Source organism: Anolis sagrei, chromosome 4, assembly GCF_037176765.1.
Source record: "Anolis sagrei isolate rAnoSag1 chromosome 4, rAnoSag1.mat, whole genome shotgun sequence".
Classification (NCBI taxonomy): domain Eukaryota; kingdom Metazoa; phylum Chordata; class Lepidosauria; order Squamata; family Dactyloidae; genus Anolis; species Anolis sagrei.
The window spans coordinates 33,357,129-33,485,003 of record NC_090024.1 but is presented as its reverse complement, the minus strand read 5'-3'; the positions used below and the strand labels follow the sequence as shown (position 1 = coordinate 33,485,003).

Genomic DNA, 127,875 nt, shown 5'->3' with positions numbered 1-127,875 from the left:
ATGTTTAAAACTGTTTATTTTAAAACCTTCTGAAATTAGGTTTAATCAGCCTGACTCAGAATAGAGTTCAAGAATCAAAACATAGCAATTTTAGAACAAACTCTGAAAAACCAATGCTACTTGTTTAGAAGAGCTTTCTCAAACATCCAGTCTGAAATAGTCTCATAGCAAGACACTTTTCATCTTCACAATAGCTGGGGATGATGGAAATTGCAGTAAAATACATTGAAAGAGTGCCATTTAGAATCCGTGCTCTGAATTCTCCTTAAAAGATTAATAGCAATACAGAAGTAATTTGTATCTTTTTGATCAAGCCTTACAGAAGTATTAGATATTCCATACTTGTCTCTAAAGGAAGCTTGAGAAGTAGCTGGAAGGGGACAGAGGTGTATCAATGGCAGAATGTTTCTTAGAGGAAGTTAAAGCAACAGTGTTCAAGTTGATGCCCTACAATTTGGTCCAATTAGTTAGAAGTCAGGATGCTGGTATGAAATAAAATATTCTTGCCATGTGAGATTATAATTAATGACAAAATACATGCCAGACTGGTTTTAAAGTGTTTGTGAATATATTTGAAGAATCTGCAGTGTCTTGTAATATTATTACAAATATTAAGTCCTTAACAGCATAACTAATAATAGTCTGCAGAAGAGAAGGCCGAGAGAAGACATGATAGCCATGTATAAATATATGGAGGGAACTCAGAGAGGAGGGAGCAGGCTTGTTTTCTGCTGCCCTGGAGACTAGGACGGAGAACAATGGCTTCAAACTGCAGGAAAGGAGATTCCACCTGAACATTAGGAGGAACTTCCTAACTGTGTGAGCTGTTCAGCAGTGGAACTCTTTGTCCTGGACTGTGGTGGAGGCTCCTTCTTTGGAGGCTTTTAAACAGGTTGGATGGCCATTTGTCAGGGGTGCTTTGAATTCTTTTTTCCTTCTTCTTGACAGGGGGTTGGACTGGATGGCCCATGAGGTGTCTTCCAATATGATTCTAGGGGATGATGAACATGATAATCTAATATTTAGAGAGGACCACAAGTTGCAAGCCTCTGCTTTAGACCATCTACTTTGCCATTATCTATATCAGTGATTCCCAAACTCTAGTCTTCCAGGTATTTTGGACTTCAACTCCCAGAAGTCTCAGCTGCCTTGGCCAATGACCAGGGATTCTGGAGGCTGAAGTCCAAAATACCTGGAAGACCAGAGTTTGGGAATCACTGATATATACTAGGCATCCCACAGAAGCATGGATAAGAAGCATCAATTTATTTATTTATGCCACCCTTCTCAGCCTTTAGGCGACTCAACTCTTTTTCCTCAGCAAACAACAACAACAACAACAATAATAATAATAATAATAATAATAATAATAATAATAATAATTTTCCCACATCTCCTTTCAGCTTGAGGCGGGGCACAACAAAATAGCTTTCTTACTATGTACAGTTGAACAAATTACCAATAATGGATGGGGATATTGTTATGGCAGAAAGAGGAGCTGTTGCTGTGAAATCCAGTAAAGAAGAAAGATCCAAATGTACAGAATGGGTTAATTTGATAAAGTGGAGTCCATTTAAGCCTTTTTCCAGGCTAAATACTGTGTTTTGCAGTCATTCTTGTCTTGCTGAATGGATTTCAGCATGCAGTATGCCCACTACCACCAACTTAATCAGGATTAATCTCCCTGACTGCTTTATTGTGTAACAGAATTCTGGGCTTTTAGTGCACGGTATGCGCCGTAATGAGTTTCATCTTAGAGGAAGATCTGTTTTGCCATTTCAATCAGAGGATCTGTTACTGTGTGGAAGGAAACTTTGAACGTCCAGAAATAATTCCTTATTGGGAAAACCTTTATAGGCTGTGCTTTGTTAACTGAGGCTTTGTTTAGAAGACACACATGTTGAAGCAAAGTGGCAGCTTGCTGTTTAATGATTTATATCTTACTGAAGGGGCTAATTCCAGGAGTTCCTTTCTGCTTCCTCTGTACAGTTGGGAATATGACAATCTTTGCCTTCCTTTTTGGGTATGGTGGGACTGACCCCAGATTTGATCCCCTATATTAAAAACAGAAAATGTATTGAAATACTGGCAGTGCATGTTCCACTAATTCCTGCTGTGTTTAGTAGGATTTGTTCCCAGGTGTATAGGATTGCAGCCTTGGTCTTTCTACCCAATAAGGTCTGGTTTCCATTAAAAGTGGCTCTGTTGTTTACATGCTGAGGACTATAAAGGTTTTGATTCAGGGCTGGATTTCTCTGTCTCTAACAGCCCTGGTTTTTTTAAACTTCTGCAGTGAACTTCAGGCTTGTATAACAATACACACCCTATCACATCTGTGGTCATTCTTGGCACTTGCTCTGTTTTGCTTAGGAAAGAGACCTTTTTTTCGTACTGCAGCCTTGGTGTTCTGTGATCATACAAGCAAACCTTGGGCTGTCAGTTGCACAAACAAGATCAAAGTAGAATCAAATGTGCTGGTTCTGCCAGTCCTAAACAAAAGTGAAGGAATTCCAAAGGATACCACAGTTATATTTAGTCTTCTTGAGAGGGCTTTACTAACCAGAGAATGCTCTTCAATATCAGCAATAATAGCAGGAGTAGCAGCAAGACAGTAATATTTCTAGCCTCCTCACTTTTTCCAAATACTGTCAATTCTTGCTGGTGATACATATTTTTTCTTAAAAGGGTGGATTGCCAAAAACTTAGCTTGAAATTAATCCTCTATTCCTCCACATTTTTTAAAAAGCAGTTGATACATATTCAATGATTTCACTGCTGATTGGTCTGGATATAGTCTAAATAGAATAATTTACTTGAGAAGTTGTATGTTTTTGTGGAAAACGTTGCCATACATTTTTTATTACATGTCCAGGTTTAGCTACAATTAGTACTGCAGTTTGTATTGATGAAAACATGTTACAGTTGCAACTAAATCTGAGCACCTGCCCCCACCTGAGCACCTGTTTATGTTTGCTATGTAAGTACAGATTTAAACTGATGCTATTTAAATGAATGACTAAATGAGTGCTGATATGGTAAAATAACATACAAAAATGCACAGGACAGAGATGTTCATAAAATATTAGCTCAAATATCTCGACTCGAGAGCCTGCTGTAATCAAGTAAAACATTAGACAAGACTTTCAACTAAAATGTTGGGGTGAGAGGTGAGGTTGGCATATGTTCACTGTTTGTCCACTGTTTGTCTCTTAGTTCTTGACCAAGCTTACAGGAGCAGTAACCAAAACCCAGTGGCAAAATATATGGTTCATCCAATGGCATCTCTGGTGATCAGGATGATGTTATGTGAAATGTGTTCCTTCCTGGAGTAAATCTTATGAATGTGTCCAGTTCTGGGCATCACAATTTAAGAGAAACATTGACAAGCTGGAACGTGTCCATAAAAGAGCAACTAAAATGATCAAAGTTCTAGAGACCAAGCCTTATGAGGAGCATCTTAAAGAGCTGGGTATGTTTAGCCTGGAGAAGAGACATGATAACTATGTTTAAATATTTGAAAGGCTGTCATAAGGAAGAAGGAACAGGCTTGTTTTCTGCTGCCCTAGAGACTAGGACTTGGAGCAATGAGTTCAGATTACAGGAAAGGAGATTCCACCTGAACATTAGGAAGAACTTCCTGACCATGAGTTGTTCAACAGTAGAAGTCTGCCTCAGAGTCTGGCGGAAGGTCCTTCTTTGTAGCTGAGGCTGGATGGCCTTCTGTTAGGAGTACTTTGTGCTTTACCTGCATGGCAGGGGATTGGACTAGATGGCCCATTTGGTCTCCTCCAACTGTATGATTTTATTCTGATTCTAACTTCCATCAATTCCAGAAAGCCACAGCACCCATCAACTCCCAGATTGCTCTCCTTAGGACTTTCCCCAATTTAGGATGTAGTGGATTACAATTCCCATCTGGCTGGATTTGAAAGAAGTTGTAATCCGACACATTCAGAAGGCACTTGTTAGGGAAGACTGCGTTGGGGGCAGAAGTGGTGTTGCCCATCACTATTGGACTGTACGGATAGAAGGACAGATAATCTGGGCCTGAACAATACAGCTCCCTGATCTCTCATCCTTTACTTTCTCCTTTTTGAATAACAATTTTTTTCTTTTTGAGCGGAAAAACAAATAGGAGAGGCAGCTGTGATACTGTTGATACTGTGACCCACCTGAAATTCAAGATAAGGTTCACTGAGGTTCTTGAGAATCCCTCAGAATGGATTTGAATGAGGCGATCCAGTGCCCCACTAGCAGCTTGCAATGTTGATAAGCAGGAGATGGAAATTTGATCAGAAACTTGGGGGGAAAGCATTTTCTTATTGCACTTAATAGGTTTCATAATGTTCCTATGCATTTGCTTTGGAAGAATCTTACTTGATTAAGGTTAGTATCGAGCACTTTTTCAGGCAAAGGCTGTTGCTTTGACTACCAATGCCTAAGGAATAGTTCAGTGCAATGTGGAACTAAAGTGTGCTTTGATGACACACACAAAGCGCACTGTGTTTTTTGAACAGAAGTTTATTCATAGTTTTGGTAACAAGTAAAATATAGTTTAATATTAATAAACAATCCGCATTTTCAAAAAAGAGAAGTTGGCATGGAGAGGTTTGAATACAAGGCATTGTCAAAGGATTCTTAAAGTACTTGCATGTGAGACCTAAAGGATGGCTAATTCTTTATCATCAGATAGGAGACTGGGATTGTGAGATGCTCTAACTCAGCCCCAGTAGTTTGCATATTGCTATACTCAGTTTTTTCTTATAAAAGAGATATTGGGAGTTATAGCTATCTCCTCAATTTCCAGATAGAGTACATGTTTTCCAGGCAAAAAGGTCCCAGGTTCAGTCTCCACAGGAATAGGAAGTATCCCTACATGAAACCCTGTGTAGCCACTTCCACTCCCTGTAGATCCGGTTGGGCAGGTACTGAAGACTTAGAGGAAGTTTTCACTTCCCTGGAACTTTAAAGCCCACACCTTCCTAGCTGGAATATAGGTCAGGACATCTGTATCTTTAATAATGAAGGGTTTCTGGAGAAGGAAGATGTAATATGAATGGGGCTACATGGGGCTGCCTTTCAATATGGAGCAGAATAGTATAACAACGGGAAAAATCCAAGGAGTTGTATTAGAAGAACTTACACTTCCTTAGACCACTCTGAAAGAACTTAGTTGAGCTATGAGAGATCTGAATCAGTATATAATGACTCTGCATGCTTTTATTGTCTATAGTAGTTTGATTTGAGAAATCAATGGGGAAAAGTATACAGATGCTGAATTATGAGTTTGGAAAAGTGGGAATATATCATTGTGTGTCTTCAAGTTGTTTCAGACTTTCATGGATCCTAAGGCAAACCTATCATGGGTTTTTCTATGCAAGATTGTTTGGGGAGTGTTGCCCTTCTTTGAATCTGAGAGAATGGGATTTGCTCATTCTTACAAATTTGTGTAACCCACTGTGATACAGTGGTTCAAGTGTTGGACTTGGACTCAACTGGAAGAAGATATGAAATAACAAGATATATGCAGGGAAGAGAGTATATCTTGTGATGTAAGAAAGCAACGATGGTGTTGGCAAGAGAGACAGAACAAGAGCACATGCTTAGAAATGAGTTAGTAAACAGGATGTGAGCTCAAGGAGTTATGTAAGTTTCTAGTCATGAAAGATCATGTTGTCACAGAGACCCGTAAGCTACTGTGTCAAAACTTGATAGGGTTTGGGGCTACTTAACTCTCACATGTATGTATTTCCTCTTGGATTATCCCAGAATTCTTAATATTTAGCTACATCTTGGAAAATTATCATCGTAATTTCTATCCTGCCTTTTCTTCAAGACTGGGACACTAGGGGACATATTATTTATTTATTTAGAACTTTTATATACCGGTTTTCTTGACCTCTAGAGAGGGACTCAGGCCAGTTTACAACATGATTCAAAAACAGTAGTTTAAAACATCACAATAACATACAATTTAAAATGATTACAATATAATTAAACATACAAAAATCAATTATTAAAACATAAACTATTAACCACATAAACATGACTTTTAATATTGACCTGTCTGAATAAAAAGGGAGAAGTTCCTTTAGGACTAAAACTCCTAGCATCCCCCAGTCAGTATGGGCAGTGTTCATCATTCCCCAGCTGGTATAAGACAGCCAGCATGGCATACTGGTTTTAGTGTTTGGCTAGGACTTCTGGAGACCAGGCTTCGAATCCTCACTCAGTTGTGGAAACCCTACCAGCTGGTAGGAATTGTGGGATTTGAAGTCCAAAATACCTCAAGGGTCGAAGTTTGGCCATGCTTGATTTTGCATGTCATCATTGACAGTAATCAGTGGAATCTCAGAATTTCATTGTGATTATTTTCTTGTCCTATCTAGAGATGCTAGGAACTGGGACCATATATTCATGCAAAATGCAATCTAGAGCAGAGGTGCAACCCTCCCTCCACCTGGAGAGGAGCTACTCATCCTACTTCATTCCAGACAAATATCCTGCTTCTTCCTGGAGTGAGTTATCGAACTCTCAATACTTGCATTCACATAGTGAGAAGCAAACATATTTCTTAGTCCATTCATGAACTCATCATCCTTAAACTGATGAACTTAATTCCACCTTCTGTTCAGGCCTGCTACTCCATCTTAATTTCTTATGCCAATCTACCCATCTTTCATGTTTCTAATTTTTATTTTGTAGTTCCACATACGAGAAATTTTTCCCTCTGTGTTTTCTGTATTGGCAATATTTACAATTACATGTTTTTTGAGAATAAAAATATTGGATTATACTCAACACAATAGTAGTGCAATCTGAACATCTACAATACTGACTGCGTATTAGTGCTAGGAAGCCAAAGATTCACTTCAGATGAATTCAGTACCCCAAATCAGCTTCTGTTTTTGAGAGACACCCCCAGACCCCCTTAAAGTGGTTAGACTAGAGATAAACTGGTGTACATAGTTTAGCAACAACAATGCTTTTATTTGGGCTTTTTCCCGTATTAAAGCAGATCAATATTTTCAGCAAATTATTTCTTTGCAGAAGGACACACTTTGAATTTGCTTTTTGTTTTTGTTTGCAGGTTGGGTGGAACTACCCCATTGTTCTATAAAATTAGTGTGATGTTTATATTACACCATACAGTTGATTTGAAACACAGTTCTCTGAACATACGTGTATTTTGAGGAGCTGCAGATTTACATTTGTAAGAGGTGCCATTTAACATTGTATCCTGTGTGTAATTTCATGTGGTGTTTAATGGCATCCTGAGGCACCCACATTCATTCAGCTGAGAATGTTGCACTTCAATAAGCAGGCTAGGAATGTAGGAGTTCAGGAGTAGGGGAGTAATTAAGGTATAATTGCTCATTTTGTGATTCTGAAAAGATTTCAAATGCCACTTAGCATCTCTATTTACAGAAACCAATCAAGAAAATTCATACTTTTGAAAGAGCTCTGCTCTGCGATTCAATCTGAATGTCTGGTTGCTCCCTTGGAAACATAATTTAACCTGCTTCATCATCTCATACTCTTTCTGCTCGTGCCTAGATTAATGTTTCTTATATATTATGTTTCTTCTCTCCCTCTGTATGACTTAACAGAAGGCATTTGCTTGTTACATGCAAGCAGATAAATCCTGTTTCTGAATGAGCTCTATAACCCAGACTTGTTTTCTGTGCCCTATGAGACCACACACCTTCTTAATTTCAGTGAGATCAGCTCATTTGGATCAGGAGCTCAGAGGTGTGTGGCTATAATCCCTGTATGAATGCAGTGAGGGAAATTATAGAGATGGGAAGTTAACACAACCTCACCCACCCACACTGAAGGATCATGGGAGGGAGGTTCATAAGGCCACCCCCTCCCCATGGCCCTACTCTTCCCCCTTCCTCCCCCCCCCTTTCTTTATACCCTCCACCTTCACTGGCATAGGTGGAGACTTCTTTTTATCTTTGTATGTTTAAAAATTTTCAATAAAACTAATTTTAAAAATAAGGCCAAGTCCCATTTCTGGTTTTTTATGTGCATCAGAGCAGTCAGATAGAGCAGAAATAATTCTCCATCATCTACATGTTTACACAGTTTGCAAAAGAGTTTTCCATGCATATTGGTGTTAGGATATAACATTTCCTTCATATCTTGGAGGGACTTTGGTTCACTTGAATATTAGGAAGAGCTTCCTCATCATCAGAGCTGTTCAGCAGTGGAACTCACTGCCTTAGAGTGTGGTGGAATGCTTTGGATGCTTTTAAACAGGGGCTGGATGGCCATCTGTCAGGGGTATTTTGATTGTGATTTTCCTACATGGCAGGGGTTGGACTAGATTGCCTATGTGATCTCTTTCAACTATATGATACACATTACTACACAGAGAAAGTTACTTCTAATCCACACTGGAAAATTGTGGGCAAGTATTTCTCTGACTTCATTCTTTTTTGGGGGGGGGGTGTTCTGCAAATTAATTTCAAGTGATCATCTGAAGGTTATCCAGTGGGCTTTCCTACATAGTCATGTATAACTTTAGAGACAGTCAAAAAATCAACTCAGAAAACCAGTGTCAACTTATGCACAGGTCAATGTGAGTACTGCACCCTAGCTCACAGGGAACCATCATCTTCTTTGAGTAGAGCAGCAAAAGATGAATCCCTTGTGCATCTTAGGAGAACCTAAAAGAAGCACCATGTCGCTGCATCTGGCCTTTTCAAATCTCCCTGAGGCAGAATTAGTACTTTGTGGAATGACCCTCGATTTGTCCATGGTCCATATAAAGATCCATAATATCAGCCATAAAACCTGCCCTCGACTTAAAGATGAGGTCAATTTATACATAAGTATATACATTAGATAGTTCACCCATCTAGATTATCCTCTGCCTTAAAGGGAGAAATTGCATCAGCAATGGTGTAAGACTGTGTAACAGGAAGAGGCCATCAGAGAAAACGCCTGAGACAATGAGGTACAATACAAAGTGACTTCAGCAAGTTGACATTTGCACCAGAAATTGAGAACATCCTATTTATTCACTGGTAACTGTGTGCTTGTGTATATGTAAATATGAGTAATCATAATCTTTATCAATGCATGAGTGGCACAGGGCTTTTTACATGGAAGCACTTTCCATGGTAGAGTTTGTCATATTTGATAATGAGTTAGAATTTCCTTTGGTTTGTTTTTGATGACGACTCACTAAACTTTGCCAATTTCTTCAGAAACATGGAAAGAACTTCAGGTTTAAAATACTGAAATGCAGACAAAAGCACAGTTGAGAGTTCCATTTACTCTTTTGGTATTTAGCCCTTAATAACGGCTTTGATCAGCTATGTCTTTAGCCCCCTCTGTGGTACTGAGTTAGGGCTGTTAGGCTTTTCTCTCTCTCTAGCATATCCTTAATAGCTACAAGGTCTAACAAAGACTTAAAACATGATGGGACTAGTTCTATCTATTTAATATTATTTGTGCTGTTGTGTGAGAATTTTGGTCTAAATTCAGATTTGCATAGCATGCTTCTTCCTCAGCATCAGTACGTATTATGTTCTATATTCCCAGTAATAATGCCAGAATATAATGTTAGAGAATTATGTTCTATATTTCTGGTAGTAATATGAGAATATAATACAAATATTTCTAAGTAAAGGCACGGACATTCTGTTGTCTTTGTTCCCTTTCCATGAGTAACTTTTCTTCAGTTCATATGACTTTTAGAACTGAAGTCATATGTCATGGGGGGGGGGGTGATTTGTGGTCTCTGTTTTCCTTTTAGAAATTCTATAAAGGGGTTGCACATCTAGGGTCCAAATTTCCAGATTTAGGAGGTTATTGTGTGGACAATGACACATATAGTGAAACAGCAAGTAGACAAAAGTTTTGAATTTGCCCATCGACCAGGTATTGAAAGCCTCTTCTTCTTCTTTCTTTGTCTCTCTTATTCTCTCTCTGGCCCTCCCCATCCCCTCTTCCTTTCTCCCAGCCTGGCACTCAGCATGGCATATAAAAGTTCAAATGCATACAAATAAAAACTGAATGTTGTACTAAAGTGTAAAACATAAACTATCAATAAAACTAAAAAAAACTGTTAAAAACAATTTAAAAGAACAATAAATATAAACAATCCAGCACACAAAAACAGCCCTGCCAGAACATCAAGGTCACCGGCTGCCTCTGAAAGGACAGTCAAGGACACCAGTCTATCCTCTCTGAGAAGGAAGGTCCAGAGCCTAGGAATAGCCACTGAAAGGCCCTTTCTCCTGTTTCCAACAGATATAGCTGTGAGGCTGGTGGGACAGAGATGGCCCTTAATGTCATTTCATCAACAAACAATCAGCCTAGGTTTCTGGCAATGTGAAGATGGGGAGTGAGGGTGAGAGCAAGGTGGCTGAAAGGAAAGTTGGGTCTACCCGCTTCGGAAACGGGATACACCTTTGTTGTCTCAAACCTCAACTGCTGCTTCCTAAAAATTATATCAGGTGTAATCCATTGAAAATATATGTTCCCCATCTTGCGGCTGAAGAGACAAGGACATGGAACAATGGATTCAAATTTCAGGAAAAGAGATCTTGCCTAAATATTAGGAAATACTTCCTCATGGTAAGAGCCATTTGACAGTGGAATATGCTGCTTCAGAGTCTGGTGGATTCTCCTTTTCTGAAACCTTTTGGACAAAAGGCTGGATGGCCATATGTCATAAGTGCTTTGATTGTGTCTTCCTGTATAGCCAGGGAGTTAGACTGGATGGCCCTTGGAGTCTCTTCCCACTCTATTATTCTATGATACATAAAGAGAAACCACAACTTGACAACGATACAAAGGGAGACTTACAGGAGAGTAAGGATATGAAGTTGTCTGACAAAAAGAAAATAGTGAAAATGTGACATAGAAATAGGGAAAAGTTATAATAGAGATAAGCCAGCCAGCCAGAGGGAAGACATTAATATGGTTTAGATAGCTGTGAATGGGGGTTAATGTGTGATCTAATTGTCGATTGATAAACTTCTACTTGTTTATTCTTTTTTTACAATTGTGTTTGGCTGTTCTTGTTAAGCTTTGATAGAAAGGCTGGCCACACTTACCACAGTGAACTGATTGAATAACACAATTACTGGTTCATATAGAAATCACTTTGAGGCCCTTGTCTCCTTCAAAATATTTTCAGATGTGAAAAAGCTAATTTTAAACTGAAATATACATTTATCCCAAACACATTTGGGGGGGGGGGGGGGCTGTTACATGCAGGTTCACTACCCCAAAACAGTCAAAGAAGATTCCCAGAAGCTCAAAATATGACCGGAAGAATATTATGCTTCTGCAACATGAGGGTTGCAACAACATTCTGCAATGCTATGGAGGAGCCGACAATGGGGTGATGTGGCTCTTCAGGATCTAAAATGTGCCAGTCCATGCCATAATAAGCAAAATTATGTTCATAAACATCCTTCAGCAGCTCAGGCAGAAACTTGCTGCTTTTGAGACATTTGTTTTGGCAGATTGATGGAACTAAACAAAGTCTAAACTTATACCTTTTTATTTGAATACTGATAGCTTCAGTAGAATTCAGGATATAAACTGGAATTGCTCAGATCTGAAACTATGTCGTATTTATACTACATTTAAATGCTCTAAAAATAACTAAGGTTGTAATTGCTCTGCCCTCCACACAATAGTTGCACTCCTAGTCTTTTCAACAATTATCTTCTCTGTTATATTTTCATTTATCCACGGAAAGAGAAAGCTAGTGGGAACTAATAGACAAATGAGACATAGGAAGTACAGCCTTCTCGGCGATTCAGAGAATACAGAAACTAAATTTGTTCTATTTGAGTGCAAGGTTGAGGCAGTTCGTATAGTCAGAGTTTAGCAATGGGATCTAGGTTATTGATCAGGTTAATGAGTATGACTTCTTTGATACATTTCTGAGAAAGTCCTTGTTTCTACAAACGAACAAGTCGTTTGCACTCGCAAACTCTTCTTTCTGGCAGGGAGAGTAAATGGGAGTCCATTAGATCTTGGGCACAGGCCAAGGTTCTGCTGACATACAAGGGCTTGCTGTTCTCTTTCTTGAAGGGAAACAACCTCATGTAGCAATTCTGTACTCACAGAAGAGTGTGGGGAAGTCCTTCTGGACACAGTGTTATACATTTGCTGATAAGAGCTTCTAGATCACAGGCATATATTTTCAAACACTGACTACTGGTTATTATGTGAGCTAATATACATACTGAACAGTGGGATCTATCAGAGCTTGGAAAAGTTATTTTGGACTACAACTCACAGAATCAAACCATCGGTCCAAAGCTAAGTTTCAAAACTTTATTTTGTAACAACTTGGCTTCTAAGAACATTGATCAACATCCTACTTCCAGAAATGATTAAAGAAATGCCTCTGGGAAACATATAAGCAGCACACTGGAATACTAGTTCTCTCCTGTTTTTTTCTATCATAACTGGTGTTCCAAAGACACATTATTTCTTAATCTAAATGTTCTGACTACAAACACTGTGGCCACTGTTTAATAACGTATACACTTGGGAGTGTGCATAAGCAGCATTGATAGATTTTGCCACTTCGGATTTATCTAACTTTTCTTTAAAGCTATGACCACATTTACTGCTTGCAACTCCATAAAATAAATATTTCTTTTGGTTTGTCCTCAATGTGTAGGTTTAGAAGCAATTTTACTGTATGGCTATTTTTTATTGGAGCATGTGTTTGAAGAGACTCAATGTGTTTTAGTGGACTAGGACTCTGGAAGACCAGAGTTCAAATCCTCACTTGGCCATGCAAATCCACTGGATGACCCTGGGCAAGTCATGTTCTTTCACTGTCAGCAAAGGGATAACCCTCTGAACAAATCTTGCCAAGAAAACCCTGTGATAGGCTTACAGTAGAGTTGCCACAAGTTGGAAATCACTTGAAGCCACACAACAATAGGTGTGTCTATATCACCAAAATAAACCAGCTGTAGTTCACACTTATTTGTGATACTCTGCATTGCTGTCCACACCTCAAATCCAAATCAACACTGCTTTGTTGTCCCCTTCTCCAACACAGAGTGGGGTAAGGAGCTGGATTGGGTTTGGAAATATGGCTGTGGAAATCAGAGTTAGGTTTTAAACAGTGATGTGAATACTGTCAATTTACCATCAAAATGTAAAATGACAACCATATATTTTGGCAATGCAGTTATAATGGCAAAACTGGGGCTCTGATTCCGATCTTCCCATTCCTTGGCTAGAATAAAACATGCAATGGTTCTGTAAATGTTCCTATAATTGGTTGGGTGATACCATACTTAGTGTCAGGAAGGTAGGTTTCATTATGTCCTTAGAATTTATTTGAAAAACCTCCACATCTCCCCCTACTTCACATCCTGCCCCAAGGAAGCTTCAATAAGGCATCCTTTCCTGCTATCCACATCTACCAGCTGGGTAGAGAATTTCTTTTTCTAATTGTTACAATAAAACACACACACACACACACACTGTGCACATTTCATATTAAAATGAAAAGAGAAGAAAGAAGGGAGCAGAAGACACTGCCATCTTGTCTTCTGCCTATAACATCACTTGAGAGGCCCTCCCCCTTCTGGCACCAACGGCTGTTCTGACCAGAGAGAAGAAAGAAGGGAGCAGAAGACACTGCCATCTTGTCTTCTGCCTATAACATCACTTGAGAGGCCCCTCCCCCTTCTGGCACCAACGGCTGTTCTGACCAGAGAGAAGAAAGAAGGGAGCAGAAGACACTGCCATCTTGTCTTCTGCCTATAACATCACTTGAGAGGCCCTCCCCCTTCTGGCACCAACGGCTGTTCTGACCAGAGAGAAGAAAGAAGGGAGCAGAAGACACTGCCATCTTGTCTTCTGCCTATAACATCACTTGAGAGGCCCTCCCCCTTCTGGCACCAACGGCTGTTCTGACCAGAGAGAAGAAAGAAGGGAGCAGAAGACACTGCCATCTTGTCTTCTGCCTATAACATCACTTGAGAGGCCCTCCCCCTTCTGGCACCAACGGCTGTTCTGACCAGAGAGAAGAAAGAAGGGAGCAGAAGACACTGCCATCTTGTCTTCTGCCTATAACATCACTTGAGAGGCCCCTCCCCCTTCTGGCACCAACGGCTGTTCTGACCAGAGAGAAGAAAGAAGGGAGCAGAAGACACTGCCATCTTGTCTTCTGCCTATAACATCACTTGAGAGGCCCTCCCCCTTCTGGCACCAACGGCTGTTCTGACCAGAGAGAAGAAAGAAGGGAGCAGAAGACACTGCCATCTTGTCTTCTGCCTATAACATCACTTGAGAGGCCCCTCCCCCTTCTGGCACCAACGGCTGTTCTGACCAGAGAGAAGAAAGAAGGGAGCAGAAGACACTGCCATCTTGTCTTCTGCCTATAACATCACTTGAGAGGCCCTCCCCCTTCTGGCACCAACGGCTGTTCTGACCAGAGAGAAGAAAGAAGGGAGCAGAAGACACTGCCATCTTGTCTTCTGCCTATAACATCACTTGAGAGGCCCTCCCCCTTCTGGCACCAACGGCTGTTCTGACCAGAGAGAAGAAAGAAGGGAGCAGAAGACACTGCCATCTTGTCTTCTGCCTATAACATCACTTGAGAGGCCCTCCCCCTTCTGGCACCAACGGCTGTTCTGACCAGAGAGAAGAAAGAAGGGAGCAGAAGACACTGCCATCTTGTCTTCTGCCTATAACATCACTTGAGAGGCCCCTCCCCCTTCTGGCACCAACGGCTGTTCTGACCAGAGAGAAGAAAGAAGGGAGCAGAAGACACTGCCATCTTGTCTTCTGCCTATAACATCACTTGAGAGGCCCTCCCCCTTCTGGCACCAACGGCTGTTCTGACCAGAGAGAAGAAAGAAGGGAGCAGAAGACACTGCCATCTTGTCTTCTGCCTATAACATCACTTGAGAGGCCCCTCCCCCTTCTGGCACCAACGGCTGTTCTGACCAGAGAGAAGAAAGAAGGGAGCAGAAGACACTGCCATCTTGTCTTCTGCCTATAACATCACTTGAGAGGCCCTCCCCCTTCTGGCACCAACGGCTGTTCTGACCAGAGAGAAGAAAGAAGGGAGCAGAAGACACTGCCATCTTGTCTTCTGCCTATAACATCACTTGAGAGGCCCCTCCCCCTTCTGGCACCAACGGCTGTTCTGACCAGAGAGAAGAAAGAAGGGAGCAGAAGACACTGCCATCTTGTCTTCTGCCTATAACATCACTTGAGAGGCCCTCCCCCTTCTGGCACCAACGGCTGTTCTGACCAGAGAGAAGAAAGAAGGGAGCAGAAGACACTGCCATCTTGTCTTCTGCCTATAACATCACTTGAGAGGCCCTCCCCCTTCTGGCACCAACGGCTGTTCTGACCAGAGAGAAGAAAGAAGGGAGCAGAAGACACTGCCATCTTGTCTTCTGCCTATAACATCACTTGAGAGGCCCCTCCCCCTTCTGGCACCAACGGCTGTTCTGACCAGAGAGAAGAAAGAAGGGAGCAGAAGACACTGCCATCTTGTCTTCTGCCTATAACATCACTTGAGAGGCCCTCCCCCTTCTGGCACCAACGGCTGTTCTGACCAGAGAGAAGAAAGAAGGGAGCAGAAGACACTGCCATCTTGTCTTTACTAATAATATAATATAGTATATTGTATATACATATAATATATACATATAATATTTATAATATTATAATGTAATACAGTATAATACTAGTAATAATAATTCAATATTATAATTATAATTATATATTTAATTACATGTAATATTACTAATAATATCACAATATAATGGTATAGTGCAATATAGTATTATATACTGATATTGTACTTTGCTAATAATATAATATTGTATGAAAATATATATTGTAAGCCGCTCTGAGTCCCCTTCGGGGTGAGAAGGGCGGCATATAAGCGCCGTAAATAAATAAATAAATAAATAAATAAATAAATAAAATCTAAACCACAAAACAAACAGCTCTTGGGCATTGGTGTTGTGCTTTTGATTAGTCTGGTTTACAGTTATCTGTTTTTCTATTTATTTTGTGGAACATTGGAAATGATGTGTTGTAGCGGTGGCGCAGTGGGTTAAAGCACTGAGCTGCTGATCTTGTTGACCAAAAGGTTGCAGGTTCAATTCCGGGGAGAGGCATGAGCTTCCTCTGTCAGCCAAAGCTTCTGCCAACCTAGCAGTTCAAAAACATGCAAATGTGAGTAGATCAATAGGTACTGCTCTGGCGGGAAGGTAACGGCGCTCCATGCAGTCATGCCGGCCACATGACCTTGGAGTTGTTTACAGACACTGCTGGCTCTTCAGCTTAGAAATGGAGATGAGCACCATACCCCAGAGTCAGACATGACTGGACTTAATGTCAGGGGAAAACCTTTACCTTTACTAGCCAACGGCTGTGTAAATATTTGGTTGTGGTGCAAATTCTTTTTGGCCTGACATATATAACTTTATTTACATTCTGCATATGTTCTGCTGTATCAGAAAAATTACTCTGATAAAATATTGTTAAAAGAAAAACCCTTACAGAAGATGAAATATATCAGATAAAACAGATTCTAGACCTTTGGATACTGAACTTGAAATCACTTGATATAAAACCAACCAGATTAATGACACTATTAGTAAAAACATGGCATGAGTTTGGATGGATTTCACAGCACAGCTTGGTTGTGGTGATGTTTACAGTAGCTTGAAAGGTGCTGTGAGTTGAGAGCTAGTAAAACGAAACCATCAGAGGAAGTCAGAAGACAAGTGAAAAGGAAGCGACAATAAGATCAGAAAGAGAGAGAGAGAGAGAGAGAGAGAGAGAGAGATAAGAATACAATATATGGTACCGTACCTAATATTGGAATACAGTTGGAAATGTAGGCTTCATGCAAAAGAAGCCCTTATATAAATTAAAGCCATATAATCAATTGTAAATCAAGGGTCAGAAGTAGGACACATACTAAAATATTACACTGCAGAGTGTTTAGGTACAAGGTTTCACTTACTTTATTTCATTTTCCTCACTTCCTGTTTTTTATCCCATCACCCACCATTTCACGCTCGGTTTTAATTATACTCTTTTGGGATTTCTTTTTGCTCCTTTAGGTCCTCTATTTGCCACTTCTAAATATTTTTCTACCTTTGCAAACTTTGGCTTTCTCCCAAGCAAACTGCCACCTTACTCTTATACTTGGATGGTGACGTTTTGGTTACATAAGGAAAAACACTTGGAGAACCGAGCTTGTTAATAATACTCATGATGACATCTGGTTTAGTCAGATATTAAGCTGGAAAGTTAAGCATTGATGTTTCTTATGAAATAGATTGCCTTGCATAAAAATACTGTCTTGACACAATGCAAGGGTGCATTTTAACAGAAGCAAAAAAAAAAAAGCAAAAATGCAATTTTTGAAACAACTTGATATATTGACAAGGAACACAGTGGTGATAAACATCATAACTACTGTTTATAACCATCGTAAAAAAAAGGTAAATGTATACTATAGTATGAAACTGCACATTTGTCAAAGAAACAGACTTTTAAATAAACTATACACGAGGAGACAGGAATGTGCATTTCTCAAGGATGAACTTTACAACCATTTTAGGGAAAAGGCCAAAGGGAAGTGATATGTGTTTATAAGGGGCTCAACTGAGACGTGTAAATGGGATTGGACGCACTGAAGGGAGCATGTCTAAATGATTGGTCGCATGGAAATAAAGGAAGCCTTGCTCAGGTTCAATGCCATAAAGTCTAAAAGAATGATTAAAGAGATACTGCTGTTCACCAACACTTAAAGAAATAATGGCTGTATTATTCACGTGTCAAACCCAACACAGTCATCTCCAAAAATCTGTATTCTTAAAATGTACTGTTATTAGAGATGTATTCTGTGAGCAGTCCATATATGGCAGTATGCCGCTCTGGTTCTGAATGAGTTGAAAGTGGTTTGAGGTTGAAGGCATACTCCGCGTGTGTGGCTTGTCATTGTGGTTGCTGGCTGTGTGATGTGTGTTTGTGGGTGCTACAGGGACAATTCAAACACTGGGACCTAATGAAAAGGCACAATATTTCTGCTGGCTATTCCAGTTAGTTGGCCATTTGTCATGCTATGGATCTCTTTGTTTATCTAAATCTATTCATCCAGTATTTATATCCTCTTCTTCAACCACAAAGGGCCCTTTCACACAGCTGAATAACATTCAATTTTCTGCTTTAAACTAGAATATATGGCAGTGTGGACTCAGATAACCCAGTTCAAAGCAGATGTTGTGGGATCTTCTGCCTTGATATTATGGGTTACATGGGTGTGTGGAAGGGCCCCCAGTGTCTCAGAGCAACTTACAAAATTTTCCTGGCAATCTACCACAAATAGGACAAGACACAAAAGGAGAAGAGGATGGTAGTGGGGAAGGAGATTAAATCTATCAGATGCTTCCTAGTACCATTAGCTATTTTCTCCCTAACTCTGGGCCCTTCCACACTGCCCCTTTATCCCAGGATCTGATCCCAGATTATCTGTTTATCCCAGGTTATCTGGCAGTGGGGACTCATATATTTAATCTTAAAGCAGATAATCTGGGATCAGATACTGGTTTAAAAGGCTGTGTGGAAGGGCCCTCTATTAACAATCAATTTACACTCAGTTCTTGTGGATTTTTTCGGGCTATATGGCCATGTTCTAGAGGCATTTCTCCTGACGTTTCGCCTGCATCTATGGCAGGCATCCTCAGAGGGTGAGGGTGGCTCAGATAACCCAGTTCAAAGCAGATATTGTGGGATTTTTTTGCCCTATATTCTGGGATATAGGGCTGTGTGAAAGGGCCCTTTGCCACTCACCAAACCTTGCTCACTCAGCTTGCTCTCCAGTACTTGGGTTCTGTTTTGGCAACAGAAGGAACAATATTCTGTCCAAAGAACAGAAATAGAGGACATTCAATTGGAAAAGAAAGTCAAAATTCAAGTTTAGCAGCCATGACACAGCATTCAGTGCTAACAGGCTGTTTATAGTTACCTGTAGCTCAATGCAAACTTGGGCCCTCCCGCTAGATGTTTTGGACTCCGGACTCCCACCATTCCTAACAGCCTCAGGCCCAAGGTTTGTAGCTTGGGAGTTTTCCTGGATTCATTGTTGAGCCTGGAATTCCAGGACTTGGCAGTGGCCAGAGGTGCTTTTGCACAATTAAAACTTGTTGCACCCGTACCTTGGGAAGTCTGACTTGGCCATGCTCTTGTTACATCAAAGATAGACTACTGCAACACACACAATTTTTTTTGAGTGAAGGCCATACATTGGGTTGTTAGGTGTCTTGTGTCCAAATTTGGTCTCAATTCATCCAGTGGTTTTTGAGTTTTGTTAATTCCACAAACGAACATTACATTTTTATTTATATAGAAGATTGTAGGTACATATAACTTACTAGCTGTCCCCTGCCACGCATTGCTGTGGCTCAGTCTGTGATCTGGAAAATAAAGTAATGAGAAAGTGTTGGTTTCTAATATATGTAATTTCTTTATGCTTGTGGGTTAACAGTATTTCTTGCTGTTTCTTTGTCAGTGTTGATGTCAAGAGTGTCAGGTTTGCCCACTTTGAAACATGCAACTATAACTGTCCTTCTTTAGGGGTCCCTTTCAAATCTATGATACTATATCTCTCTGTGTGTGAATCATATCTATCTATCTATCTATCTATCTATCTATCTATCTATCTATCTATCTCTATTCCTGGATGGCTCTTTGTCAGGAGGACTTTGATTACCTTTTCTTGCCCTGATGAAGGGAGTTGGATTGGATCGCCTTAAGTATTTTCTGTTGTCATGGGGGTTGTGTGCGGGAAGTTAGCCCCAAATCTGTTGTTTGTGGGGTTCAGAATGCTCTTAGATTGTAGGTGAACTGTGAATCCCAGTGACTACAACTTCCAAATGTCAAGGTCTATTTTTCCCAAATCCACCTGTGCTCATATTTGGGCGTATTGAGTGCTTGTGCCAAGTTTGGTTCAGATCCATCATTGTTTGAGTCCACAGTGCTCTCTGGATTTTTTTTGTCGTGTTAGGAGCAACCGCTCCTGTTGTGAGAGAATTGGCCGTCGGCAAGGACTTGCCCAGGGGACGCCTGGATGATTTTTGATGTTTTATCATCCTTGTGGGAGCCTTCTCTCATATCCCCGCAAGAGGAGCTGGAGCTAATAGAGGGAGCTCATGCACCTCTCCCCGGATTCGAACCTGCTCTCTGGATGTAGGTGAACTACAACTCCCAAACTCAAGGTCAATGTCCACCAAATCATTCTAGTCTTTTCTGTTGGTCATGGGAGTCCTGTGTGTCACCTTTGGTCCAATTCCATCATTGGTGGAGTTCAGAATGCTCTTTGATTGTAGGTGAACTATAAATCCCAAGAACTACAACTCCCAAATGACAAAATCAGAAAGTTTTGAGTGAAGGCCATACATTGGGTTGTTAGGTGTCTTGTGTCCAAATTTGGTGTCAATTCGCCCAGTGGTTTTTGAGTTATGTTAATCTTACAAACGAACATTACATTTTTATTTATATAGAAGATTGTATTGTCGAAGGCTTTCATGGCCGGGATCACTGGGTTGTTATAGGTTTTTCTGGGCTATATGGCCATGTTCTGGAGGCAATTTTTCTCCTGACGTTTCGCCTGCATCTATGGCAAGCATCCTCAGAGGTAGTGGGGTCTGTTGGTAGTAGGAAAAATGGGTTTATATATCTGTGGAATGACCAGGGTAATGTTTCAGCTGATTATTATTATTATTATTAAACTTTATTTGTACAAGCATGTGGACAATTTCTGTTGAAATTGTCCACATGCTTGTGGATATCAAAGGCTTCTCTGTGTAGTCTGACATGGTGGTTGTGAGAGTGGTCCAGCACTTCTGTGTTCTCAAATAGCATCTCCCGAAGGATTCGATGTGGCTTACACAGGCCGAGGCCTCAACACACAACACAACAATACAATCTAAGCAAATCAAACAATTAAAAACAGAATAAAGCAAAATAAACAACAGGCACAATACACTAAACACAATAAAACTGGGCCGGGCCAGAGCAATGGGTACAAGATTAAAAGTGCTGATGTGACAGGAGGTGTATATAGGGCTTCCAGGGCAAGTGCGATGTGCGATGTGCAGCAATCATTGGTTCTGATAAAGTGCTTATGGGACTTGGTAGTGGAGATTTCCTAATCTGGGAAGGTGCATTGGAAAAGCCAGGTCTTCAAGTTCTTTCTGAAGACAGCCAATGTAGGAGCCTGTCTAAGGTCTTTGGGGAGGGTGTTCCAGAGTCGGGGGGGGCCACCACGGAAAAGGCCCTGTCCCGCGTCCCCACCAAGCGCGCTTGCGACGCTGGTGGGATCACGAGCACCTTGATTTGTATTCAATGGCCTGGAAGCGCCTGGGGGGAATCTCTTGTTGAGAGTGAATTGAAGTGCCTGATTGTATAGAGAAGATTATAGGTACATATAACTTGTAAGCTGCCGTGAGTCCCCTTCGGGGTGAGAAGGGCGGCGTATAAATGTCGAAAATAAAGAAATAAATGAGGCAAATAAATAAATAAATAGGAATGGAGGGAGTTGAGAGTCCAAAACAGCTGAAGAGAGGGCCCAAGTTTGCTCAGGCCTGGTGTAGAGGCGTCCAAAGAGGAGCTCTGAGGGTGAAAACCGTGGGGGCGGCCTACCTCCCTCCCTCCCAAGATGGCGGCGGCCCCTCCTCCTCCTTCTCCCTGGGGCGGGATGATGGCGCCTCCTCCTCCTCCTCTCTCTCTCCCTCTCCGGGCGGGGCAGCAGGACTTCCAGCAGTAGCAGCAGCCGTCGACGGAGCGAGAGGAGAGGAAAGGGAGCCGGGCAGGAGGGCGCCCATCGGCTTCTCCGTAAGCAACCTCTCGGCGCCGCTTTTTTTGGGGAGGGAAGAGGGAGTGAGGGAAGGAAGGAGAAACTTTGCCTCGCGCTCCTCCTCGGGGAACCCGCGGCCATGTTGGGATGGGATCCCGCCACTCGGGGGATCTCTTCCCGTGAGGAGGGGAGGGGAGAAAGGAGAAAGCGAGGCCCGGGGGGGGGGGGGGGAGGACGGGTCTCTCGGCTCCTTTCGTGCCCGTCGAGGGCCGGCTGCTTGGACGACAATTTGGCCGAACTCTTGCCCACTTCCGCGTGTGTTTCCCAAAGTGTGACAAACTGAGGAGGGAGGGAGGGAAACTCCTGGCCCTCAGGGGATGGATGCCCCCCCCCCCCCAAATAGGCACAGCCCCAGCAAGTAGGCATTCGGATAGTTGTGTGTATATATGTAATGTGTGTGTGTGTTGAAGAAAGGATTGCAAACTTCACTTTCACAATTTCTCTTGCCATTTTGCCACACCTTGCTTACTACTGGAAGTGTTATTTCTGTCAAAGTTGTGTACAAAACTGAAGAAAAGGGGATTCATTTACACATACACACATACAGAGAGAATCACACACACACATACAAATGCATCACTTTGCTTACTACTGGGAAGTTGTGTTCCTGTCAATGTTGTGTACAAAACTGAAGAAAAGGGGATTCATTTACACATACATACAGAGAGAGAATCACACACACGCAAATGAATCACTTTGCTTACTACTGGGAAGTTGTGTTCCTGTCAGAGTTGTGTACAAAACTGAAGGAAAGGGGATTCGTTTACACATACACACATACAGAGAGAATCACACACACACACAAATGCATCACTTTGCTTACTACTGGAAGCGTTATTCCTGTCAAGGTTGTGGACAAAACTGAAGAAAAGGGGATTCATTTACACATACACACAGAGAGAGAATCACACACACACACAAATGCATCACTTTGCTTACTACTGGAAGCATTATTCCTGTCAAGGTTGTGGACAAAACTGAAGAAAAGGGGATTCATTTACACATACACACAGAGAGAGAATCACACACACAAATGCATCACTTTGCTTACTACTGGGAAGTTGTGTTCCTGTCAAGGTTGTGTACAAAACATAAATAATGTCTCTGTTTATGTAGAATAAAGGATTGCAAACTTCACTTTTGCACTTTCCTTTGCCATTTTGCCACACTTTGCTTACTACTGGAAGCTTTATTCCTGTCAAAGTTGTGTACAAAACTGAAGAAAAGGGGATTCATTTACACATAGAGAGAATCACACACACACATACACACACACACACAAATGCATCACTTTGCTTACTATTGGGAAGTTGTATTCCTGTCAAAGTTGTGTACAAAACTGTAGAGAACGGGATTCGCATACTCACAAATATGCACAGTCACACACACACACACACACACATATACACACATACATGCATCATGCTTTGCTTACTATTGGGAAGCTTTATTCCTGTCAATGTTGTGTACAAAACTGAAGCGGAGATTCATATGTGTACATAAATAATGTCTCTGTGTTTGTGTGTATAATTTATAGATAGATAGATAGATAGATAGATAGATAGATAGATAGATAGATAGATAGAGAGGGAGAGAGAGAATAGAGGATTGCAAACTTCACTTTTGCACTTTCTTTTGCCATTTTGCCACACTTTGCTTACTACTGGAAGCTTTATTCCTGTCAAGGTTGTGTACAAAACTGAATACATACACACATATAGAGAGAATCACACACACACACACACACACACACAGAAATGAATCTTTTTGCTTACTACTGGAAGTGTTATTCCTGTCAAAATTGTGTACAAAACTGAAGAAAAGGGGATTCATTTACACATACACACATACAGAGAGAATCACACACACATGCATCACTTTGCTTACTACTGGGAAGTTGTGTTCCTGTCAGTGTTGTGTACAAAACTATAGAGAACGGATGCATTTACACACAAATATGCACAGTCTCTCCCATATATATATATATATATATATACACACACACACACACACACACACACACACACACACACACATGCATGCATCACGCTTTGCTTACTATTGGGAAGCTTTATTCCTGTCAGAGTTGTGTACAAAACTGAAGCGGAGATTCATATGTGTGCATATATAATGTCTGTGTTTGTGTGTATTATATATATATATATATATATATATATATTGAAGAAAGGATTGCAAACTTCACCTTTGCACTTTCTCTTGCCATTTTGCCATACCTTGCTTACTACTGGAAGCTTTATCCTTGTCAAAGTTGTGTAGAAAACTGAAGAGGAGATTCATATGTGTGCATATATGATGTCCCTCTGTGTATATAATTTTTTTATATATATAGAGAGAGAGAGAGAAAAGAAGAGATTGCGAACTTCACTTCTGCAATTTCTCTTGCCATTTTGCCACACCTTGCTTACTACGGGGAAGTTGTATTCCTGTCAACGTTGTGTACAAAACTGTAGAGAACAGGATTCATTTACACACAAATATGCACAGTCACACACACACACACACATATATACACACACATACATGCATCACACTTTGCTTACTATTGGCAAGCTTTATTCCTGTCAAGGTTGTGTACAAAACTGAAAAGGAGGAGATTCATATGTGTGCATATATAATATGTGCATGTGTGTATATATGTGTGTGTGTGTTTAAGAAGGAATTGCAACCTTCACTTTCACAATATCTTGCCATTTTGCCACACCTCGCTTACTATTGGAAGCTTACTCCTGTTCAAATTGTGTACAAAACCGAAGAGGAGGAGCTTCATAATACAGTGTGTGTGTGTGTGTGTGTGTGCGCGCGAGGGTTTGAAACTTCACTTCCACAATTTCTCTTGACATTTGCACTTGGGTTATTACTGGGAAGCTTTATTCCTGCCAGCATTGTGTACAAAACCAAAGAGGATTGATTTACACACACGTATCACACATACATACATGCCTCACACTTTGCTTACTACTGGGAAGCTTTATTCCAGTAAACGATTTCTACAAAACTGAAGAGGATTGATTTACACACATACACATATACATACAGGATTAAAGCATCCAATATTAGCAAAGTATGGTGAAAAGACAAGGGTAAACTTGGAAAGGGTTGCAGCCACTCCTGTTTTGAACTGCTAGCTGTTGTGGAAGGCAAAAAAAGTTGTAAATCTCACTTTGGGTTTGTCTTGTCATTTCACCACACTTCACTTACTTACTGGAAGCTATATCTATATCCATACACACACATACACACGCACACACACTTCAATTGACAGGATTAAAACTTAAAGTAGAAAACCAAGTAATGGTAAAATGAAAAGGGAAACTTAAAAGTGAGGTTTGCAAGTTTTGTGTTTTCCACAACAGCTGGAATACAAATACAGGCAGTCCCCAGGCTTCAAACAAGATCAGATCTGTAGGTTTGTTCTTCAGCTGAATTTGTATGCAAGCCGGAACAGGTACATTTCTTAAGTGCATCTCCAGCTCTCTCTCTCTCTCTCTCTCTCTCTCTCTCTGGGTCCTTCTACCAAGCCATATAACCCAGAATACCAAGGCAGAAAATCCCACAATATCTGCTTTGAATTGGATTATCTGCCATATATTCCAGTTCAAGGCAGAAAATGTTGGCTTTTATTCAGCTATGTGGAAGCTCTCTCTCTCTCTCTCTCAAGCTTTAGATAGTATAGGAAAGAGTTAACACTCCTATGGTGTTTATTTTGCTGTCTGTGCTTCTGTTCATAAGATTTCACCTCACTTTCTGACCCTCTGATAATTGGAATTTGAAACATTTGGCTTATTGTGGAAACAAGGATTGGTTTCAGTGGAGACACTTTTTCCTGTGATAATAACTCTTTCAGGAGCGGATTTAGCTTCCAATGGGTAGATTTCTCTCACTTCCTGTTGTCTAACCCTGTTCTTAATTGAGTCATTTGTAAGTCAGATGTTTGTAACTCGGGGACTGCCTGTATATATGTTTGCGTCTGTATATTGCCGTTCCCCCCTCTTCAATTATATATACTCCCTTAACTAGATCCAAGGCTCCCATTAATATTAAACCATTAAGAAGAATTTGAAGTGAAGTTTACAGCATTTGTGCTTTCTACAATGTGAGAATTTCAGGAGCAACAGTTTGAACTCCAGACCTAGAATTGTAGTTTAAGATGATAATTCTGACAAAAGCCTGATTATAACACTTAAATATTAATGTATTTACTTAACCTTTGGATATTTGCCATAGCTCCTGTATTTGCTGCTACAGAGTATTTACGTTATGGGAGAGGGGGGATACCCTGTATAAAGGAGGCAGGAAATGTTGTATTGCTGTACATAGGTGACCATTTATACCTTGACCTAAAATGGTAGTTTCAGGTTGAATGTGTAGCTCTGACTTAAATCCTTATTATAACTTTTAAATATGTATGAGCATACATAACCTATGAATAAACACCAAAGCTAATATATTAAAAAGTGTGTACATTTTTGGGGGATATCCTGTATTAAGGAGGCACAACATGGCTTTGATTGACAGAATAGTAAAGAAAATTGTGACAGTTTTGCTTTTATCTCATTGCCTTTCCTTCTCCCCGGCACTCTTTCTGGAGCCTGAAAAGTTAATTTGAAGCAAGTCCTTCTCAGTAGTGTTCCTGTTTGAAAAGCAGTGCCTCCCACTTTCCACTCCTCAATGTCATCTTGTTTGTATTTGGGCTGAAAACCAAGTGTCCTCGCTTCCCTTAGCAAAAGAGAAGAACCCTTTCCAGACCTCAAAGAGGATTCCCACTCAGTTTTATCCCTTCTCTATCCTCCCCATGCAATGGCTTTTCTTCCTTGTTATTTTATACCCCTGGAACAAAAATCACGTGAGCCTTTTTGTGGTGGAAGTAAAAGTGTAGGTCTTTTCTCTTTCCTGAAAGAAAAGGCATGTGTATTGGCTTTCACTACCAGGCGAGAGAGAGGTTTCATGGTGGTGTGCGATTGTTTTGCATCAGAAGAAAGCCGGGAACTTCCTGAGCCTGTCAACAAGGTTGGCTATGCAAGTGGATTCCGGTTTGAAGGAAGTTAGCTGTGTAATTTCTTGGGCCTGGCCTAGGTGATGTTCACATCCTTGCTTTTTAACTCCCTTTTCTTAAAGATTTTGTTTGCATCCTCATGTTAATGAGTTGAAAAGTAATCAACTTTTAATAAGAAAGGATATTTCTTTTTAAGTCTTGTTGTCTGCCTTTAAGTTGTTACTAACATAACAACAAACTATCATTGTTCTGCTTTTTTCTGGTAAGATTTGTTCAAAGGTTGAGTAAGATTGTGTCTTACATTACTGTTTTTAAAAGATTGTGTCTTTACATTACTGTTTTATACAAACTTTTTAAAAAGTTCATATTAGTGAGATCACATCAGGAGCAAATCTACAACATGATAAAAGTGCAGGTATAATCCACAAATTCAGTCATATTCTAAAGAGAAAACCCACATTTTGCCATTTTATATAAAGGACAACACTTTAGTAGTCATTGCACATAATGGTACCTGGACATGCAAATATTTGGTATCCATGGGGGTCCAGGAACCAAGGGCTCATGTGTTTGCTATTAAAAAAAAACCCATAAATCAGTTCCAGTTTCCTGTCATTATGATCATCAGCTTCTTTTAAAATGTTAGCTTGGCCTGTAAATAATTTTCCCCCCTGTATTTACAGGGGAGCATTTCTATAGACACACATAAGCACACAAATATATTCCTAATTGTTGTTGGTGTTGTTAACTATCATTGACTTTAAAATATTTCCAAGTCACCCACCCTAATGTCAACAGCTAGCTCAGCTCAGGCCTTGCAGATTCAGGTCTGTGGTTTCCTTGATTGAGTCTATCCTTCTGGAATGCAATATCCTTTTCATTATATCTTCTACCTTGCTGAGCATTATTGTTTTCCCCCCAGTTAGTGTTTTCTCATGATTTGACTAAAGCACGACAGTCTCATTGGTAAGACTAGAAAAGCTTTTTTTCTTTTTAGCAACCCACAGTGTTATCTGTAGTACTGTTTTCTGCCACTGCATTTCAAATGAGTTGATTCCTCCCCGATCTGCTCTTTTCAACTTTCTTGCTTTCACAACCATGCATAGAAATGGAACTATGATGGCCTGTACAATCCTAACTTCAATTTTCAATTATATATCTTTGCGATTTGGGATCTTATCTAGTCCTTTTATAGCTACTATTCCAAGTCACAGTCTTCTGATTTCTTGACTGCAGTCTCCATTCTGAGTAATGATTGAGCCAAAGTATGGAAAAACTTGATTGATTTCCATGTTTTCATGATTTACTTAAAATTTATGTAAATCATCTGGGGTCATTATTTTTGTTTTCTTAATGTAAAACTGTTTTTGCACTTTACTTCAACAATTGTTTTTAGTCTTCTGCTAGTAGAATGGTATCATTTGTATATCTTAAATTGTAAATGTTCCTTTAATTTTCACACCTTCTTCCTCCAACTAATCTGGCTTTACATATGATACATTTTATTAAGTTGTTTTTATTTAGTTGTTTGGAGACATGTGAAGCTATAATTGGTGATTTTATCTCCAAAAAGTGTACTTTTCTGCAAGGATTAAGATTCTGAATGTTTGGTTAGATGATGTCCAAGTCAGAAAGTCGTGTCATTAAGACAAATAAAGTATGCCCATGAAGTGTTTAGGAAACAATGGCAAAGTTCCTTGAGTCAGGCCGTATAGGTCCTACTTATCATAGCAATATAAGTGATATCACAAATTCTGGTAGGCTGAAATTGCAATGGGAAACTCAGTGATTTCATAAGTTTAGCATATACTGGTCCTTCCCAGGATGGAGGAATTGTATGGCTGAGTTTCTGAAACCCAATGTAGCTATTACTTGCTCAGCAGACTGAATTTAAAAGTAAGCCAAAAAGGTTTAATAATTATATTTTCAACTAATGTTACTCCCGTCAAAGAGTAGAAAACACAGATTGGTGCTTAACGAGTATTTTTTGAAAAAGTTTCACACACATTTTGAATTCATACCCAAATTTATCTTACACTATGCTTTGTGTTCTTCACTATGCCCCTAATGTCCTTATGCAGGTAGACATGTGCAGAACTTTACTAATTCAATCCCAGTAAATCTATGTAATCAACAAGACCTGTACAAGTCTCAGGATATAGGGCAGTGTAGATCCAGCCTAAGAGACCAGGGATCAGATCTCCATTCAGCTAAAGAGACCTACTGACTAACTTTGGGCAATTGACTCCTTCAGCCTTAGAGGAAGCCAATGGCTAATCTCTGAGTAAATCTTTCAGAAAACCTATGAAAGGGTTGCAGTAAGATAGAATGATTTTAGAGGCATAATACAAACAATAATGGGTATACATGTGTAATGCAGTGTGATTCTGTGGACTAGGATAGTGTTTTTCATGCTATATGGTTCAGGGGATCCTCAAGTCATCCCCTGCCCCCCATGCCAGGGAAAAATACTACAATAGGACCCATTGGGTACAGTTGTTTGTTTCTTTCCTGGACACTTGTTAGAGACCAGTGGCCAGTGGTTTTAAATATAGCGTTAGTCTTAAGTGAACACTTTGTGTAATGCTGTACTTAGGATATTGATACTGGCATTAAATAAGGAGAAACATACAATAACTTACATCCTTTCCTAAAATAGGCTATCAAACCACATTAGTATAAAATCTGTACTGTTTGTGAGAGAAACTAGCAGCCCAAACTTACTTTATTGGAGCTGCTTTGCTTCTTCCTTGGGATAATTTGTAGATCTATAAAGGGTTGACTCACCTATTACAGAAGTAGATGTCTTCTGCTTAAATTTCCTTTGGCATTGAACAATCCTTGTGCAGAAAGGATAGTGCCGAAAGTATTTTTCTGTAATTAGGTGCCAGTCTATTCTGCTTTGGTCAGACCTCATTTGGAATACCGTAATCAATTCTGGACACCAAAATTCAAGAGGAATATTGATAAGCAGAATGTGTACAGATGACTAAAACAAAGATCCTGGAAACTGTGTCCTTTAAAGAGTAGTTTAAATTGCTGGGTATGTTTAGCCTGCAAAAAAGAAGATTGAGAAAAGGCATGATAGTCATGGTTTAATATTTGAAAGGCTGTTATAAGGAAGAGGGAGCAGAGCCGACTTGTTTTCAGCTGCCCTGGAGACAAGGACGTGAAGCAATAGGTTCAAATTACAGGAAAGGAGATTCCACCTGAACATTAGGAAAAACTTCCTGGCCGTGAGAGCTGTTCAGTAGTGGAACTCACTGCCTCAGAATGTGGTGGAGGTTTCTTCTTTGGAGGCTTTTAAATGGAGGCTGGATGACCATCTCTTGAGGGTGCTTTGATTTGCTTTTCCTGCATAGCAGGGGGTTGGACTGGATGGCAAATTTTTCCAACTCAGTGATTCTATGTATACTGTAAGTACTTTAACTATTTTCTCATGGATCTTTATTCACTGGATAACCAAAGTTCAAAATATTTTTCTTGGATCTGTTACATGGTTTATTTTTCTTAAACTTTGTTTTGGAAAGCCAAACTAGTGCAATTCTATTAGTAAAACGTGCATTAATTGTGTTACCTCAATATAATTTCATCCATTTTAAAAGAGCTACTTAACTTAGGCCTTTGTACGTAATGTTTGTTTGCATTTTTCCTGTGCTTGTTTGTATGCGCTTTAAAGTTGTGAGTTACAGTGACTCTATGAATTTCCTAGCTTCAGCTCAGAGTTTTTCCAGCTCCCAGTCCTTACAAAGTACAAATCTATTGGCCTTAAATTCTGTGGCGTGTTCTTCAGATCTTATTATGACATTATGGTTAGTTCATTTTTGATTTTAGCTGTAATCTATTTTTTTTAAAAAAATTAGAAGTCCATGGTTTGTGTCACAATTTGCTTCTGGTCCTGTATTTGCAGACAGAAGGAAGCTTCTTCATCTTCTTCCAATTATGTAGTCTATTTGATTTCTGTATGGGCTGTCAGGTTGTGTCCATGTGTATAGTAGTTTCTTTGATTGCCTGAAGAAACTGTTGGATTTACAAAATTAACCCAGTCTCTCTTCTGCTTCATTTCTTGATCCTAAGCCAAATTTTCTACAATCTTTGATTCTGTTTTGTTTTCTGCATTTACATTCTAATTGCTTACGATTCACAAGTCCTGTTTTGGTGTTTAATCAGTTTTGTCATGGACTCCAGTACAGAATCTTTCAGATTCTACTTCTGTCTCTGCAGTTGGAGAATAACTTGGATTATGATTATATTGATGTTTTTTTTTTACTGAAGCCTTGTTGATATGATTTGGTCAGACATTGCATTCTATCCTTTGACTATTTCTTCTACATCTCTATCCACTATTAATTCTATTCCATTTCCTCTTAGATTTTTGTTACTGAGTAAAACACTTTCCTTGAAGTTTCCAGTCTTTGAAGTGTCTTAGGTGAAAATGTTTGTGTGGATTTGTTCAGTAAGATATATATCCCTTCTCCCAGTTTTCATATCTATATTTAAGACGGAGGTGTTCCTTCAAGCATAGTTAAAAGATTCAGTTTTAACTGCGCAAGATAAGAGGACATAAATATGGTACAGAATATCTAAAGACCTATGTAAAATCCATTCTTTGTATTGGGAATCACTAAACTGAACCAAGTAGTGTATTCTTGGATTCTTGTGGCTAAATTCCTCAAATTCTCTATGCCATCAAAAATGAGCTCAGTAAATTATATTCACTCACACAAGCACGCACAGGATTAGTTTGGCACTTTTTCTAGAACAGGGATGAGGATTGTATTCCCTTCCAGATCTTGTTGCAGTTCTCATTAGGGTGAATCCCACTTCTGGAGAAAAGATAGTATAGAAATAAAATAAATGAAAAAAAAAAACTGTCCTAGCTTTCAAAGTCAATGTTGAAAGATGATGTGAGTTGCAATTCAATCTATGATGACATTTTGTCATCTTTCTTTTAGGGAATAATTCCATTAGTTTTTATTTTAATGGTCACTATAGCAGCTTACAAAAGTTTAAAATTAAAACAAGTTATAGTGAAAGCATTAGATACCACATTTATGTGATTCCATTTTTAAATCCAGTTTGTGATGTTTCAGTAATGACATCATTTGTTTCCGTAATCTGTTTACATTCGCTGTGATGATGATACTTTGTCATGTAATTATTTTTCTTATAAAAACGCTAATTAAAATGTATTCAGATGAATATACTGCACCTGCAGTGATTAATGTTGGAATGAAATGGAGAATGCTGTATATGTATATATGAAGTCCCTGTATGTTCTATAGTACTGATGTCTTCGTAAGGGAAGCACTAGATATATTGAAAAGGTTTCAGCAGTCACATTGTAGGTATGACAGCTTTGTATTCTTGGAGTGGCTATTCCTGTCATTAGTGGGGTGTTCTTCTCTTCTACAAATGAAGTATTGAAGGTTACAGTCTATTTCTTTCTCAGTGACTATTCAAAGCTTGGTTGAGTTTCTGTAGTGAAACATTAAACCTGTGAAATAGGATCTTTCATGACCTTCCCCTGAGAGTCTTTCAGAGCCACGGAGAAAGAAGATGTCATGGCTGTGAGTGCCTTCAGGTTGCCTGTCGACTTGGGGTGTTTAATTTACAATACCATAGTATCATATGAAATACACACACACACATTTTGTGTGACAAATCAAATATCATCCAATATTATAGTATCATATACAATATATATTAGACCCCCTTTAGCTCACCCTGTACATATGAGACTTTCAGCCGTTTTGTGTGTGTGTTCAGAATTGCTTTCATTTTCTAGACCCCCCCCCCCCCATGGTAACATTATATTCTTGTTGTCTTTCTGTAAAGCTCTGACTTTATAAATATTTGGTATGCACAAGTCCACTTGGCTAAGGATTTATAATTCAGAAATAACAATTTTCTTTAAAGGGTGGCTGGATCAATTCAAGCTTTCTTATGAACTATCAGGCTGCGTAATACTATGTAGCACTTACCATTATAAAAAATATGGGTAAGGTACAAGTACTTTAAAGACATCACCGGGACCAGATGGGCAGTGGTTCTTGCTTTTTCAGAATTCTCACAAGAGTATGACATACACAAGGCATTTGTTGTTTCACAATTAGAATTGTAAGATGTCTTACCTTACTTTGTTTCAAAATGGATGAGGTAACTTGGAATCAATCTATGTTTTGTGGGCTTGTTTGTTGGCATCTCTATTTTGCACCATAACCCATTATTTGCTTTTGATTGAGTAAAAAGGCTTTTAAAAAAGAAATAGCTAAATCAGCCTAGAACCATGAACTTGTAACACAGGCATGTTCGTAATCTTATACAGTCTTCATTTCAAAACAGTTTTTGTGTGTGAATCTTCCCAGGAAATTCCACAGATCCTAAGATAGCCATTGTGCAGCCAAATAAAGGAGAGCTACTTCCTTGAAAATTCTTAAGAATAGGATATTTTGTGATACTGAGAAGCTTGGGAGAATCTTGCTGAAGTATGGTTTGCTAGTACAAAACAGTAGAAATTGATTGAAAGCCACCACATGCGAGCTGATATTACTGCAAAGAATATCCCTCCCCCCAATTTTTTTTGTGCTAATTGTATGGTATTCCACATGTTAGTTATTTTATATAAACTGGCTTGTTCATCTTGTGCATCAACAGGCTACACATATATCCTTGGCATAGTACTTACTTAGGCGATCCTTCTTTGTTCAAGTATGATGGCCCTCCAAGTGTAGTGCCTTGGCAGGAGATACGTAGGTGACTGTAGAGCCCTATTCTTGACCCACATGTTCTTCCACAGTGAGGGCATTGGTTTTCAGGTGGAAGGCAGTCCCAGTAGGGTTGGCTTGATGTGTCTTTCTCTTGTCACATTTCTCCCTTTTGCCCTGCATTTGTACCTCTTCAAAATCCATAGCACTGTTGGTGTTTAGTCTGCTGAGGTGAGCTATAAAAGTAGAAGGAGAGGTGGATGGCTGCAGATTGAAACCTCAGCCCAACTGTTTCTGATTTGTCCTTTAGTCTTTGACTTATCTTATATTGTCATTGTTTTATATGCTTATGTATTTGTGTACTTTATGTGCATTGCACTTTGGAGTGCTTTTGTGAGCCGCCCCAAGTCCCTTTGGGGAGATGGTGGCGGGATATAAACTATTATTATTATTATTATTATTATTATTATTATTATTATCATCATCATTATTATTATCATTATTATTATTATTATTATCTATACTAAGTCAGGTGATTTGAAATGGTAACTACTTTTGTTCAAACAAGACATTCAAGTTGAATTGTGGCCCCAGGTACATGGAATGCTGCTTAAGTAGCTTTATTAGAAAGAAGAATACATAGATTGCATCCTCAGACTAACTTTGGAGGATGTATGTATTATAAAGTGGCATAGGGTTTAAAATGTTTTGTAAATTGCCAAAGGTTTTTCATCTTGCTGTTTCTCCAGGTAATATATAGTTTGTCTTGATTTCCTCTGTTTCTTCCACACATTGGTGCCTTGAGCTGAGCATTACAGGTCCAGCAAGGTCACTCAGTGAGTTTCATAGTTAAGCCAATATTTGAACTTTGGCCTCTTCTGTTAATGTAATTTTAAACTTGTACCAAACTGACTTGCTATTATCATTATTTAAATTCTTCTTGCAATCCACCTGTATACTCATGCATGCTTAACTAGTGCATTTGGAGTGTACTATGTCAGAGAAAAGGGACAGGAGTAGTTTTGGAACTTTGTTTGCTCTACCAGATAGTACAATTACAGCGAACCCACCATATCTGTTGACTTAACTAACAGTGGCTCCATTCTTTTTAAATACAAGGACGTAGTGATTGGTAGTGGCATTGGATGTTCCTGCTCATTTTGTTTGTGTGTCCTGTGGAAGCTGTTTGCTATCCTCTGATTGACGGCTGAAGCAAGCAGCTTCTTCAGGGACACTCCCAATTGAGAATGAATGAACCAATAGCGCCAACGTGTAGCTCCCTTTCCTGCTTTACTCCAAGAAGAAATGATCCAGAGAAGAGGAGGAGAGCAGAAGAATTGGGTGAGAATGTGAATCTTGGAAATACGGCTCGGGTATCTTTGTGGAATGTAAGAAGCGAGTGGTGCTGCTGGCAGGAGAAGATACAGAGAGGTGCCAGGGAACAGAAAGAATGGAGTGGTGAGACTTGGAATTGTTGCTGGGGCATCTTGGTGGAATGTGGGAAGAGGCCAATCTCTGTATCCCTGAAGAAGCTGCTCACTGCTGCCAATTGCAGAGTGGCAAGGTGAATGAATGAGCAGAAGTACCATTGCCTATGATGCCCTGTCCCCAGTGATCAGGATTTGTTGTGCTGCCTCCACTGTTGTCCTTCACCCAAGTTCACATTAGGAATTTTTTTAACAATCTTAGGGTTTGAAATTTGGGGCAGAGTAATGAAGCTGGGGGAGTCAAACTGCCATGTTTTGTGGCAGCACGAATGTTTCCCCATGCTTTTAGTGCCTAGGGCTTGTGGGGCTGGCAAAATAGGCATTGGAGGGGCCATACATCTCTTGTGCATTGCATTTTCCCCATCCCAAGGTTAGGAGGAATACAATGACAAGTTCAGGAATATGGGAAATAAACCCTATGGGATAGGTGATATCTTCAGCAGAAACCTGTTGCAAGCTATTGCAGAAAACTAACTGATAAGTAGAGTTTCAATACAAAAAAATAATCTATTTAAGTTAGAGATTTTCATACATTTATCTCTGGCATCTTGCTTTTTATTTTCTTACTCAAAAGACATATAATGGCAAAAAGTTAAAGTCTTTTCTCTTCTTTGTTTTATTACAGATAAACAAACTTTTCCTAACCAGTTTCTTGGTTTCATCTGCCTTTTAAAATAAGACATTATTTATCCTGAGATCAAATATTTTCATTTTCCTAGACTTCTACATTTTGGCCACAAACCACTATGGAATCAAAACTCTTCAAGCATGCACACAGCTTAAATGTGCTTAAATCCTCCTTGCATTAGTGCCAACATAGTCCTTTAAAAAAACATTGTTTTTAAATGTTGTAGAATTCAAAGATTAGCTTGCATTTTGATTTATTGTTATGACAGCCGGCCGGCAGGTTCGACTGCATTTTAGAAATTTTATAATTTTAAATTTTTAATAATTTTATTAATGATATTTGTATGCACTATTGATTCTACTTATGTCATTGTATTTATACTTATGTATTTTTGTCTGCATGTGGCACTTGGAGTGTCCCTTTGGGGAGATCGTGGCAGAGTACAAATAAATATCATCATCACCACCACCACCACCATCATTATTATAGTCTTAGCCTTCGAAAGCAGACTCTATCTATTTCATTCTATCAGTCTTTGAAGTGCTACAAAATCTCTTTACAAACCATTTAAATGGGTGTACTAGTAACCCATTTACATTTTTTAATAAGTAACTTCTATACCTTCCTCCTTTTTGTTCAGAGAAAATTTAAATATTTGTTCCGGGAAGATTTAAATTCAGACCTGTATAATAGGTGTTTTTGTGTTTTGGGGATGAATGTATAAGACTAGTGGGACAGATGTAAAATTAACTGTAGAACTGTAATAGTAGCTTACAATATTTGAAAAACAAACTCATGGTGTCTGGATTTTAGTTTGTATATGTGCATTATGAAATTTGTGTAATAAATTCCCTCAAATATTTTGTGCGCCAGTGTTATAGAAGCATGTTTGTGATTTGCTTGTGAGTATGTAACTTGCATGTTCATCAAACATTAACTCTAACTATAAATTCTTTGTATTGCATTAAAAACATAAGGTTACTCCTGATAAGGAATAAGACCAGGTTACTTTGTAGAATCCATGCAGTATCCAAATTGTACCTAAATTGCAGCTTATTTGTTCCTTAGTGTTCATCTCTTAATGATTGTAGGAAAGCAGAATCAGAAGGGTAGAGTAACTTGGCTATGTATTCAATAATTTTTAGTTTTTAGTTAATTGAAAATCATTCATTAGAGCTTTGTGGTGTGTTAAAAGGTAATGGATATTATGGGAAGGTGTTTTTCAGTGGCATGCAATAAGTGGCAACATTTGAGACCAAACATAGCTTCTATGCACACTGTCTCTTGGCTAAAGAGTTGCAGTGATCTAAAAGTATCTTTCTTTTTTTTAGGATTGTAAAAGATGGTGGATCGCTTGGCAAACAGTGAAGCAAATACAAGGCGAATAAGCATAGTGGAAAACTGTTTTGGTGCTGCTGGACAGCCTTTAACTATTCCTGGCCGTGTACTGATTGGTGAAGGAGTACTAACAAAGCTATGTAGGAAGAAGCCCAAAGCACGGCAGTTCTTTTTATTCAATGATATCCTTGTTTATGGTAACATTGTTATCCAGAAGAAGAAATACAATAAACAGCACATCATTCCCCTGGAAAATGTAACTATTGAGTCCATCCAGGATGAAGGGGATCTCCGGAATGGATGGCTTATCAAGACCCCGACTAAATCTTTTGCTGTGTATGCTGCCACTGCCACAGAAAAATCTGAATGGATGAACCACATAAACAAATGTGTCTCTGATTTGCTTTCTAAAAGTGGGAAGTCTCCCAGTAATGAACATGCAGCTGTCTGGGTACCTGATTCTGAAGCTACTATTTGTATGCGTTGCCAGAAAGCAAAATTTACTCCTGTCAATCGTCGACACCACTGCCGAAAATGTGGGTTTGTTGTCTGTGGGCCTTGTTCTGAAAAGAGGTTTCTTATTCCCAGTCAATCTTCCAAACCTGTGCGAATCTGCGACTTCTGCTATGACCTCCTTTCCACAGGAGAGATGGCTACATGCCAGTCCGCAAGATCAGACTCTTACAGTCCATCACTGAAGCCTCCTTTAAATGATATATCAGATGATGACGACGACGATGACAGCAGCGACTAAGCCGTGAAAAAGAGCATTTTCATGTTGCAACTGGTATCTGAACTTGAATTGCTGTATGAGGAAACCTCTCGTAACAGGTTCTTTTGAGAGAGGCCAGCCTAGCCATAAAACTTGCCTGAAAAACCTTCAGCTCAAATGTGCCTCAATATGAGAATATCTTATATCTATCATTACTTTTTTTCTCCAGGGACAAGACAGTTGTGACTTTATCATTTCCCAGCTTTGTATACTTGATTTCCTCCCTAGGTGTGAGTTAATCATCTTTCCCTTCCCCCATCTTCCCCACGAAGCAATTGAAAAATCAAGCACAAATTGTGTTTTCTTTTTCTACCAACAAACAATCCCTTGTTGTTTGTCAATGTTATCTTATGGTTTACTTTTCATATTAAGATGAAACTAAGCCTGCTCAAAACTATGGTATTTTGGTTAGCACATTAAATAGGACATCTTAACGAGACTTTTGAAACTGATGTTATATGATGACCCTTTGTAAAATAAATGCATACTGTAATGTCATTAACATTTTAAAATATTATGCAAGATGTCATACACCAAGCAGTGCCTTGTAATGACTGCGCTGTTGCAGGAAGAAACTAACGTGTTTTACCCTCTGGCATGCAGCAGACTAAGAAATATTTGGTGCTATTGACAATAATTGTTGTTGTCCCTTGCACAAAAAAAAATCATTAGGATGTTGGATAAAAACAGATACAGTACTGTTGTGAAGTCCCTATTATGAGCTCCCATAAATGTGGTTCATCCACAACAGGAACGAAACTTCTGGAATTAGTGACTTGTAAGAAATAGTTCTGATATTTTGTGACTTTCAAAATTAAGTGTTTATAGTTATCAGGTATTGGTGATTGAAAACTGTATTGCTTTGGACCATGGTATGTATTGTAATGTTTTTGATTTCATATTTATAAAACCTAATTTGTTGGATATGTCACTAATTTTTTAAACTTGAGGAATGGATTTTTAAAAATAACCAGAATGTGTTTTTGAAGCACAACATGAAAAAAATGTCCCAGTCATCCAGCCGAAAAATATGCTTTCAAAACGTCCATCCTCTATACACAGCTGACCTCGAGATAGAAATGAACTGCAGATGACTTCATTTAAAATATATAAATCCAGGAGCAGGACAAATAATGCAAAATGTGTTTCCAATAAAGTATTTACTTTTTACTGTTAACAACATTCTTTTCTATGATGATGTCAATTTTAGAGAATTATCAATTTAGCTCTGTGAAGTTTTGTAAAACCTTGCCTGAGACATATCTATATTTTTATATAACTGTAGTATATTCAATCAGTTTATGTTCAGTTCTCTGAGATAACTGTGCAGGAAGTCGGGAATTAGTACCTGAAAATTTATAAAAAGTGTTGAATGTTTGTACAAAAAAAGGAATAGTATATAGACAGTTTCTGCACTGTGTGCCTCATCAGGCAGTAGTTTGGGTCTATTTATTGAATAAACAATAATTTCTGCATCTTGCACTAGTATCCCAGTCCGTAATTTGGCTGCTGTAGTACAGATGTCAGTGTTGGAAAAAAGTGAGGTGATTGTATCGGTGATGTGGAACAATTTTCATTTACTTTGAGTGTATGTTGGGAAAGGTTTTGTACAGATTGTACAGCAACAGTGCCCAACAGATTATGCCTGTTCAGAGCAGTAGGACATACATTCAGCAATTATTTACCAGCTAGATTAGTCAATTGCTGAATGTTAAGTCAACACTTATTAAAATCTTCTTTAGCTGGAACTAACAACTAGATTTACATCTGGTTTTCCAGCTCATATTCAAATACCTGGACAGTGGTAACATCGGAGAGACTGCAGTTAGTTTGCATGGCAGTTCAGAGAGGAATATGTTTGATCACATTTCATGAGAAATTCCATGAATCCACACAACTTGGTCATATGACCTGTTCAGAAAGAGCTTTTGGAAAGATAGTGTTTAAATGCGACACCTAAAATATAATCAAATATTTTCATTAGGTTGACCATCTTATGGTATGCTAGAAAATATACATAGCAGTAAACCATGGTTGAGTATTACAATAAATCTTGGGTTTTCATGCTCTCCTTTCTCCTTCAATACAGTTACGCATTGACTGGAAGGTTTATTTTTAACTTACATGAATTTCGTGTGCTGTTTTATTTTCAAATTTTGATTAGCATGGAACATGCAAGCCTGAATCTTACTGAGGATTGTTTTGATGCTAACCCATGTTTTTGGCAATTTCTCAGAGTTTCTTTGCTTTGTTCTGCAACAGGCATAATAAACCAAGCCATAGATTATGATAACACTAAAAACCAGTGAAGCAATTGTTTGTAGTTGATGCCTGGAAATAGAGGATTTTAAAGAAAACCACAGTATGCAGTGTTTTTGTGTTTCTTTGGAAGAAGTCCACTGAAATAATTGAGGCTTCCCATCCAAGTTAGCATTGGTAGGAGCTGGCTACAAGGGTAATCAGTTTGTTTTGCTGAAGGATTAATTTGAAGATCTCCCCTTACCCATATCACAGACATGAACTATGCTGAGGTAGTTCTTCTTTCTTCTACTTATCTTCTATTTTCAGAAGACTGAATATTCAGTATTGAATGTCATGCTTGTAATTGCTCAGTTATCTTTTAATGCTGCACAAATGCTTTGGCACTTTCTACTTGCAGGAAAATTAATTCTTCGTTTGGCAAAATTCTTTGCCTATCAACCTCTATCCCCATCATTATCTTTGAATTGAATTCACACTATAATTCAATTGATCCTTAAAGCTGTTACCAAATTGACATCATAGGACAAAATAATCCTAGGAACCAGAGTTTGGAAATAGGTTACTGCTTCTGCGGTATTGGTCTGAATTTCATTATGTAAGATAACTGTTTGTCTTCTGTATTAGTCAAACTTTTAAAAGGGCTTAATAAATGGTTTTATAACTTGCATTCATCAGGCTGAATTGTTTTCTTTGTGAATGTCAAATATACATTTTTTTCCCTTTAACCCACATAATGTCTAAAGAAAAAGGGAGGTTTATAGTGCAGTGTTGAAAGAAACACACCAGTTTAAGTGATGCTTAGGAATAGACCAGTAATGTAAACCTTTCCCTGGAAAGCTTTGATTCAGAATATTATAATTTTTGAATTTTTTTTTCAAACAGGATGTTCATATTTGTTCCTAAGAAGAAGTTGACTATGGGCTTGGAAAATAGCCTAGTAACATTAGTTGTTGGAGGTAATGTAAATAACTAATATGACTTGCCTTACTGTCTAGAGAATCCTATGTTTACATATATACTAGATAACTGAAAAGAAATTTAACTGAAATTATTAATTCACTGTTAAATTACTGAGATATTAATTATGGAGATGGGCCTGTATTTTTAAAAACAATATAATATAATCTGTATTGTGTGCTACGCAGTAAGTAATTTGCCTGGAAAAGAACTATCCTAGAAAGACTCTTGCTCTTAGTTTTAACATATTTCACAATGCCAAATGTTCCAAAGGAGTATATGTCACGGGAATGAAGTGTAAACGTTGTAAAAACTACTTTATATCTCAGCAGTAAATAACAAAGAATATCATGTAAAAACCCAACAGAAACTACAATACATTTAATGCTAGGGTTTTCTATTGGGGAAAAAAACAGAAGTGTAATAATAGTATTTTGAAATTAGGTTTTTAAAACAAGTGCTGTGAGATAACTTAGTCAAAAAATGAGTTTAGGGTACTTCTCTAAGAGAAGGGAAAACTGGAACTTGGTGGTACATTTGGTTTATTTATGTCCCACAGTGTAGCCATTATGAAGTTTGTTCCAGGCTTGAAGAACAACATTTTTTTCTCCTCACAAAATCTTAAAAATGGTGAAGATATGAGAGAGATTTGGACACACAAATATTTGCAGGAATTGATGCAGATCACAGAATACAATTGGCCCTCCCCATTTGTGAGTGATATTTACGGATTTGATTATTTATGGATTTGATTATAATGTTCTTCCTGGGAATATCTAGGTTCTTCAGCACAACTGTGGTCAACTTCCACTGGATGCTGGAGGATGTGGAGATTCTTAGAGAGGTGTTCATTTGGGTAAAAAAAATATTTTTTGTTTACATTTCCCCTTTTTTTATGAGGGACTTGTGCACCTATCCCTGGTGAATGTGGCTGGATGTATTGTGCAAAATACTACCCTCTTGTCTTGAAGTCTGAGAAGAGTAGCAAACAGCTAGATGTTTGAAAGATGTTTGATCTCCCATTTTTATTTCTTCTGCCCTTGTCTTTAGGTTCCCAGAAGGAAACTGAAACATCTTGCACTTGGTAAAATTTCACTTGAATATCTGTCCCCGCCTTTCACTTTTCATTTTGGGATTGTAACGTAATCTACTGCACTTTACTCAAGTGTACTCAGGTACTTCCTTTGGCCTTCAGTCCCATTTTGTTTTCTTTACTATCTTGCCTTATGGAGAGTCCTCATAAACGTGGACATTTGCACACTGTTTTGTGATCTTTAATTTGGCCCAATGAAGATGTTATGCTGATGACAATTTTATCATTTTCCTTTGGCCAACACGACTACCTTCTCTTTTTGAATCACATCTAGGTGTGTCTCCAGTCAGCTGAGCCAGAACAGAAACTGAATTTAATTAGGGATTAGGTGTGTCCTGCTAGTACAAGTCCGAGGACACAACATGTGTCTTACTTGCACAACTGAACAGTCTGTTTAGTTGGAAATACGATATTAAAAGTCTGTAGAAAGAAGTTGACTTTTGTAATTAAAGCATTCATAGAATTCCTTCTCAGCAAATAGAAAGGGGATTACATTTAGTACATCTTTCATGTTCTGCCTTCATTTTGTACTGGTACCATTGATCTTCTAGGATTGTATTTTTCTAGGCTCACAGGTAATATATAAGGCAGGCTACTGACAAGGCTGGCTTAGGATACTGGAGGTTGTAGTCCATCACGTTCTGGAGAGCTCCAGTTTGAGGAAACCTGGTATTACAGTATAATGTTGATGTAACCAGTTCACTTCTTTAAAGCATGACAAAAGAGTCAAAACTGGGATTGCATGGTTTGATTCATGGCTAGGCAAATTAATGGGTATGGCACTGGATTTCAAAAGCAGATTTTGAAGTGTCAGTCAGTTCTGGAATGCTGCTGAACATTGAATGTAACAGGATTTAACAGCCTATACTTTTATCTTTATTCCTAAATTCATTAATTGGATTTCTTAATACAGTGCAGGATTTCTTTTTCCTTTTCAGCTGTACTCTTGATCTTGTTATTGTCTCTCAATTGGGAGTGGGAATTATGTGGTCTGCATTCAGACTGAGGGGGCTCAGTCCTGGATCTTCACAGGCCTCTATGGCTCCTGAAATCCCCTACCCATTTTTTCAGACATATATTACCTCTGTGTGGTTTGGCCCCTAAATCCTATTTCAGAGATGCCTGGACTGTGACTCAGTCAAGATCACTTTGAAAAATGACCAGAACTAACTGGAACATAATTTTCGATTTCCAAAAATTGTGGCAGTGTTGCCCATGTGGGGCTAAATAGAACTAAAACAGGTACTCTTGATTCTTAACTCATGCTCACCCCTTCCCCTTGTACAAAGATATTCTCCCTCACCCCCCCCCCTCCATTTATTTGTTCCTTGTTTTTTTCCCCAGGACTGGGAACAAAAGTGAATCATACTCTTTAAAATTTTATACAGTTTAAAAACTTCCGAAATATATAGGATAAAATATTGCAATTATTAAAACTACTAAAGACTATTAAAAACCAATCTCCAATGCCATATAGAACTGCAGTCCTGTTCTTAAAAACTCTCTGTCTTAAAAGCCTATCTGAATAAAAAGGTTTTAATTCAAAATCCTGCGCTGCTTGGAAAAGTCGTTTGTATTTACAAAGATGATTGTAATCCAGTAGGATAGCTCTATCTACAAAAATGACAAGGGATGGGTTTTCAGACACAATACAAAACATATTTGTTTGGCTTCCATTGAAGGTCAATGACAACATCCCCATCCAAAGCAAATGATTTTTTTCCCTATGTCAGGGGCGACTTGAGAAACTGCAAGTCACTTCTGGTGTGAGAAAATTGGCAGTTTGCAAGGACATTGCCCAGGGGACGCCTGGATGTTTGATGTTTTATCATCCTGTGAGAGGGTCTCTTATGTCCTTGTATGGGGAGCTGAAGCTGACAAAGGGAGCTTGTCCCGTTCTCCCTGGATTTGAACTGCTGACCTGTCTGTTAGCAGTCCTGCCAGCACAAAGGTTTAATCCATTGCACCTCTGGCAAATGATTATCTGCACTAAATTAATGATGATTCAAAACCATGTTGCTTAACAGGTTTTTTGGTGACTGGATAATTAACCAGGCATCTCCAAAATTAGTTCCTGCAACTATAATGTTTCCAGGGGACATCCAGTTCACAGCTGACATTTTATAACAAAAGGTTAATGCTAAATCTAACAGAAGGGCTGGCAAAGGGATGACCTTTACTTGTTGGAGACATTCAGATCTCTTTAGCATGCATGACAGAGAAGAAAAACTGCAGTGGGTTAAAGGTTGAAATGATGTTGCATAGTTTCCCCTATGTTTAACAAGAGTACTAACCACATCCATTTCACTTTTGACTGACTGGGATTGGATATCATGCATGAGACAATATGGCCAGCTCTAGGCATGTTGGAAGCCTTACTGAAAGTAAGAAAAAGGGAATAAGTTGTACATCTAAATTGTGTTTAGTTGTCCCCCTTTTAGATACTTTTAAAATTCAAACATTTTCTTGTTTCTGACATGTACACGCCAGTGTTTGGTTTAAAGACAAGTCAAAACGTCTCTTTAATGTGAGTATGCATTATGTCTGTTTTGTACAACCAAAAGGCACAATTTTGTGCTATGACTATAATTGTACCAGTTCCATTTTCCAATGAAGAAACAAGAAAACAGCAATTTATTTGTACAGAGAACAGGTAGGATTGGGGTATAATCTGGTAAAAAAATGTCCCCTTGGGGAGATAGGGTGGAATATAAACAAAGTGTTATTATTATATATTGGTGTGTGTGTGTGTGTTTATGTGTGTGTGTGACTATAATTACAAGAATCACCCAGCCAGCATTACTTCTAAAAATTCTGGGAGATGTAGTTCCCAAAAGCAATGCTTCTAAGCTTTAGGTTGGAGGAAATAAACCAAGAATCTTAGTGTCTAGAACTTGGCCGAAAACAAAACTTCTAATGCCAGATATCTCTGCTGTGGATTTGTTTCTTGCCCAGATACGTAAATCATAGGGAACTGATTTGACTGCAGTTATGTGTTCATAAACTCCTCTTGCAATCCCTACAGACAGCCTAGTTTGGGTGTGTTTGGAGTCTAGTGTCCTTTGTGTAAACAGGGAAGTCACAAGAACTTGATCCTACAAGCATTTTCTGGGGCTAAATTCCATTCTCTTTCATCAGAGAATACTGGCAAAGGACAAAATATGGAAATGTCAAGCTGTAACACTTATGGAAAGACTACAGTTTGCTACTCACTTTTTAAAAATTGTGCTATGAGATTGCTATCCTGCTTCTTGGCAGGGGGTTGGACTGGATGGCCCATGAGGTCTCTTCCAACTCCATGATTCTAGGAAGGCTTGGCCATCTTTTCTTCCCTGTAGTCAGAAATCATTGGTGTTTCCTCTGATTGGCTCAAGAGTTAGTGTGGTTTGCATCCTGGACTAAGAATCTGGAAGACTAGGGTTAAAATCCCCACTTGGTCATGGAAACTTGTTGGGTGATCTTGGGCCAGTCACATTCCCTTGGCCTTTGAGAAAGGCAATTGCAAGCCTTGCGTGAGGAAAACCTTCCAAGTAAGTTCAGTTATAGGTTTACTTTGAGCTTACCATAAGTTGGACTTGGACACACACTACAATAACAACAGATAAGTCCTCAAACCTTTTAAGCAGAGGGCCAGTTCAGATGGTAATTTGAAAAAAAAAATCAAATTCCTATGCATACTGCACACCTCTTATTTGTAGTGATTGATACACACACACACACACACACACACACACATATACACGAATGAGCAAGATGTAAATTAAGAACATTTTTAGCCAGCATAAACTTACCAGTATTTTAATTGGAAGTGTGGGCCAGCTTTTGGCTGGTGAGATAGTCAAGTTAATTAGGATTGTTGTTGTTGTGCACCTTCAAGTCATTTCAGACTTAAATGACTGGACAAGTGTAAAGGTAAATGACCTTGGAGGGCCTTATCCAGCCTGCGAGCCTTTGTTTGGGGAGTCCTGAAATAGGTGATATGATCAAGAAAGAACTGAACTGCAGGGAAATATATATTCTTTCAGGTATTTTGAATCAATTTGCAGAATTACTATGGCCAGTGGAAAGGGATCATGAGGGCTGTAATAGAAGCCCAAAGGTTCCCAGTCCTACTTTAGTGCAAGGTCTGAGAATGCCTGCCCTCTCTCTGTCTGTATGTCTGTCTGTTTGATGATGTGTGAAAGAGTATTCAGTATTTTTTGTAGGATACATTGCAGAATCCCCTAACCCAGCATTTCTCAACCTGGGGGTGGGGTCACAAGGGGATGTCAAGGGGGATCGCCAAAGACTATCAGAAAACACAGTATTTTCTGTTGGTCATGGGGGTTCTGTGTGGGAAGTTTGGCCCAATTCTATCATTTGTGGGGTTCAGAATGCTCTTTGATTGTAGGTGAACTTTAAATCCCAGCAACTATAACTCCCAAATGTCAAGCTGTGTTTTTCCCAAACTCCACCAGTGTTCACATTTGGGCATATTGAGTTTTTGTACCAAGTCCAGTCCAGATCTATCATTTTTTGAGTCCACAGTGCTTTCTGAATGTAAGTGAACTACAACTCCAAAACTCAAGGTGAATGCCCACCAAATCCTTCCAGTATTTTCTGTTGCTCGTGGGAGTTCTGTGTGCCAAGTTTGGTTGAATTCCATTGTTGGTGGAGTTCAGAATGCTCTTTGATTGTAGGCGAACTATAAATCCTAGCAACTACAAGTCCCAAATGACAAAATCAATCCCCCCCAACCCCACCAATATTCAAATTTGAATGTATAATGTATTCGTGCCAAATTTGGTTCGGTGAATGAAAATACATCCTGCATTTCAGATATTTACATGACGATTCATAATAACAGCAAAATTACAGTTATGAAGTAGCAACGAAAATAATGTTATGGTTGGGGGTCACCACAACATGAGGAACTGTATTAAGGGGTCGCGGCCTTAGGGAGGTTGAGAAACACTGCCCTAATCAGCAGTGTGTTATCTGCTTAAAGAATCTGGTAATAATATGTCTTGCTTCTGATGCAGCTGCTAAAAAAGCTAATGTAATTCTAGGATGCATCAATAGGAGTATAGTGTCTAGATCGAGGGAAGTATCACTTTATTCTGCATTGGTCAGATCTCACCTATAGTACTGTGTCCTTTTCTGGGCATCACAATTACAGAAGGATAGTGACAGGCTGGAATGTGTCCGGGGAAGGTCAACCAAAATGGTAAACAGACTGGAAGCCTTGCCCTATGAGGAACGCCGGAAGGAGATGGGCATGTGTAGCTTGGAAAAGAGAAGTCTTGAGAGGTGACAAGATAGCCATATTTACATTTACTGCTTGTAAAAGAGACTGGACAACTCACAGTGTAGATGCCTCCAATTCTGAAAGAATTATGTTGGTTGTCCAAGTTGCACTGTGCCCTTTCTAATAAGAGAAGATGAAGTTTCAACTGGGATTGGGATTAGGGTTCAATAGAAAAAGCTATGCTTGCCATTGGAAAGCATTAAAACTGGACAAGAGTGTTTTTAATTGTTATCTGCATGCCTGTGGCCAGTTTCGAATTGGAATTTTAAAAGAGAGGAGTTTCTGAGAAGTAGAAAAGGGAGTTGCTATGACTCAATAGAAAATAATTTTTTTTACAGTACAACTGAACAGGCCAGACCTATAAAATTCTTGCTATAGGAAACAAAGGTGTGAAATTGGGAGAGGGCCCTCTAAGGTACTGCTTGTAAAAATTAAGAGAGTGGCACCATGGAGTCCTTGTGTGGTGCTCAATGCTTATTTGGGTAGTAAGCACTGATTATACTGCAATTACGTTGTAAATAAAATATATATTACAGAGACAGTGATATACTGTACTTATCATGCACGGGAAATGAAACCTTGTACTGATGTGTCATTGCTTGAGGAAGTGGCAAATACATGGAATTTCATTTTAAATTGCAGGATGAAAACAAATGTGAAACTGTTAGGGCCCCTTGTGATCATGCATATTTCTCCCTTTTGCCCAAAGCCTGCCTCATCTTGTGTTAAAAGTTAATAATGTGATATTCTGTCCATATTGCTGGGAAGGGAAATATTATTTGAGATCTATGTCGTAGGATCGTAGAATCATAGAGTTGGAAGAGACCACATGAGCCGTCTTGTCCAACCCCAAGGAAAAGCACAATCAAAGCACCCCTGACAGATGGCCATCCAGCCATATCTATTCCGTATCTTGTATGGAATTCTATCTACAGCTTGATCTAAGGTTGTATAAGTTACTTCATGGGCCAAAACTCCCAAAATCTCCCAACCAGCATGGCTAATGAATGGAGTGGGACTTGGATGGGAGACCACTAATTAATATCAGGCGCTGTATTTCAGATGAAAGAACAGACCAAAGAGTATGTTAGCTGGCCCTGGTTGTTTCATATCTGGAATTTCCCTGTTTTCCCGAGTGTTATTTTTTTATTTACTGTCCTGATTTTAGAGTTTTTTTAAATACTGGTAGCCAGATTTTGTTCATTTTCATGGTTTTCTCTCTTCTTTTGAAACTGTTGCTTGCGGATTTCAATGGCTTCTCTGTGTAGTCTGACATGGTGGTGGTTAGAGTGGTCCAGCATTTCTGTTTTCTCAAATAATATGCTGTGTCCAGGTTGGTTCAACAGGTGCTCTGTTCTGACTGACTTATCTGATTGAATTAGTCTCCCACTCTGGACATTCCACAGATATATAAACCTGACTGCTTCTGGGACATGGCCATACAACCCTGTCCAAACAATATTCTTTTGAAATTTTGAAATTCATGGGGTTGTCAAAATCAACATACACACCAATGCCTTAAATCAAGAAATAGTTTTTAAAAAGATCTATACAGATACTCGCAGGAACACCTCAGCAAGCAGGAGTCCAAAAGTGGCAGGCGAAAACCCGGGTGAGTGACTCCCTCCTGGGCACACAGAAGACTGGGCAACTTGGAAGGCACTGAACAGACTGCGCTCTGGCACCACGAGATGTAGAACCAACCTTAAGAAATGGGGCCACAACATGTGAGTGTGGAGAAGAGCAAACCACATACCACCTATTCCAATGCAGTCTGAGCCCCGTCTCATGCACAGTGGAGGACCTTCTTATAGCAACACCAGAGGCATTCCAATTGGCCAGCTAATGGTCAAAAGACATTTAGTATAATGCCAAGTTTTTAGACTTTGTTTGTGTTCTTAAATACATTACAACAGTACCTTTGGTTTGCTTCTGATACAATAAATAAATAACATGCTCATACATGCAGCCCTGGGAAATTTGAATGTTTACAACATTTTGTGACATTGTGGGTGTTCCTAATAAATACATTGCCTGCTTGTAGATTTTGGTTTGTTTTTGGCCTCATAGACCAATCTGGATAACTATCTATTGTGAAGCAGCGTTTTCTGTAAAGGATAAACAGTGTCAGGTCTCGGTCTGTAGAATGAGATATCATTTGTGTTCCAAGTCATTTTCAAACTTTTCAAAGCCAAATGGGTATCCTAGCCAAATGGATTTTGTTGAAGCTAATGGGATTTGTAGTGAGAGTGCTAGTGAAATTCTGTTCTCAGTTACATTAATGTAAACTAAAACTAATTCCAAAGGATTATATTGGATTAATTTCAATGTCCGGCATTTCTCTTTCGCACATATCCACCGCCATAGCAACCCCCTCTCCTTTTTGCATAGAAGCAGCATTGTTAACCCTCTGGTTTTTAAAAAACCTCCACTGAAGTTCAAGAGATCTAGCCAGTCCTTTACATACTTTGATAAATATAACCTCTGCCCCAATACATAGAACTGTACCTAGCTGTGCTTTTTTTAAAAAGGTCATTAGAAGAGATTATTTAAAACATGCTCTAATGCAGGGACTATATTCTCATCTGTTCATGCATGGGGATTTATGTCTGTAAACTCTCCGCACATCTGGATGATGAGAAACGTAATAGTGGTTGCGTTCCCTGGCCTTAAAGATCCTGATACTTTTTACAAATTTGGTCTAAAAATATCCTAAAAAGCAGAGAGATGGTGCAGAATTAGGGAATTTGAATCGTACACAATTTAGTGTTTTCTGAGATAGGAAACTTATTGGACAACCATGGGCTAATTGCTCTCTTTCTCCTGGGGTGCATCTACACCAGGCATGGGAAAACTTTGGCCCTCCAGGTGTTTTGGACTCCTACTCCCACATATACCATGCAGCTGTGGACAAGTCTACATAGGAACCACCAAACACAGGAACATGAAAGGCACTGCAGACTACTTCAACCAGAGAAGTCGGCCATAGCAGAGCACCTGATGAACCAGCCTGGATACAGCATATTATTTGAGAACACAGAAATGCTGGACCACACCAACAACCACCATGTCAGACTACACAGAGAAGCCATTGAAATCCACAAGCACGTGAACAATTTCAACAGAAAGGAAGAGACCATGAAAATGAACAAAATCTGGCTACCAGTATTAAAAAAAACTCTAAAATTACAACAGCAAAACAGCAGAGAGGAAACAACCAGGCGCATCTTAACACCTCTCAACAAAATATTTTCCCAGGCTCAGCCAGGCCTTCAAATGCTAATGAAGGTGGTCAGTTGAAACATTCACACCTAGCTCCAGCAGAGAAGAGCTCTTTGCCCCACCCCAGCCATTCCACAGATATATAAACCCATTGTCCTAATTCCAACAGACCTCACTACCTCTGAGGATGCTTGCCATAGATGCAGACGAAACGTCAGGAGAAATGCCTCTAGAACATGGCCCTATAGCCCGAAAAAACCCACAAGAACCTACTGATTCCAGCCATGAAAGCCTTCGACAATACATTAAACACTCTCAAGTCTCAGAGGAAAGTAATGCAAACTTATTCTGAACAAATTTTGCCCATAAAGACAAAAGGCACACTGTAACAATATAATCAGAAAACATGTGTGTCATATTCTACAATCTTCTTTGTTTTGGACACTGTGTTACTTTTGAATGTAACACTGAGCCCACACTCAGTGCTTCACTACTGATAAAAAATTGCAACTGTTTAAACGAAATACATGCTTCTTTCATTAGCTGCTCAATTTCCAGTCCTTAAGTAGTTTTGGCAGGCTGACATGACAACAATGCTCTGCATTTAACATAATAGACAGAATCACAGAATCGTAGCATTGGAAGGGACTTTGTGCTATTTAAAGAGTGCAGTCAGGTCACTCAATATTTTTACCAAGCTGAACATGTCCAATTTATTCAAACTTTTCTCATATATTTTGTTCTCTACATCTCTTATTATCCTTGTTGCCCTTCACTGAACAAGCTCCAATTTTTCTATAAAAGGTAAAGATAAAGGTTTCCCCTGACATTAACTCTAGTCAAGTCCAACTCTGAGTGCTGATGCTCATCTCCATTTTTAAGCTGAAGAGCCAGCGTTGTCCATAGACGCCTCCAGGGTCATGTGGTTAGCATGACTGACTGGTGTGCCGTTACCTTCTTGCAGAAGTGGTACCTATTGATCTACTCACATTTGCATGTTTTTGAACTGCTAGGCTGGCAGAAGCTGAGCCTAACACTGGGAGCTCACCATACTCCGTGGATTCAAACTGCCAACCATTTGGTCAGCAAGTTCAGCAGTTCAACCTGCTGCACCACCAGGGTACTTTTTTAAAAATAAGGTGCCCAGAACTGAACACAGTACAGCCTCGCCAACAATGTTGTGTATATAGGGGAACTTTTACTTCCTTTGGAGCCTCTGGTGGTGCAGTGGGTTAAATATAAATATAATATAATATAATATTAAATATAAATATTAAATATAAATGTTTCAAATAATAATAAATAAAAAAACCTCTGAGTTGCTGAATTTGCTGACCAAAAGGTTGGCAGTTTGAATATGGGGAGCGGGGTGAGCTCCTACTGTTAGCCCCAACTTCTGCCAGCCTAGCAGATTGAAAACATGCAAATGTAAGTAGATCAATAGGTACCGGTCCAGCAGGAAGATAATGGTGCTCCATGCAGTCATGCCGACCACATGACCTTGTAGGAGTTTGTTTATTTATTTATTTATTTATTTATTTATTTATTTATTATTGCGCTTGTATACCGCTGTTTCTCAGCCTACATTGGCGACTCAACGCGGTTTACAACACTACAATAATCAGCAATATTCAGTTTAAAAAGCATAAAAACACATACATAAAACACAATATTGGGCCACCAATAACAAACCAATGCATCTCTTAACTAAAATCGCAATCCAATTTCCTCGTCTGTGATTACCAATCCTTGATCATCAGATTCATTGCATCGGATTAACCGAATGCTTGTTCGAACATCCATGTCTTCAGTCTTTTTCGAAACACCATCAGCGAGGGGGCTGATCTTACCTCTATGGGGAGGGCGTTCCAAAGCCGAGGGGCCACCACAGAAAAGGCCCTGTCTCTCGTCCCTGCCAGCCGCACCTGTGAAGCAGGCGGGATAGAGAGCAGGGCCTCCCCAGAAGATCTTAGGGTCCCGGTGGGCTGATAGGCCGAGATACGTTCGGATAGATAAGTTGGGCCAGAACCGTTTAGGGCTTTAAAGGCCAATGCCAGCACTTTGAATTGGGCCCGGTAGCAAATCGGCAGCCAATGGAGCTGGTACAGCAGAGGAGTTGTATGCTCCCTGCGCCCTGCTCCTGTTAGTAACATGGCTGCCGTTGGACTAATTGGAGCTTCCGAGCCGTCTTCAAAGGCAACCCCACGTAGAGAGTGTTGCAGTAGTCAAGACAGGATGTAACCAGAGCGTGGACTACCGTGGCCAAGTCAGACTTCCCAAGGTACGGTCGCAGTTGGCGCACAAGTTTTAATTGTGCGAATGCTCCCCTGGTCACCGCCGAAACCTGGGGTTCCAGGCTCAGCGATGAGTCCAGGATCACACCCAAACTGCGAACCTGCGTCTTCAGGGGGAGTGCGACCCCGTCTAACACAGGCTGTAACCCTATACCCTGTTCGGCCTTGCGACTAACCAGGAGTATCTCTGTCTTGTCTGGATTCAATTTCAATTTGTTCGCCCCCATCCAGACCGTCACAGCGGCCAAGCACCGGTTCAGGACCTCGACAGCCTCCTTAGTAGCAGGTGGAAAGGAGTGACAGAGTTGGACATCATCTGTGTACAGATGACATCGCACTCCGAAACTCCGGATGATCTCGCCCAGCGGCTTCATGTAGATGTTAAACAACATGGGAGACAGTATTGAACCCTGAGGAACCCCACAAGACAAAGGTTGTGGGGTAGAACAGGAGTCTCCCAGTAACACCTTCTGAGACCGACCCTCGAGGAATGAGCGGAGCCACTGCAAAACAGTACCTCCAAGACCCATCCCCGCGAGGCGTCCCAGAAGGATACCGTGGTTGACGGTATCGAAGGCTGCTGAGAGGTCGAGCAGCACCAACAGGGACACACTCCCCCTGTCGAGCTCCCGACGCAGATCATCCACTAAGGCGACCAAGGCTGTCTCGGTACCATGCCCCGGCCTAAAGCCAGACTGTGCCGGATCCAGATAATCCGTGTCTACCAAGAATGCCTGGAGTTGTGAGGCCACCACACGTTCCATGACTTTGCCCAAAAAGGGGAGATTGGAGACAGGCCGATAGTTGACGAATTGAGTGGGGTCCAGTGATGGTTTCTTCAACAGCGGTTTTATCACAGCTTGTTTTAAGCTGGCTGGAATTTTGCCCTCCCGAAGGGAGGCATTAACCACCACCTTCACCCACTCGGCCAATCCCCCTCTGGCCTCCTTCAGAAGCCAGGATGGGCAGGGGTCTAGGATGCATGTGGTAGCTCTCATTCCTCCAAGCACCTTGTCCACATCCTCGGATTGAACCAATTGAAATGAATCCATCAAAATTGGACAAGCAGATGCTCGTGTTACATCCTCAGAGACTGCCGTTAATATGGTATCCAGTCCAGAGCGGATCAAAGCGACTTTGTCTGCAAAGAACTGAGCAAAAGCTTCACAGCGAGCTGCCGAGTCATCAGGGCACCCATCCTGAGTGGTGGGTTTTAACAAGCCTCTGACAACTCGGAACAGTTCAGCCGGACGGTTCTTTGCAGACGCAATAGTGGCCGCAAAGAAGGTCTTCTTTGCGGCTTTTATTGCCGCGGCATATGCCCTTAAAAAGGACACAAACCGTGTTCGATTTGGCTCGCTCGGATCCGAACGCCACACGCTCTCTAGTTCCCTCTTCCTTCGCTTCAACACTGCCAGTTCCTCGGTAAACCAAGGGGCTGGTTTAGCTCGGCTACTTGAGAGGGGACGTTCTGGAGTGATCGTGTCTATTGCCCTAGTCATCTCCCCATTCCAGAGAGCGACCAGGGCATCAACAGGATCACCAACCGAGGTGGCGGGAAATTCCCCAAGAGCCATCAGGAATCCATCCGGATCCATAAGCCTCCTGGGGCGGACCAGCTTAATGGGTCCTCCACCTCTGCGGAGGTTAGGGGGTGCAGTGAGTCTAAAACTGACCAGGTGGTGGTCGGTCCATGGCAACGGAGAGATGGATAGCTCCTCGACACCGCCACCTTCCTCCCATCCCTGGCAGAAAACCAAGTCCAATGTATGTCCAGCACTGTGGGTGGGGCCAGATACCTGTTGGGACAGCCCCAAGGTTGCCATGGTAGACATGAAGTCCTGAGCCGCTCCCGATAAGGTAGTCTCGGCATGGACATTGAAGTCCCCCAGCACAAGCAGCCGTTGGGACTCCAATGCCAGGTCCGAGACCACCCCCGCTAGCTCAGGCAGGGAGACTTTAGTGCAGCGAGGTGGACGGTACACTAACAGAATCCCTAATCTGTCCCGGTCACCCACCCTCAGGTGGACGCATTCAAAATTTGTTGACTGCGGGATGGGGGCCCTGGTCAGAAGAATGGAATCTCTATAGACCACTGCAACTCCGCCTCCCCGCCCTCCGGATCTCGGTTGGTGCTGCACAGAGAAACCTGGTGGGCAAAGCTGGGTCAAATTTACACCTCCCGCTTCGTCCAACCAGGTCTCCGTGATGCATGCCAGATCTGCCCGTTCATCCAGGATTAAATCCTGGATGAAGGTTGTTTTGCCATTGACAGATCTGGCGTTCAACAGCACCACTTTCAATTCGGAGGGACCGCCATCCTGGTTACACCAACTTACCATATCAGGAGACCGACTTGGAATTACTAATGTTGTTCCACGTTCCCTAGGCCGAATTAGAGGTCTCCCTTTCCCGTATCTCCCCCTCCCCACCACGACTTCTATGGGGGCTCCCCGGTTAACGGAAGCCTCTCCCTCCTCCATGACGCATTCAGCAGCCATAGTATCAACCCATAGTTCATTGTTGACTGTTTGATATGTTACAGCTTCAAATTGCCATAGTCTTGTCTTCCATTCATTTCCAGCTCTTATTATGTTATACTCGGGTCTTTCTGAACTACTCCATTCCCTCTCTCTACCACAAACAAACAATGGACAATGCCATCTTAGAAATGGAGATGAGCACCACCCACCAGAGTTGGACACAACCAGACTTAATATCATGGAGAAATCTTAATTCCTTTACTTGGAAACTCTGCTTCTATTAATGTAGGTTAATGTAGGCCTTCACCTTTTTTGTTGCAGCATCACACTTCTGACTCATGTCCAACCTATCAATAACAATGCTGAGCCAAGTATCCTGCATTTGGTTTGATGGATAAGGGTTCAAATCCCCACTCAAGTCATGGAAACTCGATCCAACCATAGTTTGCATTTCTTTTCATAATAATGTTTTAATTCAACAGGAACTATTTCAGCACACATTTTAATTGTTCTGCTGAAGGCAACAGGACTTCAAAAGGCTTCTGGTAGGAACCATTTATGCATTTATATTATCTAAATGAGACTTCTCAGATGCCCTGTCGATGCTGATAAGGTTCCCAGAGGCAGATGAAGTAGCTGGAGAATTTTTTTTTCAGCAGAAAAAAATGTCTGAATGGGAATGAGTTAAAGCAGCCACTCCTCTCATCTTCCCCTTTCAAATTGTAGCCTCCGCAGCTGTGTTGCATTAAAGTCCCCAAAGAAAATCATGGATTTATACATAACATGTAGTTGTAGCCCAATAGCCTGTAATTTCTGTTCTGCGGGAGCAGCCTGTTCACCATGTCTTTGATTTGTGCATTTGAATTTTCTGGCTACAAATACTATACCCATTTACTTAAAAGAAATCCCTACTAAACTCAGGGGGGGGGGGGGTACATTTTGGGAAATAAATAACAGGACTGTGCTGCTGAAAAACAATGTGGGTTTTCCTAGATAATTCTGAACCAGAAATATTTCCAGTGTCCTAAACTGATTGGAATCTGATTTAGTACATTTAGATGGCATGTAGTTTTTACTCCATTTACATAAAAACAACAAGCCGATAACATTTCTATGTATGCATAAAATTTACTACAGGTTTCCTAAACACAGTTACTTGAAAATAGTTAATTAGAACTTTGAAGACTTTCCATTTGACTTTGATTACATACACCAGAACACATATTAACAGTGAAAAATAAAATAATTTTTTTTTCATTTGAAAACATGGTAATTAACAATGAGTATAGTACTTTGTAAAACAGTGCTTTTTTCTGACCAGTGTGTAAATTTATATATTTATTAATTAGAATCATAGAGTTGGAAGAGACCTCATGGGCCATCCAGTCCAACCCCCTGCCAAGAAGCAGGAAAATCACGTTGAAAGTACCCCTGACAGATGGCCATCCACCCTCTGTTTAAAAGCCTCCAAAGAAGGAGCCTCCACCACACTCCGGGGCAGAGAGTTCCACTGTTGAACAGCTCTCACAATTAGGAAGTTCTTCCTAATGTTCAGGTAGAATCTCCTTTCCTGTAGTTTGAAGCCACTGTTTCTAAATAATAAAAATATTTCTATCCACAACATACATTAAAGTCTTCAAGACATTTCATAAAACATAACTAAAATAATAACATTCAATTTAAAAAAGGTAAAATAGTTTTTAAAAGATAAAGTTAAAGTCAGCATGGCATAGCACTTTAACTAACTGCCAGTTGCAGTAAATCTTGCCAATGGAAAGGTTGACAGTCCAAGCCCAAGTTAGGGTGAGCTCCTGGCCATCAGCCCAGCTTCTGTCCACCTAGCAGATCAAAAACAGCAATGTGAGTAGATAAATAGGTACCACTTTAAAAAAAAGTGGAGAGGTAATTAAGGCACCCATAAAAGACATACCTACAACTCGATTGGGAGGCATCTCTTGACAACAAAAAAGTTCTTGGGCATGGAAGATGGATCGACAGCATCCCCATCCCTGTGGCCAGAGTCAAGAAAAATCTCCAGATGTCGGAGATGGAAAAAAGCCTATAACTCTGTTTATGTATCATTTGCCCTGTCAATTGTATAACAGTATTGAATGTTTGCCTATCTGTGTTCTGTATAAAATTTGTATGACGCTTTGAGTCCCCTGTGAGGTGAGAAGATTGGGATAGAAATGATGCAAATAAATAAATAAATAAATAAATAAATAAATAAATAAATAAATAAATAAATAAGTGTTGGATAACCACCCCCCCCCCCCAAGCCATGGAAACCAATGGATGACCTTGGGCAAGTTGCACTCTCTCAGCCTCGAAGGAAGGCAATCCCTCTCTGAACAAAGTCTGCCAAGAAAACATCCCATGATACATTTGCCCATAAGTTGGAGTTGACCTGCAGGCACACAACAACAACACATGGATTCAAACTGCTCTATATTGTTGCTTGTTTTAAAGCTATTTGACTTCCAGCTCTAGGGGGAAATACTGGATATATCTATATATCTATATCTAAATATACACATATACATACACACAGAGAGAGATTTCATGTCAGGACATTGAATCCATATCTGTTTTAAGAATAATAAATTTACTATTACATGTACTTCAAAGGAAGCCGAGCTAAGGTAGATATAAAGAAAAGCACTCTGTTGATTGCATAATAATTGTATTCCTGGGCTTTATACTTGGACCCTAAAATGGAAATCTTATTTGTGGCTGCTCAGAAATACTCTTAGCACATATAAGACATCATGCTAAGTTGCTTTTATGTTTTGTATTGGTGGGTCGGGCAACTCTTCCTCCCTAGTTCCTGCTACATGATTCTAGAGAACTCGTACCTATGGAAAAGATGCCACCAAAGCACTTGTAAATATTTATAACTTTATTACCTTATTTAAGGGGGATTTCCTCCACATGTTGCTGGAGGAAATGGTATCTGGGGCCCTGGACACTTGCTCTACAGAAATACTATGAATCTAGGGCCCAACAAAGAAAAGAGGAAGCAGGACAATCATAGATGCATCCACACTGCAGAATGAATGCAGCTTGAAACCACTTGAATTGCCATGGCTCAATACTAAGAAATCATGGGAGCTGTAGTATTCTCCTCCTCTGCTGAAGACTGAAGGTGTCTCACCAAACTACAACTCCCAGGATTCTAGAGCATTGAACCACAGCAGTTAAAGTGGTGTCAAACTGCATTCATTTTACAGTGTAGATGTACCCTATGACGTGGGAACAGGAAATCTGTACACACAGAAGGGAAATGGAGACTGCAAGTGATTTCATGATGGAATTCATGAGAAACCGGTCAACTATTCAATATGAGAAAAAGGAACAGGCCAAGAAGTGAAATGGAAGAGAGGCCTATAGTTTAACATTATGTGTTGCACAAAGTAGCTATTTATACATTGTCAAAAAAACAAAACAAAAAAAAAACCCAACAAGGTGGGAAGACATATTTGCTAGAAAATGTGCACGTATGAATTTAAATGCAGATTCAAGTTTAGAAATTACTGCAGGAATATAAATAGAAATATGATAGTACTCATCATGCCACCTGATTGTCTATTGCTCTCTGCTCCCATGCAGATTCTCCCTTCTCTTCTTTCTTGGGCTTTCCCCCTATTTACTGAATAAAAATCAGATCTTCAAATGTAGGACAGTTTGGAATACAGTTCCCAGTTCTCAAATGTGAAGGATTTGCAGCTGCCTATTTAAATGTTAGCCTGCCCTCTACAGTATTGAACAGGATTTTCTCCCTGCAAGAGCTGGTTTAGCATCAGAATGAGGCTGTCACGCATGAAACCTTGGGTGCATCTACACTATAGATTTAATGCAGTTTGACACCACTTTAACCATCGTTGCTCAGTGCTATGGAATAATGAAAGTTGCAATATTTTAACAAAATATTTAGCCTTCTCTGCCAAAGAATGCCATAGCATTGATCCATATCAGTTAAAGTAGTGTCAAACTGCACCTATTATATGATGTAAATGCACCCCTTTTTGTTGTCATTTGCTTTCAAGCCATTTCTCACTTATGGCAGCCTGAAAGTGAATCCATAACAGGACTTTCTTGGCACGATTTGTTCAGAAACAGTTTGCCATTTCCTTCCTCAAAGGCTGAGAGAGTATAACCTGCCCAAGGTCACTCAGAGGGTTTCATGGCCGAGCCCGAATTGGAGTCTAGATCTCCATAGTCTATAATTCATACTACTACACTACACCATTTGTTTTTAAGGTGCCATAGTGTAAAAAGAAGAGAAGGGGAGGAGGGAGGAAAAAATTGGCACCTCAAAACCCATTAAAATAATATCCAAACCTCAGGTGTAAATACACTGGAAATTGTCTCCAGGAATGAGATAGAGCTGAATTGATATATGGTCACTTGTTCCAATCTATTAAAAGGAGTTTGAATAGAGTTAGTCTATTACTGTCACTGATGTGGTTTTCATTATTATAATACATTCCAATAAGCCTTAACAAAGGGCCACCTTAAAGAGCACAGGTTTTCCTGAAAGCAAAATACAGAAACAGGTAGCCTATCAGCTTTGTAAACATCTCTGCTAGATGCTTTTATATTTGTGTACAATATAAGATAAATATAATGGTGTATGGGAGACATTTTCTAAGCAATGTTGTTTTCTTTATAATTGTCTGTTGTAATCCTGTGACAATTCCATTCTTCTTTTTCTCTTAATTTATAATCTGATTTTTCTTCCAAAATGAGATTAAAGGTGTTTGCTGGTGCCAGAATGTTTGTTAACCATTTCAACCATTACAGTTGTCTTTTGGGGTATTTCATCTGACTCTACTCCCACCTCCAGTATGCATTTATACTGTGTGCTTTTGGTAGTGGTCTCTCATCCAAGTGCTAACCAGAGCTAATTCTATATAGCTTTCAAGGTCAGACGGAATCTGGCGCTATACTGAAAACCAAATTGTAACTCTGCACAAATATATTTAGCCAATAAAAGTTACAATTTTCAAAAGAGGTAAGTTGGAGTATTACTTCTTAAAAAAATACTGTTTTGAATGGTTTTAAACAATCTAATTTTAGTGTATGTGGCCTTGACATTTTGGGATGTGGGTCAGAAAAAAACTAAAGAAGAACCACAGAACTGCAGTACTATTATATCGTAAAGGTAAAGGTTTCTCCTTGACATTAAGTCTAGTCATGTCCAACTCTGGGAGGTGGTGCTCATCTTCATTTCTAAGCAGGAAGGGGTTGGACTGGATGGCCTTGATGGTCTCTTCCAACTCTATGATGCTAAGTCATCATTGGGACCAATAAACAAAAATGGTAAATGAGATATAGAACCAACTTATCCACAAATAACAAGAATATAGCTTTTAATAGTTGTAGCATTACAGAAAAATAGGAATGAATGGTTTCTGTGTTGTTTACTTTTAGATTCCAAATGTTCATTTTAAAAGGCATATCAAAAATATTTGCACTTCAGTTCTGATCGGGTTACATTGCATAAAATGAAATTAAGCTTACAGAATATCTGTATTTACATCGTGTGATGTCTCAGAGATTGGTCTCAAGTCAAAACATGAAATTAATTTATGTTTCTTATACACAAAGTCTGAAGGTAATTTTTAATAATAATTTAATGAATGAAACAACATTGTGTACAGAAAATTAAGATATCAGTATCTCAGTCACCCTTCTGGAAAAATTCAGATTTTGGAGTATTTTGGAATTCCCATCAGGGGACGCTCAATCTGCACTACTGTGTCCAGTGGAAATGACTCCTTGCTCAAAGTTCATTTGAACTACAGCCTAACAACATAATTTGGAATTAGATAGGTATCTTTTATAACCCTAGCCTCACCCGATACTGCTATTCAGCTTCTTGCTCAGGCTGCCAATTTTATGGCTTCTGCTAGTTCTGCTCTAGAACAGCACTAATTTGACTATAGATGTCAACAGCAGAATGCTAGAAGCTATATTATTCCATCATTACCTCACCATTAAAATCTTGAATGGACTACGATAATGCTCAACTATTTTTCAGTTTTACAAGCTCACTGTAAAAACTGTACCAGTCAAATCATTAGCTTCTTTATACTTTATTTTTTGTGTGTTTCTTCTAGATTTGAGATGCCTTCTATGACATCGCCTTCATTTTCTTTCAGCTTTATCCTCTTTCTAGTTATTTAGTGGAGGGTGCTGTGAAATCTAAGGATTTTTATTAATATCGTCATCTCAAATCCTTATGTGAACCTGTCCTTGCCCATTTCGTTCTCCAGGCAGCAGGACCTCAAGTCTTCCACTTGCTATTCTTCCCAGTTAGGTTAGTTCGCAAAGGAACTGCAGACAAGGCAAAGTGCTCCATCTATATTTGGAATAGCAACAAGGTCTAATTATATGAAGAACACACTGCATTTATCACTGAGAAGGAACAGAAGGTATTTGAAGGGAAATGGTTGAAGACAACAGTATCATTGGACGTGCTTGCTGCAAACCCAGCGGAGTTGTCTGTCTGTAGAGAGGTCTGTTAGTCCATCTATAGATCTCCAAGCGCACTGGCAAGCATAGGCCCGCGATCCCTTCTTCTTTAGCATCTTTGCTCTCAGCTTGCTGAATTCAGGCATATTATTCCTAAGAATAAAGAGCATTCCACTTTAACTCTCCTTTAGCATTACTAAAATATCACAGATATCTAGAAACACCCTAACAGTGAACAGAGTGTGCTTCACTTTGTGCAAATAGTGTGTGGCTCTCACTGTATGCCACATTATAGACAGAGTTTTATCAAAGCCTCACAAGCAGTATTTCGGGCACTGTTTGTGTGGCTTGGGATATCAGCACATGTGTATTTGTCCAAGCAGTTGCAGTGGAAAGGGGCAGAGAAAATCTCTCTTCTGCAAGCAGAAGCTGAGTTATGAATTCTTTAGGAAGAAACCCTTGAATAAATATTTCAGAATTTAGATATTCATACAGCAGTGAGGGTAGAGCTGACTTTATTCAGTGTTCTGAAGGAAAGCATGAAAAGAATAAGTCTATGACATGTTATAGACAATCTAATGTGCGTGTTTTTAAAATATCTGAAATATTTTATTGCTTGTGTTGTCATATATTGTAGTGAGTCACTTTGGGATTTTTAGATTTGAAAGGCAGTTATAAAAATGTCTTAATCGAAACAAAACAGGAGGTGTCATTCAGTTCTTATATTAATAGCTTATCCTCCTTTGTTGCTATGGCCCATATATCTGCAGTTAGAAATAAACCTCTCTCTCTCAGCTTGATGTAATGTGCTCTTTAGTATATTTAGGACAGTATTGTAAGGAATAAACAGCCAGATATAGCATGGCCAGATTGGCCAATGCCTTTGCCTACAAACATCCAGGAGGGTGGCATTAACCATTTTTCTCCATTATTTTCCTATTAGAATTAGCAACAGGGCCTGAAATTAGCCACAGATAAAAACAAAGGAAAATATAAAAACAACAACAGCAACAATTTTATTTATATTCCTGTCCTATCTCCCTGAGAAGATTCAGGGCTGTTTGCAACAGATATCGGCAAACATTCGATGCCATGAGAAGCTGAACAAAGACAAAATAAGCAATAATAAATAAATAAATAAATAAATAAATAAATAAATAAATAAATAAATAAACTTTATTTATATTCTGTCCTATCTCCCCTGGGGGACTCCGGGCAGATTCCAACTAAGAAAAGGCAAGCATTCAATGCCTCAATAACAGTAAATACAAATATAATGACCCAAAATAACCCCATATAAAGAGAACTTAAGCATAACATCTATAATTTAAATAAAACATAATAAACTAAAAATTATAACTAGAACAGAAGTTGAATATAAAACATCCAAATTAATATAGGTAAACAACACGAAGGTTCATAGATGTGTACAAATCCCAAAAACAAATCCACATCTATATCAAAAATATTAACACATTATACTGCAATATTAATAGAAATATTATATGTAATATATAATATATAATTATATTATATATTACAATATATTATATTACAACATTATTAATATTACATATAATATATCAGCACAATTATATTACCATGTTATTATTTCTATACATTATTATATTGTATATATTGAGGGGCTCCCAAGTGATGTTGCAGGAGACATATAATTTATATAAAATATATAAATATGTAAGATAAATATATCTTGCCTGTGCCACTGCCATCAAAGCCTTTGAGCCATTTTGCAAACCCAAGATACTACAAAATTCCCACTATTTCTGTATGCCAGTCTTTCCCAACCTGGTATCTTCTAGATGTGTGGGTTACAACTCCCATCCCGTCCACCCAGCAATGAGAGTGGTAAAAAAAGAAGAAAAGCTTAGAGCTGTATTATGAAGGGCACCAGATTGGATAAGATAGCTACATACTATGAAGTATTAAACTGAGATATAGACTAGATCATGGAAACACTGAGTGTCAGCTGTGCCACATGGTTTCATGCAACATATCCACTAAGTGTCAGCGGAAAACACACTTAATGTTCCTAACAATATTGTCAACAAATACACACCTGAAAAAGAGGTAATCACATGATTTGTCCCACTGATAGTCATCATAATGTGAAACACGGAAATCACAGGCAGTACAACGTAACCTATCACACGTTCTGTTGAAAGGAAGAAGAGGTGAACGTAACTGATGTTTTCAAATGACTTTAACACAACACATATTTTTGAAAATATACTGGCACGTTAGGAATCTTGTGATATTTTTAAAAAGTCAAGCAGTAACAAATTTTTCTCAGGAAATAGGGCACAGAATTTCGCAATGGAAGCACTTGGAGATAAAGGCAAACCATGGGTTGCAACTGCTAGAACCAGTCTCTCTAGCCCCTCCCACATAGCTGTATAAAATCCACACTGAACTGGATTATATGGCAGTGTGGACTCAGATAATCCAGTTCAAAGCAGACATTATGGATTCTCTTCCTTGATATTCTGGGTTATATGGCTGTGTGGAAGGGCCCTCCTTTCCTCTGTCTCTCTCATGCAGTTGTAAGGAGAAGACTAGAAGCTTCTTATCATATTTTGCTGTCTGAATACACTTCTTTCTTCAGCACTACTTTTCCTAATACATTCATATGTATAAGTGCATTTAATATACCAATCCATCAAAACTCATAATAAAAAATACGGGGTTTTTTTGTTAGTTAAGTACAGTATATGCAGGAAGGTAACAGTGCCCCATGCAGTCATGTGGCCACATGACCTAGGAGGACAACGCCAGTTCTCCGGCTTAGAAATGGAGATGACCACCACCCCCAGAGTTGGACACAACTAGACTTAATGTCAACGTGAAACCTTTACCTTTACTTAAGTATTGGATCTGATTCTTTAAGACCACATTAAGCTGTCTTCCCTAATTCTGAGAGCTTTAGTATACTCAGGAATTGAAGTTTTGACTCTTTTGGAGTAGGTTTATACTTTTTGTGCATTCTCTTATTTTAATTTTAACACAGTGTGACTGCTAGGTAATTCCAAATGCAAAATAAAAAAACATAAATACTAGGCACTGTAAACAATTTCCACTTTTAATTTTAGATTTTTCCTATTGAATGTGGCCCCCTAGTGGCCTTCTCCTTTAAAAAAACATTCAATGTCTTAAATTAATATCTAACCAGGAAATAGAATGAAAAATTAAATTAATATCTAATAATAATAGATATTAAATTAATGTCTAACAAGGAAACAGAATGAAGGACAGATGGTTAGGTTCATATCAGTTTCCTATTTGTTTACTTGTGAGACCATTCTACCTCTCATTTCTATGTTAATCTCAATTAAAGGCAAAGGTTTCCCCTGACATTAAGTCTAGTCGTGTCTGACTCTGGGGGTGATGCTCATCTCCATTTCTAAGCCGAAGAGCTGGTGTTGTCCACAGACACCTCCAATGTTATGTGACTGGCATGACTGCCTGGAGCGCAATTACCTTCTTGCCAAGGCGGTACCTATTGATCTACTCACATTTGCATGCTTTCGAACTCTTAGGTTGGTAGAAGCTGGACCTATCAGCGGGAGCTCATCCCGCTCTCCATATATGAACCGCTAACCTTTTGGTCAACAAGTTCAGCAGCTCAGTGGTTTTACTTGCTGCACCACCAACGTTTTAAAATAAACACCACAGAAGAACATTGAGCACTTTTTATATGAATTGCAGTAGTATTGATATCCTGCTTTTTATGACCCAAAGAAAACTCAATGTGGCTAATATTAAAAATCATAACAATGTATAAAATGAAACCTAAAGCATATAGATTTTTAACAACAACAAATATTTGTTATCTGCCTCTCCTATGACTTAGGTTTTAAATTACATAGCAAAGTGTATATTATTAGATATTTTGGTATGTTTTAAGTCAAAAACTGAGTTAAATACAGAATTAGATAGACCAGTGGCTCATCTGCAGCAGGCAAGTTTTCAGGCCATACTAGTTTAACTAAAATTTACTACAAGTTGGATTTTTGGATCTGTAGCCCCCAAAATAACTTTCTCAGCTGGAAGAGTTTATCAGTACTTTTGAATTTAAAAAACCCCTACCTCTGTGAAATACTTGTTCCAATACCAATTGGTGCAGTGCTCCCGCCAAGGTATACTGGACAACATCTTGAAGAATTAAAAAGGAAAGTTAAAAACTGTTTTATTTTGAGGGATTTCAGTAACTTTTTCAATAAACCTAGTACTTCTGAAACAACTAGGTGACATGTCAGTTCAGAAAAAGACAACAACCCTGTATACTATTGTAAGTAAATATTTCAACATGGTTTTCAGACATAATATATAGGCCAAATATGAAAATGGTGACATGCCTTTAAGTCACTTGTCTACTTATAGTGACTTCAGGAATTTCATACGATTTTCTTAGGCAAGGATTGCTCAGATGTGTTTGCTAGACTTTCCCCTGAAATACAGGATACAACGCCTATTTTTCAAGAATGATAATACAAAATCTTACATTTTCAAAAACGATTAATATATATTTAAATTCATGGAATATTGTGCACAGCTGAAATAAGAATTGGATGCTACCCATTTCTTCAGAGAATTATCAAAAAGGGAACTGAACCTAGGCCGGATTGAAATTACTATGAAAAGTGTGTTCTTTCTCCAAACAATGTATGTTTTTCTGTAGCCTTCTCATATTTTTGGGAATATGCTATTCCTTCAGATGTCTTCTAGAGCCTCTAGTTCATCTGTTATAATGCAAAATTGGGCAGGCTGCAGCTTTATTGAGTTCTGGGTAGAAAATGTGAAACCCTGGCTCACAGAATGGGAATATCCCCAAGCATAATCCAAAAATGCAGCCATCAATTTGTTCTAGAAGTTTTAATTTCCCTTATGAATAGCTTGAAGAGATATGAATGGCCCATTCAAAATCTTTAGTTCCTCCTCTAAGCCTAAATAGTTTGGATTACAAAAGGAATAATTTACAAAAATATCTTGTTTCTAGAAGACAGCTGGCAGGAAGAGAATCAACCCATTTGAAATCTGATCCTGGAGGAGACCTGTATGAATACTGTGGACTGCCAAAAGACAAATAAATGGGTCCTAAATTAAATTAAACCTGAACTCTCATTAGAAGCCAAAATGATTAAACTGAGGCTATCATATTTTGCACATATCACGAGATGACATGAGTCAATGGAAATGGTTATAATAGTTGGTAAAGGCAACGTCACTAGGAAAAAAGGAAAACCACATTACAAGAGGATTGGTTCAGTCAAGGAAGAATGCACTGAGTTAGCAAGACTTTAGCTGGGCTCTAAGGCCCCCTTCTACACAGCTGTATAAAATCCACATTGAACGGGATTACATGGCAGTGTGGACTCAGATAACCCAGTTCAAAGCAGATAGTGTGGATTATTTGCCTTGATATTCTGGGTTATCTGGCTGTGTGGAAGGGACCTAAATAACAAGGAGCATAATAGATGAACCAGGAAAGAGTGAACATGGAACAGCTTAGACCAGGAGTTCTCAAACTTTTTAAACAGAGGGCCAGGTCACAGTGCCTCAAACTGTTGGAGGGCCGGATTATAATTTGAAAAAGCATGAATGACTTCCTATGCACACTGAACGTATCTTATTTGTAGTACAAAAGAAAACACTTAAAAACAATACAATAATTAAAATGAAGAACAATTTTAACAAATGTAAATTTATTAGTATTTCAATGGGAAGTGTGGGCTGATGAGATAGGATTGCTGTTGTTGTGTGCTTTCAAGTAATTTCAGACTTAGGTTGACCCTGAGCGAGGGCCGGGTAAATGACCTTGAAGGGCCGTATCCGGCCCCCGGGCCTTAGTTTGAGGACCCCTGGCTTAGACAATGCTTTTGGAAAATGAGTTAACAGGAAGTTACTGGTAATTATATGTTTTCAATTATTGTGGCATTGAATTGCTGCCAATTTGTAAGTCGCCTTGAGTCACCTTCGGGCTGAGAAAGGCAGCATAGAAATATCGTAAATAAATAAATAAATAAATAAATAAATAAAGTTCCTTTGAAATCCCTCATTCATAAACTGAAACCAATCTGATATCAAATAAGAATAATAAAGAAATTTCTTCTCCTCCCTCTTATTGTGAGCTTTACAGTTCAGTGCAGGAGGCACAGGAACATCTCAGATAATATTATGTTGACTGCTAATCTGCAATCCCTAATTTGACTCACCACTCAGCTCTTGGGACCTCATTTCTGTTCTATTAAACCCCAATAGCAATGTTGAAAAGAAACAAAAATAACAAAAGTTAAACCCCAAATGTAGTACCAGAACTGAATCAAGCATCACAGTGCTAGGTACTGTCCACCTTCACCACACTATAATTAGCTGGGAGAGTCATTTAGTTGATTAAAAACTGGTAACCATTTTCACTGAACTAATTTCTTTATTTTTTACTTATTTATTATCAGATATGTATAGGGTAAATTCTAAGCACCACTGTGGTGTAGTGGTGCTAGATGACAAATCAGAGGGCCACAGTTTGGTTTTCTACTTGGCCACGGAAATCCCTTTGGTGACCTTGGGCACGTCACACTCTCTCAGCCACAAAAGATGCTGTGATAGGTTTGCCTTAGGGTCACTATATCCTGCAAATGACATGCTGACAACAAATAGGATACAACAACATCAAACAGAATAAACTGTGCCGTAAAGATAATTACGTAGTTATGGATACATGTCATCATTTCTTTCTTTATTGATGCTTCATAGTGGCCCTTTCCAAAGAGCTGTACAAAATCCACATTGAACTGAATTATATGGCAGTGTGGACTCCAACAATCCAGTTCAAAGCAGAAATTGTGGATTATCAGCCTTGACATTCTGGGTTATATGGCTGTGTGGAAGGGCCCACAGTTGCTGAATTTAGCTATTTATTAATCCCTGAACATTTATTTGCTCCTGTCCCCTTTACTTACCTTTTACCATGGGCATGAACAGTAGTAATATTGTTTTCAGATGCAGGGCTGGATGACTTAGATGTTTGTTTCTAACAGAAAGAGGAAGATAGGAACTTGTTAACTTTTCTTTTAATAAACCACAGATTTATGTTATGTTCAAATAACAATGAGGCGGGATAATTCAAATAACATCATTAATGGGGTGCTGTGAGTTTTCCGGGCTGTATGGCCATGTTCCAGAAGCATTCTCTCCTGACATTTCACCCACATCTATGGCAGGCATTCTCAGAGGATGCCTGCCATAGCACAGCAACCCAGTGATAGCACAGCAACCGAGTGATTCTGGCCATGAAAGCCTTTGACAAAACATCATTAATTTTCTTATTAATCTAGTATCATTATTAGCTATTACATATCTTGAATAGCTTTTTTTGAACAAAAAGACTGAAGGAGTTTGCCAGTGAATTAGCTCAATTTGACTGTAATTTAAAGACAACGATTCTCTTGGGGGAAAAAAACAAATGGACCCATAGATCTGAATACGATTATTTGTCCCACTAAAACACATCTACTGAATCAATGAAATGTATGTAAGTACTACCTTAACAACACACACATTCACCCCATTGGTCTAATTTAGTTGGATATACTTATAACTTACACATAAATTGATAATTATATTGGAATGATATGGCTCATTTTACATGGATTCCAATGCCTACGCAATCAAAAGCCTTCTTATTTCAACACATTTGCTCTGCTCCTCTATTTTGATTGGATGCCCACAATATCAAAGGAGGATTATAGGAATCGACAATTTAGATCAAAGATGGGAAATCTCTTGCATTTAATTTCAGAACTTATTCTAATATAAGTGAAATCAAAGAAAAAGACCAATAAATAGCAGCACAGTCAAGATTAGAGCTCTGACTGTGAGTAATAAATCCTTTAAAGAAACATTTCAATATTGCTGAATGGGGTAAAATTCATTGAAAAGCTAAGAAATCTCCAATATCAGTGTTGGAACTCCATTTGTAGTCCTTGGTTTAGAAGCTCCCCATCCTGACACAGGGCCCTTCCAAACAGCCATATAACCAAGAATATCAAGGCAGATAATCCACATTATCTGCTTTGAATTGGATTATCTGAGTCCACACTGCAATACAATCAAATTCAATGTGAATTTTATACAGCTGGGGCCTAAGTCACTCTTCTCAAAAAGCTATTGCCTCTTTTCCTTTTCTCTGAAGTTTAGTGTTGACTTACCACCAGACTTTGGGCAGAGCTCTTCTCATCAATTATATCTTTAATTATGTCATCTAAATCTTCTTCTTCGCTAGCATCTTTGGAAAATCTAAAAAGAAGAAGAAGAAAAGAAAAATACCATTTTGCAAAGTTCCTTGATGGATCAATGGTTGATAAAGAAGCTTCTTTGAAAAGTCTGAGGGGAAAATATGTGAGTTACGGCGCCCCCATATCAAAATGGCAAATACTACTGGCCTTCTGAACACCAGGATCTGTTGAACACCAATAAAATCAGATCAGAGTCATATTGAAGGAAATAACTGTCAGTTAAACCTGTGACTGAATATATATCTCCCTCAAAATATTGGGCTAATAATGTCAGACTGTATTAGAGGGTTGACTGAAGCTCTTCTCTCTTATTTAATCAGCTGCTGAAGCAGAGGTTTGATCCTATACTTTTCTTAGCAATATATTTAAAAACTGTAATTGTAATTTTAATTCTTTAATTTAATAATGCTTGAACATTTATTCCTTCTTTGTTCTTTCACTGTACCTTTAATTAAACATTCCTGTGAGTCACCTTGTCTCATTGTGAGGATGAAAGTAAAATATAAATCCAAGAAATAAATCTTCCAAAACTTGCCACCTGGTGACAAGAAGACCAGTCTTCAAGAAGAGCTATAACTTACTCAAACACTCAGCATCCACTTTGGGGCTACAAAGTTGAATCCACGACATGCGAGTGTAGAGAAGAGCAAACCACTGACCACCAGCTGCAATGCAACCTGAGCCCTGCCACATGCACGATGGAGGACCTTCTTGTGGCAACACCAGAGGCACTCCAAGTGGCCAGATACTGGTCAAAGGACATTTAATCAGCTACCAAGTTTGCAAAATTTGTGGGTTTTTTTTAATCTGTTTGTTTGTTTGTTTTGTTCTGTTGGAAATGTAATACAATGTTCTGGTTGCGGATGACACGATAAATAAAATAAACAAGCATCCACTTTAACCTCCAGTACAGGCTGAAATAAAGATATAATAAATTTGAACTGCCATATATGACATGGTTATTGTGAGCTGCTGTCTCACTCCCAATCGTCTCCTTGTCTCATCTGTAGTATGGATATAATAAAACTAGAAACACTGCAGAGTTGCTACAAACCACTTTCCCTCTCATTCCTAACAGTTTGCAACATATGAATAAGGCAGGACATTTATAAGCCACTGTGGCTTTAAGCTTGTGAGCTGTCTATTGTCCACACAACCATGAGTAGTCTGAGTGGGAGTGATCAAAAAGTACAAACAACACACTTGAAAAGGTTCATGTAAGATATTTTGCTGCTTGAGGCAAAGGCATCAGACTGCCATCCCTTCAGCTAAGACACGTGAGGGGGAAAATATAGCATATCTCCTTTTGTGTGTGTGTGTGGAAATAACAATTTAGCAATAGCAAACTAACAATTTTCTCCTCTTTTATTTCCATCAGATGTAGAGGCTTGTGGTATCTTAAAGACTAACAAGTTTTATTTCTGCTATTTATGAAAGCCTGTGTCAATTAAATCTTTGATTAAAATCCTACAAGATCCTCTGCTTTAGAATCTTTGTTTTCAATGCAACAGGGTTCTCTATTGTTAGTTATTAAAATACTACAAAATCATCTCCTACCATTTTACTACCTCAAACTGATAGCACTGCTGGAATGATCAGAGGGTAAACAAACTTGAGTGATTAAAGACCAAGGTTCACATTATGAAGGGAATGAGTTAGCAGCTTGTTCACCATGCATTCCCAAAAGGCATGTGCAACATTCAAAGGGGTGAACTGTGACAAGAGATGGCCAGCAACTATTCATGGCAGAGCGAAGTCAGTGAGCATTTTTCGTATCAGCAACACAGTGCTCTGTGTTTATAGGCACTCATGTCCTATTCAAACATGAGCATGTTCATTGATGGAGATATTAACTCTGGGGAAAGGAGTCAACTGATAGGGGATGGCAGATACCAGATATAGTGTATATTCATTCTAATTGCGGAAGTGTAGAGAGGTAAACAAAAATGGGACGCTCCAGGAAGAATGAAATGAGTCTGGCATCACAAGAAGTCCCCAAAGCTTGAGAGGCCCCAATTCCTTCTAACTGTCCAACGAATATTGATCTCTGTAGGGATTAGAGGAGGTGAAGAACACCAAGCTATATAGTGAGATGTTCTGGGTTGCTTGGCAAACCAGGGGTATCTCTACACAGAAGGAACTCTTGGTTAAGAAATATAGAAAGAACATTTAGTATCCTCTCCATTAATATTGTTCTAGGCATGACTCCACATGATGACTTTGAGTTTCTTGCATGTGTGGTGCATGTAGGAACCAAAGGTAGCTTCCAACAGGGCATGAGGGTTGATTAGACTTGTAGGGTTGGCAAGGCATTTATCCCATATAGTCATGTAGAAGTCCAGAACAATTAGTCAAGAAATCAGCCCAAAAACCCTCAACTGACTTATTCATGGGTCAATGAGACTACTGTGGCTTAACTCTTATTTAAAAAGGATCTATCCCCTCCTATGAATAGAATGGCTAACATCAACAGCTCAGTCTGTCCTAGAAGAATCTAAAAGAAGTACTGCTAACATCTGAAACTGTCTCCACTATGGGGCTACAAAGTGGAGTCCACGATATGCGAATGTGGAGAAGAGCAAACCACAGACCATCTACTATAATGCAGCCTCAGCCTCGTCACATGCACAATGGAGGGCCTTCTTACAGCGACATCAGAGGCACTCCAAGCAGCCAGCTTCTGGTCAAAGGAAATCTAGTATAATAGCAAGTTTTTGTAGTTTTTAGAAATACATTATAACTGTATTCTCAATTTGCTTCTGACACGATAAATAAATAAATCCACTATCATAGCATGTCTGGCTTTTTTGAATGCCTGGTTGGGGAAATGTCGGAACCAATCCCTGAGACAACTCTGATGCTTTCCCCTCTCCATGGAATGACCCTCACATTATCCACGAGTCATATCACAATCCATTATTTTGGCTCTCAAACCTTTCCTCTTCACTTACATGAATATACATGGGAGTCATACACAGCATACCTAAATCACGTTGCATTCTGCAGCTGTCACTTGCTATGCTTTTTTCCTTAGGTTTCAGAAACTAGGTGAACAGTAGAAAAGCAGTTGAGAAGTAATTTGGGAAGCAGCCAGATGGAGTGGAGGAGTGTGTGAGAGAGGGAGACATGGTATGCCTAAAATAAGTGAAGCAAGGAGATGGCAGTGTTTCTCCATACCGTTGGGCATAGACATCCAATGTACTACTTCTTCAACTGTGGGTTCCGACCCCAAATGGGGTTCTCTGAGCTCAATGTTGAGGTCATGAAAAAAATGGCAGCAGTAAAAGTTTTCTAAATGCCATCCATTTACATAAATCCGTCAGCAATAACATGCAGATTTACAGTGAACTCTGCAAACAATGCTTCAGCTGTACTTCACAAAAAGAAAAATCAGTCTGTTTAGCAAGCTTCGCAAATACTGATTTGCTATTATTAAATGTTTGATTCTTATACCTATTTTATATACCTGGGGTCCACATAAAATGTCTCAGGTGAAAAGGGGAAAATGAGTGGAAAAGGTTTAAGAAGCCCAGATTGAATGCACTGGCAAAACATACAGCAGAGGTTGATAAAAATGGCAACTGATAGAAAAGCTCTCTCTCTGTATAGAAAGAGGTTAGAGCCGCGAAAAAGTTAGGAAAACAGGCTTTTTTCTTTTTTCCAAGAAACCTTCCTTTTCTGGAAAAATTGGGAAAAAAATCTGGAAAATAAAGAAAACCTGATATTTTTCTTCTGAATGAAATATTGAACCCAAGGTGTTTATGTATTTCCTGTTCAAACCTTACCTAAAAACCACATAAGAGGAAGAGTTTATGTAAGACCATGTACAGTATCAGTTCGCTACAGCTCCTAGTCCTGGTTTCCTTTTTTCATGCCTCCTTGACTCAATAGGGAACTAAACGGAGATAAAAAGTTATATGTTTTAGCAATGTTTATGGTTTCTCTTGCTTTCATTGGTTTTGGTTGTTCCTCAAACTGGCAAAACCAGAGCTTCTTTGTGGCTCCTTATAGTTCAGGACTTTGTTTTCAATTTGGAAAAAGAAATAAAATTTGAAAAGGAAGTATAATAGCTCAATCAAAAATTTAAAATTACATTTTAAATTAAATATACTTTTAATATATCAAACATAATAGTTTTATGTCAAACCAAGTTATATATACTGAAGCACAGTTAATTTACTCATGTCCAATAAAGTATGTCTTCTGCAGATGTTTTCCAGTGTGATTTAATGGTATTCTTGGGCAGAAGGTTCATTCATTTCAATAGAGTTCACTATCATTTGTGAGATCCGGGAACATAACTCCACAGATACGGAGGTCATAATGTTATGCATTTTATGTTCCTAAATTAACAAACTGACCTCTGAACTCTAAAGAATGTTAACACTGCGTTTTTTCAATTTTTCTGAAAACATTTGCTTTCCTTCAAAACATTTCACCCATTGCTCCAGAATTTCCATAAACCTTACACCTCTATATGTATTTGTGTTGCAGGGTAAGAAATAAGATCATCTGTAGCAACAGAAGGACAGGAATGGGATTAAGAAGTTGGCACTAGTTTCAGTCTGAATTTGGTCATGTATGGACTAAAAGCATGATGCATGTATACAAAACCAGGGACCTGCCCTGCCCTACAAAATATCATTGGTGGGTGCTGTGGTAGAGAGATATAAAGGCCTTCTAGGAAGTTGCAGGACATTATTAACATTGTTCATTCAGGGCTCTTCCACATAGCCATATCACCCAGAATATCAAGGCAGAATAACTCACAATATCTGCTTTGAACTGGGTTATCTGAGTCCACACTGCCATATATCCGTTTAAAGCAGATAATGTAGGATTTTATTCAGCTGTATGGAAGGGGCCTCACCGGGCTACAGTCACTGAGGCTGATGAGAGTTGCATTCCAACAACATCTGGAAGGCTAGCTTTAATGGAAACATTTACACAACACACATTCAGTATTTGCACAGGGTGCTGAGAGCCATAGGGTGAATCTACACTGCAGAATGAATGCAGTTTGACACTTGAACTGCCATGGCTCAGTGTTAGGGAATCACTGGGACTATAGTTTTAGAGTCTTTAGCCTTGTCTGTGAAATAGGCCTCCCCAAACTAGAAACCCTAGGACCTCATAGCATTGAATCATGGCAGTCCGAGTGAAGTCAAACTGAATTCATTCCACAGTGTAGATGCACCATAAGAAAAGAAAGACTTAAAACAGTGTTTACTTGGAAAGTAAATCTCAAGAGGATTCTGAATAAGTATTGGTTTTATATGAAGGTATTGGTTTTTATATTGATTTTATATGTTTTTTGTATGATTTTTATAATTTTATAACTTTGTTTTAAATGTTTTGAGTATATATCTTTGTTTATTATATGTTTTATATTGCTTTCTATTGTGTTGTTATTTGTTTTATCTGATGTTTTAAGAGGTTAAAGTACTTTACATGTGTGTTTTAATTGTAATCTTGGGCGTGTCACTTGTAAAATGCCCCGAGTCCCCTAGAGGAGATGGTTGGTGGGGTATAAAAATAAATTTATTATTATTATAATTATATTATTATTATATTGTTAATGGCATCGAATGGCTGCTTGGTTGTAAGCCATCTTGAGTCATCTTTGGGTTTGAGAAAGGCGGGATAGAAATACTGCAAATAAATAAATAAATATCTTCAGGATTGCAGTTTAACATAGCAGCTTTAAAACAAAATCAGAGATCAATAGGATTGTTTGGCAAACTAAATGGGAACCGGGACTCTTCCACACTGTCATATAACCCAGAATATTAGGGCAAACAATCCACAATATCTGCTTTGAACTGTCTTATCCGAGTCCACACTGCCACTGTACAGTGCAGATCAGGCATGGGAAAACTTGGCCCCTCCAGGTGTTTTGGACTTCAACTACCACAAGTCCTAACAGCCTACCAGAATTCCTGAGCTTAGCTCTGTCTCTAGTCTAGCTCCTCATTGAGGACTAGAAACTTGATGACACAAAGGCTTGTGCAGTGCAGGCTTGTGCAGTCCTGTTTGGGTATCATCCAGCACGTCAAAAACTTAAATCTAGAAATAGTTTTGTAAGATCTACAGAGACACTTGCTGGAACACCTCAGCAAACGAGAGTCCAAAAGTGGCAGGCTCAAACCCAGAACCTCAACCAATGGCTGATACCAAATGAGAGACTTCCCCCTGGGCACACAGAAGACTGGGCAACTTGGAAGGTGCTGAACAGACTGCGCTCTGGCACCACGAGATGCAGAGCCAACCTCAAGAAATGGGGCCACAAAGTGGAATCCACAACATGCAAGTGTGGAGAAGAGCAAACCACTGACCACCTACTGCAATGCAACCTGAGCCCGGCCACATGCACAATGGAGGACCTTCTTGCAGCAACACCAGAGTCACTCCAAGTGGCCAGATACTGGTCAAAGGACATTTAATTAACTTCCAAACTCACAAATTTTGTATTTTGTCTGTTTGTTTGCTTTGTTCTGTTAGAAATGTAATATAATTTGACTGGTTGTCCTGACACGACAAATAAATAAATAAATACTACCACAATTCCTAACAGCCTACCAGAATTCCTGAGCTTAGCCCTGTCTCTAGTCTACCTCCTCATTGATGACTAGAAACTTGATGACACAAAGGCTTGTGCAGTGCAGGAATGAAACGCAACAATCCCCTTCTTCAGCCTTGACTGAATTGTGGGAGCTGAATTGTTAGGAATAGTGGGAGTTGAAGTCCAAAACATCTGGAGGGCCCAAGTTTGCCCATGCCTGAGATAGGGCTTAAGAAGCAGGCACACCCTGTCTCTAGTCTAACACCTCATTGAGGACTAGAAACTTGATGATACAAAGGCTTGTGCAGTGCAGGGATGAAACACAACAATCCCCTTCTTCAGCCATGACTGAATTGTGGGATCCAAACTAAAATATGGATCAGCATTTTGACAGCTGAACAGAGAAAAGGAATTAAAATGCCACAATTAAAAAAAAATCATGAGTGGATGGGTAAAGCATGTAGAACTGAAAATTTACAAACTAGTTAAAACTGTTAGGAATTGTGGGAGTTGAAGTCCAAAACACCTGGAGAGCCCAAGTTTGCCCATGCCTGAGATAGGGCTTAAGAAGCAGGTACACCCTGTCTCTAGTCTAACTCCTCACTGAGGACTAGAAACCTGATGATACAAAGGCTTGTGCAGTGCAGGGATGAAACACAACAATCCCCTTCTTCAGCCATGACTGAATTGTGGAAGCTGAACTGTTAGGAATTGTGGGAGTTGAAGTCCAAAACACCTGGAGGGCCCAAGTTTACCCATGTCTGAGATAGGGCTTAAGAAGCAGGCACACCCTGTCTCTAGTCTAACTCCTCATTGAGGACTAGAAACTTGATACAAAGGCTTGTGCAGTGCAGGGATGAAACCCAACACTCCCCTTCTTCAGCCTTGACTGAATTGTGGGAGCTGAATTGTTAGGAATAGTGGGAGTTGAAGTCCAAAACACCTGGAGGGCCCAAGTTTGCCCATTTATTGCTCATCATCAGGTCTTTCTTTAGCTGCCAGAATGTCCAAATGCCTGGTCCCACATCCAGGTCTTCAGTTTTTTTTCTAAATGAAAAAAGGGAAGTCGCTGATCTTATGTTCTCGGGGAGTGAGTTCCACAGGTGAGGGGCCACCACCGAGAAGGCTCTGCTCCTCGTACCCGCCAGCCTCACTTGTGATAGAGGCGGGGTTGAGAGCAGGGCCTCCCCAGAAGATCTTAGGTTCCGAGGTGGGACGTAGAGGGAGATCCGTTCGGACAGATACACTGGGCCGGAACCGTATAGGGTTTTGTAGGTCAAAACCAGCACTTTGAATTGTGCTCGGAATTGGATTGGCAGCCAGTGGAGCTGACATAACAGGGGGGTGGTATACTCCCTGTATGCTGCTCCGGTGAGCAATCTGGCTACCTCTCGCTGGACTAGTTGGAGTTTCCGAGCAGTCTTCAAAGGCAACCCCACGTAGAGTGCGTTGCAGTAATTCAATCGGGATGTAACAAGAGCGTGGACCACCGTGGCCAGATCCGACTTCCCAAGGTTTTAATTGTGCAAAAGCTCTCCCGGCCACCACCGAGACCTGGGGTTCCAGGCTCAGCGATGAGTCCAGGATCACTCCCAAGCTGTGAACCTGCATCTTCAGGGGGAGTGAAATGCCTGAGATAGGGCTTAAGAAGCAGGTACACCCTGTGTCTAGTCTAACTCCTCATTGAGGACTAGAAACTTGATGCAAAGGTTTGTGCAGTGCAGGGATGAAACCCAACAACCCCCTTCCTCAGCCATGACTGAATTGTGGAAGCTGAACTGCTAGGAATTGTGGGAGTTGAAGACCAAAACACCTGGAGGGCCCAAGTTTGCCCATGCTTGAGATAGGGCTTAGGAAGCAGGCACGCGCATGCGCAGTGTTCGCTTGGCCCTCTGCACTGATCCATATGAGGATCAGGTCCACAAGTCAATGGAGACGAGATGGGGCCTGAAAAGCAGCTGTGCGCATGCGCAGTGCTCACCGAGCTGTCTCTCCCCCCGCGGCCGCCTCCACCCCTTCTCTTCCTCCTTCTCCTCCTTCCTCTTCCCGGAAGCGTCCCTTTTCCCGTCCCTTGGCCCCATTCCTGTCCGCGCCGTCTCTCCGCGAGAGGCGGCAGAACTTGCTTTCCACTTCGTCCAGCAGCTCATCCAAATCGTCCGCCATTTTGGCCTCTGCTTTCGGCTCCCCCTCCCGTCCCCGCCGTTGCCATGGTAACATGAGCCTTGGCCACGCCCCCTTCGGCTTGGGAAGGAGTTTATCCAAAACATTTTAAAAAATGCGGAAGGTGAGGGTAATCTATACATGACAAAGCACAGCAGGAATAATAAAAACATAAATAATATATATTTATTTTCAAAAAAAGATGACGTAGTCGGCAGGATTCGAACCTGCGCGGGGAGACCCCAATGGATTTCTAGTCCATCGCCTTAACCACTCGGCCACGACTACAGAACGTATAGGAAAGGTTCCGAAGAGCAAGTGAGCTCCCTCTTAAGGAGGCTGCTGTGCCCTTCATACAGATTCCCCACAGTTTCAAGTGGTAGAGTTAAGTATTGCTGTGTCAATACACAAATGAGATTGTGATTCCCCACAGAGATAGATGAGTGTAGGATTCAGAGTAAGCCCCAGTTTTTGAATCTAAAGTATGGGGCAGATTTCTCATCAGAAATTCATATTTTACACAAGTCACCAAGTGTATTGTTGGAACTTCAACAATGCATGTTATGCAGATGATACCATACTATTGGCAGAAAATAGATCTCCGCAAACTATCCGGAGTTTTGGGGTGTGATGTCATCTGTACGCAGATGATGTCCAACTCTATCACTCTTTTCCACCTACCACTAAGGAGGCTGTTCAGGTCATGAACCGGTGCTTGGCCGCTGTCTCGGACTGGATGAGGGACAACAGATTGAAACTAAATCCAGACAAGACAGAGGTACTCCTGGTCAGTCGTAAGACCGAACAGGGTACGGGGTTACAGCCTGTGCTGGACGGGGTCACACTCCCCCTAAAAGCTCAGGTACGCAGTCTGGGAGTTCTCCTGGATTCATCGCTGAGCCTGGAACCCCAGGTCTCAGCGGTGGTCAGGGGAGCTTTCGCACAATGAAAACTTGTGCGCCAGCTGCGTCCGTACCTTGGGAGGGCTGACTTGGCCACGGTAGTACACGCTTTGGTTACATCCCGCTTAGATTACTGCAATGCTCTCTATGTGGGGTTGCCTTTGAAGACTGCCCGGAAGCTGCAGCAAGTCCAACGCGCGGCAGCCAGATTACTAACGGGGGCTGGGTACAGGGAGCACACCACTCCGCTGTTACGCCAGCTCCACTGGCTGCCAATTAGCTTCCGAGCACAATTCAAAGTGCTGGTGTTGACCTATAAAGCCCTAAACGACTCCGGCCCTGTTTACCTCTCCGAACGTATTCTCCCCATCAAGATTACTAAGATCATCTGGAGAGGCCCTGCTCTCGGTCCCACCAGCCTCGCAAGCGCGGCTGGTGGGGACGAGGGACAGGGCCTTCTCGGTGGTGGCCCCACGACTCTGGAACTCTCTCCCTCTGGAGGCCAGAACCGCCCCATCCATCCTAACATTTAGGAAACGGGTGAAGACGTGGCTGTGGAGTCAGGCCTTCGAGGAATGAGACAACACCATAGGACTCTGGATGGAAGTGGATATAGATCCATCTTATTAGGACGACTGACCACTGTAGTTTTATATTTAGTGTTTTTAAAGTTGTTTTGTAATTTGTGATATATGATATTTTAATGAATGTATATGTTTTTATGGCTGTAAACCGGGCTGAGTCCCTCAACGAGGTTGAGAAGCTCGGTATAGAAAACTGTGAAATAAATAAATAAATAAATATTACTGAAGCCAGTCAAGAAAGTGAGCACAGCAAAGTTTAGGGATGGAGAGAAGAAAAACAATGGCTACAAAGGATTTTATATTTTATATTTAAAACAGATGTTAAAATAATCCAAGATTTTCTTTGGCTCTGCAGTTTGGCCCCACTTTCAATGCATCGTGGGAGTTGTAGTCTTACAAAGACTTTCGCCTTCACTGCCAAAGAATGCTGGTGTTTTACCAAACTGCAACGCCCAGGATTCCATTGCATTGAGCCAGAGCAGTCAAAGCATTCCTCTTTGGGGGCACCTTCACTAGGCCTGGGCAAACTTGGGCCTTCCAGATGTTTAGGACTTCAAACTTGGGCCCTCCAGGTGTTTAGGACTTCAAACGTGAGCCCTCCAGGTGTTTAGGACTTCAAACTTGGGCCCTCCAGGTGTTTTGGACTTCAACTCTGGGCAAAATTGGGCCCTCCAGGTGTTTAGGACTTCAAACTTGGGCCTTCTAAGTGTTTAGGACTTCAAACTTGGGACTTCTAGGTGTTTTGGACTACAAACTTGGACCCTCCAGGTGTTTTGGATTTCAACTCCCACAATTCCTGTTAGGTTGAAGTCCAAAACACTTGGAGGGCCCAAATTTGCCCAGGCCTGGAATAGAGACTGCAGTCAAGAAGGCTGCATTGTTGAATTTCTGAATCCATATTATCTCTAGGTTCTTGTAGGTTTTTTCGGGCTAAAGGGCCATGTTCTAGAGGCATTTCTCCTGACGTTTCGCCTGCATCTATGGCAAGCATCCTCAGAGGTAGTGAGGTCTGTTGGAACTAGGAAAAGGGGTTTATATATCTGTGGAATGACTGGGGTGGGGCAAAGAGCTCTCTGCTGAAGCTAGGTGTGAATGTTTCAGCTGACCACCTTCATTAGCATTTGAAGGCCTGGCTGAGCTTGGGAAAATGTTCTGTTGAGAGGTGTTAAGATGTGCCTGGTTGTTTCCTCTCTGCTGTTTTGCTGTTGTAATTTTAGAGTTTTTTAATACTGGTAGCCAGATTTTGTTCATTTTCATGGTCTCCTCCTTTCTGTTGAAATTGTCCACATGCTTGTGGATTTCAATGGCTTCTCTGTGTAGTCTGACATGGTGGTTGTTGGTGTGGTCCAGCATTTCTGTGTTCTCAAATAATATGCTGTGTCTAGGCTGGTTCATCAGGTGCTCTGCTATGGCTGACTTCTCTGGCTGAAGTAGTCTGCAGTGCCTTTAATGTTCCTTGATTCGTGTTTGGGCAATGCTGCATTTGGTGGTCCCTATGTAGACTTGTCCACAGCTGCATGGTATATGGTAGACTCCTGCAGAGGTGAGAGGATCCCTCTTGTCCTTTGCTGAACATAGAATTTGTTGGATTTTCTTGGTGGGTTTGTAGATTGCTTGTATGTTGTGTTTTCTCATCAGCTTCCCTATGCGGTCAGTGGTTCCCTTGATGTATGGCAGGAACACTTTTCCTCTGGGTGGATCTTCATCTTGACTCTCGTGGCTTGTTCTTGGTCTTGCAGCTCTTCTGATGTCGGAGGTGGAGTCTCCATTGGCCTGGAGAGCCCAGTTGAGGTGGTTCAGTTCATCTTGGAGGAGGTGGGGTTCGCAGATTCTTTTTGCACGGTCTGCCAAGGCTTTGATGGTGCTTCTTTTTTGACTTGGGTGATGGTTGGAGTTTTTATGTAGATATCTATCTGTGTGTGTGGGTTTTCTGTAGACGGTGTGACCCAATTGTTGATCTGGTTTGCGGATGACTAGGACATCTAGAAAAGGCAGTCTTCCTTCATTTTCTTTTTCCATTGTGAATTGGATTTTTGGGTGGATGCTGTTAAGATGGTCCAGGAACCATATTATCTGCTTTCAACTGGATTATAAGAGTCTACACTGCCAGTCCAAAGCAGATAATTTGCTCTGCAAACCGCCTTGAGTTGTCTGTGGGCTGAGAAAGGCGGTATACAAATACAGCAAACAAACAAACAAACAAACAAATAATCTGGATTCAGGAATAGGATTATATGGCAGCGTATTTGGGGTTGCCTTAAGAGTTGTATTTTTTCTATAACTTTGTTTCCCAAGCTCTGAATGTAGGGAGCAACAGCACCACCTTGTTGACAACATGCTGAACAACATGGGAATTGCTGTGTGTGTTTGATCAAGATTGGGAAAGGCATACGGCAGGGTTGTATACTCTGACCCAACCTATTCAACTTGTACGCAGAACAAGTTGTGTGTGGGAAGGCAATATTCCAGCCATCTTAAAACAAGCTGTTATAAAACCGCTATTGAAAAAACCATCAGTGGACCCCACTCAATTCGCCAACTATCAGCCATTTTCCAATCTCTTCCCTTTTTGGGCAAAGTCCTGGAACGTATGGTGACCTTTCAACTCCAGGTATTCTTGGAAAACATGGATTATCTAGATCCGGCGCAGTCTGGCTTTAGGCTGGGACATGGTATCGAGACAGCCTTGGTCACCTTAGTGAATGATCTACACTGGAAGTTAGACAGGGGGAGTGTGTCCCTGTTGGTTCTGCTGGACCTCTCAGTGGCCTTCAATACCGTCAACCACGGTATCCTTCTGGGACGCCTCGCAGGAATGGGCCTTGGAGGTACTGTTCTACAGTGGCTCTGGTCCTTCCTGGAGGGCTGTTCCCAGAAGGTGTTGTTGGGAGATACCTGCTCAACCCCACAGCCATTGTACTGTGGGGTCCCGCAGGGATCAAAACTATCTCCCATGTTGTTTAACATCTACATGAAGCCACTGGGGGAGATCATATGGAGTTTCGGGATGTGGTGCCACCTGTACGCAGATGACGTCCAACTGTCACTCCTTCCCCCTGCTACTAAGGAGGCTGTTCAGTCCTGAACTGGTGCTTGGCCATTGTGACAGTGTGCAGGTACAACTGTACCAGGAGCTCCAACTTTGTTTGCTTTGCATTGAATGTTTGTTGTAGTCCTAAGTTTCAGGGACTCTGCAGATAGGTGGCTTCTTTTGGCTGCAATCATAGGGCAAGCCACCTGTCAATTATAGTTAGGTTCCCTGGTCCCGCCCCCTTTTTGGGTTTCAGAGGGAATAGGAGCCATTTTGAGTCAGTCCACACAGAGAAGCTTTCCATGCAGGACATAATACCAAGAGCTCCTGTAGAAAGCTTTGTCTTCTATGGCTTGGCCGGGGAGATACAGCCCCACAGCTTGGCCGGAAGATATACAGCCTTACAGTTCCTTCGCTGAGGGACTTCAGTCAGCCATCATTGAAACCTGAACTCCTTTTTCCCTGGAAGTCTACAAAGCTCTGCTTGATAAGGGTCACTCGCGGAAGCCAGAAGCAGTTGGTAGCGGGTGCAGGGGCTCCACGCCAACAGAGGCAAAGACAGACTGCCCAGATTAGAAGTTAAGGATTTCCCTATTAGCTAAAATACAGTTTATGAAGATAGTGCCTGTTCCCTGTGGACAAAATTGAGAGAGAGCCAATAGACTGTTAAGAAAGCTTTAAAGTACCTGTTTGTTTTTTATTAATAAAGAAAATTGTTGAACCTTTAAGCAATCTAAAGACTCTGTTTTAAGGAAATCCAAGGGCCTTTAATCTGAGGCAGCCCCGGCGTCCCATTGGGCACACAGAATTTATGTCCTGTCTACAGTCTTATGCACAGGCCCAGCGTGCGACAGCACAGACGGTCTGGATGAGGGCAAACAAATTGAAATTGAACACAGACAAGGCAGAGGTACTCCTAATCAGTCGAAAGGCTGAAGAGGGCATAGGGTTACAACCTGTGTTGGATGGGGTTATACTCACCCTGAAGGCGCAGGTTTGCAGCTTGGGTGTGATCCTGGACTCATCGCTGAGCCTGGAATCCCAGGTTTCAGCAGTGACCAGGGAAGCATTTGCACAGTTAAAGCTTGTGTGCCAGCTGCGCCCGTACCTTGGGAAGTCTGACTTGGCCATGGTAGTACACAATCTGGTTGCATCCTGTATAGACTACTGCAATGCACTTTACATGGGGTTGCCTTTGAAGACTATTCAGAAGGTTCAAATGATCCAGCGGGTGGTAGACGGGTTGCTAACAGGAGCAGCACTCAGGGATCATACAACTCCTCTGTTGTACCAGCTCCATTGGCTGCCAGTTTGCTTCCAAGCACAATTCAAAGTGCTGCCTTTAGTCTATAAAGCCCTAAATGGTTCCGGCCCAGTTTACCTGTCTGAACAAACCATCCTGGAATTTAAGATCGTCTAGGGAGGCCCTGCCTTTGATCCCACCTTCCTCGCAGGTGCACTTGGCAGGGACGTGAGACAGGCCCATCTCAGTGGTGGCCCCTTGGCTGTGGAACTCCCTTCCCAGGGATATTAGATCAGCCCCCTCCCTCCTGACCTTTCGGAAAAGAATAAAAACCTGGCTCTTCGAGCAAGCTTTTGGTAACATGGCACAATTGCATAAATACAGTATGATGAAATAATGAACATGGAACAGCTTAGACAATGCAAATGGATAAGAAGTTGAACTTATAGACATTAATTTTTATAGTTTTAATTTGTTTTTATATGGATTTTTATTATGTGATATTAAATGTTTTTAATTGATATGTATGTATGTATGTATGTATGTATGTATGTTTATGCTGTAAATAAATAATAAATGTGTGTATGTGTGTTTGGGGGAGGGGGGACGACAGGGACGGGACGACAACAGTTTGCTTCCAAGCTACTAGCTGTTCCAACTACTAGCTGTTCTTTGTGTGTGTGTGTTTCTTTAGCTAATGCCTCTCAAGGTGCATGGTCTTCAAAGTCCATGGCACATGGCCATCATTGTCTGTTTCTACACATCCATAAATGTGACAGAAAGGGAACAATGTTTGTTATTTTGTGTTTGATTGGTAACCCAAGGAAACAATCAGAAGAGCCCCAGTGAAATGCTCGAAACAATCACTGTCTCTTCGAAGATGAATGACAGAAGGCCTGGTGCTGCTTTTCTCTTGCCAAGATCACTCAACATTTGTCAGCCTCCTAAAAAAGAGTGAAGCCTACAGGCCTTAACAGCTACAGGCAAAAGTCTTTCAGTTACAAGGTGTTTTACAATCCCCTTGATACCACAAGTAATGAATTACAAGCCCTCTTTCGGTTCTCTCGTACTTGAAGCTTTTCATACTGTCTCTGTGTTCCCCTTCCTCCACATCTCCAGGCTCCCATAATATCACTGCCTTATAATGACAGATGTGCTAGTCGGGGCAGTTGTGAGCCCTTCAATGGCTGAGCCCATGGAAGAAACCGAATCGCACCAATGCAGCTCTAAATCTCCCTCCCGCCCAAGCGCACCGAGCACTCCCTTGGTTTAGGTCGCGGTGTCATGTAGGTAAATTGAGTCCAGAAGTTGTGGATCCTCCAGTGGAATTTTTTTATGTTCATCCCTCGCAGCTGCGGAGAGTTTAGACTAATCGCAATTCTCCCTGGTATCCCATCATCTCTGTAATTTGAAAAAGGATCAGGAGGAGCCCGAAGGCTAGGAAAAAAAGAATTCTGAAGAAACGTTTTGTCTCCAAATACTTCATCACATGTGGAAAGGGAGGACCAGTTACTTCAGTGCGGGGACTTAAGCCGTGCCAAAATCAAAGAAGTCTCTGATAATCTTTCTCATGTCCCTCAAATATGCAGCACATTTCTTGAGTTACAAAAAACAAAACAAAAAAACATTTGCCTTCCAACCTGGTTCCTGACTGGCTCAAGCAACGTGCCTCAGTGACAGGTATACCCAACAATAGGATCAGAAGGTGCATGATCACCAAGACCTTGCATTATCTCTGGCCAAAAAGCCCTAGTTACAGATGCAGACCTTGACATAAATTCAAAAGCTAAACCCATAGTTTAGGTCTTCAGAAAGTGTTTTGTCCCCATGACAGACAGCTGAAAGGCAGAGAAAGGCCTCTTATATGCTGATCATTTAATGCAGCTTCAAATTATCTCAAAATACGGCAGAATTAATGCATCACTAACTGTAGAATTGACACCACTTCACTGCCATGGCTAAATGCTATGGAATTGCAGGAGTTGTAGTTTTCCCTTTTCGGCCAGAGTGCCAGTGCCCCACCAAACCTCAAAGCTCTGGATTTCATAGCACTGAGCTGTGGTAGTTAAAGTGATGTCAAACTGCATTAATTTTACAGTGTAGATGTGCCCGTAATCTTCATCTGCCTTCAGCGGCTACAAACTGGGTTCAAAGTTCAAAAGAAGTTTCTGCCCAATGACTCATCAGGGAGGCTTGGGCAAAAGAAACAAGCTGCAGCAGTTTTTAGCTTGTGTGTCCTTCCTTTTTCAAAATCTTTTGACATCAGAATAACACTCAATCTTGCTTGGACACATATGTCTCAGTTTGCATCTATGAAATTTTTGAAGGGTATGGAAATCTAGGGGAAAGATTTACCATGCTGTGCAGATCTAGATCCTTGTGGGTTTGGCAGCAAAACATGTCAAAATGTCTTAAACGTAACACTATAATCTTCACATCCTCTGAGGATGCCTGCCATAGATGCAGGCAAAATGTCAGTAGGGAATGCTTCTAGAACATGGCCATACAGCCCGAAAAACCTGCAACAACTCACTATAATCTAAAGTGTTCTAATTTTAGGTGGGGATGGAAGTAAAGAGGTCATAATGATGTTTGAGTGTGCGTATGAGATAAGGGCCTTCTGGTGGTGCAGTGGTTTATTTGTTTGTTTATTTATTTAAAGTATTTATATTCTGCCCTTCTCACTCCAAAGGGGACTCAGGGCAGGTCACAATACACACATACACAGCAAACATTCAGTGCCATTTTTAGACATGCAAGACAAACAAACAGATAGAGGTATTTTGGCATTTCAACTTCAGCACCTGGAGGTTATGCTCGATTCTGGCCACAGGGGGTTGCTGTTGCTTTATCCGCTATGATACTGAGTCATTTTGATTGTATTTCCTCCTTGTTCTTTGATTACCCGCATTTTTATGGTGTTGTAAGATACCTCCCCGTTTTAAGCGGTCTCTCATTTCTCTACTCACAGCTCAGCTGTTTTCGAACTGCTTAGGTGGACAGTAAGATAGTTGGGTGCTCAATCCGACTTGTGCTTTGAACTTGCCACCTTCTGGTTGGCAGGGATCTATTGCTGTTTGTGATTAACCAACTGTGCTGCAGCCCGGCCCTGAGCTGTTGAACTGCTGAGCTGCTGAACTTGTTGACCGAAAGGTTGGTGGTTTGAATCTGGGGAGCGAGGTGAGTTACACCTAGCTTCTGTCAAACTAGCAGTTTGAAAACATGCACATGTGAGTAGATCAATAGGTACCACTCTGGCGGGAAGGTAATGATGCTCCATGCATGAACTTGGAGGTGTCTACGGACAACGCCAGCTCTTCGGCTTAGAAATGGATAGGAGCCCCAATCTGCAGAGTAGGACATGACTAGACTCAATGTCAGGGGAAACCTTTACCTTTATGAAATATCAGCTTGTAATAGAAATGTTGGTTTTGGCCTGAACCATTTTAGAAGAATTTTTAGACCATTTTTCTGTTTAAGATTTTTTTTAAAAAAAAATAGTAAGAAGCAACACAATGGTACCACCAGCTCCTATGTTATTAACACAACACAAGTGACTTTTTTGTGTCAGGAACAACTTGAGAAACTGTTGTGAGAGAATTGGCTGTTTGTAACGACGTTGCCCAGGGGACACCTGGATGTTTTGATGTTTTATCATCCTTTTGGAAGGTTTCTCACATGTCCCCACATAGGGAGCTAGAGTTGACAGAGGGAGCTCATCCATGCTCTCCTTGGATTCGAACCTGCGACCTGTCGGTCTTCAGTCCTGCTATCACTAGGATTTAACCCATTGTGTCACTGGGGGCTCCAATCAAGTTACTGATATGCTTACTGTTTTCATAGAACAGTTCAGTAAAAAGCATGCAATGTAAGGGACTGATTTTAAAAGCCCACTAACAATGTTAATAGATGAGCAACAATCATCCCACTCCATTGACCTGAAGTAGAAAAGTTACCCTACTTCATATCTTTCAGAGTTACTGGACTGTAAATTCCATGGTGGCCTTTCTGGCTGGTAGGATGATGGGATTTGTATCCAACCAACTGGGTCAAGATTGGGCTAAACATTTACCAATTTCAGTCTGCTCTATATTGCTTGACCGAGCAATTCTGCACAGCGTATGTGGAGTGCACTGTATTTGAACTGACAACACAAGAGGTTAAAAATATTGCCACCCGTTGCCAGTCTCTTAAGCCGTCCAATATGCCTGTTTATTAAAAGACCTGGAATATCTCCCTGATGATTTCAGCTCGCCCAGGAATAACATATTTTAAGTGGTTACAGCCACACAGGAAAAATTATTTTTGGATAAGTAGGTCAGTCCTGTAACCGCACAGGTGTTTCGGCGTGTACAAGACACAGCAGGAAAATATTTTTAAATAAATAAATGTTGCAATGCAAATTAAAGAGAGGGGGGAGGGCGGGGGAAAACCACCTCTCAGCCCCAAAGCAACCCCTGCCCATGAGCTAGTATTCTTTTTAATGAATCTGGCACCGTTTCAACATTTCTGCTCATAACCATGACTGTTTGATCTCTATGAGGCATAGCAAACAATTGTAAAAGGGTTTCTGCCAGAATAAAAAAGCACAGTTGGCTTATGCTGGTGTATATCAAAAAGCTCCCACTTCTAAATCAGCAATAATTATGAGCACCATTGAAAAAAAATAAATACACCACACCTGCTTTCTCTGGCTCACTGTTTTGACCCTGTAGGCTGGGGATGGCAATGAGGGAAAAGAGAACGGGAAAGAGAAAAAGGAAGAGAGTGATGTCAAGACTGTATACAAACCGAACCTGCTGTTTGAGAGATTTAGGAAGATACAGTACAAGGTGCACCCACATTGTATAATTAATGCAGTTTGACCCCACTTTAACTATCATGACTCAATGCTATGAAATCATTGAGTTGTGGTTTTACAAGGTCTTTAGCCTTTTCTGCCAAAGAGTGCTGGTGTTTCATCAAACTCCAAATCCCAGGATCCCACAGCATTGAGCCATGGTAGTTAAAGTGGTATCAAGCTGCATTAATTCTACAGTGTAGATGCACCCATGGTCAGGAGAAGCCACTTGTTTTATGTGGCTTAGTTTAAACCCATACAATCTCAGCCATTTGAAATTATTTTAACTTTTATAGATCTATCTTTAATGATACTGGGATTTATAATTTGGTATTTTGAATTCTCTGTTAGAGAACTCTAATGCTATAGTTTAAGAATGCCCTAAATCAGGCATGGGCAAACTTTGGCCCTCCAGGTGTTTTGAACCAACTTCCACTATTCCTGTTCGGGCCTTAAACTATTTCCACTCATGACCCCTTTCCACCTGATAATTTTTTTTAGGGTAATCTTTATTGTGATTTTTCCTTTAACAATGAAAGAGGGAGAACAATCAGTGTGATAGAAAAGTTGGAAATTGATAGATTGGCACGAAAATATAAGAGGGGAAAGGGTGTGGATAGGTGGTGTCGGGAAAGGGTTAGGGTTAATTTTTTACATGACCCATGTAAACAGTGTATTTTAATTGTTGAGACATATGTTTTTAATATTTATTTATGTATGCATATAATCTATTTGGAGCCCCCTGTGGCACATGGGTTAAACCACTGAGCTGCTAAACTTGTTGACTGAAAGGTTGCAGGTTTGAAACTGAGGAGCACCATGAGCTTCCGCTGTCATCCCCAGCTTCCGCCAATCTAGCAGTTCTAAAACATGCAAATGTGAGTAGTTCAATAGGTACCGCTACGGCAGGAAGGTAATGGTGCTCCATGCAGTCATGCCGGCCACATGACCTTGGAGGTGTCTATGGACAATGCCGACTCTTTGACTTAGAAATGGAGATGAGCACCAATCCCCAGAGTCGGACATGACTCGACTTAATGTCAGGGGAAAACCTTTACCTACTTATCTTTATAATCTATTTATGTCCTGGCATTGAATTTGCCGTTTGTATGTTGTGCTCCGCCCTGAGTCCCCTTCAGGGTGAGAAGGGCGCAATATAAACGATTTAAATAATAAATAAATAAATAAATAAATAGATGTATAGAAAATAGCTATAAAAACCAAACATTGCAGGTGCCTCGCTAAACTACAAATCCCAGGTTTCCATAGCATTGAGTCAAGGCAGTTAAAGTGGCATCAAACTGCAATTCTCCAGTGTTGCAGCGTGAATAAATTTGCAGCCACTTCTAAGTACATTTTCCTGGAATCATGGTTTTTTTTGGAATGAATAGTTCTGCTCTTCTGGAAATCTGATTCTCACAAAGCTGGAAAGGATAAAAGCAGAGGTTTATTGCAATGCTTTCGAAACAGTCAACAAATCTCTTTTCTGAAAATATTTCTGAACAAACAGGATTTATTATTACAATATACATGTAATCTGTTAGGAAAAGAATAATGATAACAGAAAACCAGGTATAAAATACTGTGTTTTGTTTAGGAAGGAAAGGTAGTGTTGCCAAAAAAAGTATAATCAGTTCTATTGATTTTATTCAAAAGTATAGTATATCTTCACCACCAGGGGGCGCTGCAGGGTGGTATTTAAATACAATCTTATTGGAACTACATGTGAAGCAGGAGTTAGTCTTGCTGTGATGACTAGCTAGACAAAAAATGGGGACCTTTTCGTAGAATGGGGAGGCAACATCATAAAATACATAAACATGTTGTCTGTTCAACTCACAGATGACACACAACTTCTGGCCTCAGTCTTTTAGTGTAATTGCGTAGAGTGTGCAGGCATAATTTTAAGATCAGGCAATGTTGCAGTAATTGGAAAACACTTGGAAAAGGTCACTGTGCAAAACACAGGAAAATTTAGTGGTCAACAACGCAAGCATAAATTATTTGGATTCTTTGAAGTTTTGCCCGTTGCTGGGAAGTGCTTGAAAGAAAAAGTTAACGGGTGTTATGCTTTTTCTTGGTGTGGGTATCTAGAAAATAATGTTTCTTAAATGCCCAACACACCACATTTTACTATTCTTATGCCTGAAAAAGAGCCAGCATGATGTAGTGGTTTGGGTTTTGGAAATCTGGGAAATCAGGAGTTGAATCTCTGCTCAGCCATGAAAATCCACTGGATAGCCATGGGCAAGTTGCTTTTTTGAACTCCTCTGAATAAATCTTGCCAAGAAAATCGTGTGATAGGGTTGCCGTAGGCTTGCAGACTTGAAGGCACACAATGGTAATACTTGAAAAAAAATGTGTTGGGTTATGATCCCATGGTTACTAGAACAGGGATGGGCATTATGTGCCTTGTTGATGTTATTGGGCTCCAGCTTTCATAAATTGTAATCCAGGGTGATAGGAGCTGCAGCTGAACTGTTGGAAATAGCAACTTTCTTCAAGCCTCCACTAGTTATTTGTTATGAATATAATTCAGGTTGCTTACTGAATTGTATATGTGTGTATTGGCATGCAGTTTTCCCTAACTCTATGTTGTGGGAGGGGCAGCAGACCATGTGATCAGATCTGGGACTGTTCAGATCTCAGGCTCCATTTTAGAAACAGTATGCTTTTAGAAGTCAGTAGAAACAGACTTTCTAGAGACTCTATTAGACTCTCAGACCAGAGAGATGTTTTAGACGAGGCATGGGCAAATTTAACAACCTCAGGCCCATTCCTTTCCCCCCTTAACTGCTTAGGAATTGAAGTCCAAAACACCTGGAGGGCCAAAATTTGCCTGTGCCTGCTTTAGACTTTTGACTGTTGATTACAAGAAAGATGCCCTGTGTTTTCTAACACAGAGAAACTACTTCAAATCCTATCTGTAACTGGATTGTTATGCAATGTTTCGATTTTAGTATGACGACTGACCACTGTAGTTTTAAATATATGTGCTTTTTAAATGTTTTATTGTAATGCGTATTTTGATATTTTACCGATTGTATGTGTTTTTATGGTTGGAAACCGGGCTGAGTCCCTCTTATGAGATGAGAAGCTCGGGATATAAAACTTTGAAATAAATAAATAAATAAATAAATAAATGTACCCTTATGCTGAATACATGAAGTTTTGTGAGTAAACTTAAGCTTCAGCTTCAAGTAGTCCAATGGGGGCAGCCAGGTTCCTAACTGGAGCGACTCACAGGGAGCATTGTTGTTGTTTATTTGTTCAGTCGCTTCCAACTCTTCATGACCTCATGGACCAGCCCACACCAGAGCTTCCTGTTGGCCGTCACCACCCCCAGCTCCTTCAGATATTCAATATTGGTTTGAAACAGCACTATAAATGGTCAGTGTAGATGGGGCCTAGGATAGCAGGGACAGCCACATTTAATTCCCTAAGACCTCATGGTCATGGCAGACAAAGACTGGTTAACTGAAAATGAAAATATAATGATTTAACTGATATGAATGCCTCTTAGAAAGGCATAGGCAAACCTCAGCCCTCCAGGTGTTTTGGACTTCAATTCCCACAATCCCTAACAGCCTACCGGCTATTAGGGATTGTGGGAATTGAAGTCCGAAACACATGTAGGGCCCAAGTAACCCATGCCTGCTCTAACATGAAAGGTGAAAAGGACAGTGGATAATAGATGTGAAGTATGAGGTATATCTGCTGCTGGTCGCTAATGACTCCCATGTTAGTGAGGTAGTGAATCACACCCAACTTTGTAAAAGAGCTGTCCAATGTGCTGATCTGTTCTGGGAAAATGATTTAGAATATTGGTTAGCTCCTTCAAAATTTGCCAAACCGCTGAGCTGCTAAACTTGCTGACTGGAAGATTGGCGGTTCAAATCCAGGAAGCGGGGTGGGCTTCCACTGTTAGCCCAAGCTTCTGCCAACCTAGCAGTTTGAAAACATGCAAATGTGATAGATTAATAGGTACCTCTACAGCAGGAAGGTAACAGTGATTCATGGCGTCTTTGGACAACGCTGGCTCTTTGGCTTAGAAATTGAGATGAGTAACACCCCCCAAAATCGAACACAACTAGACTTAATGTCAAAGGGAAATTTTTACCTTTACCTTCAAAATTTGGAATAAATCTCAGAGCATGTTTATCAGAGCTGCTCCTCTCCTAATATTTGGCCCTTTTGTGAATCAAAGAAGCTGCTTTAGATATTATTCGTCAAATGGGTGCATTAGGGGCTACTGTTATGGACTTCTTGGAGGTTTCTGGTAGAAATATATCTTTAGGTTCTAGATTTTTAAAGTTCCTATCCTCTTTGTTGTTTATTTAGACCTTGGGGGACATGAGAGAAGCCTCCTCGCAGAATTGCAAGACATCCGGGCGTCCCCTGGGCAACGTCTTCATAGACGGCTGATTCTCTCACCTCAGAAGCAACCAGAAGCAACTTGCAAAATGTAATACAATGGTATGGTTGCTGATGGCACGATAAATAAATAAATTTAGACCTTGTTGTATTTGTAATTTTTAATATGTGGTTTGTGCATATAAGATATGAACTTGCTTGCAGCATTTTCTTTCTTTAATAGTTTTGGCCAATTTGGAATCAGATTTTTTTAAAAAGACTTAAATTATAAGTGTATCTTGCTGGATATGATGATTCTTTCATAGAGTTTCTGGCTTCTCTTTGGATAAAATTAGAATCATTTCGTTCAATGGTAAGGGTGGGTTGTGCTCCAAAACATGCAAAGATTACAAAGATACAAAGCAATTGAATACAAACATAGTTTTTTTTTCACAACAAGCACATAGAAAGGGGATGGAATATATATTTCTGCAGTCACTATTTAAGTCTCAGTACTCTGTGGGAGGTTTGAAACATGCTAGAGTGGTCACAATACTATTTGATAAAACCTGTTCTTTTGATGTTAAGAGAGTGGAAAGGGACCCAGCAGGCAGATTTCTCATATTGCTGCGGTCTTGGGCAGGAAAGGAGTCATGCCGGGCACTTTCTAGTCTCCAAACACAAATCAAACTAAGTGTATGCAATCATTTCTACAAACTTTAAGGGAGGTAGTAATAGGAGAAATTACAACTAGTGGAGATGCAAATGAGGTGTTAAATAATTATTTAGACCAGCCTTATCATCGAAGGAGGAAGCATTTAAAAAAGATTCCTGCTTTTGTAATTCATAAAGGAAGCCAACTTGGTAGATCCCCGGAGGACCATGCAGCCATGTGATAGGGAGTGAAGATGCATCTACACTGTATAATGAATGCAGTTTGACACCACTTTAATTACCGTGGCTCAATGTTATAGAATCATGGGAGCTGTGATTTGCCAAGGTCTTTAGCCTTCTCTGCCAAAGAGTGCTGGTGAACCACTGCAGTTAAAGTGGTGTCAAACTGCATTAATGTTACAGTGTAGATGTGCTCTATACCTTTTCCTCTAACATTCATTATACTTATTCTTGAATTTACTATTTCTTTGTATCTGCTTAGAGAAATATCAGATGCAACAATCAAACTCATAATGTACCCTCATCATTTTTCACTCTTTTTGATTGACAGTTTGGACTAGAAACATACACAACAAAACTTTGGAGTTTAATTCAACTCATTTGATTGATAAACTGTTCAAAATGTGTATTATTGACATCAGCAAATTGTTGGAGAGGTTGAAATGTCCAAGGTTCTGATATTCATATGTGGATAGAGTGCCCCCAATATTGTTGTTGTTGATGTTTTTAAAGACCTAGTGTTGAATCAGATTTCAAATATCACAAACCAAACCATCTGAGGCTGGATCTTCACAATTTAATAAGATTTTGTAAGCTGCAATGCTGCATTTCTTTCTGAGAGAAAATTATGAGAGAAGAGACGGAACCTTTCAAAATGCAAAAAGAGGCCTGGAGTGAAGGAGAAGAGGTATTTGGCTTGTTTGACGAAGTTCCGAATTTAATCATATAGGCATTCTGTTTGGCAGGGTGAATTAAGGAGGGAGAAAGCTGTAAAAGTCTCTCATTTTAATGGCACATTTACCCATAAATCTAATGTAAAGAACAGTTTCAGAATTCCCATGGTAAACACTTAGCAGTTCTTTGAAACTTATGCTATAGTAATGCATATAGTTTGCCACTATAAAATTAAGATTAAGTGAGCTGATTACTTTTTATGTTGCATTAGCTTAATATTTGAATATTTGCAGATGAAATTACAGTCTACATCAGGCATGGGCAAACTTCAGCCCTCCAGGTGTTTTGGACTTCAATTCCCACAATCCTTAACAGCCTGTTGGCTGTTAGAAATTGTGGGAGTTGAAGTTCAAAACACCCGGAAGGCCCAAGTTTGCACATGCCTAGTCTACATAAGTGGTAGGTGAAAAAACATAGCTTGTCATCATCCTCAAGTACTCTTTAATATGATAAAGCATAATGGCTGTGATTCTACATTGGGATTCTGTACAAACAAAAGATAAAGGATCTGCACACACACACAAAGATAAAAATTATCTTTATTATATGTATAGTTTGTTCTCAAGTTTACAATAAAGACAAATAAGGTGAATACATAAGATGCATTGCAACTGTGTCTTGCTGGCTGCCTCCCTGCCATTCAATGGCCAGAGGAAATGATAGTGCTAGAATTCCACTTTAACTAAGTACATCCTATCAGATCCTGAGGTTTTTAGTCTGATGATGCATTCACGCTCTGTCTGAGGATTCTAAAGAGCCCTCCCAAAAAACTACAAATCCCAGGATTCCATATTAAAACAATGGAATTATTGAGTTGGAAGAGACACAAAGGCCATCCAGTCCAACCCCCTGCCATGGAGGAATACCCAGTCAAAGCACCCCTGACAGATGGCCACCCAGCCTATTATAGTTTGACAACACATTGGAGCTTTTTGGCTGAGAATTCTAAATATGCCTTCTTAAACTATAAATTGTGAAAAGCCATTGGATGTCATTGTAGCACTTAGAGTGGATTCAGAGTGCTATAATTCTGTCTTATGAAAGCTTCTCCCTCCTTCCTCTCTTTGTCTTCCTACTCCCTCTGCCACTTCTCTCTCCTTCTCTCTTTCTTTGAGAGCTTTCCCTCTCTCCTTGAGACCTCCCTTCCCTTCTCCTTTCCTTCCCACCCAGAAAGCTACCAGGGAAGGGGAGAGATTCTTTTCTCTTTGGTATGATGATCTCTTTTGGAAATTATGCCGAAGTTGCAGGCTGTCCACCTCTGCCTTGAGCTAAAGCCTTTGTAATAAAACATCTGACAATGGATAGTGGCACTCCAGGCAATTTACCATATTTCTTTGCACGCTTATTATCTTAGGGACCATTCCTTCATTATGTATGAGAGATTTCTGGAGGCCAATCATAAGGTTGAAATTAAGTTGTCTGTACATTTATAGGTCCCATTGTGCTTTACACATTTCTAGATGGCTTTTTGGAACACAATGATGTGGTTTTATTAAGTGTTAGCTAAGCCCTCTGGTTGTGAGAGTTCATAACATTTTCAGGCCTTGAAATGCTACCGAGCAATAACGGTATGCAAAAAGCAAAAGCAAAAGCAAAAACAAAAACATCCCTAGGATTTGTTTTTTTTTAAAGTGTGTCTCCTTGGAGTGTCAATCATGAGGAACCCCAAGGAGTGTTTCATTGTAAGCTATGATGTGGCAGTGATGATCCCTTGCTTTATAAGAACTCATGCAAGTGTCAAGTGGCTACTTACATACCAAGGTAAAGGTAAAGGTTTTCCCCTGACATTAAACCCAGTTGTGTGCAACTCTGGGGGTTGGTGCTCATCCCCATGTCTAAACTGAAGAGCCAGTGTTGTCCATAGACACCTTCAAGGTCATGTGGCCAGCATGACTTCATGGAGCATTGTTACCTTCCCACCTATTGATCTACTTACATGTGCATGTTTTCGAACTGCTAAGTTAGCAGAAGCTGGGGCTAACAGCGGGAGCTCATGCCGCTCCCCAGATTCGAACCTGATCAACGGAAAATACTGGGAGGGTTTGGCTGGCTTTGACCTTGAGTTTTGGAGTTGTAGTTCACCTACATCCAAAGAGCACTGTGGACTCAAACAATGATAGATCTGGACCAAATTTGGCAGGAATACTCAATATGTGAACACTGGTGGAGTTTGGGGAAAATAGACCTTGACATTTGGGAAATGTAGTTGCTGGGATTTATAGTTCACCCACAATCAAAGAGCATTCTGAACCCCACTAATGATAGAATTGGGCCAAACCTCCCACACAGAACCTCCGTGCCTTGAAGGAACTCGCTTGTGCAAGCCTCCCTCCAGCCTCACATGCTCTACCTCACCCACACATGCATGATGCCATGTGCTGAGCACATCTGCCCTCCCCTCCATGTTTTGAGTCTCAGAAACAGCCCTGCCAATCACAGCAGAGAAGGGCTTTTGGTGAGAGAATTCGCCATTTGTTTCCAAAAAGGAAGAGAAAGACAGGCAGAGAGATCTTCAGCCTTCTTTGCCAAATGGGTTCCTAAGACCATCAGAACTATATGTTTTCTGATGGTCTATGATTTATTTATTTTATTTATTTATTTATCATGTCATCTGCAACCAGAACATTGTATTACATTTGTAACAGAACAAAACAAACAAACAGATAAAAAAGCCCACAAATTTTGCAAACTTGGTAGCTAATTAAATGTTCTTTGACCAGTATCTGGCCGCTTGGAGTGCCTCTGGTGTTGCCGCAAGAAGGTCCTCCCTTGTGCATGTGGCAGGGCTCAGGCTGCATTGCAGCAGGTGGTCAGTGGTTTGCTCTTCTCCACACTCGCATGTCATCTATGATGATCCCTCTGATCCCTCATGACCACCCCCCGGGGTCCCGATCCCCAGGTTGAGAAACACTGCTCTCAAAGTTGCTGAACTATATCTGCCATCATATTTCCCCACAGGCCAGACCAAATGGGTTAATGTTAGCTGGAGTCCATCAAAATCTGAATGGCCACAAGTTCCACAGCCCCGCTGTAGCCTCCACAAAATAGATTTGATTCAGTGCCTTTATTGTATATTTTACAAATGCTTTCGTTGTATTGTAGGGAATGTTTAAGTTATAAAAACAGCAGGTTAACTGGGAATGACAAAGGTCAAAACGGAGCCTTATATCATATAGTTTATAATAATCATTATGACTGTGCTTATTTTCCAGGAGAAGGGGAGCAGGATCTATACAGCTGCACCTGCAGCTAGACTATATTTTCTTTGTGGCTGTGACAGAAAATGTGAATCATGGATTCTTGCAGATTTTTCCTGCATACATCATTGGCTCCCTCTGATTTATAGCTATTCCTAGAGGACTGAGTTCTGACCCTGAGTAATAAGTAAATTGTGATGCTCTGGGATATGAGGATGTTGTACTTATAATGTATAACAAAAAGAAGTTTAATGCTGTAGATTACTCAGCCCTGCAGCCACAGAGAACAACTGAGTGGGAATGCTTCCATCTTGACCATAAAAGCTATCAAGCTGCATTCCTCACAGATGTTTAAATTTAACTGGTTCCACTTTAAGTCGAGGCTCCAAGCAAGCCTGAAATCAGCAATGGAATTAGAGGACTTGAGCTCATCTCCCCCATGAAGACAACCAACGGAGGACTGTAGGAGCCCATCCCTCTCACAGGACATTGAGAAAATACTGCTCAGGTATCAAGAGCTGGAGGCCCCTGTGGTGCAGTGGATTAAACCACTGAGCTGCTGAACTTGCTTACCAAAAGTTTGCAGGTTCGAATCTGGGGAGCAAGGTGAGCTCCCACTGTTAGCCCAAGCTTCTGCCAACCTAGCAGTTCAAAAACATGCAAATGTGAGTAGATCAATAGGTACCACTCCGGCAGGAAGGTAACGCCGCTCTATGCAGTCATGCTGGCCACATGACCCTTGCAGGTGTCTATGGACAATGCCGGCTCTTCGTCTTAGAGCACCAACCCCAGAGTTGGACACAACTGGACTTAATGTCAGGGGAAAACCTTTACCTCTATCAAGAGCTGAGGAAGTACCAGAAGCTAGCAAAGCTTCTTTTTGGATGACAACTCTTGGAATCCCCAGTCAATACAACCGGTTTCTAAACTCTGGAAAATAATACAAGGCCTGATAATGCTCTGAGTGTTATGAATAACTTTTCAATGACTTTAAGGCATAGGTTCTTTTTATTGCAATATTTCCAGCAAGAGAAAGAGTATCAGAACTTTTACAGAAGAACATTTCAACATAAAGACTCTATGTAACTACATTGGATTCACAAACAACCTCCAGTTACATTAGCATTCACATTACCCATGTAAAAATTCCCTCCTCCTCATTCATACATCACCACCTCTCCATTCTGTCTCCTGGAGAAGAGCATCTCTCAGGCCAGGCCCTGCTTTCTATTCAGCCTGCCAACACACAGTTCCAAAACTTCCAAAACATCAAAACTTCTAAAACACCAAAATGCATCCTTTTTGCCTAAGAACAATGCAAAGGACCAGATCTCTACAGCAGAAACTGACTCCAGGCAACAAATGTATCCAAAGCACACTTCTTTCTCTTCCTATGAGAAAAGAAGTCAAGTGTCCAGAATCCTGCTTTTCCATAGCAGATCTGACACTCTCCAAGGTACACCATCCCTTTCAATAGAGCATGACGGGTGAACAGTACTGCTGTCTGTCACACTTGAGAATTATTAGATTGAGTCTTTTATAGGAATATTTCTGCTGATGTTGTTCCAAAGTTGTAAATGAATGATAGATGTTTTTTCCATCTTGAAATATCCTGGCTTCATCTCAGTTCCTGGACAGATGTTGACTTTGCATAATTGGGTTTCCCTCTCAAGGAGCCTTGTTGGCTTCCTTCTTAATGTAACCATTGTCCCTAATAATGTAAACATGTTGTTTCCCCCCAAAAATTCAACAGTTAATAATTGTCACAGTTCTTATCATTGTCAGCAGTTCAGCAACTTTTAATTACAGTTCCTGAGTGTAGTTGTTTTCCAGGCCTCACCTTCAGAATGGTGTCTCCAAAATTATTAGCTATCATTCATTAATCTTTCATACAATTCTATTCAAACCATATATCATATTTATCCATGAGGACCTTATCACATTATTGTGCTAAAGCAGAAACTCCCACTTTCCTACTGTCTGACTGCCTCCTGCATAATTCTGGGGTTTGTAGTTTAGGGAAGCTGAGCATCTCTATGGCTGAGAATTCTAAAGCTCCCCCCCCCCAAACTACATTTCCCAGAATTTTGCAGGAGGCTGCCAGACGATAGGAAAATCGGAGCGCTAATGTAATATCATCCTGATAGCCGACTTTTTCAAAGCCATATCCGACTTTTTCAAAGAACATGAATGCTAGGATTTTCTATGCAATTTCCAATTTTTATGTTTGATTGCGAAAAGTGGACCGTGGAAGAAGATTGAAGGAGTAAAATCGATGCATTTGAAAAGTGGTGGAGGAGAAGAATTGTGTGGACTGGTAAAAAGAAAAATAAATAAGTCTTAGAGCAAATCAAGACTGAACTCTCTTTCAAAACCAAGATGACTGAACTAAAATGGCTGTACTTTGGGCACATTACAAGAAAACATGGCTTGCTACAAAGGTGAATACTGCTCAGTAAGGCAGAAAAAAATAGTAGGGGAAGAGGAAGACCGCATTCTAGGTGGAGAGGCTCACTCAAGGAAGATACGTCCCTAAATCTGAAAGACCTGAACAAGGCAGTTGATGGGAGGTGTGAAGTCTCAGCCTGGTTTCCCCCCTCTGTTTATTTCCCTGGAGGTGGACTGTTCCATTCTGCTAAGTTTTAGGAGCTTAGGATCCCCCTAGAGGCCAAGCTCTGATGGTTCAGCCCATTCTGGCTCAGAGCCTGGTGGAAGGACCTTTCATTCCATTCTGTTTGGACATAGCCTGAAAGTGTCTAGTCTGGCTTAGCAGTCTGAACAGGCAATCCTTAGTACATACATGCCACATAGAACACAGATGTACATGCCTCAGAGAACATAGAGAATAGTTGTATTTGCCTAAAGAACATAGATAGTACATGCCCCAGAGTTTATAGAGAGTGCTTACCTCATAGAAAATATAGCTATTGTTACCTCAGAGCACATACCACCATTATATCTCATAGCCTCCTGTTATTTATATTTACCTCAGAGTTATACCTTATACCTACCTGTTCCTTATTATTCTAATTCTATACCATCAAGAATCAAACTGCACCTTTATACCTTGTTTCGATTCACCTTGATTGTTCAGTAAAATTAATTGGTTAAATTTAGTTTTGTCTCTAGAGTTTTATTTTGGGGGAATTAAAGTACATATAGGGCATACTGATGGTCACTGGGAAAATAGCCAGACACATATAGTTTTCTCATCATCTTCCCGGTTGTGCCATCACAGGAGGGTAATTTGGAGATTTCTCATTCATGGGTTTGTCATAAGAGACAGTTGACTTGACAGCAGTTACTATAGGTAGGATGCTAGAAATAATAGCTTTGCCTGATAGCCTGTATTAAATTACAACAACTACAACAACAACTTTATTTTTGTACCCTGCCTCCATCTTCCCAAAGGGCCTCATGGCAGCTTACAGGGGTACAAGCCTGAGCAATATAGTTAAAATATGATACATTGAAATTCAGAAAACACATCATAAACAATATAAAACAAACAGACATATAACAGAATATAAAAACAACCATTGAACAACAAGCTGTGACCTAAAATAGTAGCAGTTTCTGGTCTTGGGCGGGCTGGCTTATGCAAATCAATTATGAAGACAGGACTAATGAATAAAGTGCAAATATTAGATGGCAAAATTAGGGATAAAGGGCAATATAGGGTAGAACTTTATATCTCTGGACAGGAAACAGTAGAAAAGTGCAAGGACTAGATTTTATGTCATAGCTGGGGGCTGAAATCTCCTGTATTGTCTTACATTAAGGTCTAAACTTATGTCAGTTTACTGACTTATCTATTCCAAGAGGAATGGTTGTTCATGCTGTCATAGTATATACAGTAGAGTCTCACTTATCCAACATAAACAGGCTGGCAGAATGTTGGATAAGCGAAAAAGTTGGATAATAAGGAGGGATTAAGGAAAAACCTATTAAATGTTAAATTATGTTTTACAACAAATCAACAGAAAAGCAATTCAATACATGGTAACACTATGTAGTAATTACTGTGTTTATAAATTTAGCACCAAAACATTGCAATGTATTGAAACAGCTGTGGATCCGGGCGGGAGGCAGACAGCGTTGGATAATACAGAATGTTTGATCAGCGAGACTTTACTGTATATTTGAAATTCCTGCTGATTGGCCTACAATTTTCTGGCTGAGGGATACTGGGAGTTGCAGGAAAAAATACCTAAGATTGCTGTGCACTGTAACCCGAGAATTTTTTAAAGCGACACTGGGATTTTATTGTTATCCAAAATGTTTTATTTTCAACCACTAAGGAAGGATTTTGCCAGTGTTTTTTGCATTAGTTGTAAACCATGGATGTGGGAGCACTCATAAGTTGTGCTTTCTTGATGAGCCTCAAAAAGGATATCACAACCTTTCCCTTTCCTGGGGTTCCCTTTGCAATGGCTTTCCTTTAATGGCCTGCTGCTTCGACCTGATTGCAACTATTTTGTGACTTAGTCATTTATGAAAATGTTTCTCTAGAGGAGTGAAATAATTGCAAATAAACAGCCATTCTTCCAATTGTAAAGATATTTGTTAGCCCTCACCCTTGATTTATCTTGCATTTTTGCCAAATAATGTGCTAATGGATCAGAATTTGCCTCTCTTGTTCCTCAATTGGAATCTAAAATGGCCAATCCAATTTTATTTAGTCATTTTGACTCAAGGGAGCAAGATAACTTGAACTTATGTTCTCACTAGATTTGAAATCATTGTAGTGTTACATTGCAACACTGGGCGTTGGGTAGTTATTTTTAAACAGAAAAATAAAAAAGCAGTTACTTAATGTGTAATTATTAGTTTGGCATTTCCCTAGGGCTTAACCAGGCCCTGGTCTGTTTCTGCTTTGTATTACTGAACTCCCTTGCCAAATATTTCCAAATCGTATAGATTTAGATAGGACATGTTCCAGAACTTGTAGCATTTTTGTTTCGACTTTTATAGTATTGCTGGTGTAATGAAAATAATACTTTGACAACTTCCCAATTAAATTGTAATATTCACCTGTAAATAGTTAAATAAAATGTCTAACCAATTTGCTCCCTCCTTAGACATATTAAATAGAGGTGGGATTTGAAGCTATTTGTATTCAGATTCGTTTTTACACTTCATTGTTATTCAGTCTCTTAAATCAGTGATTTGCACAGCACACTGAACTAATTTATCATTAGATTCATGAGCTATAGTGATCTCCAGTTCCATATGTTGCCCACTCTCCTTTTCTTTCTCTCGTTTTTGCACACTAAGGGAGGAGATCAAATGGTACCATTGTCTACTCAAAACTAGCCACAGTTTTCAGATAGATTTGGACTCTGGCTAGATAAATTCTCACACTGTTCAGGATCAAACTGTAGTTTCTAATCTTGGGTTGTTCACCAATCATAAGCTAAATTAGAACTGGGCAACTTATATGCATTCGTCTTTCAACTCCCACCAGAACTAGCCAAACCCTGAAGGGCTGTAAGAGTTTATTTCAAGACTATCTGGAAGGTCAGATGTTTTCGAACTGTGTTTTAAATCATGAGTGAGGAACCCATGAGGGGGTCCAGAGGCCAATTTCCCCTCATTATCTATTACAGTGTTTTTCAACGTAAGGGTTGGGACACCTGGGGGGGGGGTCATGAGGGGGCTTCACAGGGATCACCAAAGACCATCAGAAAACACAGTATTTTCTGTCAGGCATGGCGTTCTGTGCAGGAAGTTTGGCCCAATTCTATCATTGATGGGGTTCAGAATGCTCTTTGACTGTAGGTAAACTATACATCCTTGCAACTACAACTCCCAAATATCAAGGTCCATTTTCCCTAAACTCCACCAGTGTTCACATTTGGGCATATTGAGTATTTGTGCCAAGTTTGGCCCAGATCCATCATTGTTTGAGTCTACAGTGCTCTCTGAATGTAGGTGGAATACAACTCCAAAACTCAAAGTCAATGCCCACCAAACCCTTTCAGTATTTTCTGTTGGTCATGGGAGTTCTGTGTGCCAAGTTTGGTTTAATTCCATCATTGGTGGGGTTCAGAATGCTCTATGATTGTAGGTGAACAATAAATCCCAGCAACTACAACTCCCAAATGACAAAATGAATCCTTCCCAACACCACCAATATTCAATTCGGGCATATTTGTGCCAAATTTGAGCCAGTGAATGAAAATACATCCTGCATATCAGATATTTCCATTACGATTCATAATAGTAGCAAAATGACAGTTATGAAGTAGCAGCAAAAATAATTTTATGGTTGGGGGTCACTACAACATGAGGAACTGTATTAAAGAGTCACGTCATTAGGAAGGTTGAGAAACACTGATCTATGAAATCTGAAGTGGCTGAAAGTCATAGGCACATTTTTTTAACATTTCAGAATTCTTTTTAATCCAAAGGGCTTACTCCAAAATCTAGATTTAAATCTTCAAAATCTCACTCCCTTTAGACCCCATTTCTCAAAACCTTGTAATGAACATCTGGGTGTTAGTAAGAAAATGTGTACAAATCAAGATAGATAATGTCTACTTATTATGTTCTCTAGCCTCGAAGTTGTAATGTTGTCAGCTGAAAAAGGAATCCTGATGTGTCTGGCGTGATTTCTTTGTAAGATATTCATTTATAACATCAGTTTATCACCAGGCATTCATCATAGCAGCTTAATACATCTTGACCCAAGTAGACAAATATTCAGGGCAGGATAATAAATATACTTCAAAGAGTACTTGCAGAAAGAATTTAGTTCAGCACAAATTGATTCGATACATTCTCATCATATAGCAATTACACAGAGCCAAATGATTGGATTTTGGCAATTCTAGTTTTACAGCTTGGATCCAGATGTGGGCACTACTGGCTGCTTCCTGGCTTTAGCCATTGTGGCATATGTATATATATTAACCAGGAAACTATCTTCTACCATTGTGGGTCTGCTCCCCTTCTATATGATTGCCAACTCTGAATGTAAGCCATTTATATTATGCGTCAGCTGTACCTGTACCTTGTGAAGTCTGTCTATATGGTGAAAATCTAGACTGGCCTAGTTAAGGCTACTATAGTTTGCATGTTCAACTATTAGCAGATCTCAGGAGAGGAACAGTCAATGAACCATTTGAATAGAACAGAAAACAGTTCAAATGATATTTAAACCTATTTAGATATATTTCATGTCTTAAAGACAACAAAAACGCACACATTAATATGGGGAATCAAAACCGATATCACACTAAGTAAATATCTAGGTATTAAATTGGAGCTGAAATATGAGGAATGTCAGGCCCATTTGAGCATCAAAAGAGAAAGTATTTCACTTCTCTTACCACATTCAATAAAGTCCTGTCTGAGGTTTCGACTTGCTGTTTTCCTTCCCTGACAGATCTAATGAGGTAGCTATACATAGAAAGATATGTTATCTCAAATATCTACATATCCTCTTAATTATTACTTAAGGAGTTATGCAAGGCTCTGACTACGTTTTTGTACTTTTAGCTTTGTCCTATAAAGAATGGCACCCAAATTCAAGAGCGAGGCATCCCTCCATCACGTCAGTCTTTGACAGATGTTTGCACCTCACCAATGGATGCTGCTTTAGCCTATTGATTGTTGGTGATGAACTTCAAATGACATAATTCATTTAACCTTTCCCCTCTTGCTGTGCTAGTGCAAAAGTAACTGTAAATCTTGTTGACTATTACTTAAATGTGCGTTGGCAGCAAGTCAAATTTCAGCTCTCACAACATGGGAACAATGTGTGCTGCAGAGCTAAAACCCATTAGCTGTCTCTTTCATTTCTCATGGTGCTCATAGAACACGCTCGGGTCCCAAATGGCCAGCTTTTACAAATATTAATACAGGATTAACTGGCACTAGCTCACAGAAAGGCAGGGAGTTTCAGAAAAACATCTACTTCTGCTTCATTGACTATTCTAAAGCCTTTGACTGTGTGGATCATAATAAATTGTGGCAAGTTCTTGGTGGGATGGGCATACCAAGCCACCTTGTCTCTCTCCTGAGGAATCTGTACAAGGACCAAGTAGCAACAGTAAGAACTGACCATGGAACAACAGACTGGTTCAAGATTGGGAAAGGCGTACGGCAAGGCTGCATCCTCTCACCCAACCTTTTTAACTTGTATGCAGAACACATCATGCGATGTGCGGGGCTGGATGAATGCAAAGCTGGGGTGAAAATTGCTGGAAGAAACATTACCAACATCAGATATGCAGATGACACCACTCTGATGGCCGAAAGCGAGGAGGAGCTGAGGAGCCTTCTAATCAAGGTGAAAGAAGAAAGCGCTAAAGCTGGGTTGCAGCTAAACGTCAAAAAAACCAAGATTATGGCAACAAGAATGATTGACAACTGGAAAATAGAGGGAGAAACCGTGGAGGCCGTGACAGACTTTGTATTTCTAGGCGCAAAGATTACTGCAGATGCAGACTGTGGCCAGGAAATCAGAAGACGCTTACTTCTTGGGAGGAGAGCAATGTCCAGTCTCGATAAAATAGTGAAGAGTAGAGACATCAGACTGGCAACAAAGATCCGCCTAGTCAAAGCCATGGTATTCCCTGTAGTCACCTACGGATGTGAGAGCTGGACCTTAGGGAAGGCTGAGCGAAGGAAGATCGATGCTTTTGAGCTGTGGAGTTGGAGGAAAGTGCTGAGAGTGCCTTGGACTGCGAGAAGATCCAACCAGTCCATCCTCCAGGAAATAAAGCCCGACTGCTCACTGGAGGGAAAGATACTAGAGACAAAGTTGAAGTACTTTGGCCACATCATGAGGAGACAGGAAAGCCTAGAGAAGACAATTATGCTGGGGAAAGTGGAAGGCAAAAGGAAGAGGGGCCGACCAAGGGCAAGATGGATGGATGGCATCCTTGAAGTGACTGGACTGACCTTGAGGGAGCTGGGGGTGGTAACGGCCGACAGGGAGCTCTGGCGTAGGCTGGTCCATGAGGTCACGAAGAGTCGGAGACGACTGAACGTATGAACAACAACAACAACAAGCTCACAGTAATGTATTTAATTACATTCACTCTTCAGCAATATTTCATGATATTCTATAACTCAGGAAGGTAATTAATTTTGCCAGTTGAAGAAGTAGTGGGATGCGATGGGACAAGTTTCCCTACTCCTCCAAGGAAAATTTGGCAAACTGTTTAGAGATGGCAGATAAGATCTTTCCCCCTCTTTGTGTGTCAAATGACATGGAACGATTCCTCAGAAACATCTGTATTTCTAGGCAACGAACGGATTCTACATGCTGAGTACTGCTTTAAACAATTGCATGGATCCAGAGCTTGGAAAAAAATTTTTTAACTACAAACCCCAAAACTGTTGGGAGGTTCTGGAAATCCCAAGCAAAGAGTAACTTTTAATGAGTAGCAAAACGTTAGGAACAAAGACCAAATGTGCAAATCAGTTTGACCAAATATCTAATACAGTAGAGTCTTGCTTATCCAAACATCCCTCATCCAACATTTTGTATTATCCAACATAGTCTGCCTCCTGCCCAGATCCACAGCTGTTTCAATACATTGCGATATTTTGATGCTAAATTCGTAAATACAGTAATGACTACATAAAGTTACTGTGTACTGAACTGTTTTTCTTCCCCGGTTGATTTGTTGTAAAACATGATGTACTGACATAAACCAATCTGAACTGTATGTGCTTCAGATTAAAAGGGATTTATCTAGTCCATATCATAGTAAGATATAGTCCAAAGTACTTTGGATATTAAAAATAGGTACTAAAAAGTCAGACTCTATTGTCTCCAGGATTATTTATTTCGTATCAAAAGCATTGCATAAATTAGTATAAAACTGATAAAAATAGAAGGTGTGCAGGCGATTAAATATCTTTTGACCAAAAACGGGCAACAGCAACGGTATTGTCTGTAGCCTCCAACAATTCCTCCTCTGTATATGAGGCAGGGCACAGTGGACAGGCATACAGATGTGGAGTTGTCTGTTCTGCTCCACAGACACACAAGGTATGGGATTCTTTTAGGTAGTGCCTTTTTGCCAGATTGTCTTTGGATCTGCCCACTCCGTTTCTGAGTCTATTCAGGACTTCCAAGTTGCCCATTCTTGGTTTGTCCCTGGTTTAACTGCCCAGAGGGATACCCTTGCTGTTGCTGGAGGGACACCAAGAGGAGTGGTAGTTCTCATAAAGCTTTTCCTTGATTTGAGACTACTGGGAGGAGGCTGGTAGCCATGTAGTGGATGGCTTTTACAGTGTTCAACCTTATTTCTCTCACATTTAGCAGCAACTTCCCGTCGCACATCGGGGGTGGGGTAGTGGCAATGCCAGCTAGCTTGTAGAGTTTATCAAAAGGTGTAGGTTTAAGACATCCTGTGATTATTCTGCATGTTTCATTCAATGCTATGTTCACCTGCTTTGCATGGGCAGACCTATGCCAAAAAGGGCAGGCATACTAAGCAGTTGAGTAAGATAAGGCTAGGGCTGATGTTCTTATTAATTTTGGGTCTGCACCCCATGTGCTGCCAGTAAGTTTTCGTAGGATGTTATTGCATGTAGCTACTTTGTGCTTGGTGTTCAAGCAGTGTTTCCTATATGCTAGTGTTCGATCTAAGGTGACACCGAGATATTTAGGATGGAAACAATGTTCAAGCTCTTGACCTTCCCAAGTGACTTTCAATTTCCTGTTGACTTCACGGTGGTGTAAGTGGAAAGCACACACTTGCGTTTTGGCAGGGTTAGGCTTCAGGTGGTTATCTTTGCAGTAGCTGGAGAGATCTCTCAAGGCATTAGTAAGTTAGATTTCAACTGTTTCAAAGTCTTTTGCTTGTGTTGTTAGGCCAAGTTCATCAGCATATATAAAACTCCTTGTGAGTCGTGGTTGTGGTTATCCAGGATAACCTTATAAGAAAAACACCAAGGTGCTGAGAAGAAAGGAGAGTTAAACATTGCTCACTGAAACTCCGTTGTTCAATCTGGGACTAAAATCAGACTACTAGTACTTTCCAATCACTGTTTTTATGGGGCAGAATTATGTAGGGTCACTAAAGTTATATCATCAGTTATCATTAAAATACATATATTAAAAGACATACGGCAAAAATAAAAAAAACATTAGATAAGATTGAAAGGATATAGATATCAACATGGGCCTGGTTACAAGATGATTTCATTTATTTATTTATTAGAATTATTTATAGACAACCTTTTATCATAAAACATGGAGGTTTGAACAATGAAAACAATACAATCAAACAAAAAATAAATCTGGCAACAAGGAAGCTAACATTCAATAAATCTGATACTAGAGATCAGTGCCTGGGAGCATCCCATTATTACATATGCTATTATGAACTACCAGAACACCTGTACCAAAGCAGTGCTCATGATATCGTTAAGTGTTGATCCTATTTATCAATAGATGTCATAATATCTATCTCATTCACTTGGATAAGATCTGATTTGGACATGGCAAAGCATACATTCTTATAACATTTGTTGGGGTGGTTTCTTGAAGTGATCACTGGTCCTACAGTCACTCATACAGACGTTTATGTTAATTTTATGTTAAATAATTGAAAAAAAAACCAATATATGTAGTTTGATTTTGTATTCCTTCATAGCAGGAGGTTGAACTGGATAGCCCTTGTGGTCTCTTCTAACTCTTTGATTTGATTCAGTTCCATTCTATTCTGTTCTATGAAGCAGACTTCTTTGTGTAACAGCGGGGTGCAAATCTTAGATGTATTTGCTAGACATTAAAGCTGTTTACTTCTGAGTAAGCATGCACAGGATTAGATGGTGCACATTGACCCCTGGGATGAATAAAGTACAGCATAATCCTAAGAAAAAGTCAGGTTCATGGTATTTCGGAGAGATTTTTTTCCAAGGTAAATATATGGAGGTCAGGGAAAGAGGGACAACAGGGAAATGGAAGAAAGTTAAACTCCTGGCCATTTTCCAAGCTCAGACAAAACAGATATGAAAGATAACAGTCTGAAGGAAAACAGTTATGACTTAAGGAAATGATATTTGGATGAAGCAAGTGAAGGGATCTGAAATCACCATGGATGAGAGTAATATCAGCAGTTAAAGGGAACCGTATCCTTAAATTATTCATAACATGCATTATCATCAGCAATACAGGTATGTCAGAGGTATATCCATCCTCAGTTCAAGATAAGACATCACAGAAGGGGGGGGGGGAGAAAGAAGATGAACATTTCTTTGTGACAAATTATAATTGCACCATTTAAGGTTCACTTAACTAGAGTAGGAAGTAGGAAGGTCACTTCCAATTCTTCTCCCAGAAGAAGGCTATTTTATCCTCCCTTTCAAGTAAACCAACACTTCAAAATAAGTTTGCAGAATTGTGTCCTTTGGCAGCGAGTGTGATTCCCTACTTTAAATCTTTTTATATATATATATATATATATATATATATATATATATATATATATGGTAAAGGTTTGTCTCTAGACCATGGCCATATAGCCCGAAAAAACCTACAACAACCCAGTAAAGGTTTGTGTCTGACACTGCTCATCTCTATTTCTAAGCCAAACATAGACACCTCCCAAGTCATATGGCCATCATGACTGCATGGAGCACCCTGGTGGTGCAGTGGGTTAAACCACTGAGCCACTGAATTTGCTAACTCAAAGATTGGCGGTTCAAATCTGGGGAGCAATGTGAGTTCCTGCTGTTAGCCCCAGCTTCTGCCAAACTAGCAGTTTGAAAACATGCAAATGCGAGTAGATATATATACACACACACATATATAAGAGGCGCTGGTGTCCATTTGGGAGCCTTTGGTGCTTCTTACACAGATCCATAATTCTCACTTCCCAGCCTAATGATTTAAGTGCAAAATTATGCTTTCTGCATTATTAGAAACTACAGAGTAAATGCCAAATAGGTCACACGATCCTCTATCAAGAAAGTAGAAGAACTTTGGTGAGATGGAGGTGAAGGGGTTTTCAAAGCCTGTGAGGAAACATGCATAGACACCAATTTGAAGAGAACTGGCTGCTACGCTTGGTCCCTTTAAACCTGCCTAGAGCTGTAACCCGAGAAGCCCAGCAATGCTGCTAGGATCAGTTATTAGTAAATGCATAAGCTGTTGCTGAGTGTGAAGCAGGCGCTTGGAGCTCAGCCAGTAATATAGTGTTGGACTTGTTCCTCCAAGTGTGCCATAGAATTATTTCCCTCAAGACAGTCCACGTGCTCAGCTGGATTTGACAGAAACTGTAATAGAAAATGACCAGCAGAACGTAAGCAATCCAATATCTCCCCAGGCTTCCCCGAGGAGTGTTTGCTCGCAACTGTTGCTTTGCCAAAGGCAACAGAGCTGTGATTCTTGACTGTTTTCTATCAGGGATGCCTCCAGCAAGCAGCGCTTGAGTTGACTTGGGAGAGTCTCTGGTGCCTTTGAAGTCATAGAGGATTGTGTTGATTAAAACAGACCTTGAAAGGGATGTTCAAGCCTATCCAGTAAACTCACCAAATCCTTTTTACACGAACATGACTATCATGGGAGTCGTTTTCCTGTGAGTTCGTCCCATGGTGCTACTATAGGGTTTATAGGCCTGCCTGCATGGGCACAGCCAACTGCAAGCAAAATAATCACCCAATTCTCAGTTGGACAATGATTTTGTGTGAAGGAAGACTCACATGTTTCCTATCCCACATAGTAGTGGACAGATCTGTTAGTTTTCCTTTCCCCTTCATTTGAATGTTTAAACCTCACATTCTTTCTATCTTCAGTAGATGTTTGGAGATGTTGATACATTCTTCAGAAATAACTTGATGTGAAAATTCCCTCCTCATTTGTACCAGCCAGATCTGATAGGTTTAGCCATTTCCAGCATGGAAAGGGTCAAGTTATTCCAGTTTGCCATATAACTAATAAAATGCCCATCAGGAAAAATGAGATAGGATTCTTAATTCATAGTTGGGTTCATAGGAATCCAACTATATCACAGTTGGATATATATAGATATTCAGAATTGAATAATCAAATTATAATACAACCCTTTTATCTATAGAGCCACAATTTCACTTACTTGTCAGAGTGTTGAAGCTTTGCCAGTGGAAGGATTGCTAGATCAGCAGACACTGTGTTAAAAATCGGGACTCTGCAAGCTTTTAGTTACAACAGAAAACTAAGTTTACTAAGTACATGTACACACGTCCATTCACAGCAAGCAACAGACAGGAACTACTAGGCACAAACAACAGACTCTGAACATCTGCTTATCTGACTTCTGGCTGAGACCAGATCCTCCCTCTTCTTCCCAGCCAGAGAACACGCTATCTCATTTCTGTCAAGGTTACATTTTCTCTGCCTCAGCACAGTACTTCTAATACACAATTGAACAGGATAGAATCCATCTTGAAATACATCTTAATCCATCTTGAATTACATAGAAACACATTGAAAAACACACATGCATAACGAAATAATCCTGACAACTGTTACGCCAAAAAAAAATCCCCCTTGAAAATATTTTTGGGCCTCTATATGTCTGCTCCCATGCAATTCTATGATAGGCTTCTAACCCAAACATAACCAACATATAGGGTTGTCTAATATTAAGAGTTTCAAGCATCCATGGGACATTTTGGGATGTATTCTCCAAGGACACAGGGGTTAGACTGGACTCAAATCCCTGAACTTAGATGGACAAATGGCTTTCTTTCACATGCCAAAGTATCTTGCATTCTTCCCATCCCAAATATGAAAACATTAACAAATTTTGTTAATTTCATATGAAAAGTTAAACAAAACTAAACTGCCACCCATTCATAGAACTTGCAGAAGCAGTTAAATCTTGGAAGAATACAAGTTATAAGAAGACTCAAAAGGAAGAGGCTCCAAAATCAGGATGAACTGTATCCCAGAGGGAGACCTTGGCTGATTCTCCTCTGGGTCTTCTGCAGGGTTCACTTGGCAGCACCAATGACATGATGGTGACCTCCAATACTTCATAGATGAAAAACACGACACATGTAGGCAAGCAATGTTAGAGTGTGACAAGATGACAAATGCAAGAACCGAGGATGAAGATACCAACTAGGAGAAACTGCCAGAGTGTATTGGGAAGGGGAAGACTGCACCTGTTTCCTCCATTCTCTCCTTACTAATTAGTTATTTCAGTTCAAGGATGCATCTACACCAGGCATGGGCAAACTTGGACACTCTAGGTATTTTGGACTTCAACTCCCACAATTCCTAACAGTCTCAGGCCCTTTTCCCCTTCAGCCACTTAAGCAGAAAAGGAACAGGCCTGAGGCTGTTAGGAATTGTGGGAGTTGAAGTCCAAAACACCTGGAGGGCCCAAGTTTGCCCATGCCTGATCAACACTGTAGAAATAATGCAGTTTAACTGCCTTGGCTCAGTATTGTGGAATCATTGTAATGGTTTTTAGCCTTCTCCATCAGAGAGTGCTGATGCTTATCATACAGTAACTGTTCTGATTCCATAGTATTGAGTCATGGTGGTGGAAGTGGTAATTCTCCAGTTGTAGCTACATCCCAAATTACTTTACACCCTTAATACAGTTTAAACCAATAGAAATAAGCTGAATAGAAAAGGGGAGACATGGGAGGATGAAAGAGAAACTGGGAATCAGCTGAAAACATAAGCTGTTAGAAAATTAATTGGGACTGTTCTCGACAAATCGGGCCATTTAGAACAGGCATGGGCAAACTTTGGCCCTCCAGGTGTATTGGTCTTCAATTCTCAGAAATTCCAGCGAGTTTACCGACTGTTAGGAATTGTGGGAGTTAAAGTCCCGCAATGAGTCGCCCTTGGGCTGAGAATTGCGGTATATAAGAGCAGTAAATAAATAAATAAATAAATAAATAAGTCCAAAACACCTGGAGGGCCAAGGTTTGCCCATGCCTGATTTAGCAGTAATGTGATCAGCATTTGTATTAGTGCCAGATAACTGGTTCTGCACCAAGGACCAAGGCAGTGACATCTCCGGCCCATCCTCTGTTCGAATATCAGCCAGCATGCCAATGGCTTAAATCAAGAAACAGCTTCCTAAGATCTACAGAGATACTCGCAGGAACACCTCAACAAACAAGAGTCCAAATATGGCAGGTGAAAACCCGGATCCTCAATCAGTGGTTGATACCGGATGAGAAATGCCCTCCTGGGCACACAGAAGACTGGGAGACTTGGAAGGCGTTGAACAGATCACAAGGTGCAGAGCTAATCTTAAGAAATGGGGCTACAAAGTGGAGTCCACATCATGTGAGTGCAGAGAAGAGCAAACCACAGTCCACTTACTACAATGCAGTCTGAGCCCTGCCACATGCACAATGGGGGACCTTCGTACAGCGACACCAAAGGCACTTGAAGTAGTCAGCTTCTGTTCAAAGGACATTTAGTAGAATGCTAGGTACAGATGTCAGTCCTGCTTAAGGAGCCAGGCAGAACTGGATATGTTACTTTTTTGGACTATTCCCAGTTAGTACTTAAAGTGGCCATGCAGGTTCAGGGATTATGTAATTTGAAAGGTAACTTTTCCAAGATCTGGTTAACAGAGTACAGCATACCAGATTTCGAATCTGTTATTTGTACCTCTAGATAGCTGTTGCACTAGAAGTGTCTAAATTATTCACTCAGAAAATCCAGATTCTGTAAGTAGTTGTACATAGGTTTCGGCCCTGCTTACCTATCCGAACGTATCTCTCCTTATGAACCATCTAGGACACCAAGCTTTGCTCTTCACAGATGTGTTTGGCGGGGACGAGAGACAGGGCCTTCTCAGCGGTGGCCCCTTGGCTGTGGAATGACCTGCCTAGGGATATAAGAGCGGCCCCCTCCCTCCTGACCTGGTAAATATGAAACCATTGAATGACCTGACAATGCAACTGGAGAATGACTTTGGTAAGGAGATGTTTATGATAATGTTTTTGACCCTGTACTGTTTTTTATACTGTATGCTAAATGTTTTTATTAGTATTTATGACTATTTTAATTGTCGTGGCATTGAATTGTTGCCGACTGTGAACCACCTTGAGTCACCTCCAGGCTGAGAAAGGCAATATACAAATATGGTTAATAAATCAAAAATAAATAAATAGGTGGACTTCACATCCATTTCACACATTTCTCCCAATTTATTCTCATTCAGAAATGACTGTTTAAGAATTCAGATGTTTTTTAAAAGTCAATATGATTATCAACACATGTTAACTGAAATAGTTTCAGGCCTGTTTATAATTTATTACAAACTTTTACACACTTTTTGCCTTGACTGCATTAAAAACCCAACAAGAAACTTGCACCCATTTGGAAAAAAACTCCCCAACTCATTGCACTGTGGTTTTCAGAATATTTCCAGCTGTTTTACTGAGAAGTTAATTGCAAAATTTGAGATGTGTACCCAAGAGGAGACCACAGTTATGGATCGCTGAGCACAGCAAGGGCCTGATGGACTCGGCAAGTGAAGGGGAGGTTAAAAACATGCACCTGCAAACACTACAGGAGGTGAGGTTGGAGAGACAGTCTCCGTGCAGGCAGGTGGCTGGACTGTGTTTTGAAGTGTAAGGTGAGGGGGTGGGCAGAGGGTGAGGAAAGAGACTGCCCAGGATGCATATTTGGAAAATATGCCGCAAATACATATTTCATTGACTAGTTTTTCTTCAGTTTATATATATTTTAGATGGCTATAGCAGCAACTTTATGTTTTTTAAATGTTTAAAGGGGTATTACGGGAGGGTGTAAGAAGAATTAGGGTTTAAGTTTTAAGGCGGCCCCTTTCTCAGGTGTTCGTCCCCTGTTAGAATGACTAACCAAACAAAGTTTAGTTTAAAGACGAAAAAGCAGAGTAAGGTCAACTATGGGTCCCATTAGTGCTCATCTGCAGTTAGCATCACATCACCAAGTACACAGATCAAATGAAGCATATCCACAATGGACAGTTATGGCAATTTGATACCACTCTAACTGCCATGGCTTCATCCCATTGAATCCTGAGACTTATATGTTGATGAGGTCCTTAGAACTCTCTAGTCTAGTACATTCCTCAGCTATGCCATTAGAGCTTACTCACCTCGAGCCACAAAGAGAGGTAAGTAAGTAATAATAATAATAATAATAATAATAATAATAATAATTTCTGAATAGACAAGTCTTCAAGAACCTTGCGGGATGTCTAATACTAGGATCTTCTAGAAAAGTGTTTCTCAACCTGTGGGTCCCCAGATTTTTGGCCTTCAACTTCCAGAAATCTTAACAGCTGGTAAACTGGCTGGGATTTCTGGGAGTTGTAGGCCAAAACACCTGGGATGCACAGGTTGAGAACTACTGCTCTAGAAAGAAGCCATGATATTTGAAGTACAGGGCCCCCAGTGGCGCAGTGGATTAAATTGCTGAGTTGCCAAACTTGCTGACCAAAAGATCGGCAGTTCAAATCCGGGGAGCGAAGTGAGCTCCTACTATTAGTTTCAGCTTCTGCCAACCTAGCAGTTCAAAAGCATGCAAATGTGAGTAGATCAATAGGTACCGCTTCTGCTCCGTGCAGTCATGCTGGCCACATGACCTTGGAGGAATCTACAGACATTTCTAAGCTGGCTCTTCAGCTTAGAAATGGAGATGAGCACCAACCCCCAGAGTTGGACAGAACTAAACTTACTGTCAGGGGAAAACCTTTAACTTTACCTTTATGGCCACTGTATCAGCAGGGAATTATTTTCAAGATAGTCATGTGGATACCCGAAACTGTAGAAAAAGTGAACTCTATATTTTGACTATAATTGGGCCAAAAGAATCAGAAGGCTTTTGTGAGAGGGCTGAGATTACAAGGAAAAGGATATTGCAACTGGTAATCTACTTATACAGACATTTCTAAGCTGGCTCTTCAGATATCTGAGGGGTATCTGGAGACACACAAGTTTAGTTCAGTTTGGTTCTTGGGAGTCAAATATTCCCAAGATTCATACCAATCTGGAGCTAGTCCCCTTGACTCAAATCTTAAATGAAAACTGACATTAAAAATGCAAATATTCATGGTTTATATTGGAGGAAATACAGCATGTTTTAAAATGGTTAAAATTCACTTTTTAATAGTTGAAGTTTACTGAATTTGTACCCCTTATGCAGACAAATAGATGGTTTGTGTGTTTTCTCCCTTTATACATTTTTCTAAAGAAGGGAAATGTCAATAGATGATGATGATGATGAACTGGAATAAATGTTCAGTTGGTAGTCCCATAGGAAAGGATTGCCCATGTATGTGCCTTCAAGACCCCTTCCACACAGCTGAACATATTCCCACATTATCTGCTTTGAACTGGGATATATGGCAATGGGGACTCAGATATCCCAGTTCAAAGCAGATATTGTGGGATTTTATGCCTTGATATTCTGGATTAAATGGATGTGTGGAAGGACCCCTCGTTGCCTGTTGACTTATGGCAACTGTATGGATTCCAAAGGGTTTTCTTAAGCAAAGAATGATCAGAGGTGTATTTGCCAGTTTGTTCCTCTGAAATATAACCCGTAGCACCTGTTATATAGAGTGACATAAAATAGTATTGCTGCATTTCATGTGTGAAAAAGTAAACAAGGTAACTAACACCACTGAAGCGCAAATGCAGTGATGGTACAAAAGAGTGCATTACCATTGCACTGCCTTTCAGAATATGGGAGAAGCTGTTTACAAATGATGTAACCTGAAAAAGTGAATAGTGTGATAAGCTCCTATGTGCACAATACTATATATCACAGGGCAGAGGTGTGTGTGCATGTGTGTATAGGTATATTTTCTTTCAAGCCACCTGCCGATTTATGGGGACCCCATGAAGTTCATAGGGTTTACCTAGGCATGAAATACTACACATTCAGTTTGCAGACTTCATTCAGGAATCTTGCCACTGAAAGGCAGCAGCTAAAGTCCTGGCAATTTAAAAGCAAAATCACTTTCTCAGAATCGCTGCGGTTCTTCAGTGAATCTATGGCTTGTGTTAGCAGGCTGGATCTTAGCTCCTGGTAGAGTGGACAGTGCAGGAGAATATGCGGTATGGAGTCTAGCTGTCCTGTGCTGCAGAGGCAGACCCTCTTGTCGCTCGGGAGGCCATTGAGTCTTCCTCTATGGAGCGGCGATGGCATGATGTTAAATCTAGCCAGCATGTAGGCTCTTCTGTAAGAGGGGTTGGTGAGCTCTGAGATGTAAAAGGCTGGATTTCCCTGTGTGTATGGAATTGCCAAGTTAATAGGTGAGCAGGATTTGTTTGCCAAGCTCAACAATTGGTTGTGGTCCCTTTCTAGCAGCCTCCTTTTGATGAGGGTAAAAATCTCGGAAAAAGATAGTAGAGTCAGGAAATCGCTGTCGTAGCCCAATTCCCCGATCTTTGCTAGGACAGTTGAGCACCATTTGGAGTGGTGGAGTTCGCTCAAGGTGAGTTGAGTCAGAGAGTCGCTGGGACTTTGATAGTGTATAGATAGCCAAAATTTAATGATGATTAGCCAGATAGTAGCCTCAATAGAATATTGCCCAGATTCAAGACAAAGAACTGCATACGGGACACAGTTGGGGGCACCATATAGTTTATGGAGGAATTTCGAATGAAAAGATCTGATGGCGCTGTTATTGGGGGTTAACCAGATGGGTGCTCCATAGAGAAGTTGTGACATCGCCTTTGCTTTGAAGACTTGCAGAGCTAAGGGGATATATTGATTACCCCTGGAGTGGAAGAACCTCCTGGTCGCACTGCTACTCGATTTGGCCCGGGCCAGTGTATATTTTAGGTGGGTGGACCATGGACCATGACAAGTTGTTGCTAAACCAGAGACCTAGGTATTTGAAATGTTTTACTTGCTCAATATAGTGGCCCTTTATCTTCCAGACTTGTCTTTTGATGCTTTTCCCAAACGCCAAGATTTTGGTTTTGTCGTAGTTCACCTGCAGTTCGTTCGCCTCGCAAAAATCAACAAATTTATGCAGGAGTCTTTTTAAGCCCACATGAGAGAGGGATAATAGGGCTGTGTCGTCCGCAAATAGCAAAAGGGGAACATGCTTTGGGCCAATCTTGGGGCTATGCCCGTCAATTTGAGCCAGGGCTGTAGGGAGATCGTGCAAAAAGATGTTGAAGAGGAGTGGGGCTAGTACGCACCCTTGTTTGACTCCCTTTTGAACCAGGATCGGGTTTGACAGGCATCCCTTGTGGTCTTTCACCTGGCAGAGGTTTTGGTTGTGCAATTTCTTAATCAAGAAGAGGAGTCTTGGGTCTATGTTGAGGGCTGCTAGTTTTTCCCACAACTTTTCTCTATTCACAGAGTCAAATGCCCCCTTCAGGTCCAAGAAGGCCACGTTTAGCTTATTAGGGCAATTTTTTGAGTATTTGTTGGCTAGGTGGGCCAAGATGTGAGTCTGGTCTAATGTTGATTTCCCCTTAGCGAATCCTGCTTGTTCTGGGCCAATTATGTTGTTTTGGTTGACCCATGATTCTAGCTTAGTTTTCAGGAGCTTGGCATACATCTTCCCTATTATGGAGAGCAGGCTAATGGGCCGATAGTTCGTTGGATCGTTTTGGTCTCCTTTTTTGAATATTGGGACCATTATGGAGGAGGTCCATGCCTTTGGCATGTACCCCGTTTCGTTGATCCTTGTGAAGAGGTTTGCTAGTAGATTTGCCCACCACAGTGGGTTTGCCCACAGGTGATCGAGCGTGGCATGAAATACTCAAAGGTAGTTTTGCCAGTCCTTCCTGTGAAATATAGGTTGCAACTTTGGGATTGGTGGGTGGTTTCCTGTCCAAGAATGAACCAGGTCTGGCCCTACTAAGCTTCCAAAGTTAGATGGCATCTGGTGCCTTTAGGGGTTTGCTTGGGAAGGATTGCACTTGTCAAAAAGCAGACAAACAGGTGGATGGGCTTTTGTGAAAGAGAGCTTTTCCAATTGAAGACTATCCAAAAAAGAATATGCTTAATTCTACTACGCTCTTTAGATCACTGCAATTAAAATGGCAACATTTTTTTCACATGACCTTACTCGCATAACATGGGAATTCATGCTGTAAAGAGGATTTAAAAGCAAAAAATGTTTAAAATCTGATTGACACCTTCAGCATCTTGTAATTACATAAACTTGTACTACATTACAGGAGCTGATGCCTCATTTTCCCATCTGTTCCCCCTGCCATCCCACCAGTCTTAGGAGGCAATGAGGAAAGATTACACAGTGGAGACTTATGCAGATTTTCCATTGCTTTATTAGGTGTGTCTGATGCAAAACCTTCTAAATAATGGCATTTGCTGTAAGTGTTCAGATTAGTAAAGTTCAATGTGATCATGTATTAGCAGTGTCTGGATTATTTGGTAATGCCTTGTCTCTGCTGGCAAAGTCGGGTGGAAATTCCCGAAGCATTGGGGAGGTAAGGATGCTCAACCAAGAAAGTCCTACAGCTGTGTTACTGAGCATCCGAAACTACAGATCTAATTATAAGCAGGCACATCAGAATGACATATCTATTTGGAAGCACTCTTCATTGGTTCAAATTAGTGTTGGGAATTGTATGGTCCTCTGGTTAGTGTTGGATTCCCAGAAGCCCTGGTCAGCATTGCCAAAGAGCTGCATTTCAACAAATATTGGAGGGCTACACAATTGATTTATTTATGAACAATGTGATCTCCATATCTATGGAACTGATAGCCATGGTTTCCTTCATCCCCATCCAACAAATATCTCTTCCCTAGGCATTTCCTAGGTCCTTCAGTGTGACTCAGTATTCTTGGACCAGGGTTCTCTATTATCCATGGTTTTGCTTATCCATGTGATGTCTTGTAATTAGTCCCTGTTTTGTTGGTACTTATATACTAAAAGGATTACTTTTATGGTATACCACTTTAAACATTATTTGGAAAAACAACATACAAATCCCTTTCTGGAGGTTGAGGCGCTGCATGGACACCAGTCAAACCATTGGTGGCCATGGGCATATCTACATTTAAGTCAATTTTAATCTGGCACTGAAGAATTTATTTATTTATTTATTTATGACATTTACATCCTGCCCTTCACACCCCGAAGAGGACTCAGGGCAGTTTACATAATAGGTATTATTTCATGCCCAAACAACAACAGTTAAAAGCAATTAAACAACAATTTAAAACAACATTAAACAACATATTTAAACATTATACGACTATTGTGCATAGATCCAAAGTCAGATACTCAAATAATCATATTACTCAATCTAGGGTCAGTTCCAACTGCATTGCCCAGATATTTATGCTGGGCCAAATGCTTGCTCTCAAAGCCAAGTTTTCACTTGTTTGCAAAATGACAGGAGGGAAGGAGCCAATCGAATCCCACTAGGGAGGGATTTCCACTGTTGAGGGGCCACCACTGAAAAGGCCCTGTCTCTTGTTCCCTCCAGTCACACCTGTGAAAATGGTGGGACCTAGAGCAGGGCCTCCTCAGAAGAGCTTAACCTTCATGAAGGTAGTTTTGCCATGGACATGATGACATGATCATTGTTCATTGGTTGGTTCGATGCTTGCTTTTATATTTTGTTATAATGTTTTATTTTGTTTTATGCTGCTTTTGTGTATTTTAATGTGTTATCTTTTAACTATGTTGATCGGACTTGTCCTCATCTAAGCCACTGCGAGTCCCTGTGGGGAAATGGAGGCGGGGTACAAAAATAAAGTATTATTATTATTATTATTATTATTATTATTATTATTATTATTTGAAACACAACAAGATGAGTCTACAGCAGACAAGATCACTCTGTTGGCTGTTGTATTGGATCTCACGTCAGACACTTCCCAAGTGTCTAGGACTGTGTGATGTATTGGTGAATAATGTGTGCAGACACCAATAAGGTGGCCTTCTGCAGCTGGCAGATGGTATTTTTGTCAACGTCGATTGCGTTTAAGTGCAGGCCAAGGTCTTTTGGCACTGCACCCAGTGTGCCGATCACCACTGGGACCGTTTTGACTGGCTTGTGCCAGAGTCTTGGCAGTTCAATCTTTAAATCCTCATATTGTGTCAGCTTTTCCAGTTGTTTCTCTTCAATCCTGCTGTCACCTGGGATTGCAACATTGATGATCCATACTTTTTTTTTAACACGATCGTGAGGTTAGGAGTATTGTGCACCAAAACTCTGTCAGTCTGAATTCAGAAGTTCCAGAGTAGTTTGACGTGTTCATTTTCTGTAACTTTTTCAGGCTTGTGATCCCACCAGTTCTTTGTCGCAGGCAAATTGTATTTGTGGCACAAGTTCCAATGAATCATCTGAGCAATGGTGTTATGCCTCTGCTTGTAATCTGTCTGCGCGATCTTCTTGCAGCAGTTGAGGATGTGATCTATTGTTTCATCTGCTTCCTTGCAGAATCTACACTTGGGATCTGTTGTCGACTTTTCAATTTTGGCTTTGATTGCATTTGTTCTTATAATAATAATAATACTTATCTGAAACACAAAAAGATTAGTACACAGCAAACAATGGTTGTTGCTATTATTATTATTATTATTATTATTATTATTATTATCCTGGAACAAGTTTGAGACCTGGATGGCGATTACATAAACCACATAGCACTGATATAGTACATTAAGGGATTTCTTTCATGTGCTTTTGTGGGTGTTTGTTGTTTGGCTGCTGCAGTTTGGAGCTGGCTTTGAACAGCATTATATAGGTAAAGGTAAAGGTTTTCCCCTGACATTAAGTCCAGTTGCATCTGACTCAGGGGGTTAGTGCTCATCTCCATTTCTTAGCCGAAGAGCCGGCGTTGTCCATAGACACCTCCAAGTTCATGATTGCATGGAGAGCTGTTACCTGCATTATATTGTCAGTGTAAATGGAGCTTGTATGATGAGGAAAAGCTGTATTCTTCAATAAGTCTTGTTTTCCAGTAGAATTGTATTTCTGAAATGCTTTCATGAGATTGTCATATAATGGTGGCAGTAGAAATAGAAGCATCAAAAAAGCTTTGTGTCTTGTCCAGTACTATTGCACAATAGCTTGATAGTGGTATAGTTTTCAAAGAAAAAAAAAGATTTACTGTTGATTAAAAGATACTTGTAAAAAAAAGAAAAGAGAAAGCCTTATGTCTGACTTTTAAACCAAGGTTTAACCAGAAGTGTGTATTTGCTCTGAACATTGAATGAGACATAATGTTTGTTGTATGTCAGAGTGTTGAGCAGACTCTCAGGGCAAGTGGTGGAACCCCATTGCTTGCGACTCTTAAAAGTGGATTAGACAGCAGACTCCAAATTACCCTGTAGGGAGCAATCTTGCACTGACAGTGTGATGGAATAGATGACCTCATAGACCAGCTGTGAGGGGAAAAAGTCTAACATATGAGTTTTTCTTCTCTCATGAAGCTATTCTGTGATACACCACCAAAGAATGAAAGTAGATATAGAGTAAAGTCTTTAGAAGGTAATGTTTCCTTTATTAACCATTAGTGCTGAGTTGTTTTATATCCAGTCTTGCAGATTTATAATGCTACAAGTTGCAGAAGTGGTTTACTCCCCATTTATGCAGCAGGACAGGAAAGAAGAGATGGGACAGAACTCTCTCTTCCCATTAGGCTCAAGCAAAAGCGAACTGCTACATCTTTTCCTAGCATGTGTGCCATTCCTCTTTAATTATTAAAATCTGGAAAAAATGCATGTGATAGCATGTTGAGGAATCAGGCTTCAAGGCAACAAGAAGGAGGACAGGGAAGATCCAAGAAACTGCAGACTAGCCTTGTTTGACTTCAATATCAGGAAGATACTGGAACAAATTATATAACTAGTCTTTAAGCATCTTAATAATTGCATGGCAATAACAGTGGTGGTGGTGATGATAATGATGAGCAACTCTTTATTTACAATCCACCTTTCTCCAAAACTGAAAATCAGGACTTTAATAGATGCAAGCAATCATAGGTTTTGTCGAAGGCTTTCATGGCCAAAATCACTGGGATGTACGTTTGAGGATGCCTGCCATAGATAGATACAGGTGAAACGTCAGGTGAGAATACTTCTAGAAGATGGCCATACAGCCCGAAAAACCTACAACAACCACATCTTAGGTAAATGTAAAGGTTTCCCCTTGACATTAAGTCTAGTCGTGTCCAACTCTGGGGGGTGGTGCTCATCTCCATTTCTAAGCCGAAGAGTGGACATTGTCCATAGACGCCTCCAAAGTCATGTGGCCAGCATGACTGCATGGAGTGCGTTACCTTCCCGCCGAAGTGGTACCTATTTGGTATCTACTCATATTTGCATGTTTTTGAACAATGGCTTCAAACTACAAGAGAGGAGATTCCATCTGAACATTAGGAAGAACTTCCTGACTGTGAGAGCCGTTCAGCAGTGGAACTCTCTGCCCCGGAGTGTGGTGGAGGCTCCTTCTTTGGAAGCTTTTAAGCAGAGGCTGGATGGCCATTTGTCAGGGGTGCTTTGAATGCAATATTCCTGCTTCTTGGCAGGGGGTTGGACTGGATGGCCCATGAGGTCTCTTCCAACTCTTTGATTCTATGATTCTATGATTCTATGCTAGGTTGGCAGAAGCTGGGGCTAATAGTGGAAGCTCACCCCACTCCTTCGATTTGAACCGCTGACTTTTCAGTCAGCAAGTTCAGGAGCTCAGTGGTTTAACCTGCTGTGCCACCGGGGGCTTAATCACACAATTAGAAAAGGCTGTATTCCAGTCCAGTTTTGTATATCCAAGATTACAAAACTCAAGCAATACCACAAGAAAGCCATCTAACTTTTGTTTAGACCTACAAAGAAGGTCCTTTCACCATTCTCCACAGTGGTCTATCCTGCTGTTCTGCTCTTGCAGTAAAAATTCTTCTTAGGACCTCATCACGTGCAGTCTGGGCTCCACTAGCATGTGCTGTGGAGCCCAGAGTCCTACAGAGGCCCTCACATGATGTAAGGGCATTTCCGGTGGGACTCTGTGGGACTCCGTTTCTGCAGTGCATGGAAACTGAGTCCAAATGGCAAAAGAGGGGAAAGATAGGGAAAGGATGTGGGATGGTTGGCCATCTTAGAAGACAAGCCTTGGTGGTAGGGAACCAAGTAAGATGGTTCCTTCTGCTTTTCCCTACTCCCCCCTCCCCAACACACACTCATGAGATGAGGTCCTTAATGTTTAGCCAGAGTCTCCTTTCTTGTAATTTGACTCTATTGATTTGTGATCTACCCTCTGGAGCAGCAGGAAACAATTCCTTGAACATTACATCCCTCAGGTATTTAAATAAGGCTCTCATATTACCTCTCAATGTTCCCTTCTCTCAGTTAAACATCTTCAACATTTTAATCAATGACTTAGATGAAGGCCGGGGATGAGGAATCCTTAGCAAGTCAGTAGACAAGTTAAGATAGATGGTTGACACTTCAGAGAACAGGAATAATATTCAAAACAATCTTAATGGAATGGAAAATTGATCCAAAACTAATAAAATAAGTTCAGTGACAATTGAGTTATGAGCTCTGCTTGGAGAGAGAGGTAGCGAGAGAATCAAATGCAGATGTTTGGGGTGACTGATAGCTGGATTGGCATTATATGTTCAGAAGAGTTTGGAACTGTATTTGATCGAGCTCGAATGAATTGATAAGATTGTGTAGTTTTCAAAAACACCAAGAGTTAATATAGTTTTAGGGCCCCTTAACACCTTGGACTGCAAGAAGATCCAACCAGTCCATACTCCAGAAAATAATGCCCGGCTGCTCACTGGAGGGAAGGATATTAGATGCAAAGATGAAGTACTTTGGCCACATAATGCGAAGACAGGATAGCTTGGAGAAGATAATGATGCTGGGGAAAATGGAAGGAAAAAGGAAGAGGTGTTGACCAAGGGCAAGATGGATGGATGGTATCATTGAAGTGACTGGCTTGACCTTGATGGAGCTGGGGGTGGTGACAGCTGATAGGGAGCTCTGGCATGGGCTGCTCCATGAGGTCACAAAGAGTCGGAAGCAACTGAATGAATAAACAACAAACAAAAGACACAGTTTCTGACCAATCTGAATGGGGGGGGGGGGGTTCTGGGAATTACAGTACAAACAACTTCTCAAGCTTTGCATAACTGCTATTTCTGAACCAAAAAGAGCGATGAAGAAAGTACCATTTGGGGTGTTAGGATTAGAAATGGGGCTCTTTGAGAGGCAAGGGTGGCAATGGCCAAATTAGCTTGTTTAGAGAGCTGGCTAAACAAAAGGATTAACTAATTGGGATATCCTAATCTGAACTTTCTTATAAGAGATAAACCTGTAAAATACTCTGTGGTGATTAAATATGCGCAGAGAAGTCCAGTCAGTCAAAGTCTTGTATAAGAGAAAGTATCACAAAATTCCCACTTTCCTAATATTTGATATGTTCCTCCTATTAGCTCAAAAATTCAAAAAATGCCCTTGCATGCATGTTTGTTGAGGTGGCTATTCTAATACACTAACGACAGAAGACAGCTTCTCACCCAACATATAAAGTCATCTGTTATTTTTCCAGCTCGGGAAATTGTTAGTTTTTTAATGCTGCTTTTTCAGCTGGAACAATTTAGTGAGCCAGGATCAATGTGAAATGCAGTACATCAATCATCTCCTATAGATCACAAACCAAAAGCCGAAGGAGGAGGAGGAGGAGGGAGGTTTTGCTCATCGGCACTAAATCAGACACCCTTCCAACTGTTGCTCACCCCTTTCTTTTACACACAGAAGAAACAAAACATTTACACAAATTGTTTTGCATCACTTGAGATATTATCAGAAGTAGCTCACATTTAAAACATAGTATTTCCACTGCATGTTGTCTGCCACCTGATTATCTACTGCCTTGAATCCTAGCTGTACTGACTCATTGTGTGGTGATAGTATTGGGCATTTTATCCATTCTCGATATAGTTGGCCCTGGGTAGTCTTGAATTCCTCATCCATGTATTCAACCACTCTTGGCTAGAAAGTAGTTTCAAAAATGTAAATATATTGTATTTACATATTACTTGTAAGCCGCTCTGAGTCCCCTTCAGCGTGAAAAGAACGGCATATAAATTTCGTAAATAAACAAACAAACAAATAATAAAATTCCAAAAGCAAAAACCTTGATTTTTGCCATTTTATACAAGGGGTAACATTTTACTATACTATTGCATATAATGGGTCTTGAGTGTACACAGATTTTG

At 40.3% G+C, this 127,875-nt stretch overlaps 2 protein-coding genes and 1 non-coding gene across 3 annotated transcripts; 1 reads left to right on the top strand and 2 right to left on the bottom strand.

The window, feature by feature from the left end:
* Positions 1–21,752: 21,752 nt before the first annotated feature.
* On the top strand, positions 21,753–40,773 carry PLEKHF2 (pleckstrin homology and FYVE domain containing 2). The gene is made up of 2 exons (XM_060775630.2): positions 21,753–21,876; positions 37,066–40,773. Exon 2 carries the CDS (start codon positions 37,077–37,079, stop codon positions 37,824–37,826), a length of 750 nt encoding a protein of 249 aa, XP_060631613.2. The 5' UTR covers positions 21,753–21,876; positions 37,066–37,076; the 3' UTR covers positions 37,827–40,773.
* A 20,024-nt stretch (positions 40,774–60,797) lies between these two features.
* Positions 60,798–78,981, bottom strand: CFAP418 (cilia and flagella associated protein 418). Its single transcript, XM_060775631.2, has 6 exons — positions 78,778–78,981; positions 70,148–70,235; positions 68,900–68,970; positions 66,027–66,092; positions 64,000–64,095; positions 60,798–62,072 (listed from the first exon to the last, which is right to left on the bottom strand). Exons 1-6 carry the CDS (start codon positions 78,957–78,959, stop codon positions 61,913–61,915), a joined length of 663 nt encoding a protein of 220 aa, XP_060631614.2. The 5' UTR covers positions 78,960–78,981; the 3' UTR covers positions 60,798–61,912.
* A 181-nt stretch (positions 78,982–79,162) lies between these two features.
* Positions 79,163–79,244, bottom strand: TRNAS-AGA (transfer RNA serine (anticodon AGA)). Its single transcript has one exon. It is a non-coding gene; the product is annotated as a tRNA-Ser (tRNA).
* Between the last annotated feature and the right edge of the window lie 48,631 nt (positions 79,245–127,875).

What these genes read in the sequence shown, in the direction of transcription:
- CFAP418 (XM_060775631.2), bottom strand. Translation starts at nt 78,959, where the DNA reads ATGGCGGACGATTTGGATGAGCTGCTGGACGAAGTGGAAAGCAAGTTC. An exon ending in GCGGGGGGAGAGACAGCTCG is followed by an intron (nt 70,236 to 78,777) that starts GTGAGCACTGCG and finishes TCTTCTTTTTAG; the next exon opens with ATTTTCCAAAGATGCTAGCG. An exon ending in GGAACAAGTATTTCACAGAG is followed by an intron (nt 64,096 to 66,026) that starts GTAGGGGTTTTT and finishes TCCTTTCAACAG; the next exon opens with AACGTGTGATAGGTTACGTT.
- PLEKHF2 (XM_060775630.2), top strand. Translation starts at nt 37,077, where the DNA reads ATGGTGGATCGCTTGGCAAACAGTGAAGCAAATACAAGGCGAATAAGC.